This window comes from Crocodylus siamensis, chromosome 2 (assembly GCF_052110815.1).
Source record: "Crocodylus siamensis isolate JL-2025a chromosome 2, ASM5211081v1, whole genome shotgun sequence".
NCBI lineage: Eukaryota > Metazoa > Chordata > Crocodylia > Crocodylidae > Crocodylus > Crocodylus siamensis.
In genome coordinates, this window is record NC_143396.1 from 74909173 (window position 1) to 75053351 (window position 144179).

The window sequence follows — 144179 nt, forward strand, 5'->3', positions numbered from 1 at the left end:
AACAGACCCTGTTCTTGACACTGATGACAGCCGTAGGATTGGTATTATTATTGGTATTATTGGTAGAATTGCTTGTATTATTCTTTTCTGTTATCACTGTGTATCAATAAATTTGCCTATTATCGATTGGAAAGGCCATGGTCAGCCTGAAGGTTTTAGGTCCCCCTGGAACAAGGTATCTAGGTCATAAATCCAGTGCCAACACTGATCACCTTCTTGCCAAATCTCATCCCCTCTCCCTCATGATCCTCAGGCTCTTTCATCTCGGAGTACTCACATATTTTAATCATTCCCACCTTGAAAGAAAGGAAAAAAGTTCACATTTTTAAACCACAATTTACTTTGCCAACTACTTCTCCATGTCCCTTCTTCTTTTCATATCTAAGGAAATTGAATACACTGTTTAAAATCATTATCTGAAAACTTTTATCAGAGTCTCTAACATGCTCTCTTTAGGCAAATATCAGAACCAGTATTTAGTTGTTTTACTCCTTGACTTGCCAGCTGTCTGCAATTTGCCCTTCTTGACTTCTGTGTCTCTTTTCTGGCTTGGTTGGATTGTATCCTACTTCCCTAATCACTCCTTTTGTGTGTCACATGAAAGATCCTTCTCATCCCTCCTTCAGCTGCTCTGGAGTATGTTCAGTTGGTCCCCTTATTTTCTCTTGCTATATTTTATCTGTTTAAGAAGATATTTTATTAATATCCCTATGAAGTTCTACTTCTTTATTCCAGACCTGTCTCCTTTATCCAGGCTAGGTGCTTTTCTTTCTGACACCTTCTCATGAGTGTCTAGGTTTTGGTCCACACTCAACATGGGCAAAATTGCCATCTTAATGAGAGCATAACTTGAAGGCCTGCTCCCAACTTCTTCCTTGATCAATGTGCACAATATCCCTCTCTTCTTTGTCATTCAAGCCTGTAATCTGTATATCATCTGCAACTCATTCCTCTCCCTGTATTTTCTCATCCATGCTGTGTTTAGATTTGTAATTATTTCTGCATAACAACTCTAATGTACACATTTACAGCTAAAGCTAAAATTCTCATTCAGGTTCTCATCATCTCCTCATATCAATTACTGAAACATCATTTTTCTCTGACCTTGACAAATGTAATGTTGCCCCATTCATATCTGTTCAGAATGTTGCTGAAAATATTAGCAGCACTATTGGCTAAGTACAGACAGTCAAAAAGCCTGAGGCTGAATCAATTCACTCTTTGTAGGTTAGTCTAACTTGCATAGATTGAACCAATAAGCAAATAAACAGACATTTGCTTTTGATTCTAGAAATGCAGCCACATGCCTGAAGTGGCACAGGCCAGCAGCTGGGGAGAGGGGATTGCAGGAAGAGCCATTAAAGCATGCATCCCTGTTCCACTGGAGCAGACAGCTTGGGTCAAGCCTACCTTGCCCATAGGGGAGATGCAAAGCAACTTGGGATGCTGGGGGACTGTAAGTTAATTTGAATTTGGAGAGGATCTAGGACAGAAGTTCAATAAACTGATTTAACTGAACTGAAATCAGTTAAGTCTAATACTATACCCATCCATGTTTATCTTAAACTGGGTTTGGCCATTTTATAACATTTAGAACAAGCAGTTCATGAACATTGAACCTCTGTTGTGTTATAGGCTAGAACTAGTTTCTGACCACTTATTCTGCTTTTTTGTGGAATTTCTTCCCCATGCCCTTCAGGCACTCCACCAGTATTCCCTTTTCTTTACGTTATCAAACAGAACCAATGTGTTTTGCTTTCAAGGCCCTTTGTGATCTGACCCTCCCTTTTATCTTCCATTCACTATTGAGATTTCTATTTCTGTCTCTGGTCTCACTATGGTGTCAGCTTCTACCATACATTACATTTCCAAGCCAGCACTTTTGTTTTTTTCTGTCATGCTTCCATGCATACCATGGAGGAACTCTTATTTTGAAACACAAAATAATAGAAAAATAGGGCTGGAAGGGACTTCAGGAGTTCACCTAGTCCAGTCCTTCTTGATTCTAGGGAAGGTTATGGAGCATGCCACTGAGTGACCAACATTCAAATCCCTCCTCTGTCAGAGACCTGAAACCACATCTTCTACTAGGATGACCAGATCATTGAGATATGGTATCTTTTGAGGTCATTTCTCCAAATTTATCCTCTTGAATCTTCATCACTGAATAAAATATTTATTGGCCAGGGGAAGAGAATCACTGTATGGTCAGATATGGCACTAATTTAGGTGGCACAATTTCCAGTCCCCAATCCAAAGAATATTTAAGTATTTGCTACATGAGAAATGAGATATCCCTACTCAACATCAAGAAACAGAAATATTAAAACCTAGGTCTTCCACATCCTAGGAGAGCTCTCTTAACTATTGTTTTTGGGCATAAGCTCCTTGTTATCATCTGGTTTATTTGAAGAACAGTATCTTAAGTTGGACTAACTGGCTGGGCAGGAGCTCTGCAGAAAAGGACCTGGGGATTACAATGGACAAAAAGCTGAATATGAGCCAGCAGCGTGCCCTTGCTGCCAAGAAAACTAATGGCATACTGGGCTACATTGGTAGGAGTGTTGCCAGTAGGTCAAGGGAAGCGATTATCCCCCTGTATTCAGGCCATATCTGGAGTACTGTGTTCAGTTTTGAGCCCTGCACTACAGAAAGGATGTGGACAAATTGGAGAGAGGGAATTGGGCTTATTTACTTTAGAGAAGAAAAGACTGAGGGAGGATTTAATAGCAGCCTTCAACTACCTAAAAGCGGGGGTGGTTTGAAAAGAGGATGAGGCTAGCCTGTTCTCAGTGGTGGTAGATGACAGAACAAGGAGCAATGGTCTCAAGTTGCAGCAAGGGAAGTTTAGGTTAGATATTAGGAAGAATTTTCTCATTAGGAGGGTAGTAAAACACTGGAACAGGTTACCCAGAGTGGTGGTGGACTTTCCACCCTTGGAGGTTTTTAAGACCTGGCTAGACAAAGTTTTGGCTGGACTGATCTAGTTCAGGACAGTCCTGCTTTGAGCAGGAGGTCAGACTAGATGACCTCCTCAAGTCCCTTCCCACCCTAATTTTCTATGATTCTATAGTCTGAGAAAATCAACAAAATACGTCATTGAAGGTAAGACATGTGGGGAAATGCCTAATATGTGAATTCCTGTACAGCTCATCAGTATAAGCACTTGGATAGTTGTGGGTGTGCATGACAACAGAAATATAGGTGCCCAGGGAAATTACTGTTGGAAACTTTGGTACCGCTAGGTACTAAGCACCTTAGCAGAGAATTTCCAGATGCAAATGTTATACAAATACTTAAAGTACCAGTGGGATGTTAAGTCCTTTTGTGAATTAGTTTCAGGAGACCAAAAAGCTCTGACTTCGACCACTTGCCCCGCAAGTTTTTAGAGGTTAGAGTGCACCTGCAAATTTGAAGATAACTTTTAAGACCCAGCTAAAACACTTATTTGCTCAAAAAGCTCCCTCGCAAATTGTAGATAATATTATTCCCAGTGGGCTAAAATCAGATCAGTAACTATTAGACAAACCTAACTTATTCCTCAGCTGGAATCTGCTTAGCTATTACAACTTCCAGTGGGTTGAGTGATTATAAGGACACTAAATGATGTTATTGATCTTATGAAGAGCGGGATCTCTAAATAATCTAGTAAGGCCTACAGGGGGTGAAGATCATAGTGAGACTGAATCATGGGCATGCACGCAAGTGAATCCACCAGTTTATCTAGACTCTGCATTTCATCTTCTTTATTTTGCTATCTCTTTCCCATTTCTTTTCTTTTCCAATGCCAGCACTATTTGACTGCCTCTGCCTACACTTTGCACAAATACCATTTATCTTTATTACCATCCCGAACCACCATTTTCATCCTACCTCGTGCTTCTTAAGAATACAAAAGAAGGGACTTTCTACAGTAAAGAGCCACCCTAAGAGTTCCTAGGAGACTGCAGTATTTGTGATTGACCCAAGGTATAAAGTACATATCTTTATGAAAATATACTTTTGTGTAAGGATTCTAGAGGCCTTGAATAGAAACACAATTAAAAAAAAAATTAAATAATACATATATTCTGTTGAAAATACTAGAGTGAGAAAAAAACCAGATCCTTCAACCTTCATTAAGCCTTTAGTTTGGTATTATGCTATTTTCAAGCACTAGAAATTATTTGGAACTATAGCATAAAACAGTGCTATTTTTACATGGACATAAAACGTACTTCAAGAAACAATGACAGTAGAGGAAGGATTATTTCATTACAAAATGAAGATAAATATATTAAACTTTTAATCAAATTCTTTTCTCATCATTTTTGTAGTGCAGAAAAGTTTTTAAATGTTGCATTGAATACTGAGTGGAAAAAGCACAGTTGTTAACTTCCCCATATCTGAAGCATTAAATGAGTAATTTACCTGCTATACTCCATCCAAACACAGGATTCACTAACAACATTTAACAATACCACAAAATATGATAAGAAAAAATGCTTCTGATACTAAAGCTTTTCAGACAGTACAGAGAAATAAGCCTTTTTAGCAGGTTGGCAGTATAATCTGGAAGAAGTCAACCTTAGAGGCCCAATTATGAAATAAACTAATGGAAAACAAGCTGTTTTCACAGTTATTAATGTATGAGTTAAACAGTAATTGGGATCTGGGTTGCCATACAAGTTATTTTTGTAAGCTTATTTAAAATGTAATTTCCAACCAACATCCATTTTAACACAAATGATCTTAGATTCCTGCTTGAGAACGAATGATTCCTTTTCCTGTTATAGATAGCAAACTCCCAGGTGATGATTCCTCATTTATCACAATACATACTGCATTCTCCTGAATAGTATCAACCTGTCGGTTTATTTAAAAGAATTGAAAGAATTAATGATTGAAATCAGCAAGACTCAGGCATGATCAGCAGTGGTGTAACTGCAACCCGTTTTGGCTTGGATCATACCAGGGGGAGCCTCTGGGAATTATTTTGAAGTCTCCTAAGCTGATAAGAATCCCTGCCCCTTCCCCTCCAAGTCAAATCTATCTCACTTTCCTCACTCTCCCCACCCACAAGCTTTTGGTTTTCCCCATTGTCCTGGGGATGGGGTAAGCTTCAAAGTCACTCCTGCCCACTCCAACCAGGCTGGGTGGTAGCTGGGGTTAGTTGAGAACAGTGCCACAGCAACGTGGGGTGAAGAGGTTTCCTGGGAGACTGCTCCCTGGGGACTGGACAGGGTGCCCAGCTATCACTGCTGCTGTCACTGTTACTGAGCCCAGACTTCAAACTGCCTGGCTGGCAAAGGCAGGAGTGACTTTGAAACTTCTCCCACTTGCTAGGACACCATAAAAAGCAGTAGCTGCAGGCAAGGGAGAGGGAAAAGGGAGGGAAAAGGGGATTTTACCTGCTTTAAGCACTTAAAAAAGTCCCTCGAGGCTCCTGAGGCCAGTCTGTCTACATTAGTGTGAGTGGAGGAAGCGAGGGGATAGGGATTCAGCCACCCCAACCAGTGGCAACGTGTAGGGGGTGCACGAGGGTGCCAGTGCAGCCCCTGATGGCCATGCTCACCACTTAGGTGACAGGCAGTGGGGGCAGGAGGGAGCGCCGGTGCCCTCCCTGCACGTGCCAATCGGGGAGCAAGACCACCAGGTGAAGTGGCTGTATTCCCAGGTGGTGCATGAGCGCTAGCTGGGGAGCAGGGCTGCCAGTGGAAGCAGCTGTGGCCACTTCAGGAAGCACCGCAGCTGCTTTTTGGTGAGTGAGATTGGCTGCAGGGGTCCCACCCTTGGTCAGCACGATCGGCTGTGGAGGGACTCCCTGGTCAGTGCGGTCAGCTGCTGCAGTGCACCCCCGGTCGCTGACTGGCCACAGGGGAGCACATGCCCCCTGACTGAACAGGCACCAGTCACCTATGACCCCAACAGTGCGAGCTGCTGCTCCTGTATCCCCCATTGGGAAATCCTGGATCTGCCCCTGGCAGGGCTAATGTAGAGGATGGATCCTCCTGCACTTAAACTGGTAAAATTGCCACTGACGTACATAGAAGTTTCATGTGTTTAAAGATGGTATGGCTAGAGGTCCAATTTAATTAAAATTCATATTACAATTTAGTACTGTTCACATAAAAATGGGGAACCAGACACATAAAATAGTGTTAGAAGGGACCTCAAAGGTTATTTTGCCCTACCTCCTGCAGAGATACAAGATTTTCTATTAGTAAACCATCCCAGATAAATGTCTGTCAAGCTTTCTTTGAAAGCATCTGGTTTCTTGTCCACTCTCTAATGTATACATATATTTTTTCTATATCTTCCTTATGTGATGAATTTTGATTAAACTGGAGGATTCATGGAAATCTTGATTTTATCTCTTAAACTTTATTTTTGGTTAAGGCTAATATTTAGTTTATGATTCCTAGTACATAAATATTCCTTGGGTAACATTTTAGAAATTGCCTAAGGAACTAAATCCTGTTTAAAAAAATTATTTATGCACGTAGGGCCAGATTTTTATCTTAAAATGCAGAGAGTTGTGTCATGGGGTTTTCAAAATGCAAAGGCACACAATTCTCAGTGAAAAAATTGAAAATATTAACTAAGCACTTATCTGCAACTACTTCAGAAGCTGATCCATTATTATGATACCCTCAGTAAAATTTAGAATAAATCTACATGCCTTCCCCAGTGCTCTCAGGGCTGCCATAGAAGAATACACCCACCCATTTCCTTACACCAGGAAATGAAGCAATGAAACTGCTTGTGGAGAGGCCCTACTGCCAGTCTGAAAATATGTCTCCAGGGTATTCAAGAGCAGTGACAGAGGGTGTCCCTGGAGTGGATGACCTATTTCCTGGTTTGGTTTGTGTAAAGTGACAGTATGTGGGCTTTTTTGCCAAAGCATTGTGATGGCTGTGAAAATGGTGTAGATAAGGCCTAGATCTCCAAATTAGCAGTCTGGCACCTGGACCTTGCACCTTGAAATACTGATGAATACAAAAAATAAGTATTGTTAAAAAATCTCTAAATTAGGGGTTTAAGTAACATTACCTTTCACTGGTACCTTTAAGTATTCACTTTCAAAAATTAGGCCTTCTGAAAACATAGCTGCTTGTAAAAATCTTGTACTAGGATTTGAGTGTAGTAGCTATTTTGGTCCAGGGAATATGCAAGAAGTGATACATGGTATATGCACAGCATGCTCTCTGAGCTGACCACCTCATCAGCACAGCTGCTGCTCCCCCCATTTTTTTCTTCAGCAGCTGAATTTGGAAGTGGGAAAGAGTTTAGGGAAAAGCAGTGGCGACTTTCACCCCCTGGGTTCAAGAGCCATGCTAAAGCAACAGCAATGGCCAGTTCTTGCTAAAGAGCCAGTAAACTCAGATTGTTAACTGGGCAAGGGCTATACACATCCCTGGATTTGCCCCTGGTTAAAGCTGTCACTGGTATGTTTACACTATTTTGTGGTCACTGCAGTGATTGCAGCATTGTGTTGAGATAGAAGAGAGAGTTTCAACTGCAGCAAAGATGTAGCTAAATTACAACGGGAGTTACGTACTAAAGCTGTGCGAAGCTTGGGTCCCCAATTTGATTTGGCGGAGATTTGACCCTATTCAGTGGCCAAATCTCCGAATCCGTATTGAAGCAGGAGATCCTTTAATCTCTCTGAATTGAATCAGAGCCCTCCAAATCAATTCAGAGAGATTTAGAAAGCTTCGACGATTTGGACATAGAGACAGGTTTAAATGTTTTTTCTACATACCTCTAGGTAGCAGGCAGCTCATGAATGCTGTAATGCTGAGGCAGATGGAGTGTCCCACAGGACCGCAGGGGGGTCCCCAGCACAGTCGGCAGCAGACTCAGAAGTGGAACAGAAGCACTGGAACATCCCAGTGGACCTGGGAGTGGACTGGAAGTACTTCCGGTCCACTTCTGGGTTCACTGCCAAGCACGTGGAGGGTTCCCCAGCACTCCTGTGGGATGCTTCATCCACCCCAGCATCACAGCATTCACAAGCCATGCTGGTACCTTGAGGTATGTAAAAAAAACATTTAAAGCTGCGCCTGTGTCCGAATCACTGATTTTTCAAATCAGCATCAAGTCTTCAGTTTTGGATTTGGCTGAATCAAATCAGGAATAGTGGTCCGAATCAACAAATCAAATCACTGTCTCTGATTTGGTCCAAATCCAAATCCGAATCAAATAGGGCATACTTTGCACACCCCTATCAGGCACCTGACTTCACTTGGAGTTTCTGCAAATTCCGGTTTAAGTCCCAATCAAGACATTCTCTTTTAGAAAGGGAGAAGTACAGTGTATTTCAAATGTCCACTGTGGAATTTGCCCACACAGACCAAATTTTCTGGTAGTGCTTAGATACTGATTCGGTAGGTGTGAAAGAAAAAAATTTATTTTATTTTATTTTACAATTTGTTTATTGTAGGGGCTTAAAAAATAAATTTATAGATTCACAAATAATAAATTTGCTGGTAAAAGATATGATTATGCAGGTCAGCTGAAACAGAAACTGTTACGTAATATTCTGAAAGCTCCTGTTATAGCCTTAGGTGAAACATACCTGTAGACATTCTTTTTAAATGGTTTAGAAACATTGCCTAAAGCAAGGCATGAAGAAAACAATGGAGCAAACTCATCCCTATTCCAATTCTATTCACATCAGTGGTGTTGTGGCAGGGATGAATTTGGCTCAGTCTCAGAACTAATGTTACGTTGTTTTGCCTTGCTTTTTCTTATTTAACAGCTATATACTGTCACACTTGCTTCCATGTTCCCTTTCTGGTGTCCTTGTAGAATTTGTTGGTTCTCAAAGGAGTACATTTGTAGTCTCAAAACAGCACAGAACATAGCTCTAGGTCGACATATTCTGCTGACTAAAATAAGGACAATTCTTTAATCTTTTTTAAAATTTGCTATTTTACTGGATTTATAGATTAGAATTTTTGGACTTCATATTTATAGATTGGACTCTATGGGCGCATCTACACATTGCCGTGCTTTAGTACTACCTTTTGGAAGTACTAAATTACAGTGCAGCATGAGTATTTACTGCACCATGCATGCAGCGCATGGGTACATTTCACAGCTATGTCTCTGTAGCGGTGCACTATACCCAGCGAGGGAGCGCTCCTATGGCAACATAGTTGGCAATCACGTGTAAACACACATGATCACTACATAGTGCAGCATACAGCAAAGTAGCACAAAATGTACATGTGCCCCATATGTACTACTTATGGAAGGTTCCCTATGTTTTAAGTGCTTTGGCAGAAAAAAAATAGGTATGGGATATATGGAAAAAATAAGGCCTTTTGTTAATGTAAATTTTTTACCTATTTTGATCCTCTTTGTTCCTATAAATACTCTGTGCATCTGTCTAGCAATGAGTCATGATTGGTAGGCATCAGGTAGCTTTAGCATTTCAAATTAGTCTGTTGGTGACTTATCGGCATGACCAACTGGTGATAATGATTTCTTTATGCAGAAGATAGGTTGTTTATTTTACAAAGTTTTTCTGTGCCTGATTATAACACATGGATTCTTCTGTTGATTTCCACATTTTCATTATCTTTTCTTGTGGCAGAAACACCAGGAATTTGTTCTTCATTCATGTTTTTGCTATGAGCCAAGGATAATTTAGTAACTATGTAGTGTTTTACATTTTCAGAGAAATGTACAAACATTGACTAATTAAATAAAAAATTTTAATGTTTTACTGAGAAGATAGATGCAACCAGAAACATTCAGAAACTTTGTAACAATATGGATACTGTCCTGCACTAACTTGACATGGCATCTAGAATTAGGCATGACTAATTTAGTGACTTTGGGATTACACATGGTAACTTCTATGAAGACTCTGAATTCTGTCTTCATATCATTGTGAAGTTTCAGTGGCCATGGTCTTAAACACAGTAGGAAATAACTGGTTTCAACGTTGTTCTAATATGTAAGATTAATATACATATGGTCACATAGCTAGAAGAGCGTGGTATTGTTTGTTTATCCATCTGGGCTAGGTAGAGACATTCAAAAAGCCCAAGGCTGAATGATTCAATCTTTACAGGTTAGTCTAACTTGCATAGATTGAACTGATTTGCAGGTGAATAGACATTCACTTTTGATTCTGGAAATGCAGCCACATGCCTGCAGTAGTTCAGGCTAGAAGCTGGGAGATGCTAGAGTGAGTCCTCAGCTGGAGGGAAACTGATTGGGGGGGATGCGTAGGGGCTGACAGGCCTAAGTATGATTGGGGCGGGGTTTAAACCCCCACCCTGGCCAGCAAGGACCCCAGCTGGGTGCGCCTGAAGCAGGAGGGGGGACCAGTCCATCAGGGGTCCCTAGCCCCGCCATTCTCACTCACTTGCTCACTGCTTCAACAGCACTGCAGCCGGGGGAGGTGGTACAGCACAAACTCCAGTAGGCTTATGCACTGGGTGCACCATTTGTATGTGTACCAGGGACCACAGCACACTAAGCCAGGTTGGAGAAGACCCCAGTTAGCAGGGGGCCTCAGGGTTAACCTGCCAGCCTGGGGCTGGTCTCACCCTGGCTCAACATGCTGTGGAGGGGCTGGCAGGGGCACAAGAGTGCTCCACTGCAGAGCTAGCTGGCAGGCAGCCCCTGCATTGAAGCATCCTCGGGCCCCAGCCAGCTAGGGCAGCATCTACACATGTGTTGCTATGAAATAAAAAACTTTGCAGCAGAGTAATACTTGCATTTACAAGTATTACCCTGCTGTGGAGTTAAGTTAATTAGTCTACTCTTGCAGAAAACATGTCATGTAGATGGTCCCCATTAGCATCAAATTTACTTTCAGACAAAAAAAAATTAGAAATGAAAACATTCAGAAAAACTGAAAGAGTTTAAAGAATACTGATAGTTTTAGGTTATTGATGTTTTCCACATTAAATATTTTGATTTGGATTGACCAATACACCCATTACTGTTAATGACAGGGAGGAAAAAAGGTATTTTGAAATACATTTTAAAGCATCTAAAACAATAGTTTATATATAATATTTATCGATTTGTTGTGGCTGGCATGATTTTGTGCAACTCCAGACTGATACTTAATATTCAGGAATTATAAAGAGGCATCTTATGTATGCTAACATCTGGGCTGAATTATGCTTTCTGTACAAATAGAATAGTTAAGGTTAATCAGAGCTGTCTTTTAGACACATTCAGGCACATCATATTGAGCTCCTTTTTTCTCCTATGTTTTCATTCAGTCTAAAACAATTCTAATATTTAGTTGAGGATGACAGATCCTTATTGCACTGGAATAAAAGTTTTCCGTAACTGTTACTACCTCTTGATGAACACTGAACAATATGGTGAACAATAATGATGTTATCATCTCTTTAACTCACCAGTTCAGGCATGAATACTTGCAGTTGTATACAATAAGTGTTTCTAAAGGACAATATCACTGCCATTTATTGTGTGTCCACTGATGTAAAAGTGTATATTATTGAATTATAATTTAGTGTTATAGAGGCAATTATCTCAAAAAGTAATTAAAAGCACACATATTTAAGTAATCACATAATGATTAATGTCCATAAACAAGCTATGGAATTATTGCCATCGGGGTGTTGGTTATAGCTGTGTTGGTATAAGGACATAGGCAGACATGGTTCTTTGGGTAAATCCCACATTTTTTATTAGACCAACCAAATTAGTTGGAAAAATTTTTTTTTGCAAGCTTTCAAAAATATTTTTCCAACTATTTTAATTAGTCTAATAAAAGATATTGGATTCATCGAAAAAATGTTGTTTACTGTAATTTCCTGACTTAAAAAAAAACAGCTACCATTTAGGCTTTAAAGTGGGTTTCTGAAAAATCATAACCTAGAACTGTCCAATATAAAGCCATGTGCAATGAAGTTTATAATCCAATTGCTATACTACAAGAAAATATTATTTAATATGCCTATTTTACACATTTACATAAACAGCACTTTTGCAGGTACTTATTATAAAATATACATTAGAGCTATAGTTTTTATAATACCATAGATGTTGGCTCTCAAAGAAACAAGGTCAGCCAGGAGAATAAAGCACACTTTATACTTATGTTTTTGTTCTTGAGCAAAAATAACCATCTTCTTCAGAACTCTGTAAAAACACATAAAAATGGAAAAGAAAATTACTTCTCATCAAATGGAGAGTGTCAAAATCAGTAGGGGGAATATTTTCAAGCTTCTAAAAAAATCTAATGAAGAAAAATGGACTAAGCTGTCAGAACATGTTTGGGGCTAGGCAAAAAAAAACCCCATAACAAGTCACAACGAAGCAACTACAGTATTTTTATCAGGCACTAAAAAGTGACACTTTAAAAGCAAAAACTGGTATTTTTATCAGAAAGAGCTAAATGTAAACGACTTTTGAAAATTATTTTAACTTGAATATGCTAGCACTATCTGGCCTCGGTCCTGCTTCCATTTCACGCTGGTAAACAGCTTTATCTCTGTTATTGTGCCTTTGCTAAGCACACTAGGATCCTGTGGTTGCTAAAGGCATTGGCTTATGTTTAGTAATAATCATAACAGTTCTGACTTTATTTGTGCATTGTATGCACATCAAGATGCATCTATAAAGGGCTAAAAGACTGATTAATAGATATCTTGGTAATTGCTCACTTTCTTGTAGAATCTAATAGATGAATACTATGTTTATTAACATGCTTTTAAAGCACAACTGCAAAAGATGTTGTGGTTATGACCACCTACAACAAACATTACTTATGTCCCTATTATTTATCATTTGTTGCTTACAAAGGTGCCTTAAAAGTGTGACTGAAGTATCCAGAGAAAATATTTTGACCTTGGAATATTGGGAACACAGAAGATTAAATATAGCTCATACTACATCTTTCTAAATTAACCATACACAGAGAAAATGGATATATTCATTCACTTTAAATGAGAGACCAACAAAAGTAAAATTCTCCATAAGGGAGTACAAAGCTTGTCTCATCTTTGATAGTTAGCTTTACATTTAATTAAAAATAGTTGCTTGTGTCTCCAATTGGCATAATCCTAAAATATTTAAATGAGGAGCAGAAAAAAACACGCTAGATACACAGCCTAATATGCCACATATACCTTTAGTCAGGAAAAAATCCAGCGGGAATATGCTTTCCTCCCACCTCCAAAGTACACTTTAGCATATTTTTAAAAAATTTCTCAGGAGATAAACAAAGGCTTGTATTATGAAGCCAAAAAAAAGTGTTCTAGGCTCAATGGTTACAGTCTCGTCATTTTGGAAATAGTTAAGAGGGAAAGTAATCTATCAGGAGCATAGCAACTGGACAAATGTGCTCAGCTGATTAAGCTTTTGAGAAACTAATCAGTAGGATATTAAAAGCTTTTCAACCTGTGGAGTAAAAACAACACCAAAGTCGGTAAGGTAGTACCTATCTACCTATTTATTAACATACATTAAAATCTCCGTTATCTGGCCTAAAATAAACAGAATACTTCACTAACTGGAATTTCTGGCTGGCTGGCCAGCCACGGAGCGGGCATGGGGAAAGCTTGCATGCAGCTGCCACCACTGCCACTGCCACCCATGACCTTGCTCCACATGCAGCTGCCGTCACACCCCTCCATGCCTCCCTATTCTACTGGCTGGACAAAGTGATGGAGCAGGGGAAAGTTTGCATAAAGTGAGTGCGCTGCTGCCACTCCGTGCTGTCACTCTACAGCACTGCCACAGCTCCACCGCACTGAGTGCTGCTCTCCCATGCTGCAGCCGCTCTGCCACCACTCTGTGCTGCACCCTGCATCTGCCACCGCTCTGCGCGCAGCCACTGCCTCCCCCTCCCCTTCCTGTGTTACACTAAGGTGCAGTCACTCTGGGCTATACCTTAATGTAAACAATCCACCTGCCCCCCCACCTTCCTCACTGCTCTCCCATACTGCCCAACACCCCAGATCCCCAGTCACTGCCTCCGCCATGCTTACTTGTGACTGCCTGCACTGTCTGTCCTGGGAGAGAAGACAAGGAAGGGTCAGCTAGCCCCGCAGTGGCAGCACCAATGGCAACCAGACACACAGGTTAACCCTTCCCTGCCTGCTCCCCTGTAACACAGTGCAGGCAACAAGGAAGTGGGGGTAGGGGAGGAACCCTAGGGGTGGGGAGGGTAGTGGTGAACCCCAAGGGGCAGGGGGGAACCCCAGAGGTGGGGGGGAACTGGAGAAAACCTGGGGCAGGGGAGAAGCCCAGAATGGTAAACAAGGAGATTCTTCTCTTTCAGTCCTTGTTGCAGGGCACCAAGGGTTGCCTGCACCTTTAAGGGTAGAAACAGCTTAGCAAAGGAGCCTGGCAGGCTACACAGAGCTCCACAATTTCAGGTTTCCTGAGTAACAGGTTAAAAAGGTAATTAGCTGGCACCTGCAGGTGGTCAGCTGACAGGAAGGAGTCAGAGCCCAAGGCACATATAGGCTCAGGGCTGGGGCTGGCCAGGGTCACTCTCTTTGGCAACTGCCAGGAGAAGGAGCTCCTGCACAAGAGAGTGGCCTAATGCTTTGCTACCTCCAAATGCAGTTAGACTCTAGGAGCTCATAACGTGCCCAGAGCTAAGGGGTCTGGCATTCTAAGGGTGGAAGTTTGTCCTCTTAAAGAGAACAGAGTCTTGCCTTTCTTGTTAATGTTAGGTTTGTGTTAGCCACAGGCTTAGGTTTGTGTTATTGTTTGAACCACTGGACCAGGAAGAGGTTAATAGAGGAGGAGGAGGCCTCATTGGGGGCACACAATTGTGTAGAGTCCCAGCACCAGAGTGGTGCGTTCTCAGGGTTGCAAGCTGCAAGGGGCCAGAGAGCCCAGCACCAGTGGGGTGCAAGCTGCAAGGGCCAGGGGCCAAGTAATAAGAGGACTTTGTGGGCTAGTGCCTCAAAGCCAGGCCCAGCACAGTGGGTCTAGGCAAGAAGGCCTAGCTATATCAAATGGGTGAAGTCAAATGGGTGCCCCACAGAGCATAACAGCAATGTAACACCCACAAGGCATGGGGCATAGTAAAGGGACAGTTGGAGCCACACAATTTGCCCATAAGGCCTGAGGTGTCTCGTGTAGCACCATACTAAAGAGATGTCTGGCAAAGGGCCTACAGATCAGAGAGCTTGAGTAAGGTTCAGCAAACCAGGACTAAGTGAAGACTCATGGGCAGCCTCCAGAGTACTTTTTCCATCAAAGATATGACAGGTTAGATAAGAGAGTGCCCTTGGGGCAGAGCTTGCACAGTTACACAGCCGCCAGGGGCATCATGGCCATCCCTGGGGATCTTGCTCTGTGACAGTCCTCCAGGCCTCTGCTGCTAAAAACTCAAGTTAGCACTAACACTGCTCGATATTTGAGTGGCTCACAGCATAATGTATAATAAGGCCCTTAGACTGGACTAAATCTGTGGAATGTTAAGCAGTGTAAAACATAGAATGTGTTATGAGCAGTTATATGTTAAGGGTTAAAACCGTATGTTGCCCACACAGCTCTGACTTACCACTAGAGGGCTGGTGAAAATGGGTGTGGCTAGAAGCCCGGACACTTGGGCTCTTCAGGCAGTTGGGAGTGATTCATCTTGGGATGTTGGAAAGCTGCAATTTGCTGATTTTTATCATTGTGGAGCAGACTGTATTTACTGGAATCCATGCTGGGCAGCACAGCCCAAACCTAACCCTTTCCTGAAGTGGTATAACTTTGAGGGCACTTAGTACACATCTGTAGTCTCTTTAAACTCAATAGGTTTACTAATACAGGTCAATTCTTTAATATAATTCACAATAGGATTTTAATTATATACTTCAGTAATGAAATCCCAGCTGTCCTTTTTCTGAGATGATATACAGCTGTGCTAACCCCAGTAGATCCCAAGCAAATTGAAATTAAATAAAGAAAAGATAAATTTTATTATTTTGTTATGTTTATTAGAATTGTGGAATATTACAGCATATTCTCGGGTCCTTTTTTCAATCTGATTTTCATTGCTGCAGAATTGAGAGACTCTTAATATTTTTCAGTTTATTTAGCCCATCTAGCATTTTTTATGATTACGTTTATTTGATGCTCCTGTTTTCTTTTTTAACACAGAATTATTTTAGAAATGTTAAGAATCAAAGTAACATCTGGCCAGAGTCTTGCTTTTGAAACTAAGGACAAAATTTAGTCTTTGACCCTTCTATGAAGGAAGCAACACTTTCAAAATGCTACCTGAAGTGACCTACAGACAGGCGTACATAGTAGAACTTTCACCAAAGGCAGAATGTAGTATTAAATTCACTGTTATTTTTAACAGCAGAGCAGAGTAACTCAAATCAGAAAATATGGATAGTATTTGAGAACAACTACTCACATATTATATTTATGACTATGTAGTAAACCTTTATTTGTAACCTACAATAACTTTCAGTTAGTTTTTTTTTTGTTCTTATAAGATTATTTTGTTAACCTAGTGTAACCATGGTAACATTTAAAAATGTAGTAGTTAAATAATAATAAAATGATATGTTCAACTTAGCTATTAAAATGGCACTTTGAGTTCTAATCAATATTTTTGTTTGTATAGCTACATAGCATCTACATAGCACAATAGGAAAATGCATTATCGTACACTCGACTTGCTCAGACTTTTACTGTCATTTACATCTTTTTTCAGTGATAAAGTATCCTAAGAGTGCTAACAAGCATTTTCAGGATTCAGTTTATGTTTAGAAGGCTTACTTTAATACCAAAACCTAAATCGGGAGTGGAATGTTTAGGCATTAGCTGCTGCCTGTGCAGGCAGCCTGAGGTAAGTAGCTTGGGGTGGGGGGAGACCTGGAAGGACTGGTGGGAGGATAGTGTGTCTGAGGGGTGTTGATGGGTCCATGGGAGGGGCTTTCTGGTCTAAGAGGAGGAAGTTGGAGAGCTAAAAATGGCCTGATCATGGTTGAGAGGGAGAGTCATTGCAGTTCCATGGCTAGGGAGAGTGGCTGGGATTTTCCAGCCCTGGAGCTGTCCTGTGTACAGATGCTCACTAGATCAGGTTAACCCAGGTTGCAAGCCTGGGCATTAAAGGCAGAGAAAGAAGTGATAGTTTTCACTAAATGTGGTCCCTTAAAGTACTGCACAGCCATGACCAAATATAAGTGAGCAGCTGCAGGCCACTTTGAAAGGGCCCAATCCCATGAAAATCTGAACCCTTATTCATGAGGCTTGAGATGAAGATGCTCCAAAATGGATCACCTTCAGTAACTTGTGTCTGCTCCTGGCACTGTATTCAGAATGGGAGGGGGAAAGGAAGTGGGGATCTGGGGGATCTAAATTGCCTGGACATCTGCTGGGAGTAACAGACAGCCAAAACAAGCCACTCATGGAGGTTCTTACACTGTGTGCAGGACCTCTACCTAACCCAGGGGTGTCCAGTCCCATCGGGGTAGCACCTTTCTAGACCTGGTCTTAGCAACAAGGGATGATCTCGTGGGGAACCTGCAAGTACACAGTAACCTGGGAGACAGTGACCATCACTTGGTAGAGTTCACTATCCAATGAAGGTTGAGAAAAATATCCAGTGAGGCTAAAGTGTTAGACTTCAAAAGGGCCAACTTTAGTAAACTTAGAAGGCTAGTTAGTGAGGTGGTGGAACTCAAGAGCATTGAGCAAATGGGGGGCCAGGAGGTTGGAGGTTTCTCAAGGGAGTGATCCTTGGGGCACAAAAGGAGTCTATCCCCTTATGCAGGAAAGGGGCTAAGGGGATAAAAAAGCCCCCTTGGCTGAACAGGGAACTCCAGGAAAGACTGAGGGCAAAGAAAGATATTTATAGGTAGTGGAAGCAGGGGGCACCCACCAAGGAGGCATACAGCACCCTGGCACACTATTGCAGGGAATCAGTTAGGCAGGCCAAGGCAGGGCTGGAGGTTAGGCTGGCTTCAACAATTAATGACAATAAAAAGTCCTTCTACAGATACATAGCGAGCAAAAGGAAAGAGCAGAGTAACATAGGCCCCTTCAGGACAAATCAGGACAGTTGGTGGTTGATGCAGGGAAGAAGGTGGAGCTCTTCAATGAGTTCTTTGCTTCAGTATTCCTAAGTACTGACCAAGACAAATTCCCTACCTTGAGCATAGACAGGTGTCCAAAAGGCACCAGACCTCCAAAGGTTAATGCTGACTTGGTTAAGGAGCACTTGGAAGGGCTGGATGGATACAAGTCAGCCAGCCAAGATGACCTCCATTCATGGGTGCTGAAGGAATTGGCCAGTGTCATAGCTGAGCCACTGGCATGGCTGTTTCAGCACTCATGCTGCTCCAGCCAGATCCCTGAGGACTGGAAAAGGGCCAACGTGGTGGCCATTTTTAAGAAGGGGTGAAGGGATGAGCTGGGTAACTTTAGTCCAGTCAGTCTTACCTCTATCCCTGGGAAAATACTGGAAAAAATCATCAAAGAGTGTATTTGTGAAGGCCCAGCAGGGGAAATGATGCCGAAAGCAAACCAGCACAGGTTCATCATGGGTAGATCCTCCCTGAAAAACCTTATAGCCTTTTATGACCAGGTCAAACACTGCCTTGACACAGGAGATAAGGCTGATGTCATCTACCTGGATTTTAGGAAGTCCTTCAACCCAGTTTCACATCCTATTCTCATAGGGAAGCTAGCAGGCTGTGGAACAGATGCCTACACAGTTAGGTGGGTGGCCAACTGTGGGACTGCACACAGAGAATGGCGGTAGAAGGGTTGTTTTCGGTCTCGAAGGAGATGAGCAGTGGGGTTCTGCAGGGTTTGGTCCTTGGACCAGTGTTATTTAATATCTTCATCAATGATTTGGATGAGGGTGTGGATAGCACCCTTTCCAAGTTCACAGATTATACCAAGTTCTGGGGCAAAGTTAACATACCAGAGGGCAGGAAACAGATACAGGCCAACCTGGACAGGTTGGATCAGTGGGTGGAATGGAATAGGATGCAATTCAACAAACATAAATGTAACGTAGTCCACCTAGGAAGGAGGAAATCTAAGCACATCTCTAGGTTGGGGGATGACCTCCTCAGCAGCTCAGAGGCTAAGAGAGATCTTGGAGTCATAGTTGACTCCAAGATGAATATGAGCTGGCAGTATAACAAGGCCATCAACAAAGCCAGTGACACCTTGTCAGGTATTAGCAGATGCATGACCAACAGATCAAGGGAGGTGATGCTCCCCCTCTATGCAGCATTGGTCAGGCTGCAGTTGGAGTACTGTGTCAAGTTTTGGGTGCTGCACGTCAAGAGGGACACAGAGAATCTGTAGAGGGTTCATAGGAAGGACACTTGCATGATTAGTGGCCTCCATGAAAGAACCTATGAGGGGAAGTTGAGAGATCTGGATCTCTTCAGCCTTCACAAGAGATGTCTGAGGGGAGAACTTGTATCTGCCTATAAATTTGTCAAGGGAGGACAACAGGGAATTGGTGATGTGCTATATACCAGAGTACCCCAGGGAGTAACTAGGAACAATGGGCTCACATGCAAGCACGAGAGCTTGTAGCAGCTCAAATAGACGGAGTTCAAATTTGAGCTGGGTTTTTTTGCTTCAGCACACGTGCTTGGACATGCATTTTGGTGTGGAGCAAATTGTGCCTCTTGGGGCAAAATAACCCTGCCTGGCTCTTCCCGGATCTACAGCCAGGGGAAGCTAGAGCCCATGGCCAGCACCTGTGCTGTTCCCAGCAGTATTAAAAGCTGCCCTGTCCTATCCCCAGCAGTATAGAAGGCCACCCTGGCAAGTAGCTAAGGGCTGCTAGTTCTCAGGAGCTTCTGGGACCCAGCCAATTTGTACCTGGGGGCACTACCCCTTGTGCCAGCTGGACTGCTGAAGCAGCCCTGAGAGTTCCCTGCACCCTCTACCCACTGCAGCAGTCTGGCAGTGGGGGCTGCTGCCTAGCTGTGACCTGCTGCGCACCTGCCAGACCCAGATGGGGTCTGCAGAGCCAGTAGAAGCACCTGCCCATCTGGGCCAGCTGCTAGTGGGCTGTGGCTGCACAGTTGGCCTTTGTGTGGCACTACTGCCATGTGTGCCCCTGCCCGGCCATCAGATCACCCCTGAGCCTACGCTCTTCCAGGCCATGGCTCTAAGCCTGTCATTGTAAGGTCTGTTTTCCTTTCCTCTGATCATGCTCGTGGCTCTTCTCTGGACTCTCTCAAGCTTCTCCACATCCTTTTTGAATTGTGGAGCCCAAAACTGAATTCAGTACTCCAGCTGTGGCCTCACCGAGGCCAAGTACAAGGGGAGAATGACATCCTGGGGTTTGCTTGAGAAGAATCTATGGATGCAAGCCAGTATTGGTCATTTTACTAGCTGCAGCATCGCATTGCAGGCTCATGTTCATCTTGTCTCTTTCTTCTGTAGTGCTAGCCAGCGTAGCACTGCTGAGCCTATAAGAATACTGCAGGTTTTTCCTCCCAAGGTGGAAAACCTTGCATTTTTTGGTGTTAAACACCATCGGGTTCTCATCTGCCCATTTGCTGATCCTGTCCAGGTCAGCCTGGATCACCCTTCTGTCTTCTGGTGTGGATGCTTTGCCCCAAAGTTTGGTGTAATCAGCGAACTTGGCCAGTCCGCTTCTGACTCCAATGTCTACACCATTAATGAAGATGTTGAACAATATGGGACCAAGGACAGAGCCTTGGGGGACCCCACTGGTCACAGTGCACCATGATGATTGACTTCCATCAATTAGTACCCTCTGGGTCCGACCACAGAGTCAAGCAGATCATGGTGTACCCAGGCCACAGTTGGCCAGTTTCACCAGGAGGTGATCATGGGATACCAGATCAAAGGCTTTTTGGAATTCAAGATATATAACATCAATCTCTTTTCCCTTGTCCAGGTGATAGGTCACCAGGTCATAAAAGGAAATGAGATTGGTCAAGCAAGACCTGCCCGCAACAAACCCATGCTGGCTATCCCCCAGGATGTTGGCATTGGCAAGTCCATTAAGGATGGCCTCTTTAATAAACTTTTTTAACATCTTTCCCAGGATAGAAATCAGGCTGATGGGCCTATAGTTTGCTGGATCCACTTTCCTCCCCTTCTTAAAGATAGGCACCACCACGGTCTTCTTCCAGTCTTCGGAAACTACATCAGAGCGCAAGGAGTCCTCAAAGATCCGTGCCAGGGGCTGGGCTATGATGCTTGCCAGCTCCTTGAGTACCCTGGGGTGTAGATTTTCAGGGCCAGCTGACTTGAAGGTATCCAACCTCTCAAGGTGTTCCTTTATGTGGTCAGCATTGATGGAGGGCAGGGGATCTCCTTCACCCAGACCTCCCTGTCCCGTAGTGGGCATGGGCATCCCATAGGACTGATGAAAGACCGACACAAAGTACCCATTTAATAGTTTGGCTTTTTCATGGGCATCAGTTGTCCCATCTGGTTCAGCAGGGGTCCAATGTTGCCCTTGCTTTTCCTCTGGCTCCCCACATATCTGAAAGTGAGTGAGACAGAGACAGTAATCAGTTGGGCAGTGTTTTATTGCTATATGTTACAGTGCTAAAGCAAGTATCTTATAATAATATAGTGAATTCTAAATACATGTTTTATGAATTCATAAATACATATATTGGTGCCCTCCCACTGGGCAATGGCCCCCCCCACAAGGGGTTTGGCCCCCCAACATGGGGTTCAGCCCACACACAAGGGGTTCATCCCCCCAACAGGGGAGTCAGCCCCCCAACAGGGCATTTGGCCCCCACACAAGGGGTACAACCCCCCAATCGGGGCCAAATGGCCCCTTCAGGGGCTACCACCCCTCTTGCAAGGCCCACATGCCCCACCACATCCCTCTGATTGGTGCCCCACCTGGCCCTATCCCCCAGCAGCTGCTAAAGTCCCCCCACCCCCCCTGCTCTCCCAGACCCCCCAATGGCTGCTCCACCCAGCCTCACCCCCCAGCTTGCACCCCCAGATCCCCATGACTACCCCCACAATGCCAGGCACCATCACTAAAAAAACCCCAAACAAACAAAAAAAAAACCCCAGAAAAAAGCAGAAAAAAAAGAGAAATGAAAGCCTATGATTACCTTTGAAGCAGGGGTGGGGTGGGGCTCCACAGCCTCTTGGCAGAGCCCCCCGGACAACACAGGCAGTGCAGGGGGAATCAGGGCTTGGGCTTGGGCTGCTGGGGCTGTCACCCTGCCCTGCACTGTGCAGGCGGGGCCCCAGTCAGCCAGACTGCAGCTCCAACTGCAGGTAAGTGCCAGGGTTTTTTTGTTTTGTCTGTTTTTTTTTAAACTATGGAGTGAGGGGGAAGGGATCAGGGGGGCTTAGGGGGATGGGGCTGGCCAGGGCAGGGGTTGGGGTCCTCATGGGGGTTGGGGGCCTGGGGCCAGCTACGGCTTTGGTTGGGGGCCTTGGGGAGGCTGGTGGAGGGAGGGTCAGGGTACAGCAGGGGTTGGGGGCCTCAGGGGGTGGGGGGCCACGGCGGGGCTTGTGGAGGGAGGGGCTTCCCACAGCAGGGGTCAGGGGCTTCAGGGGGGCTGGAGGAGGGGGGAGGGGACCATGGGAGGACCCTCCCTGCATCAGCCCCCTAGGCCCCTGCCCTCTGCTGTACCCAGCCCCTCCCCCTTCCAGCCACCCAGAGGTGCCCCACCAGTGGGGGGAGGGGCCTCTCATGGTCTCCTCCCCCCCTCCAGCCCCCCCGACCCCTTACTCACAGGCACTGGAGCCCTGGTGCTGAAACATGCGGCTTGGCTGGTCACATGTTTCAGCACCAGGGTAAGGGGCCAACCATAGAGATGCTGTGGCAGCCAGATCATCTCCATGGAGGACCCAGCCTCCGGTTTCCTTGGGGCAGAGTCTGGGACCATGCCCTGGTCCACTTTTTTAAACTTTAATTTTTTTAGATCCCTGGATATCCAGGGGTCTAATTTTGTCCCCGCACTGCAAGTTTTTTTTCATTTCCGCATGTGCCTGTTGTCCTCAAAGGGTTTTGAGGTGGGGTAAGAGGCATGTGCGCATTCATCTGGATGGGCCTAGTGGGTGCAAACTAGTGTAGAGTAGATTTAGGTTAGACTTTAGGAAGAAATTTTTTACAGTATGGGTGGTCAGAATCTGGACTTGGCTTCCAAGAGAGGTTAACTTAACTTGGAGGTCTTCAAGAAGAGGACTGGAGGAATGTGGGCAGTGGGGTTCTGCAGGGCTCCGTCCTCGGGCCCGCACTGTTCAACATCTTCATCAGTGACTTGGACGAGGGGGTAAAAAGCATCCTGTTCAAATTTGCTGATGACACTAAGATGCGGGGGGATGTGCACACTCTAGAAGGGAGCAATATGCTACAATCGGACCTAGACAGGTTACAGGGGTGGGCGGATGAGAACAGGATTGGATTCAACACTGACAAGTGCAAAGTGATGCATCTGGGGAGGAACAACTGACACCATACCTACAGGCTCGGCAACTCCCTTCTTGTCAGTACAGAGGCAGAAAAGGATCTTGGAGTCATCATTGACTCCAAGATGAACATGGGCCGGCAGTGTGGGGGTGCAGTCAGGAAGGCCAACCGTATCTTGTTATGCATCCACAGATGCATCTCGAGCAGGTGCAAGGAGGTGATCCTCCCCCTCTATGCGGAACTGCTCAGGCCACAGCTGGGGTACTGCATCCAGTTCTGGGCGCCGCACTTCAAGAAGGATGTGGACAACATGGAGAGGGTCCAGAGGAGGGCCACTCGTATGATCAGGGGGAAGCAGGGTAGGCCTTATGAGGAGAGGCTACGGGACCTAAACCTGTTCAGCCTCCAGAAGAGAAGGCTGAGGGGGGATCTAGTGGCCTGTTACAAACTAGTCAGGGGGGATCAGCAGGCACTGGGGAAGTCCCTGTTCCCCTGAGCACTGCCAGGAGTGACCAGGAATAACAGTCACAAGCTGGCAGAGGGGAGACTTAGGCTAGATATCAGCAGGCGCTACTTCACAGTCAGGGCGGCTAGGATCTGGAACCAACTTCCAAGAGAAGTGGTGCTGGCCCTTACCCTGTGGGTCTTTAAGAGGAGGTTAGATGAACACCTTGCTGGGGTCGTCTGACACCTGTATTCTTTCCTGCCATGGCAGGGGGTCGGACTAGATGATCTACTCAGGTCACTTCCGACCCTAGAAACTATGAAACTATGATAGTTACCTGGTTGGGGTTCTCTGACCTCAGTCCTCTTTTCTGCCAGGGGCATGGGGTCAGACATGATGATCCATTCTTTTCCCTTCCAACTCTACAATCTATGAATCTATGAGTTCTTGTTGGGGGGGTTTTCAGCCAGAATTGGAGGGTAGGATGGTGGATTGTAGCAACCCTGAGGTCAGGGGGGCTAAAGTCCACCTTCTCCAACTTCCAGTTCTGACAGGGCAACCCCCGGAATAAGCTCCCTCCTCTCCCTTTCCCCTCCGCCCATACTAAAAACAGTGCCAGTGCTGGGAGGGGGAAGGGGCATTGCTAGGGGAGAATGTCTGCAAGATCACAGCTACTCTAAACAGCAGCTCAGTCCCTCTACCTCTGGGACCCAACAGAGAACATCTTTTGGGTTGGAAGGGAAGGTTGTTATACCACATGGTGTTCCTGTGAAGCACTATGAGTTACAAGAGGGAGCTGCCCTTCTGGTTGCAACTTTATATGAACTTAACCTTGGTCAGGTTGATCTAAATATACCAATTGTATGTACCCTATAATTTTACCTGAAAAACAATTTAACCCATAAAAATAAATAGTGAGAAACTGCTTCATTTACTGCATGCTATTCAGTACCCTGAGTAAATTCTGTCCAAAAAAGTGTGATTTTTTTTTAAAAATAAAAAGTTGTATAACAGTGCATACATGAAGGGGACAAGACGTACTATTAATTATTCCACTTTACAAACTTAGCAAATCCATGTGCATAATTTTTATATGAAATGTTTTCTATTTTATTATTTTCTCTTTGTGACACTGGTGTATCAAGTTATCTAAGTGTATGTCTGGCTGTCTAATCTGACTTTAACAAGATTACTCATGGGCTTGATACAAAGCCATTTTAAGTCTATGAGAATCTTTCCCAGACTTCTACTGACTCTGAAGAAGTTCCTATCTAATGTCTTTTCTGAGTCAGTGTCTACATTTCTGTGTAGAACTGTCAATAGAAGCATTATTTTTTTTTAGATTATCTAGATGTCTCAGGCAAGGAACATTAGGAGAATCATAGATTAAGGGATTCAGAACTGTAGATTCCTTTGAGTATCTCTATGTAGTTTTACTTTTGGGGAAAAGGACCATTCTGCTCATGTTAAGAGCCAAGCACCTGAAATATATAATCAGAGTAGCCAGATTTGGCCAGTATATGGTAGTCTAGTATGGTCAGATAGCTTTAAGAGCTTCTGATGCTTTTTATATCATTGAATATATGTCTTTAGCATGACTGCCACCTGAACAAATTATAAATATTTTCCAGCAAATCATTTAACAATGCATAATGCATTTAATGAATTTCACTTTCTTTGAGTGCACATTATTTTGTTCAGTGTTGGCATGAGATTGTAAACTTGTCAAATCTGTTATCTACTGAAAAAAAAATCACAACATTTTTTCACAATTTCTAGTACCATAAATCATTTGACTATGTGGATTACAATAAAATATACAGTTTTCTTTTCTTGTGACTTATGTAACATTCCAACATAGATTATAAAGATTAGTCAGTTACATTTACACACTATGCCATTTGTTCTACATTCAGTACAAATTTAAGCTGGTATTCAAGGATTTTTTCCCATCATTATTGACCTATTTTAAATCTTTCAATATATCAATCAATGAGGCAGGCAATAGTTAAAGAGAGTTTATTTTCAAGTACATTGCAAACTGAAGTTTTATGGAGTGAAAGGCAAAACATTACCTGACAAATAAAACATTAACCATGAAATCTTATGAAAAACTCTCTCTCCTGACATCAAGGCAAAGTGCAAACAGTAAAACAGTTCAAGTCTGAATAGATTCATTCTTCACAAGTTAGAATCTGCTGCATAGAGTGAACCAATAAGGAAGTAAACAGACATTCATTTTTTATTCCAGAAATACAACCACATGCCTGCAGTGGCCCAGGCCAGAAGCCAGGGACACTAGAGAACACTTATGTGCTTGACTGAAACAGCTTGGACCAAGGCTTGCCTGCCTACCCTGGGAGAGGGGGAGGGGGGGGAAATCTGTGGTGGAGATGCAAAGCATCCTGGTGGGGGACTCTGAGTTAACTTTGAATCTGGAGGAGATCTGAGACAGAAGTTTAATAAACTGATTTAACCTTAATAAGTTAAGTCTGATACTACATCCATCCAGATTTATCTTAAACTGGTTTCAGCCATTTTGACAGTGGTTTATGTGCACTGAACTTCTGTTGTGTTACAGATTTGAACTTGTTTCTGATCACTTATGCTGGTTTAAATGTAATTTCCATCCCTAGCTGAGAAGGCTATTAGGGAAGACAAATTTAACCTCTTCAGAGATAAGATATATCTTTTTTCATAGTTTCATAGTTTCTAGGGTCAGAAGGGACCTGAATAGATCATCACTTCCAAACCCCTGCCCTGGGCAGGAACGAGTGCTGGGATCATAATACCTCAGCCAGATACCTATCCAACCTCCTCTTGAAGATCCCCAAGGTAGGGGAGAGCACTACCTCCCTTGGGAGCCCATTCCAGATTCAGGCATCCCTAACCATAAAGTAATGCCTCCTAATATCAAGCCTGAACCTTCTCTCAATCAATTTGTAGTCGTTATTCCTTGTTATCTCAGGTGGTGCCTGGGGGAACAGAGCCTCGCCTATTTTCTGCTGTTCACCCCTGGTGAGTTTATAGACGGCCACTAGATCCTCTTTCAGTATTCTCCTGTGGAGGCTGAACAGATTCAAGCCCTTTAGTCTTTCTTCATAAGACCTGGCCTGCTGCCTCCTGACCATGTGAATGTCCCTCCTCTAGATGCTCTCAAGGTTAGCCACATCCCTCTTGAAGTGCGGTGCCCAGAACTAGATGCAGTGCTTCAACTGCGGCCTGACCAGTGCCACATAGTAGGGAAGGATTACCTCCCTGGATCTGCTTGTGATACATCTGTAGATGCACGACAAGGTGCAGTTAGCCTTACTGACCGCTTCCTCATATTGGCGGCTCATGTCCACCATGGAGTCAACAATGACTCTAAGATCCGTTTTAGCCACTGTGTTGTTGAGAAGAGTGTTCCTAAATCTCTAGGTATGTTGCAGGTTCCATCTCCCTAAATGCAGCACCTTGCACTTGTCTGCATTCAATTCTATTCTATTCTCATCCACCCACCTCTGTAACCGGTCTAGATCTAGCTGGATTCTATTCCTCCCCACCAGTGTGCTCACTTCTCACATCTTTGTGTCATCAGTGAATTTAGACAGTGTGCTTTCCATGCCTACCTCCAAGTCACTGATAAAGATGTTGAATAGCATAGGCCCGAGGACCAAGTCCTGGGGAACTCCACTTCCCACATTCCTCCAGGTTGAAAATGACCCATCCACCACCGCTCTCTGGATGCAACCATCAAGCCAATTTGCCACCCATCTGACTGTGTAGGCATCAATGCCATAGTTGCCTAGTTTTTTATGAGAATGGGTTGATAAACAGTGTCAAAGGCCTTCTTGAAATCCAGATAGATGGTATCTACCTCAATGCCCACATCCAAAGACTTTGTGACCTGGTCGTAACAGGAAACCAGGTAAGTCAGGCAGAATCTGCCTGCAATGAACCCATGTTGGTTGTCCCTGAGCATTACCTCCCATGCTGGGCCCCCGCATTTGTGCTCCTTGATAATTTTAAGGAGATGGGGGCGCAGGTGGTATTCTCCTCTCTTGTTCCGGTGAGTAGGCGGGGACGGCAATGTGAGGCCTGCTTTGGCGAGGTCAACTGGTGCTTACGCAGTTGGTGCTGCCAGGCAGGCCTTGAGTTCTTTGTTAATGACCCAAGGTTTCAGGCGGAGGGCTTGCTGGGGTGGGATGGGGTTCACCTCTCTCCTAAAGGCAAGCGTGTCTTCTCTTCCAGGTTGGCTGATCTCATACGGTGAGCTTTAAACTAGCATTGCTGGGGGAGGGAGTTGCAGGAAGACGAGGAGACACCACCCAAGAGAGACAGGTTACAAATGCTAGAAGTGCCCAGGTAAGAAACAGGGGTCCAGTCTCCCAAATTGGGGGGTGGCATACACAGCTAGGTAGGGCCTTAAATGCCTATATACCAATGCTCGTAGTATGGGGAATAAGCAGGAGGAACTCGCCCTCAGAATAGCCAGTTCAGACCCAGACATAATAGGGCTTAGAGAAACTTGGTGGGATTCATCCCACGACTGGGCAGTTAGCATTAGGGGCTATAGGCTTTACAGGCGGGATAGAGAAGGAAGGAAAGGCGGGGGTGTGGCGCTCTATGTCAAGGAGCAATACACATCCTCTGCCAGCAAAATGGGGTCAGAGGTGCAAGCTGAAGTGCTCTGGGTCAAGATACAAGGGGGCTGTGGGGAGAGGGATCTAACGGTGGGGGTCTACTACAGACCCCCCAACCAAGGGGAGGAGCTGGACCAGGAATTTTCGGGCCAGCTTGCAGAGGCACTTAAGGCAAGGGATTGCCTCACCATTCTGAAATTTTGATAATGTTGTGCTAAGTTACTTACATACTTTGAATAAGTATCTCACAATCTTCATTATTATTTGTATTATGATGATGCCAAAGGAGAAACCAAGAACAGGATCATGATATGCTAGGCATGATACAAACCAGAATTCTAGATAGTCTGTGACCTAGACACATCCAGTCTAAATACCCAAGGCAGAGGGAGGAAGAGGAAAAAGTTATAGCATACATGTAGAGTAAATAGAACAATGTTTTGCAAATATCATGTGAAAGTCTTTATCATATTTTATTTTATTTAAATTTTAGGTTGGAATTTGACTATGAGGGTAAGAGCTAAATGGAAAACATGAACTCAAGCAGAAGGGACAAGGAGCAGTAAATTGGAGATGTAAAGGAGAAGAAAAGGGAGAGCAGGTGAGTGAGAGCAACATATTTACTTTTTCTTGATAGAATATTACAGATTAAAAATCATAGTAGATGCAAGTAAAACATGAAGTATGCTGTATTTTTCTCTTGTGTTTCTTTTTAACCTAGTAAAACATTTTTCATCTTTTGTTTTATCTGTCACCAAAATCTCATGAAAGTAACATTTTACTCTTGTGTGTCAAATCTGAACTCATGGAAAATTTAACTTGGCATCAGTTCCATAGCACAGAAAACAATCACGCAGCCTGCTCTCCCAGAGCCACCCCATTCTTTCTTTACGTTCTGCTTTGGCTCAGCAGGCTACATGATTTCCCCTATGTTGCCCCTGAGCTGCAGACATGGGTCTCCCACATTCCTGCCCCTATCCCACAGTATCTCCCACACATCCCCTGCAGTTTGTCCACTCCCCCACCAAATGAGTCATCCCAGACTTGGGGCTGACAATGCCTGAGCTCTGACTTCAGCCCTGAATCTAGGGTAAAGCCAGAGCTGAGCTGCTGCCTGGTCCAGGCCAGTAATTAAATTGAAGATGAGTCTTTATTCTGCCTGTTGACTAGTGGAAAAATAAGCTTTGATTTGAGTAAATATGATATTTCAAAATAGTCCAAATTGCAAGTTACCCATATACAGAAGTCCCATATAAAGATATATTTTGAAAGATACTGGTATAACATATTTGTGTTCTTCACAGGAACTGTAGCATAATAGGTATTTTAGTCCTTCTATGAACCAATTATAAATTTTAAAAAAATATATTTGTCTGGATATACTTTTTTCTGAGAAAGTACACTGTCTGTAGTCTGCTTTATTTATACTTTATTGTAGGCTAAAAAACATTTTGCTCTGTTCAGAGCAAATAAGGAATCAGAATTCTTCTTGCAGACATAAACACATTTTTAACATAGACTTTCTTCAGGCCTTATTTGAAAAAAAAGTGATGTAATCTTATTATATTTAATATAATGATTATATATGTATATGGCTGTGTGTATGTATATATATCTATGTGTATGTATATATATGTATGCATGTATATGTATATCATTTAGACAAACACGTGCTGTATCTTGTATTTGAAATGGCATCATACAATGTATGATTTTCACCTCATTGCTTTACTAAAATTGGACTTATTTGAACATATACAGTTGCAAATTAATTAGCCAATACTGCCCTTTATGTATATTAATAAGGGATGGATTAAAAAGGATAATGGAGATATATTTTCCATGTAGCCACAGACTCATTGGGTACATTCAGATGAGCGCACACGTGCCTCTTGAAGCATCTCAAAACTCTTTGTGTGGGAACAAAAAAACGTTCTCTATGTCTCTATGGCTGGCCCTCACCCACTGCTGAAGCATGCTGCCTGCCCATGCAGGGAACTGGACCCAGGCTCTGTGCCACTAAGTAGCAGGTGGGGGGGCTGGAGGAGGGGGAGGAGGACCATTGGCAGATACCTGCTGGCCCCATCCCCCACCCACTCCCCAAGCCCCCTGGGTCACTGTTCCACCCAGCCTCATCCCCCTTTGGCTCCCCAGGCTCCCTAGATCACTGCCCTGCCTAGTCCCATGCCTGACCTGGCCTCAAACCCCTCCCATTGCGGGGCTTCAGAAACTAGTTGGGGATGGGGCCACAGGAGGACAGCAATCCAGGGGGCTGGGAGAACAAGTGGGGGTGGGACATGGGCCCTGCCAGGGGAGTGGTAGCCCATTGAGGGGCAATGTGGGGGAGCAGTTTGTGAGATGTGTGTGTGGGGGGGGGTCTGTGCCTTGCAGGAGGCAGGGAACCCAGCTCTTCTGAGTAGCTCCTGCCACAATCCAACCCACATGTACCCACATACCCCATGGTCCTCCATATCCCTCCACAGCCATTCACATCTCCCCACCCCTCTTCCCATCTCCCACCTGCAAACCCCACATTGCCCCACCATACACCCTACATGCCCAGCTGCCTGACAGGATGAGACCTGTTGGCAGGAGCTGTGGCTGCAGGGGCAGCTGTCCCCATGTCCAGGTTAGTGAATGGATCAGGGGGAGCTCTAACTGTTCTATGGTAAGGAAACCAAAGGCAAACAGCAAAACATATAGGTATTTAGAAATCATTTTATTATGATGATAGAGACACTGATAGGCCTCCAAAGTGCTTTAACACTGTAGATATATCAAAAAAATTGCCCAAGTGATCTCTCTCTCTCTCTCATGGTCTCTTTTTTTAATTGTGGAAGAACATGGTTTTGGGGGTATTTTACAGAGTAACTTTGGGATTTTTTTATCAGGGATTTTTTCAGGTTTCAAATAGGGAACACCAAAATTCCTGCTAGGGAGGCAAATGGCAGGACCCAGGCAGAGGAGCCTGCTCAGAGCTGGCACCTTGGACCCAGCTAGAGGTGGCTAATCTCCTGGCCAATTGGGGCCAGGAGGACATGCTTTGACAGTTCAAAGCAGGCCACCACACTGGGAATATCTTCTGGGAGATAGCTACCGAGATGGCCAGGCAGGGGCACACATGGCAGTAGTGCTGCACAGAAGCCAACTCTGCACCCACAGCCCACTGGCAGCTGGCTCAGAGGGGCAGATGCCTCTACTGGCTCTGCAGTCCCCAGCTGGGTCTGGCAGGTGCACAGCCCCCACTGCCAGACTGCTGCAGTGGGTAGAGGGTGCAGGGAACTCTTAGGGCTGCTTCAGCGGTCCAGCTGGCACAAGGGGTAGTGTTCCCAGGTACCAATTGGCTGGGACCCAGAAGCTCCTGAGAGTGAGTAGCCCTAAGCTACTTGCCAAGGCACCTTTTTGTACTGCTGGGGCCAGGACAAGGCAGCTTTTTACATTGCAGGGCAGGTTTGTACTCTGGCTCTAGCTCTTCCTGGCTGCAGATCTGGAAGGAGCCAGATAAGGTTATTTTACACAAAGTGGCACAACATGCACCATACCAAAGTCCATGTCTGGGCATGTGCACTGAGGCAAAAAGCCCTAGCTCAAATTTGCACCACTTCTGTTTGAGTTGCTGCAAGCACACATGCCTGCATGTGTGTATGTGCCTGTTGTGTTTTAATTAGCTGGGTTATAGTTTGCAACAGACTGTCTCAATGCTATTGCTTGATCCTGGTTAACATTTCCAAACTGCATTCTGGAAGAGGCTATTCTGAAAATAGTATGTTAGGCAGATGGTGACAAGTCTCAAACTAAAAGTGCTGGCATCTAAATATCCATAACACAAGTTGCTCTCATTCCTGCCATCTTTCCTTTTTTATTTGTATCTTCTGTGTGTATTTTCCTCCCTCTTTGTTTATCTGTGTATCTTTCTTTAATTTCATGGAAACATACGGAGAACAACATTTGTTGACTGCCAGCCAAGTCAAAGCTAAATAGGACTTTTGACTTTTTGATTATTTGACTCAGAATTGTTAAATTCTTCAGAGCTCAAATCAATGCTTGAATAAAATCTTCCATATAATAAATTTAATTTACATTTATTATGCCCATTATTTGGTATGGCAGAAATAGTGAGGGTGTGTTCCTAGGTTTAAGATTCATAAATCATTTATTGCCACTTTTGCAGCTGTAACAGGATATTTCTGTGTTAACACAAGGTGTTGGATTACTGAATTAATTTATGTTACTAGTATTTTTGTGTCAAACCTGGAAACCTAGCAAATATGTTCTTATTCGATTTTTATGTTAACAGGTCTCAAAAGAAGTATGGCCCAGAATTCCTATTTTCTAATATTCCTCCTGTCTTCTTTATCAGGCCCTCTCAATAAACTCTCATCACTAGCTACATATGACCTGGTAACATTCGGACCCATAAGAGTTCTTCATCAGTGAAAGTTGTAGTAATATCATGTTTAATCATGTTTTCCATCATGTTGTTACTTAGGCTAATCTAAGTAGAATTAACCAAGAACAGTGGTAAAAAAACAAAACAAAACATGCCTGAGCTCTATCTACTATAGTGTTTTTACATTCTTGCCATCAGTGAAGAACTAAATATCTAACTTTTCCTTGAATAGACAAGGCCACTAAATTTCCTGTATTTGCAAGAATTACAGCAGTTCCTACCTCTCCATCTTTATAGATTTGTTCTTCCCCTTGATTTCAGAGAGGCCAGGATTAACCATCATGAGAAACTCAGTCATTCAAGCAAGCAGCAGAAGCCCAATACCTGAACTGTACAACTGATTACAGGTAAGACAAATCTACAGTTTCAAAATCATAGTGAGATGTTTGCCTCCAAGATATAATGAAAATTTTGGGGACATGAATCAGTAAATAAATTAGTTCAGGAGTAAACTTTAAAATTCTGATCTTCTCCCTGGTGTTTCATGAGAAAAGACAGATAAATGTAATTGCTTAATTTAAGAAATGGCAAACAACTTGTTTTAGAAATTAAATAGAAAAAATAGCTCAAATGAAAGAAAAAGAAAATGCTTAATACAGGCATACCTCGGAGATATTGCGGGTTCGGTTCCAGACCACCGCAATAAAGTGAATATCGCAATAAAGCGAGTCACGCAAATTTTTTGGTTTCCCAGTTCATATAAAAGTTATGTTTACACTATACTGTAGTCTATTAAGTGTGCAATAGCATTATGTCTAAAAAAACAATGTACATACCTTAATTAAAAAATACTTCATCGCTAAAAAATGCTAACCATCATCTGAGCCTTCAGCGAGTCGTAATCTTTTTGCTAGTGGAGGGTCTTGCCTCGATGTTGATGGCTGCTGACTGATCAGGGTGGTGGTTGCTGAAGTTTGGGGTGGCTGTGGCAATTTCTTAAAATAAGACAACAATGAAGTTTGCCACATCGATTGACTCTTCCTTTCATGGAAGGTTTCTCTGTAGCATGCGATGCTGTTTGATAGCATTTTACCCACAGTAGAACTTCTTTCAAACTTGGAGTCAATCCTCTCAAACCCTGCTGCTGCTTCATCAACTAAGTTTATGTAATATTCTAAATCCTTTGTTGTCATTTCAACAATGTTCACAGCATCTTCACCAGGAGTAGATTCCATCTCAAGAAACCACTTCCTTTGCTCATCCATAAGAAGCAACTCCTCATCTGTTAAAGTTTTATCATGAGATTGCAGCAATTCAGTCACATCTTCAGGCTCCACTTCTAATTCTAGTTCTCTTGCTATTTCCACATCTGCAATTACTTCCTCCACTGAAGTCTTGAACCCCTCAAAGTCATCCATGAGGGTTGGAATCAACTTCTTCCAGACTCCTGTTAATGTTGATATTTTGACCTCCTCCCATGAGACATGAAGTGAGCAAATGCTGTTGGAAAAATGGCGCCGATAGACTTGCTCAATGCAGGGTTGCCACAAACCTTCAATTTGTAAAAAACGCAATATCTGCGAAGTGCAATAAAACGAGGTATGCGTGTATATCAAAGGCTTAAATCCTATGAGCCACGACAGTCTCAGATTCCTGAGCTTGGACTTCACCTTCTTTCTCTAGAATAATGGAAAGGTTCCGTATTGAAAAAAAAAATCATCTTTTACATGTTTAGTAAACAACAAGGCCTGGTTGCAAGAACACCTTGCATTTAGAGCGAAGTTACATGTTAGACCATACTAAATCTGTGGAATGTTAAGCAGTGTTAGAACTAGAGTGTGCTGTGAGCAGTCACATGTTAAGGGTTAATGTCATTTCGTGCCTGTGCAGGTCTGACTTGCCACTATAGGGCCGGAGACCAGGGGAATGGGCAGGAGCAAGGAAAAAGGGATGCTATTCTTGCTCTGGGAGGGATGGGGCGGGGTGCTGGGAGTGGTGCGTCCTGAGAAGCTGGAGTGTTACACAATTTAGCAACCATTCAAATTACCAGCAAGACTTTGAGGGGGAAAAGGCAATATGCCGTGTTTATTGATTAGAATATTAAAAGGAGTACTCATACATTCACACACACACTCCCAATTACTCTGCAGATGTTATAGTTACCAGGGTTCATTAATCAGTGCTGTACTAGGTGGCCAGCCTAGGAGTACAAGATGAGGAGCAGGGCCTCATACAGATGCATGTCTGTGCTCCAGTGAAGTAGGCAGAGTGTTACCCAATTTCTTGCTACTAAGTCTCTTCCCTTTATAGAGGAGATTAAATTGGTGTTAAGGGTCCCCGTTCTGTCCTTCTTGACCACATGTCTCCTTTATGTAGACCTCAGTAGTTTTCCACTCTTGCAAATGGCTAAGTTTACTCAGTAACATTCTGAGAGTCATCATTCAGAGCATCTGGCTTATCTCCAAGCCTCCTGTTTCCTTCTTATCTTCTTCCGATATTTGTTTCAAGCTGTGTCTTTAGACACTCCTTGAAATTCTTTCAGGGTAAGGTAACCTTGTTTGTCTGTACATTGTTCCTTCAATATTTTTCCATTCACTCCACATTCATTCATCTATACATACAGACTATAGTTTCACAAAGTTAATTATTATTCATTATTTATATTCTATATTAACTAGCTCAAATCACTACAGGAGGACTCAAAATTGCTCATTTTATCTGTGTAGAGGAGATGCAAGTTACCCTAAAATAAGCTACATAGCATGGCTTAGAGTTATCCCTTGCCTGAAGTGGTGTAACTCTGACATACTCAGAGTTCACTTAGCATGAGTGAACAAGCTTTCATGCATTGACAATAGGGTTGTGTGAAATTTTGATGGGTGTTTTGTTTCGAAGCTGTTTCAATGCGTTTTGAGCTCGAAACAGCAAAATAGAAGCAAAACAAAAGGCCTCAAAACAGCTTCAAAATAAAATGAAGGCATTCACAATGTTTTGAAAGTTATAAAAAATTTTGAGTTTTGAAGCTGAGCTTGCTTGGCTTCAGCGTTGGTCCCAGCCAGCAACAGCAGCCTGGTCCCATCCCACGAACACATCTGGAGTCCTATGCCCCTCAGGAGGAGACTAGCACAGCCTCTCATCCCTCCCGGGCGGGGGTGCAGCCCCGCCAGATCCGTGCACAGGATGATAATGCTGAGCACCAGGAAGACTGCTGCTGTCACTGGCCCCAGACAGCAGTGGCAGCCTCCTGTCATCTTGTGCGCATATCTAGGCGCTTGCACTCCCGGGAGGGCTGCGGGTCTGTGCTGGACTCCTCCCAGGGGTGCGGGCCCCTGGATCTGTGCACAGGATGACAGGAGGCTGCTGCTGCCACATGGGACTGGTGCTGGGTGCAGCCCATGCCCAGTGCCGGGGTGACTGCTGCTGCTGCTGGCCTACAAACTTCACTTCATAAATCTACTGGATATAAAAACTCATGGACTCAATATAGACACTGGATTTATGACACACTGTAACCTGCCGGACACTTGACTCCCCAGGTACCTCTCTACTTTTACCTGCTACATCACCCTTCCCCCTATTCCAGCCAGTCTCTCACCCCCTGACACCACAATTTACATTTTCACTGACTGGTGCTCTTGCCTGAATACCAGCCTCTGGCTTCTTTACTATTCACTCCATCCAAGAAGAGCACATACACCAACTGCAGACTGACAAAGTTTTTTAAACCTGAAAGCTTGCTAAGATATATTTCTCCAACTATTTAGTTGGTCTAATAAAAGATATTATACTCAAAGAACCTTGCCTGCCTGTTCCTTAGACCAATGCGACTACAACCAGAAACCCAGTTAACACATAAGTGACACAAATTTTGCTTTCAACAGCTTGAGGTTCACTTTCACTGAAGTCCCCGCACATATCTTCTTGAAGCCTGGAAGGCTTCATGCCCTCAGCAGGGGCTACCATCTAGCTGTGTTTGTTGGTGTTTTCTTTCATAGGTTTCGGTCCTGTCACAAATTTGGAAAGAAAGTAGAACTATATAAGAGGTTGGCTGTCTTTAACAGTCTAAGCCTCATTCTATTTTATAGTATAATATATTTTTTAAGCAACTGACTTCTTGGGGGCAGGGGTTATGCTACTCTTGCTAGAACTATCTTCTTTTTCAGAGAGAGGGTTTATGCAAAAAGGCGGGGGGAAATATGTTTCTTAGTAATAGCAGTCTCTTGTAACAGGCACACAGTTTTAGTAGCACATCAGGGTGCTAGGTGTGCCCTTTGGCTTCCTGTAGACATATGGGGAGGGTTTTCTGTAATTACAATGTGTTGGAGCAGACTTGATTAAACAAATCTGCTGGAGTGTACTAACCAGGGTGCCTCCAGCAGCTTCTGTATCTTGTTTATCAGTGTCCCTGTGCTTCAAAATGACAGTGGGGGTACTTTCTAAAGCTCGTTTGATGAGTTTTAGTTAAAGTGCCCTCACCACCACTTTGAAGCATGGGGACGCTGATACACAAGATGCTGCAGGCCACTCCAATTAAGTCTCCCCCTCCCCCATCCCTGGAGCAAGTGTAAAAACACCCTTTATGCCCACATCTTTTCTCTGTAGTTTTTCTGTTGCATAAGGAATGTTGCTTTACAGATGTAAAATCACCTGCTCCAATAAAGTACAATTAAAAATGTTTAGTTCACTTTTACCTAGTGACTAAAATGGATTATTAGATTTTCCTGTTTGACTTGTATTTATCTGTGGGTTCTCTCCCCCCCCCCACACACCTATTTCTTTAATACTTTGACATTTTCCCCTTCTTTCCTGACTTCTAAATCCCTGTTGTCTGAGAGAGAGAAAGATAGAGCCCATTAAAAATATATGCAGTAATTGGAATTTGCTTCCTCCTAAGCCCAGGAATCACCTTTAATTTATCTGAGTTGTTCAGTACACATACATGATTTTACTCTAGGGATCTTTAAATCCTTCAATAAAACTGCAGTTATTAAAGCAGACAGACTGAACAATAAGCTTCAAGGACAGGAGCTGAATTGTGAATTGCTTTATTAAAAAGCAAAGTGAAAATTTCATATGATTCTAATGCTATGAAAGATTTTATGGAAACCATCAAAAATTAACCATTGATTTCCTACAACAGACTTAAGCCAGTGTTTCTTAAGTTGCCCCTACGTGAAGCTGCCTTTCTAAAAGAAGCTGTGCACAATTGGTTGCTGTGTTTTCAACACTGGTAGTATTTCTTAAAAGATTAACTGCCTTCCAATCTGCTAGTCAGTCCCACAAAAAAATTGGACACCAGCACCTGTGCTAACAAGGAATCAATTCCATACACCCACAATATTGATTCACTCTATCCCTGTCTTGCTTTATGCAGATGACATGCTATTAATGTCACGATCCCAGATTGGTCTCCAAAAGGTTATTAGATGCTTTTCTGCAATATTGTCTCCTAAACAGCTTGGAAATCAATATTGCTAAATCCAAGGTACCGGTTTTTGGGAATGAAAGGAGAAAATTAGTGTGTTTTTTACAGAAAAATAAGAGGTGGTGTCCTCATTCAAAATACTTTGTAACCTATTTTAATAAAAATCTGAGCTGGAATAAACACTTTGAAAATGTTAGCATTAAAGGAAAACGAGCCTTGAGTGGAGTTTTATCTCTTTATAAATAAGATGGACGGCAGGATGGTACTGGCAATATAAAGGCTTACAAATCTAAGGTAGGATCCATTTCATTGTATGGAATACATTTATGCAGTGCTGATCCTATGGTTCCTTCAAATATAGAAAAAATATGTATATGTATTTTAAAGTCAGTTTTGATCTCTAACTAATTTTATGATGTGGTAGGCGAGGGGGGTTTTATGATTTGAAATATCTGCTTAATTTGAGCACTTCAGTTCATTTAAGAACTCTAAATTATAGATAAAAATAGAACTCGTACCTATCACTGGGAAGTGCATTTTAGAAGTCTCTACTCTGCCAAAGCCATATTTGGGAGGTTAAATAACATTTATGCTCTCCTCCAAGCAAATGACCAAGGAAATGTGCTAACAGCCACTAATCCAGTATTTCTCCTACCTTTAAAACAAAATATACATTTAAGAATTAGAGATGCTAGCATGCTGACAGATATTCAGGTGGTGAGATTTTCTTGAACTTCCCCTTTTTGATACTGTTAAAGAATTTTTAAGCCTAGAAACCTAGCTATCTGAAGTACAAAACTATAACAATGAGAAGCCATTAGACTGCAATTTGCTCAGTTGTTATGAGCAGGTAAAGTCAAACTCCATATTCAGAAAGGAATATGCTAAAATGCTTGGTTCAGAGATGATACCTTTTGTTAGACCAACTAAGAAATCACAATAAATATATCATTCTTTGCAAGCTTTTGGGCACACATGCCATTCTTCAGGCTGAGGGAAAATTAAAGATGTTAAAAGTCCCCTTAGGTAGAAAATAAACTTCATTTAGCCTGTTCTGTACTTCATAGGAGGATTTATAGTATTTGTACTAAAATAAGGGCCAAAATCAAATAACTCTCCTGCTTTTATTTATATTTTTACTCTAGTGTTTTATATATTTTTACTTCATTTATTTTTTGTTATCACACACTATGGTTTGTTTTAATTTTGTTGAAACTGGTAGAATGTGTAAATTGACTGTAGGCTTTCATCATTAACCATAAATTATACACTTTTATTAACATATTATGTATAACGTTCTTATCAATTTTCTTGTTCTGTTTTCATGAAAGCATACATAAACTACTACTGCTGCTACTACTACAAATAATGATGACGAAGAGAAACTTGTAATATTTCTTCAAAGTCAGTTTATGTTTCTTAGGACTGTCAGGTAAACTAACATCACTTTCTCAGGCTTCATGCCTAGGTTATATTTAAAGGAGAGATGCAATCACAGATTTAGGTGTCTTGCTCTGAAGAGCAATCCAAGAACCCTGTTAGGCACCTCAGCTTTCTGCACTGGGCACAGGAAGTGTTTGGAACAGCCAGTCAGCACCACAGGGACCTGCCTAGAGCTATTTGATTAGAAATTATGATGTCAGGGATGAGCCTTAAATTCCACCTCTCTCAGACACATTACTCAAAGGCTTCTGGGAGGTGCCTTTGTCTAGTCAAGATCTTCCACAGTATGGCCATAGACTTGTGGCTAGGACTCTCCTGGAAGACTGAATGTATGGGTTTGCACCCTTTTTGGCTGAGGAAGAGAGATTCCTCTATTTCCTAGGGGAGAGCTTTATCCATTAGAGTACTGCACAAATACTGGGTGCCACCTAATCTGTTCCCACTTTAAAAGAAAGTGGTAAGAGCTACCACCATACTTGGCAGGGAATGTGATCCTATTGGCAAATGCAAGGCCTATGTTAAGACTACCTCCTGAACTGAGCACTCCCTTCCCACCCTTGTCCTTGCCTATCCTACATCACGGTACTGGGTATAGATAAAACTTTGTGGGCTTGGGGAATTCTACGTTGAAAGATAAAAGTGCTTATAGAGGTTAGGTGTTGCTCACCATGTGTTTTTTAGGATCAACATTTTCATTCCGGTGAGATTTATGCATCTGAGTCCTTTTGCGGATCTGGAATTTAATACATTGCTCTTTTCATTTCTAACTTCATGAAAACAGCTATTGTAAATGGAGACATTGAAACAGAAAATGAATTTATCTTGGGACAATGAACCAATTCATGCTTCTAAATCTTTCTGTTTTAGTCACCCTACCACATCCCTTATGCTGACACTGCTCCAAACTCTCCCCCCCGCAAACCTCCCCCCAGACAAAACAAAATTGTTGTTTAAAGCAGTTAAAAGGAAAAAAGACCCCCCATAATGGGAGGTGATGCTTCTGAGAGAGTTTTTGAGAAATGAGGCTGCTGAAAATTCTGCTACAAATCACCTAGACCCTAATTCACAAACGCTGGTGCTTAAACAAATGCTTATCTTTTAAGTTGTAAAGTGTGTCTTTGCTGTCAAGTGGTTTTATGACTGAGGTGTTTAAAATTAGCCATGAGTTTAAACACCTGTCTGTATTAGGGCACCAGACATCACATTTTTTCATGCAGCTTATTCTACCTGCAACACTGGAAAATACACACAGGACTTAATTCTCAATTTAAAACTCCTGGGACAGAGCTACACTAAAGCAAATAATATTTAGATTATAGAAACCATTACTACCGGTTAGAACTTACACAGAGCAGTTGCATGGTAATGCTTACTATGGTCTGGGAAAGGCTGGATCCAGCTGTGCTATTGGGGACTGTTTGTATCATCTCTGAACATGTTTTACTTAATATTATCTTAAGTTACCCCTTCTGTGAAAAGTATTAACTTTGCTACAATACAGTGGGACTTAGCATGTGTTGTACCACTTGAACACATGGATGCTGGCATTTTAAGTGCAGTTAACACATCCTAACATGGTGGGCATGTCTACACATGACCCTATGTTGCCCTAGAAATGCGCTATGGTGATGTAGTGTCTGCAGGCAAAACCCAGGATGCTGTAGCTATGTCTCCATAGTGACACACTTCCCCCCATTATAACACTTCACTACAGTGATATAGTGCCTAAAAATAACCGTGCATGGTGCACCAGCACCAGCTATTACTGCACCATCTTTTAGTACTTCCGAAGGGAAGTACTAAAATGTCATCTCGTTGCTGAGCAGTCATCAAAAAGGCAAACAGAAAAAAAAAAAAGGAAAAATGTTAAGGAAAGTATCATTTTGCTCCTTTATAAATCCATGGTGCATTCACACTTTTAATACTGTGCCCGTGTGTGGCCCCCATGCCTCAAAGGATATAGAAGAACTACAGAAAGTACAGAGAAGGGCAAAAAAGATGGTTGGTGGCTTCCATATGAGGAGAAACTAAAGAGGTTGAGCCTATTGTGAGAGCAGCGGGGGTTGGGGGGTAACGTCTAACCCGGTGTGCTAGCCTAGGATTTCATATATCAGATTACACTGTCTGATCCTATAATGGCATTTACCAACTCTCTCCTGCCACATCTTGATTAATATAGGGTGTTATAAATCTGGAGGTGTCAATTATTATCTACCATCGTAGTAGCTAGCAATCTATCATGAGAAAGAGGATCCCCTAGGAATACACCTTTGTTTCCCCTTTTTTGTTTTTTTTGTAGGTTGTCTAATGTGTTGACCTTCAATTCGCAATTACAGCCTTACGTCTTTCAAGTCAAGTTTACAACGTCCTTTATTTATTAATGTTTCAGCTTACATATAGTCCTCCTGCTAGCAGGATTATCATTACTTCTGTACATCAATTAAACATGCATATCAACTTAAACAGGATCCAAATCAGATATAAATTCAACTTAACTGAGAACTGTTTATCAATTACTTTGGAGTCAGTCCTGCCTTCTTTGCCCTGGGTTCTATTTCTCTATTCCTGTTTTTGTTCCCTAAGTGTATTCCCTCTTCCTTGGGACTTGCAGTTACATCTCTTCTCAATCGCTTTCTTTTTTCTTCTTTATTTTTTATTTTTAATTTTTTTCTTGATTAAAGACTTGTCGGACCAATTACAGGGAACAGCCTAAACAACAACAACCACCCAGTTTCAATATCCTTGGCCTGGAAAGAGAGTCCCCTGGTCCTGGTTTTTCTCTCCTAGAACACTACCTCTTTAGTTTCTCTCATTGGAGTATCTTTGTTTAGTTAGTCCCTCTGATCACTTTCACTCTGTGGTGGTGAGACACTCCCACAAGCTCCAGAAGGGAAGAGGATAGTCCTCATGGGACCCAAATCCCACACACAGCCCCCCGCAGGAGAAACTTACCTCCAACTGGGCAGCTGGAGCCAGAGCCAAAGCAGAAGCCGCAGCTGCAGCTGCAGCTACAGCTATAGCCGTGTTTCACCGGCGTATTGCCAGCTGTTTAAACAGCTGTTTCCCAGGTGGGGAACAGCTGAGCCAATTGTGGCAGCCATTCCAGCCACCATGGGAAGATTTAAAAGCCCCACAGGAACCCAGAAGGGGAGAGAGGTGAGAAGGGAGCACACTGGCATAGAGCACGTCAGATGCACTGAGGCTCCTGCAAAGGAGAGGAGCAATGCAGCTGGTGCAACACTGGCAAGCAGAATCAGGAAGGTGCTTGGGCCCTTGTAGGAGACTGGGGGGAAAGGAGACAACTCCACAACCCTCTCCAGCCCAGGGGTCTATTGCTTTTGAAAGAAAAAAAAAAGAGAAAGAGAGAGAGACAGAGAGAGGTGGAAGGGCGAAACGCCCTACTCGGAAGCACTGAGAATAGGTGCCAGTTGACATGCCTATGGCTCGCCAGTCTCTAGAAAAGGGGGAGCCATGTAAGTACCAACAGAGCCCACTCAGATGTGGGGTTCTCCCTGAAGCAAGCTGTGGTTGAGCCAGCACAACTGAATTACCATCTTGCTGACACCCATCTGTTTGGCGAGTGGACAGGGTGTAGGGGAGGCGGAGCCCCGAGGAACATCGCACCCTAACTGTGAGTACTGCCGTTCCCCCCTCCCCCGTGGAGCCCCTTGGAAGAAGCTCTCACCTGAGCCCCCTCTCTTTACATAATAACATCAAGTCATGGCAGGTGAGTTGAGGAGGGGGGCTCCACATCTGGCAGGTAGTACATCACTTAGGGAATCCCACTCAAGGTACCTTTTATCACACACTCTCTGAAAGCCTCTCCTCACCACTTTTCTTCTCTTCACTCCCAATTTTTGTTCATCTCTCTTGCCAGCCCCACCCCTCATCTCCAGCCTCTATTTCTCACCGGCCCTCCCCCTCTCTCCCACAGCTTGCCCAAGCATCATGGAACAGCTACTCCAAAACCTCTGCTCTCTGCCTGTTCCTTCATCTTATTCTTCCATGGACCTTTATCCTTCCAAGAGTCTTTTCTAAATTTCCTCTGTCACTTTACATCTATACAGTTTAGAAAGGAGATGCCTGAGAGGGGACATGACAAGATTTTACAAAATACTAAATTGTGAAGAGAAAGTAAATAGGGGTTTATTATTTACTATCCCTTACAATACAAGAACTATGGGTCATAAAATGAAACTACTAGGTAGTGAGTTTAAAACTAACAAAAGGAAGCTCTTTTTCACACAGCATGCTAGTTAAAGTGTGGAACTCATTGCCACAAAATGTTGTGGAAAATGACACTTCAGATAGACTCAAAAAGGGATTGAATAAATTCTTGGAGGAAAGTTGTATCTGTAGCTATTGAGTGTGGGAGTTAGGAGAATCCTAAGAATCAGAACTTCCTAGACCTTAAATGTCAGAATCTGCAAGCAAGACAGGAACTGTGGATAAACCCTGGTCATATCCAGTTCACTCTTCCTTTCAGCATCCACTTTCCACCACTCTCTGACACATAATACTAGGCAAGGTAGACTTACGATCCGCCCAGTAAATCACAGCTCTTATGTTTTTATGTAAAAATTTCCTTTCTTTTAAATTCAGTTTAAAGTTATTTTTAGTCAGGAATGCCAATGCAAATTAGCTGTGCCTAGCCTACAACAAAAAGGCCACATGTAACAACCATGAAACTTGATTGGTCATGAACAAACAAACAAAAAAAATCTGGGCCCACTTCCTCCTCTCTGGTTGGCTAGTCCTGGTTAGCTAGATAGGAAATTATTATGCCTCTACCTTCCTGCCTGAATATTTTTTTCCATAAACAGATCTCAGTCCTGGTCAGGGTGAGTCCTGGCCAGGAGACTAACGTAGTCATATGGCTGGTAGTAAACACTGTGGAATACACATGACAGAAATATGCAGTTGCAACTGAAGTCTCAAACACAATTTGATTCCACAACTGTGAGCTTGATTCAGTGAGCTTGGGAGAAGAGGGGCAGAGAGAGAAGCTGGCGGGGGAGAGGGGGATAAATGAAGCTAGCCTACTAGGGAAACCTATACCCAATAGAGGGAAATCCTGATCAGAAAGGACTGTTACCAGTGTAATGCAGATGGTATGTGGTCTTGCAGTCAGCTTATACAACTTTCAAACATTTGCAGTCTCCTCATGGGACAAAAAGTACTTTATTTTAAAATAAAGCTACTGAAGCTTGAGGGCAGAGTATACATTTGTCAGTTCAGCAAGGATTACTTGGCTTAAGAATCAGGGACTTGGTAATTCATTTATTGTTGCAGGAGGTCTACTCAGATTTTCTGAAATGAGTTGATTTCTCTTGATCGTTGCAGTCCTTTGTAGGCAGCAGATGAAGCTGCTGGTATTCCAGTCTAGCACATTTTTTCTGGGTACACTGATGACTTCACAAAGATTGAGTGTGAGAACCAAATAATTCACGTCTAGTAAAGGACAAGTCAAAGTTTGCACCTTGAGCTATATGGTGTGAATTTGTGAACAGTTTAGTTAACTCAGGGACCCCCAACAAATGTATTTGCTACATTTATCTACAGAACTCCAAATGACCGTCCTTGCCTGGGGCCGCTCTTTGTTTCCCTTGAATCACCACTGTGGGAGTTGGGCAGGAGCCTCTTGGAGAACACTTACGTGGGGCACCGTCTGCCTGGCCAACTTTCTGCTGGGTCAGGCCAAGATGGCTGTCCTCAAGACCTGCCACAACCGGCTTACTGGGACCAGCTCAGACTATGCCATGTGGCTTTTTGGCCTCCTGGTGTGGATGCACCTCTCACTGGAGTTTGAGCATGCTGTGCCTGCCTTTGAAGCATGCTGAGCCCTTGAGAGGGCACTGTGTCATGTGGAGGGTAGCCATTTTCAATACACATGCTGATGTTATGACTGGTCTGGGTGACTGGGCAGGCTTGGTGGCAGACTGCAACACCAAGATCATGACACATGCTGGGCCCTCACCAGGCTGCTTTTTGATTTTTTTCTTTGTGTGGGTAGATGAAGGCATTGTTATTTTTACTACTGGTTAGAGCAGGGTAGGAATCTTTTGTTTATAGAGGGCTTTGGTCTGTACAACTGTGTGGCCAGGTGTCTTGACAGCATAATAGCATGTTAGGCACGATGTGTAATAGTGTGAAGGTGTCTGTCACGGTGTGATTTTATGTTGTAATGGCATGGTGCTTTTGTTTTGATGGTGATTTGTCTGTCTTTACTTTGCATATTGGGCCTTTGCTTTCCATATTGCACCTGGAGGGCCCCTGCATTTTGTACTCTGAATCTCTAAAAAAAGTAGCTAAAAAAGCCAAAGTCAAATTACAAACTAAGTTTATCAGGAACAAGAAGCCAAGAACAATCAAAAGGTCTTTTGAATATTGAAAAGTAGGGAGTAAATAAGTAAAAGAACTTTTCAGAGAAAATAATTGGTTTCTTTGCACAATGTCTTGCAACAGAAAATGTTGGAGAAAGACCTAACTTTCATACTGTAAAAGAAAGAAAATTTAAGAGGAACAAATCAGTAGGTTCAGGTAGAAACTAAAGGCCCTAACCTTAGACTTGAAAGCAGGACTGAAATATTGTACTCATGGTGGTATAAAGTATCCTGGAAATTGTAGAGTCATATTTGCTCAATATCTGTATTTAGATGTTTAATTATAGGTTTTTTAAGTGTTTAAGAAACAATAAACGATAAGGTCAAGTTAATACAGGTCCAATGGGAAAATGACACCCTGTCAATGGATCAGAATATTTTGGATGCATTATGCAATGTTTCATCAAAAGAGAGTGCAAGAGGGCAAAGACAGCCCTGTTTCTTTGATGTTACTAAGTTGCAAGTACGGGATAGGGAGAGTCAGGTCAGAGATAGGGCAAAGTTAATTACTTAGTAAACACAGTTCAGAAGGGGATCCTACCCAGGGTGAATATTAACTGATTAGGAGCTAGCAGCTACTTAAGTCCACAGCAAGGGGTTTTCCTTTGCCCCCTGGGGCACAGCATGGAGAGATTCAACAGGGAGGCCAGGAGCGGCAGACCTAACACTGGAGCAGCTTGCTGGTAAGACTGGCTGACTGGGTGTAGGTAACCATGGCAACTGGTAAAGTAAAGAGGTGAGGAAGAGAGGAGAAACTTACTGTCTGAGAGAAGGTCCCTCTGAGAAAGGGTCCACTGGTACCACAGGAAAGAGAAAAGAGAGTGGGACTGGGGTGGAGCTGACTGACTTGCCGGAGTGGGCTCCGCAGTGGTGGAGAAAAGGGAGACCACGAGCTGTGAGAACAGCCAGGGTGCTCCACAACCTGCAGGGAAGTTATTAATAAACCAATTTTCTTTTATCCTGCTTCTGGGGTGATTTACTACACCCTCTCTCGTTGGGGAATTGACTTCCTATTCTTCCATCGTTCCAAAGCCTGTCAGGCGAGTCCCAGGGGGAGAGATTTTGTTATTCACGCATGTTATTTTGTTGAAGAAAATTTGTTCCAAAGGCTATCAAAGAAGCTAAGTGGTTATGGGTTGTAGTTACAACTGATTATAAACAAACTGGTTTTGGATCAGTCCCTAAAAGAGAAAATGAAGAGCAGGAATAAACTAAGCAGACAAGGTTCTTTGCATAAGTGTGATATCTTTTATTAGACCAACTATATTTTAGTTGGTCTAATAAAAGATACCACATTTACCTAAAGAACTTTGTCTGCCTATATCCTTAGACCCACATGGCTACAACCAGCAACCCAAAAGAATACACTAATAACTTTCAAGGTGACAAATGGTTGGCAGGTGGTGCCCCAAGGATTTAACAAGGAACAATTTTATTTTTATTCTTCAAGTCATAATTTACCTCAGTTCAACCCTTGGGAATGTATACCTAATACCTACAGTATTAGGTGTTTTTCCTTGTACCTTCCTGGCCATAATATCTGAAGGATCACTAATCTGATCAATACTGGATTTTCAATGTTATTTGAAAACACAGGGATGTTATTCCTATTTTACAAATTGATAATCATTTTTATATTTTTAATGTCCACAAAACTATGATTGCAGATGACTAATTGTGACAACTTCTATCACTGAGAATATGTTGCAGTACTAAAAGATGTCTGTCAAAATAATAACTATTTTTTGAATTGCATTTGAAAAGGACCTTCATTTGCAAAAAAGGGAAGTACAGTCATTGCTGCTGCTGCTGTTGCTTTTTATATATTTTCCATCTTATGGTCTCTGTCATGCACATAATTTGGATTGTGTAATAAAGGGAAATAAATAAACCATATCCAAGAGGCTTCTTTCACATAATGCTGCAGTATTGGCTACTTGTTTATAATTTTGTTTAGCCGTGATACTTTGATTAGTGCAGGAGGCAAAAATTTTTCAGTTACTTAACAGAAAGGACAAACATTTCCTCCTGCAGCTGTACTGTTGCTGCTTTCTGTAATACTTGCTTTTCCTCAGGGTTCATTTTTTTCCCCCTCATTCCAAAGATTGCCCAACATTTTAAAGATACAGCAATCCAGCTAACCTAAGTATTAACTGATTAAGATTTTTTTTATCATAGTGGAATTGTTTACATTTTATTTTTTTCTCTTTCTGTAATATTAAAGGCAATGAACAGCATAACATATAAGGAAAAGATTTAAAGAACAAATTAAATATTTTTTTCTGAGTTCTGGGGAGCCAAAAACAAGCAAAATATTTCAAGACTAGAACAGGAATTCACTTTTTCAAACTATGGTCACATTATATTCATTCATTTATCCATGGTAACCAAACAGAACAAGAAAGGAAGAAAGAAATGGAGTCAGGAGCGGACTGGCCAAGTTCGCCGATGACACCAAACTTAGGGGCAAAGCATCCACACCAGAAGACAAGCGGGTGATCCAGGCTGACCTGGACAAGCTCAGCAAATGGGCAGATGAGAACCTGATGGTGTTTAACACTGAAAAATGCAAGGTTCTCCACCTTGGGAAAAAAAACCCTGCAGCATCCTTATAGGCTCGGCAATGCTACGCTGGCTAGCACTATGGAAGAAAGAGACTTGGGGGTCATCATTGACCACAAGATGAACATGAGCCTGCAGTGTGATGCTGCGGCCAGTAAAGCGACCAAAATGCTGGCTTGCATCCATAGATGCTTCTCAAGCAAATCCCAGGATGTGCTTCTCCCCTTGTACTTGGCCTTGGTGAGGCTGCAGCTGGAGTATTGTGTCCAGTTTTGGGCTCCACAATTCAAAAAGGATGAAGGAGAAGCTTGAGAGAGTCCAGAGAAGAGCCACACTCATGATCAGAGGTCAGGAAAGCAGACCTTATTATGACAGGCTGAGAGCCATGGGGCTCTTTAGCCTGGAAAAGCGCAGGCTCGGGTGTGATCTGATGGCCACCTACAAGTTTATCAGGAGTGCTCATCAGGATCTGGGGGAACATTTGTTCACCAGAGCGCCCCAAGGGATGACGAGGTTGAACAGCCATAAACTACTACAAAACCATTTCAGGCTGGACATAAGGAAGAATTTCTTTACTGTCTGAGCCCCCAAGATCTGGAACAGCCTGCCATTGCAGGTGGTTCAAACACCTACATTGAACACCTTCAAGAGCAAATTGGAATCTAATCTTGCTGGGATCCTGTGACCCCAGCTGACTTCCTGCCCTTTGGGTGGGGGGCTGGACTCGATGATCTTCCGAGGTCCCTTCTAGCCCTAATGTCTATGAAATCTATGAAATCTATGAAATTCCAGGCTCCTCCAAATAAAAGACTCTCATAGCATCTCATTGGCCACAGTTCTCATTGCTGGATTGCTTTTTCATGATTGATAAGAAAGATATGTACATGTATACATACACCATATTTACTTGATTCTAAGATTAAGTTTTTGCCCCATTTACCATACGGGAGAGCCCCTTGTCTTAGAATCACATACAGTGGCTGCTGTGGCTTGGGCTCCGGCCTCTACCTGGGGTCAGGGCCATAACTGCAAGCAGCTGTCTGTCTCCTCATCCCCGGACACCTTTGCACCCCACTATCTTTCCTCTTCTCCCCATCTCTTCTGGCATGCAGCCTCTGCTCCTCCACCTGACCCACTGCCTCCCTTCCCCTTACTTTTGCTCCATGTTGGCAGACTCCATACATGCTGCTACTGTTAACAAATGTTGAGCAAGCTGGGGGCAGGGTGAACAAGAATTTAAACAGATCATTGGGTTTTTGGTTGTAGCTGTGCTGGTCTAAGGACATAGGCAGGCAAGGTTCTTTAGACACTTCTTAGACAATCTGAATTTAAACAAACCGTTCAGTCATTTTAATCAATGTGAACTGTTAATTGATTAATGGACAAAAACAAAATTAATTGCTGAGGACAATAGGAAGGGTGGGGAAAGGAATCCTACTTCAGTCTTTCATCAGGTAAGTGTCTTGGTACATGCAGAAGTCCCGCAGGTCTGAAGAGTTACCCTTCCCAATTCCTTCCAGTTGCATTTTTTATTTATGGGTGGCTGGCAAACATGATCTTAATATTCCAGTTGAAGATCCCTGATTTGCTTTATTTAAATGTATTTATTTCAGTGAAGCCTTCAGAGCTGAATCAGACCAGATTCTTTTTTGTGGATATGAAAGGTGTCATTTAATTGGGGATCCATGCCTTTAGCAGCAGGAGACAGTCTTATTTTATTTCTTTTACACTACTCTGTCTCTCACAGTTTATCTAAATATTCTAACAACAATCCATTCAATACTTAATTCATTTGCCACTGCAGCTTTTCTGTATCTGATTCCAGACAGATTTCAGCACTAGGATATCGGCTTCCCTTGAGATGCAAATGCAGGCTTCTGTTATGCAAAACCTGCCTGATACTGTAGCTTGGCTGCCTGCCTTGAGAGGCCCATATATGTCACAAGTGCTTTAGTTCTCCAATAATCACTTATGTCATGAGTGTCTGTTCTCTGCTTATACTATGGGGTAGGGCTGAGGCCAGGCTTAGTACACCAGGCTAGAATGGGGATGGGGCCTGCCGGTGTGGAGCAAAGGCTGGGGACAGTGTTCCCTCTAAGGTGCATGCGTGAACAGCCATGCACAAGTAAAAATCTTGCTGTGCACAAACTTTTTAAGGCTGCGCACCACCCTGAGCACCTCCCTGGGTGTGGAGTGTGACGAAGGCACTGGGGCCAGCATGGGACACTTAACAAAGATAAGCTCCTCACTCCTCATGCAATTTGAATACATTCAAAATGTAGAGAAATGGTTAGCTTTAGATGTACTCCTGGATGTCAGTTGACAATCCATTTTTTTAACTTAGTAGTATAAACAAAACTTGCAATGATTTCAAGGAAATTTATTTATATGAAAAGCACTGAATAATAACAGCTTATGATAATATAGCAATAAAGGCCTTTGATTTTGACTGTGTGAGCAGAGTGGGTATTGGTTACGGGGTTTGTGGCTTCCATCATTCTGATAAAAAATACTCAGAGACTGTCCCTATATCATTTATTTTGTTCCTTTAAATACATGTAAAATATGGATCAAGTTTTTTATTTTCCCATAGAATCATAGAAGTAGGGTCGGAAGGGACTTTGTAAGATCTTCAAGTCTGACCCCCTGCCTGGGCAGGAGAAAAAACTGGGCTCAAATGATTCCAGCCAGGTAGGCATCAAGCCTTCTCTTAAACACCCCCAGGGTAGGAGTCAGCACCAGTTCCCTTGGAAGTTGGTTCCAGATCCTAGCCGCCCTGATTGTGAAGTATTTCTTATGGAAGTCTAATCTAAATCTACTCTCCAACAACTTGTGGCCGTTATTCCTTGTTACGCCAGGGGCGATAGGGGAAACAAGGTCTCTCCCAAACCCTTCTGGTCCCCCCTACTGAGTTTATAGACAGTCACTAGGTTCCCTCTCAGCCTTCTGTTGTGAAGTCTGAACAGGTTCAGGTCCCGCAGTCTCTCACTGTAGGGTCTGCCCTGTTGTCCCCGGATCATGTGGGTGGCCGTCCTCTGGACCTTCTCAATGTTGTCCACATCCCTCCTGAAGTGGGGTGCACAGAACTGAACACAGTACTCCAGCTGTGGCCTGACCAGTGTTGCATAGAGTGGGAGGATCACTTTCTTGGCCCTGCTCGAGGTGCACATGTGGATGCACGACAAGGTCCGGTTAACCCTGCCAACCGTGACCTTGCATTGTCAGCCCATGTTCATCTTGGAGTCAACAATGACTCCAAGATCCCTTTCTGTCTCCATGCTCTCAAGAAGGGAGTTTCCCATCTTATAAGTGTGCTGCTGGTTACTACTGCGCATGTGCAGCACCCTGCACTTGTCAGTATTGAAATGCATCCTGTTTTTGTTAGCCCACCCCTGTAACCTATCCAGGTCTTGCTGCAGTCTTTCCCTCTCTACTAGTGTGCTCACCTCACCCCAGATTTTGGAATCATCAGCGAATTTAAACAGGTTACTTTTCACCCCATCGTTCAAATCACTGATAAAGAGATTGAACAGCACGGGCCCAAGGACCAAGCCCTGGGGGACTCCACTGCCCACTTCCCCCCAGGTTGAATATGACCCATCCACCACCACCCTCTGAGTATGACCCTTCAGCCAATCTGCAATCCATCTGACTGTGTAGGCATCAATGGCACAGTTGCCTGATTTTTTAATGAGGATGGGGTGGGAGACGGTGTCAAAGGCCTTGCTAAAGTCCAGAAAGACTACATCCACAGCGACACCTGCATCTATAAATTGACAGAATAGATTCAGAATCCCAGACATGCTCAGGGAAGCTTGGGTCTGGTGGGCTTCCAGCACCCCATACACCATCCCCGCCACCTTCTCCCACCCCCAGAACACCCAGCCACCCTCCTGCCACCTTACCGCTTTACCTCAGGGGCAAGCCAGCCCATTCCTGGGAAGTCCCAGGTGGTGGGAAGGCAGCAGGGATGGTGCATTGGGTCCTGGAGCCTACCTGCCTCCCATGGCTGGGGGGACAGCTGCCAGTGGACCAAGTGGCCCGTGAGCTGTGGGGGACCCTGGACCTTCCCTCTGTGGCAGCACTACCCAGGTGGCACCCATCCACTAGCACCCAACCTGGGCAGTTCCAGGGGGCACTGCCACCATGGAGGAAAGCTTCAGGCCCCATGCAGCTCAGGAGCTGTGAGACCTGGTGGCAGCTCATGCAAGCAGGCTTGACTGAGGGGAAAAAAAGAAGAAAAAATCAGCAAAGAGCCTGCTCTCTCTTTTTTTTTCTCCTGGAGTCTGCCTGAGCTGCACAGGGCCCGGGATCACCAAACCATTCCTTCAGTCATAAACATCACATTCAGAAGGTCAGCAGTAAAGTGTCTGCATGGGTATTTGCCTCAAGAAGTTTAGCCAGAATGACAGAGTGGGGTTGGAAACAAGGACTTCAGTGACTCTTGTCAGTGACAGCCTGGGGGAAGGGTTAGTTTGGTGTTCAAGCAGAGAAGTCAAGGTGTGGCCGAGGCTACCCTGTGACGATGGGTGAGTGGGTTGCTGCAAAGTCCCATGGAACATCAGCAGAATGTGACCTAACTTAAATCTCAATGGTGTCTGGTCCAAATGATTGTTATGGTGCTCTAACGTACAGAACTGAAGTCTGATACCACACCCGTCCAGGGTTATCTTAGAGTGCAATTTTTATGTGCCCTGGCCCTCTGTTCACTTTTGGCAGCATGTGCTTTCTGTGTGCTTATCCCATAATAAGTGTACCTTCTTTACCTGGACATACTCATTAAGTTCTGTCACAGAGGAGAGAGCTTTGTTTAGCACTAGTTCTGATGCAGCAGAAAGAACATTATATAAATCTTTAATGTACATATTTTATCTTTTATTTCTTGTCACAATTTTGTTACCTTTAGATCATAATATTTTTTATAATTCACCGCTACTCACCCTTTATGGAATGAAATGCCAGAAGTAGAGGATCTAATTACACTTTTGACAATTTTGAAATTCCTTATCTTATAAATCATACATAACTCAGGTCTTGTCAGACCAACCTGGTGGCCTTCTATGACCAGGTCACAAAATCCTTGGACGCAGGTGTTGTGGTGGATATAGTCTTTCTAGACTTTAGGAAGGCCTTTGACACTGTCTCTCACCCCATTCTCATTAAAAAATTAGGATATTTTGGTGTCAATGCCTACACAGTCAGATGGGTCACAAATTGACTGGAGGGTCACACCCATAGAGTGGTGGTGGACAGGTCATTTTCAACCTGGAGGGGTGTGGGCAGTGGGCTCCCTCAGGCCTCAGTCTTTGGACCCGCACTGTTCAACATCTTCATTGGCGACTTGGATGAGGGGGTGAAAAGCACCTTGTTCAAATTTGCAGATGACACTAAGATGTGGGGAAAAGTGGGCATACTAGAAGGGAGGGACAAGCTGCAGTTGGATCTGGACAGGCTACAGGGGTGAGCAGATGAGCATAAGATGGGATTCAACACTGACAAGTGCAGGGTACTGCACCTAGGGAGAAAGAACCAGCAGCACACCTACAGGCTGGGGAACTCCCTTCTCATCAGCACAGAGGCAGAAAAGGATCTTGAAGTCATTATAGACTCCAAGATGAACATGGGCTGACAGTGTGGGGATGCAGTCAGGAAGGCTAACCGCATCTTGTCATGCATCCACAGACGCATCACGAGCAGGTCCAAGGAGGTGATCCTCCCTCTCTATATGACATTGGTCAGGCCACAGTTGGAGTACTGAATCCAGTTTTGGGTGCTGCACTTCAGGAGGGACGTGGACAACATTGAGAGGGTCCATAGGAGGGCCACTCACTTGATCAGGGAGCAGCAGAGCAGGCCCTATGAGAGGCTATGGGACCTGAACCTGTTCAGCTTCCACAAGAGAAGGCTGAGAGGAGATCTGGTGGCCATCTGTAAACTGGCCAAGGGAGACCTACAGGCAATGGGAGAGTCCCTGTTCCCCCGAGTACTACTGGGAGGAACAAGGAATAATAGCCATAAATTGACAGAATAGATTCAGGCTAGATATCAGGAGACACTACTTCACAGTTAGGGTGGCTAGGATCTGGAACCAACTTCCAAGGGAAGTGGTGCTTGCTCCTACCCTGGGAGTCTTCAAAAGGAGGCTAGGTAGACAACTTGCCATTCTTTCCTGCCTATGGCAGGGGGTTGGACTTGATGATCTGCTCAAGTCCCTTCTGACCCTACCAACTATGAGATACTACCTCACTAGTTAGTTTAATTACTTGTACAGTTAGCAGGATTGTGATACAGGAGAAATTGAAACAAGAGAAAACTGTCCAAAAGAGCCTGTATTTACTATAATCAGTGAAGTAGAATTGTTCAAAAGCAAGGTTTCTGCTTCACAGTTTGGGGGGTTTTGTTGGTTTGTTTGCTTGTTTTTATCATTCTGGTTTTGGTTCAAAATCATGAAAAACTACACACACCCTCAGTTACTCACTGCAGTGGGCTTCTGAGGTCTCTGAACCTAGTAACCTGGCAGCCTGTATCTCTAGAAAAGATCAGCCAGGAATCCATGCTTTAGAATCCTGCCTTGGATATGTCAAATTCCAGGTGTTTTGAATGAGCCATGGGCTCAGCCAGCCAGTATTTTATTAACAGTACATTTTCATCAGAAAACTTCTGACCTGCTCTAAGTTGACAAGACAACACTTATAGCAGTGCTGATCAAGATAATTTAAAACCAGAGTGAAATCCCAGGCATGGGCATCTGGTGCCTCCTAGTACTAGAGAGGCACCAGAGGCCAAGCGCTGACCGGGGCGATTCCTGCTGCTGGTGGAAGTGCCTATGGCAACCCAGGAGTGCCACCAGTGCTTCTCTGACGGGGTGCACAGCCAATCTTGGGGGGTGCATGTGCACCCACATGCACCCCCTATACATCGCCAATGATCCCAGGTCCACTGATGGTAATAGTAAAATTTGCACTGACTTATGAGAGAGTCAAGACTTCACCGTGGATATTTCTATATATGTACATAAAGGAGGTTTTATTATCAATGTTGTTTTACTGTTACTTTCACTTAAAATTATGGGACAATTAATATGGCAAAGTGCATGTTGCAGAGAGGATGACACTAATGAAAATTTTGCCAATAGTACAACTCTAGTGTTTGGAATGGAATGAGCATGAGAAACTGGGCACATCTACACAAGACACTTTACTATCCTTTAGACTAATCTAATGGACAGTAAAGTGTCACCGTCTACATGTGTGCAGCAATTACTGCTCATTAGATTAGTCTCATACACCATTTGCTAGTACTAATAGATACAGGTATTAGAAAAAAATGCATTAAACTAATGCTCCGTACAACATATGTAAATGTGTAGGTGACAGTACAGGCCCTATGGGCCCTGCCTCCCCAGCTGGTGGCTCAGACTCACACACACTCTTCCCAGGAGCACCAGCTGGAGCCAACCCAAAGCTCTGTATGTCTGTGAGCTGCCCCTGGATCTTGAGGCATCTTCTCCCACTTCCCAGAGCACAGACCTGGCCCCTTGTGCCCCTTGCCAGCCTGCGGATGCCCCTTGAGCCCCCTACAGGCCTGGGTCTTCTCCCAATATCTCCTGTCAGCTCAAGACTGGCACCCAGGGGAACCTAGAGCTCCCTCTGGCTGCTGTAGGGGGACAGAGCAGGGAAGGAGCAGCCCTAGATGCTCAATTTGCTGTCAGGCTCAATTTGTTCCTGATCCAGGTGCATGTGTAGACATGCACTTGGGAGCAGTTTAATGAACATGAATTTAATGTGCAATAAATTCATGCACATTAACTGCTTGTATAGATGCACCCACTTAGGGAAAGAAAATGTAGAAAAAGCAACATGGATGTAGGTGAGTTCTCAAAATGTCCATGAACATCATCATGTAGTGCTGATTAAAGATTAAGTGAGAAGACAGATGTTATGCCCCTAGTCCATCCAGAAAAGAATTTAATTATGCAATTAACCTTTAGCATACATGCAGTGCCATTATTTTAGTGGAACTTTCATGTTGAACTTTCAAACATTAGTTTAACTACAGCTTCTTCTCTCTCTCTCTTTTTTTTTTTTTTGATTTGGACTACAAGCTAAGTAAGCAAGCATGATGCCACTGGAGATCTTGTCAAGTCTCAACGCTGTGCAATAAATTTGTAGATGATGTCAGATTGTTGTTGCTTGGGGATCACTTCCTTTTGCCATGGTTTTCAAGAGACTTGTGTCTTTGTACATACCACAGTTCTCTCTGCCCAACTTTAGTTATGTCTATTGGCATTTTTTCAAACAAGTATCAGTAATATCATTTCTAATAGTACTGATGTTAAGGGATGGAGGACAGCCATATGCTATCATCTTCCTGGACATTTAAAGAAAAATTCTTGCAATGTAAAACCATATGGCACACATAGGGCACATCTACACGTGCCCCTGACTGCACATTTAGTACTGCATAGTCATTTAGCAAGTACTAGATGACTATGCAGTACCCACTAGTACTGCACAGTCACAGAGGTGCATGGTTATTTTTAGAAGCTACATTGCTGTAGTGATGGCATCACAGTTAGTGCCCATTCATGCTACGTTGCTTTAGTGACAAGCACTGTAGTTTGTCACTAAGGCAATGTAGCGCTTAGTGTAGATGTGCCCACAATCTTCTTCCTGGACAGAGGGTGAGGCAACAGCATTACTGTGCTTGCTTATTGCACTTCTAGATAGCTCTCAGAACCTACAATGAGAGAGAAAATATAGAACCACTGAAAAACAGCCCTACCTCCTCCACCCTCCTAAGATTTGTCATGTTAAGCATTCAAAGCTTGGAATGCCCAAATCACAAGGCACTCTTGGAAAAGCTCAGCATTTCATGTTTTAAACAGGTGGAGAAAAAAAACAACTAGATAATCCATGCTCTAAGGGGCTCACAGTCCAAGCATGGAAAAATAGATGTTAGGGACTAGAAGAGTACTATAGTCAGTTTATATACAAATCCATTCAATTGCAAAATCAAGATCCTTTTTTATTTAAAAGTAATATTGAACAGCATTAAGACATTACAAGACAAATCTTCTGTGTGGTATTTACAACACTATTATGTTTTTATTGCTTGGCTTAATTCATTCTCTGCTGCCTTTAGACATAAAATGAGTTTAATCTCTTTCTGAGAGGGAAATTAGCAATAGCTAAAGCAGCTAAAGCCATGTACATACTGCCTAATAGGTTTTGTGTAAGCTTCTCCATGTAGTTGTGCCAATTTTAGAACTGGAGTTTTCTTTATCCAGTGGTTTTGTTTTTCTCAACAGCTGGCAGGCATCTAATGAATAGTCTAGCTAATTGAGTCCTCAAAAACAGAACACAAGTGTATTAAAAATATTCACCAAAGCATATGATTAGAGCACAAAATGCAAAGAGAGACCAGTCCAGAGTTAGACTTTGGACCTGAACCCTCACTGAAGGTTCAGAAAGTCAAAGCTCAGGCCCACCTGTAGTGAATCATACCTTCACAGGAAACCATAGGAATGTGTGGCAAAAAAATATGATGGGGGAGGTGGGAATATTTTTACTTGGTAGGAGATTTAAGAAGGCACCAGACCTGAGAATCTGATGCAAGACATGAAGGGGTCTTTATATAGTGCTTGTTTCTGGTACTCTAGTCTTTTTTGGCTAGTTGGTAGAACAGCAGCACTTAGGAGGCTCCTACTCTTCTCTTCTCCTCTCAGTGACATTGTGTCCCACAGCTGGTTCCTTCCTCTAAAACATGAGTAAAAAGACTCTTGCAGCTACAGAAAGGGAGAAGGGGGAGGCAGAAGAGGAAGGAGTGGGAAAGGAGCGAGATTTAATATAAATGATTATTGGATTCCATCATAATTTGGTTTCCTTCTCCACAGGTTCATTGCCCTGTGCTCCTACCTCTTAGAATAACTTCTCTCTTTAAAAATCAGAAGAACTCCATGCACAAAGACACTTTTTTTCTGGATTTCAGTGACTCTGTGAGATAATGAACTTCAAAAGCAGTGGAAACAGATCAGTAGTGAAAGGCATGTGAAGATATCCTAGGTAGAGGTGCTTTATGACAACTCAGTTGCTAAGAGTAACAAAGGGAAATAGGTTTAGTAATAAAAGACTATAGTGGTTAGGACTATATTTGGCATGGAATAATTGGATCAGTAATTTTAAGGAGGTTTCAGATCTCCATATTTAACCATAATGCACAATAGATTAATATTTTACATATAGACAGCTATATGTTGTTTGTTTCCCTTTAAGGAAGAAAGATTAGTAGGAATAAAAAAAAATAGATCAAATACCCCCAAAAAGTATTTCCCTGTATTCCAAAAGGAGGAACAAACCAAGACATATTCACAGATACGAACCTAGCCGCAGTTTTACATAAAATCCTCAGTCCTGTTTATAATTTTGGTATGCTTGTGATTCATTTGTCAAGTTGTAAATAAGAAGTAAAGTGTAGCAAAGTAAAGTGATTAAACCCCAAATTGTCCTCCTGAGATGGAAATTTAAGATTTTTTTTAATGCAGAGGAGCCTTCAGAAATTTGTGGAAATACAAGAAAGCCCTAGACATAATTAGATGTTGATAATTCATGTCAAATATGTCCTTAATGCAGTGGTTGTCAACCTTTTTGGAGTTGAGGCACCACCCCAGAAAAAGCCAGATCTTAGTTTTCACTCCAAAAACTACAGAAAAATAATGAAGCAAATTTTCTGTTGCAAAGCACTCAGGAAGACCATGGCAGGTCAGATTGAGTTTAGCACTCTGAATTCCTTTTTGAAATCCCTGGGTTCATCTTGTGAGTCATGAGCTAACATTCTCAACCAGCAATTGGCTGAGAACCTCTGCCTTAAGGACTTGGATGTATTGTCCTCAGTATCAAGGGCCTTTTGGATGCAAAAGAAAGATGGAAAGAAAAAGGAACCAGTTATTGGGCCATTATTCAGAGGTTGGTTCTGGGGCATTCCTGGCCCAGTTTTATAGGTTTTCTAAACTAATCTAATTTGGTAGCTAAAGCAAGGAGCCATTTGTCACCAGAGGGGAGGATGCATTGGTGATGGTGGTAGTATGCACTTTAATTCTGTGTTTTCTTGTCTTCAGAGGTTTCAGTGTCATTGAGATGTAAGGATACCAGACAACAGATGGAAAACTATGAGTATTCCTTCCTCAGTGAATCCAGAAGAAAGCTGTTGGCCTTTGAAATAGAAATGTTACAGATGGGTCCTGGCAATCAGGTGGTGCAACTAGGTGAGAAACAAGACAGAACAAATATTTTTGCAAACGGGGGAAAAGCTGCAGCTCTTTGGCCACATATATCAGATGAATGACATTCTTCTCTATAGAGTGAATCAGGCCACACAGAGTGTTATTAGATGACATAACTGAATGATGTGGCAGGCATCTAAAGATGCTATATGGCAAAACATTACAAACCCAAGTAATGTGGGTTTGGATGGATATATTTCAGGTACAATTCTGTACCCGAATAAGAATGAGTAGTCAGAGTATAACACTAGCTCCACGGTCTAATAATCATAGGGCTGGAGGACAGAAGGAATAAAGTTTAACTTGCTCTCATGCCAGCAAATTTCTACTTCACGAATACTAAAAGAGTAAAAAGTGTATTTTTATTTTGTAAACCCAGTGAGCTGCTCTGTTGATTACAAATGTGCTATTGTAATTTTTCTGGACATTCATTAAGAACATTCAGGAAGAAAAGCAGCATCAAGTTTAAATATTTTCCAAAAAGTTTGAACAGTTGGATATCAGTATATCCTGTCACTATATAACTTTATATACTTTCAAACTTCAGACTGAATCTTAGTAAAATATATTTACAAGCTTTATATATAATCACACAATATCATATAGTCATGGTTATACAGTGACTGTCATTATGTAGCATAAAAATATCTTTAAGTGAACAGTGAAACAGTCATTTAGGGTCTGAAAATCAGCCTAGGTTCAACTTGGAGATGAACCTACCATACACAATCAAAACATTGCAGATTTTGTATTTAATCTAGAATAGGATGTTTCTATGTTTGTTTAGCCTTAATAATGTTATGTTTCCTCTTGTGGTATCTGTTGTACTATTACTCCTGCTGATAGTTATGTGATGCGACCAGCCTCCCTGTTATTTGAGATCACTGTAGATTAGAAACAGTCGATCTTTAGGAATCTGCATTTCAACACAGGCAGCAAAATTTGGCACAGACTCATCCCTAAAGAAATGAAAGATGAAGTGCTATGAACTGTTTCTAAGTATACATGTTTGAAGCAAGATATAATTGTTGCCAGTCCTTAGACAATCAAATCAGACTTGTAGTTCTAGTCCTACATGTCTTTATAGGCAGCAATTTAATAATTTTAGTTGAAATGAAAGGGAAGGCAGAGTGTTTTGGTGGAGCCCGGGACTGCTGTTGAGAAGCAGGCCCCACTGAAGCAAAGTTGATGTCATAAAGGACTCCTGAAAATGTGTCCAAGTACTGGTCTCAGCCTAACCTAAGTAAAAGGGCCTTGAGGGACATGTTCATGGTTATCTCCTTTGCCTGATTACTATACTTGGATTCTGGCAGAGCAGGAATGAATATGCATGTCTTGATTCTTGGCAGAGGTTTCAGACATGACAGGAAGGCAGAATAGATATGTCCATAGAATAGAGTGCTAAATAATTTAGGAATCATTGCTTTTCCCCATGCTACACAAAGACTCTGAAGTGAAATATGAAGCTTTGTGAACTGATGACCTGCAAATATGCTAAAACACCTTCAAGTCTTTACAAAGGCAAATACTTTAAAGGCTACTTTAAAGTCAGATTGGTCACATTTTTTGCAAGAGTTCCAAACACTCTATTCATGAACATTAAATTAAGCAAGTAGCTTTCCTGGTTTAAAAACAAGAATGCCACAAAATAGATGAGATATTGATCCTGTTCTCATTTTCCAGCAATGAAACTAAATGCCTAAGCTTCTAACATAGGCAGTAAGAGTGAAAGAGGTAGCCTGCCATTCCCTAGAGGAAAATAAACCATGGTATGAATGCCAACAAGGTTCTATAACATCTTTTGGTTACAGTAGATTCTTAGTTGTGTAATATTATTTTTGCACTTCTATTTTATGTTTATTGGTACAGAATATTTTTCAGAGTGGAGAAGTGATGAAAATCAATGCAGTTGACAAATGCAGAGAAACATGCTCTTACTAGCAACTTTTCCATAGAATTATTCTCTCTACCTGTATTCAAATAGTATTCTATACACTAGCCACTTAGGGGCATCAAAGAACAAGGGCAGTGATGTGTTACTACTAAGAGTTATTGACTGTTTATGAAGAAGAATCTATTGAATTGAACTGTAGTTTAATAGCTTTTGTAAAAGCCACATTAATAGTGTCTCAGTTCATCTGTAATAAATGTAAATATTAGCCTATATAGCCTTCATAGTTTGTTTAACCCTTTCTCAAACAAGGATGTTGGTCCAAAGTTTGTAAACTGGAATCAGGATGTCTCATGCCAGGGCATTTACATGTCACTGTACAGCAGTGGCTCCCAACCTTGGGTCACAACACAAATCAGGGTTGTGGGGAGGGGGGGGGTCCACCCCTCTCTCTGCCCCTCCCACCTACAGGTCTCTCCCAGAGCATGGTCCGCGAGGCTCTCACCACTGAGAAATTCAGAAGTATTCTGGTGTGGTGCTGGTTTATAAGGGTATATACAAACTGCAACATGCAGTAATTTATATATGATTTACAGAGACTCAATCAACAGCTAAAAATGACTGTAACATGTTGCTGGCTACTTATGGCCCAAGAGTGGTTTCAGTTGCTGATGACTGTGGAAGTACTCGCTATCTACAATCACTTTCTCCCAACTATATGTCTTGTAATAGGTCAGGGATGTTGCTTTGAGCTAGTATAGTGCTTCTCTGTGCTACTGTGAGATCTCCATGCTGCGGAATATGATGGGGACCACTTCTGGATCACCCTCTTTTCAGGAAAGCAAAGGAAATAAGACTTTTTTATTTGTTCCAGTGTTCAGCAGACATTGTTTGGGGGACAGGAGTTTCTATATGGTTTATCTTACTACTCTATTAGCTTCTAGTTTCTGTTTATCCTCCTTTGTTTTCTCTATAGTTTTATAAGTTGTCTTCTGTAAGTTGCCCTGAGCCTTTGTTGGGAAGAATGGCATATAATTTGAATGAATGAACAAACGAATGAATGAATGAATGAACAAACAGATTTTGTGCATGGGAGGGCTGGGGCCAAGGAATGCTTCATACTAAAAAAAGAAAAAAGCTAAATTAGCAATTAATATTAATTACACAAGTATATTGACCTTGTTTTAGATCTTGCTCAAAAACAGCTATGCTTGACAATTTATTATACTTTTACTAACTCATTTGTTGAGTGTAATTAAGCAGTGTCAAATTATTTGATTAGGTAGTTGTCAGAACTATCTAACTAACTGCTTAGTTTTGCAATGAGATTTATAGATAGATAGATAATTTAGTAATATAACTGATTTAGATGTGGCAGGTGCGTGAAGGGGAGACTGTTCCCGGGGTGAGCTGAAAAAAAGGGGGACTCCACAGGTTTTCAACTGCCCTGGAGATGGTGCCCTGTTACAAGGTGCTAAAACACTTCACTGGACAAGGCACCTATTCAATCAAATCTTCATTTAGAATAGCTAAAAACAGGTTTTCAGGAAATTTGATTTTTCTTTAAAAAATCCCATGAAAGAAGTCCCCCCCAAAATAATTTCAGACTTTTTGGAGTACATTCGTTTTTACTGATCCCAATTGAATGTCAGTCTCACTGAGCAACTGGAAGGCTTCTGAGATTGATGGTGTCTGGGAAACTTTCGTCACGCAGACTGCCCCAGAATCAGAGCCCCTAGAAGCCTGTTTCAGAATGTCCATCTCCTAACTTCAGAGAACCTGGAAGCCTTCTAGACTGTCTATTGGAAGCGAAGTTGAAGCAGGGGTTCCCATGGCTTTCAAACTCCATTTTTTATGGACAGAGACTAGGGTTCTGCCCCGAGGTGTAGAACCAGAAATGCCAGTGTTCCTGGCCTTGGGGCAGTCCACCTGGTGGGTATGCCCCAGAATCACAGACCTTTTGAGCTGTGCAAGCTGGCTTGGTCCAGGAGCTTTCAGGCTTTATGACTTTTGGGCAGACCTACAGGAAGTCTATGTAAGAGTTCATTTTTTTGTAGCATTTACTTTCTGCTGCAGTGTTATCTCTTTCAGAAAAGGCAGCAGTGCGCCTTGCCCCTGCCCTACCTCGGAAGCCAATGTTACTGCAGAAAAAACATGGTCTCCAAGTTTTTAGAGATGTCTTTATTTAAATAAACAGTAACAACAGGATAGGAGGATTAATACATCCAAGTTTAAAGCACACTGCTCAATAGCGAAGTGATCTAGGAAGTTATTTATCTGTAGCCCTGGAATTTTTAAAAAAATCATCCCAAATGAATGACTAATTTTATTTTACCTTCAATTAAAGTAGTTTGTGCAGCTACACTGAGCAGCTGACTGATCAGTTAGAAAAGGCAGAGCGAATCTCATTTTAAAACTGGTTTAGATAGGAGAGGTGTTAACCTGGAGAGGGAGGGGGTTCACACACTAAAGGGGCATTTGAAGGACTGCATCTTTCAAATTTTAAAGAGTCAAACTTTAAAGGGGGCCATGACACAGGATGCTTCTTTAAATAGCTAGTTTCTAGAGTTATAATAATATAATTCTCTTGTTTCAAATACTATTAGCAATATTCCATTTCTCTGTCTTCCAGAAAAAATACTTGAATTTTCACAAAGAGTCCAATCCTATAGTCAGGCAAATGTCACTAAGATGGCTTTATAGTAAAAAGTGAAGATTATGTTGGGGGGTAAAATTAGGGGCATGAGATCTTTAAATTATGAATTATTTTATAATTTCTTGCAGTTTCTATGTAGGGACATAAAAGAAGCACCTCTTGGTTATCATATGCCCATTTTTTTGCCAGCTTGCACTTCGCTCTTCAGAATTCTTAAGGAAAAAATAGTTCTTTCTTACACAAGAATGAGTCAGTTTTCTGCTTTTCAAAGGCTCCATTTTCAGCTTTCAGTTCTCTCAGCAAAAAATTCTCTCAGAAGGCTATTAAACACAGCTCTTGCTTTCTTAAAATACTATATTACTCTTGGGATATCTGTATCTTGATAGTTTTGCACCATTAGACATGTCTAATGAAATTTTTCTCTACTAAAATAATTGCAATGTGTAATACTTTCTAGCAAAAATATGCACAGAGCTGTGAAAAAGCAATATTGTATCAAGGAGTGGCAATTAAATTCTATGAAATAAAATTTGTCTTGAGCTTTAATAGAAAAACTGCTGTTAAATAGTTGAATATGTCACAAATAGTTGACTTAAGATATGTTTGTGTAGCTGCTAAAATGTTTAGCTCTTTTTAACTCCAGGGGTTTAATTTGCAGAGCTCAAGTGATGCATATATAAATAAGATACATATTCAGATGTTTGGAATAGAGAAGGGTTTTTGTGCCTCAAAACTTACAAAGAACAATTTTTCCAACTATTTAGTTGGTCTAATAGAAGTATCAAATTTACCCAAAGAATTCATCTGCCTATGTCCTTAGACCAAGACGGCTACAACCAACACCTCCAAAACATGGAAGATATCGAAGTTTACTGTTTGAAATGGAAACTTCACAACATGAAGCTATTCCATCCAGGAGAACACAAAACAACAACAGACTCTCCAAGGGCTGAAGGACATTTGTGCCTGAAAACTTACAAAGAACAATTTTTTCAGCTATTTAGTTGGTCTAATAAAAGAAATCATATTTACCCAAAGAACCTTGTCTGCCCATGTCCTTAAATTAACCTGGCTACAACCAACACCCCCACACATTGGGGTGAAATTCATTTGAATTCAGTGGGACACTGACTTTGTCCCAGGTTCTAATATGTTAGAAATCTCACACTTCATACAGAAAAGATGCATGTTTTTAAGGCATCAATTATGGAAAGTTTATTTGGGCAAAATTGAAAGTGCTGAGAGTTTTGCCTGAGAGAGAACTGAGGGTGTTTTTACATGAACTCTGAGAGTGAAGGGGTGAAGGTACTTTAATTAGAGTGGATCTGAGAGCTGCTCTAATTAAAGCGCCTGCAGCATCTTGTGTATCAGCATGCCTGTATTTCAACAATGTGCTTCAAAAATGGTGGTGAGGGTGCTTTATCTAAAGCCAATCAAACAAGCTAATTACCACACTAGCAGATTTGATTAATAGAGTCTGCTCCACTGCGCTGTAATTACAGCACGTTAGAGCAGCCTTCCAGCATGTGCAGGTATCCTGAAGGACTCTGACCTGTTTGCAGGTTCGAGGAGCTTTTGTCCAGCAGCTGTAAGGTCATAAATGAAGATACACAAAAGTCTTAAACCAATAGCTTTGTAAAGGAACTTGAAAGTGCAGCAAGAAAGAATAGAAGCTACAATAATTAGAGGTTCATTAAGGTGAAAAGTTCTCTGTGCTCTACTTAATGTACAGGAGAAAAGCAAAAATATGAACAAGCAGGAGAACATTTTCTATTGGGTTTCACTTGCAGAAATAGTCTCCTAAGAAATTGACTGGCATAGAATGTAGCCACACTGCCCTGAGAAACAATGTAGGAATATTGAGAAAAAGAAATTTTTGTTCTGATCAGAAGTTCTGTGATGAGCAACAGTCTCCAACCACAGGGTTGTTGTTTTTTTTAAGGGGATCCCAAAGAGAGTTTCTGGGAGGAGATTTGCTTCTAGAACTAAACAGAGAGAAAAAGATCCATAAATGGTGTTAGAGTAGGAAGGAAAAGGGCATTATAATAGGGGAAAAAACACATTTTGTTCCTGTTTCAGCCTGTTATTCTCCCATTTTATCCTGCTTCATCAGTAGTCAATAGCTGCTATTTGAGAATTGGAAAAGAACATAATGCATTTAGCCAATTATGTGGGTGCTCTACACAGCATGATAATGAGCTGCTGCTATTACAAATTGTCATCATATTTACGAAGTAGTATAGATGGATTTTTCTATTCCTCAAGGCTGCATTTTCTATTCCTTAGTTACTATTTGTAAGCCTAGTAAGATGGGAGCAGCACCATTGTGCAGATCTCTTGAGGTTTTTTGTTGCCTTTGTTTATTTCTGGAGAAACAATATATCAGCTTATTTATTGTTTTACATAGTGTGTTGCATTAGGTACACAGTATTGAAAAGACATTTGAAATAACTGCATTCTTGACTTTATAATTGTACTTGGATATCAAGTAATGCTGAATTTTTTTTGAAGACAAAACTAAGGATATTTTCAAAAAACCCCAAACAAACAACAAACCCTAGGAAGAGCCTGAAGACATTTATACACATCTTCTGGGAGTGGAGGAGAAGGGGGCACTCTAATTAAAGCACCTGAAGCATCTTGTGTATCAGTGTTCCCACACTGAAAAATTGTGGTGGGAGTGCTTTAACTAAAGCTCATTGAACAAGCTTTTGTTAAAGCACTCCCACTGCCATTTTCCAGCATGGGGATGCTAATACATATGATGTTGGAGTCTGCTGGAGCACAATAATTAACACGTTCCAGCAGACTTGATTAATTGAGTCTGCTATGATGTGTCTGAGCAGCTTCACTGCACGTATATAGGTGCCCTGACACCCCTGACATGCCATTTAACAGCTAGGACAATTTCAGCTTTTCTTTGAGGAAGTACTTGAAACAGCAGACATGGAGTTAAAACATTGACTTAGTATTATGACATACCTTGTAGTTCCAGACAGACTTTCTGTCTTTGTTAATAATTAGAGAGAAAAGAAGAAGGAGAAAAAACCAGCACTACTTGGAACACCATGGCCTGGAAGCTTGACAGGAGAGGATTAGTGCTTCCATGGGCAGGGTAGTATCATAGGCTGCATTTCCAGTGCAACTGCTTCTTATTTTTTCCCCCCCTGCCTGGGTTGGTGCTCAAGGCTGGTGTCCCGGTTGCCTCTTCCAATTCCACTACTGATGACATCTTCATTGTATGGACACATGGGAAGAAGTCTCTAAAGAAATTCCACCAGGGCTTTAACAACTTCCACCGCTTAATCAAACTGATGCTGGAATACTTTGCCCAACACATTTATTTCCTAGATTTCAGGGTTAAAGTTTACAATAGCCATATCACCACCATATTATATTAGAAACCTACCGACTGCACAGCTACCTTTATGTCACCAACTTTCATCCTAAGCACAGCAGTAGATACATCATCTACAGCAGTGGTCTCCAACCTTTTTAAGCAGGAGGTTATGTTTTGAATTAAAATGCAACCCAGAATTTATCATACCCCCCTTTCCCAGCAGGTCAGTGTATGGGGGAGGGAAGGAGCAGAGGAGCAGAACGGAAAAGATTGTAGTAGTGTAGCTGTGCTGGTGTGGCAGTATATTGGTGCAATGCAGTGTTGGACACACTTACCTGAGCTTTCAGGGACATGATCCCTGCGATATTATGGAACTGCCTCTCAGCAGACCTAATTAGCCCAAAAACTGAACCTTGCAGAGGTGACTCTTGTTTCCTGTTCAGGAAGCAAGAGCAGCCCAGCTGGGCCAGGTGGTGGGAGATTTGGAGCCCGGGTGGCTTGTGAGGGGGGCTGCTGCCTCTGCATGCACCCCAGCAGAGCCCCAGAAGGCATGTGCCCCCCAATCTGTGTTTAGGGTGGAATAGGCTTCTGCTGAATGCTGGGCTTTCCACCCTGAGCCCTGCTGCAGTTTCTCCAGGAACAGCGTGATACCATGTATGTCTTGCTGCTGGGCTGGGCTGGGCTGGGCTGAGTTGCGCACCCTGCCCACCTGGCGGTGGGAAGCACATGGTGTCATACTGCTCCTGAGGCAGCTGCAGTGGGGCTCAGGGCATGAAGTCCAGCATGCAGTAGTAGCCACCTCCACCCCATGCACAGATTGGGGGGGGCACATGCCCCCCAGGCCTTCACCAGGGTGCATGCAGCAGCAGGAAGCACCCCCCCACACATTCCTGGACAAGCTATCAAGGCTCCAATCCTCCCACCACCCAGCCTAACTGGGGCCCAACTCATGCAATGGCAGTGAATGCAGCAGGTGCAGAGGGGGACCATCCCACTCACCTGGTCCAGCCCCCATGGTAGGGGGTGCGGCTCAGCCCAGTGGTGGGATGCACATGGCGTTGCACTACTCCTGGACCAGCTGCAGCTCTGTATCTCACTCTGACATTGATGGTCAGATGTGCGATCGACTGGTTGGTGACTACTGATCTTCATCCAAGTTCTACATTACAATCATATCTGCTCTGATCTTAATTACTGGGATGCATACATTTAGAATCTGGACCTGGGATTCCTACAGTTATGATACAATCCTCAAACCATAACTGTTCTAGCCACCTGCGGAGGCTTGGGATTGAGAGTGTGGTCAGGGGTAGAAAGGTAGGAAAGGTCTTTTGACTTAACAAACAAACAGCTACACATAAATAATAATGCTACAATGACAGAAAATAATAATTTGCGTTGGCAACCTATCGGCAGTCCTGTACGATGCCTGATGTATGACAAGTTTCTCTTCCAGAAAGCTCAGCGAAGTCAGGCGTCCCCGATCAGCACTGTCCAAGGGGTACTAAGAAGGACCCTGGTATTCAGTCCTTGGGCTCCTCAAGATCCGTGGGCCCACTGATCCAAGTCAGCAGCTAATTAGTAGTTCCTTTCATAGAGCTGTATGTTCCTTCTGAATGATGTCTGGATATGCCAGCCAATGTACAACTTCTGAGTTATGCTGATAACTTACAGCCATCTAGATTCTCCAACTGCAAACATTCTTTAGGACTGACCAGTAGCAGTACAAGCCTTGCATTCTTTTGATAAGGTTAATTTTTACTATGCCACAGGGCCTACTACTTCAAGGCTTTGCTAAATTTACTAGGCCTTACTTCATACAAGGCCTTACTACGTCTTTGACTTTAATTAGGCTCTTAGCAACAACATATAGCTTAAAATCTGAACAAATGACAGAAAAACACTTGGTCTAATCTTCAGAGTGTTTAGCAAGCAACTTATACACAATTTTCAGCTGTCACACACAACCATCCAAATCAACAGAGCCAGACTTAGACCCTGCTCTGACCCGCTACAATACCAACCTCAGGACTAGGAAAATAGAATTACTTTAATTGTCACGTACATCCCCCAGATTGAGCACCTCAGACACATCATTAATAGCTTTCAACTCCTCCTGCAAAATGACAACTACCTCAAGGTAGCCAAGGAGGACAAACCTCTCTTTGCCTTACAGACAGCCCTCCAGACTCAAATGGTACCTCTCAAGCAACAGGCTATGTAGGCTAGGCACAGGCATTCAAAAAGCCTGAGGTGGAAGTGCTCCAAGTATAGTGCTTTACTCAAAGTGCTCTAGATTAGTTTGGTCCCAGAGGCGCCCCTGTGCCATGCAGACCCTCACTAGATTGGAGCCTTGGGTCTTGGTGGGGGCTGGGTCAAATTTGCATGGTAGAGGGGGTCTGTTTCCCACCCAGCCACAGTTTCTGGTGTGGCAAAAAGTGGTGCATGCCTGCCTGAGCTGCAGCTCTTGGCTGCAGCTAGGGGAATGGAGCTTCTTTGCCATGCAGATGTAACCCCCCACCAAGACCCATGAAAGCAAGCTGGGGGTGGGATCTGTGTGGCAGGGAGGCTCTGTTCTCCCACTTCCCTGCTCAGCTATGCAGTGAGGAGACAGAGCCTTTTCTGTCTCCTCTCTGTGACAGCCTTGGGATAGAACTGTGCTGGTGCTCACCTGAAGCAGACAAGTAGTGGTTGAGGCTACTGAGTTATGAGCTCCTGGGATGCCAGTAGAATGTGACGTACCTTGACTTGGGATAGGATGTGGTACAGAAGTTCAATAAAGCACTTTAACCTAAAGCACTTTGGTCTGATACTACATTCATCCATGGTTAATTTAAAGTGGGATCCACCATTTTTAAAGTGTTCTATGTTCCATAAACATCTGTTCAGTTATGGCTTTAGAGAGCTTTCTCTGCGCTTAATGCATGATAAGCGTAACTTCTGTACAGACCCCTAATTGACTACGTAATCCTTCAGATCCCCATCAACAGCAATATAAGTAGGTGTGATCCCACATGAACTGAAATTTCAATGAGTCACAAAGTGTTACTCTTAAACTACATTTTAATTTGTTAGTCTTCCCTTGTTTCATCTAGGAAGGCTTTATTGATTTTATCAAATGCATACTTTGTTCATTATAATAATCCTGTACAAAGGATTTTAGATTTGAAGCAAACCAAAGATGCCTTATTTCTCTCCCTTGTTCTGACTTGACAACACACTTCAGTTTCCTGTTCTCCTGTGCTTCTGAGGTATTAATGTCCTACTACAGGGTTTCCTTTCCTACAGGTTTGGTTTATTAAGCTAAAAATTAGGAAAACTACTTAACTAATTTCATGAATCAGGCCATCTTTCCTCTTTGGCTCCCAACATTTCTAAAGAGTATTTCAGCGCTTCTATATTATGCTGTCTATATTGACCTGCATATCTTTCGTAGACTTAGAATAGTGTCTTCAGCATGTACTTGGTTCATCAGAACCTCTTAAACTTCCCCCATACCAAAGAAAGGGGATTCAGCAATACATGTGGTGCTCAAGGGAGGGTAGATGTGCAACTTATACACAGAACATATACACTGTATATACACAGGTGATATATAGTGTATATGGTGCTCAATAAAGGTATAGGTCACCTCTATAATGCCATTTAATAAAAGAGCAGCCAGTATAGCTCAAGCAGCAGCATGAAAGGATTCTCATTGTCCATCCAGTATGTTTTAATACTTAAAAAAAATAAAAAATAATTATTCTCTTATAAAAATAAATATTTGCTAATATGTAAAATGTGTTTATAAAAAAGTGTGTTTTGTTTTTTGTGGGGGGTAGGGGAGGTTTGAACAAGAAAATGTCTGTCTTAGTTAATTTAAAATTAACACAAATTAGGGGGATAAATAAATGTCCTTTCAAAAAATAATTGGTGTTTCTTAGCTTCATGCTTATGTAAATACTGCACCTTATACTGAGACCACTACCAACTCTACCACCATATTTTCTTGCAAACAATGCACCCCCAAATGCAATATACAACTTATTTTTGGAAGGTAGAATATAGAGAATTTTTTGTCTGAGTCATGCCCAACTATGTGACACTGAGAAAATCATTTTGAGAGCAAAAGTGTCCTGGAAGTGTGGCATCCCAGGAGACAGTCTGGGTGAAGTAGCAAGTTCCTGGTGTGGCAGAAAGTTTCTGCTGCTTGTTGTCTCACCCAAACTGTCTCCTAGGATGCCACATTTCTGGTACACTGTATGCTCCCAGGAGGACTTACACTATGTCACACAAAGTTAGACCCCGATCCTTGGAAGGGCAGTAGCATGACTGTTAGTCCTTTACTGTAAGTAGTAGTAAAATGGCTTCTCCACTTAACACTCACCCATTTTGGGGGGGAAACAGTCTGTCTTCTATGTGAGAAAATATGTTAATTTGTGCCAGTTTTGCAGTAGTAAGGTCTTGTGACTAGCTGCAAACAAATGTTTCATTTCTCCAAGGAGAAAGCACTTGGTTCTGGGATCCTATAGACATGTATACCCATTGTCTCACTTCAAATACCTATGAAGTATTCTGGACAAAATGTGCTAGTGCTTTTCCCTGGGACATTTCTGTGTGTGTCTGTAAGTTAAATGCACCTCATTTAACTTGTTAGTAAATCATTCCAGGGACAAGCAGTCAGGCTGTGTGCTTTCCTTGGACACCTACTGGCAAAGAAGCAGAAATACAGCTTGAAAAAGGTTCATGTATAAAGGGCTGTGCTGCTCCTGCTTTGGTCCAAGTCGAATCCTGGGCCAATCAGGACTGCCTCAACTGAGACTTCTAGTTAGAGCCAACTGTGTATCAGAGAATACTGAGCAGGTCACGCGCCTCATAGTAGGTTTCAAGGAAACTCACAGGATGAATATTCTAGAAGCTTTCCTCAATGTGACAAAAAATAATTTATATTAGCTAAATTGTCCTGAAAGGATGGCAACTGGTCTGCTGCTATTCATTGGTCAATTCTCTGAGTATTAATTCTCTGAGTAATAATCACTAGGGCTGCATGAAATTTTGACAGGTGTTTCCCTGCTGTCCTCCCCTGATAAACTTATAGGCGGCTACAAGGTCTCCCCTCAGCCATCCCTTGTGAAGGCTGAAGAGATCCAGATCCAGATCCCTCAATCTCTCCTCGTAGAGTCTTTCACAGTGGCCCTCCTCTGAACCCTCTCCAGATTCTCCTTCAAGACATATTTGGATGCTTATCTTGCTGGGATCCTATGATCCCTGCTGACTTCCTGCTCCTGGGGCAGGGGACTGGACTTGATAATCCTCCAGAGTCCCTTCCAGCCCAAATGTCTATGAAATCTATGAAATGTTGAAGAGTCCATTGAACAAATCTATTCTAAAAATAAGTATTAATTATCAGCGCTCTCTTTTATAAAAGATTAGTATCAGTGCTCATATAATTAAGAAATACTTTGGTTGAATAGTTGTAGGTGCCTTACCTCATAAAATAAACACAAATTACATCAAACAAGGGCTCAGTTTCATGAATAAAATTCTTAGCCCTTTAAACTTCTTGCCTCAGTACTAAAAAAACTATTTCATGTTTAGATTCCTTGTAGATTTTAATATTTTAATATTTATTTTTTTTATCTGCCCAGTCTACAGATTGAATGATCCAGGTTACTTAAGTACAATAGCTAGTAAATCTGGGGGAAAAAGTCCAATTTACTGGTCTCATTTGATCTGCCGGTATGCCATAGCAAAACAAACAAACAAACAAAAAAAGAACTTTGGGCATTATGAGATGCACTCTTTTAATTTAGTTCAATTAAAAGTCAATCAATGGATATCAATCAGATCTAAACCTAATTTTTACATGCAGCTGATCTTAAAGTTTCCAGTTTGAAGTGTTAGAAGTCGGCTGAGGAAAAGGCAGTTTGTAACATTTCAGGAATTTTCCTTTGGGATAGAGGACATGTTAATAAACTTGAAAACTCAAAATGCATTGGAAATATGAAAGATTGATTTGTCAGGGTGTCCTATGTTCCTGACAGCTTTGGAAATGGAACATTGAGAATATTAAAATTAAGATTTAAAAATAATGGCACTGTTTAATTTCAGCTACAACATTGAACAATATAAAACACTTTTAAAATCTGAAAATATTGAACAGCAAACTTGTTTGTGAATGATAAAGACAGTGGGGAAGAAAAACCCCAAACAAAACAAAACATAACAACGCCCCCCAAACCCTTGTATATGTGTCTTCTTAATTGGTCTTATCATGGTTAGCATCTCCAGATGCTATTGTAATAGAAATAATAAATAATAGCTTGTGCTATGGAGTAAGTGTCACAGGAATGCCCAGAAATAATAAATAGCACTAGCAGCACAGAACCATGTTTCAGAATTTAATGATTAAAAAACCTAAATAGTTTTTAGCTATACTTTTTGAAAAGGAAAGTAAAAGAATGATTAGAAATAAGGCTATTTATGATGAAAGCTCTAGAACTTTAATTTAGGACAGAGTGTGTAAAACTTTTCCCATTCTAACATACTAATTTTCTTTTTTTAACCTCATTAACTAATCCAACTTATTAAATAACAGTTTTAGCACTTAAAGATACATCCAGTCCTCTAAAATATACATACAGATATTTATCTTCCATCAACAGTGCTCCCTTAACATAAGTCAAAATCCCAAAGCTTGTGTTCTTTTCTTATCTTCCTTTCACTCTCTGACAGGTGCTTTAGTTAATCAGAGTTAAGCCTTTGTGTTTCTTCATTTCTGCATAATAATTCGCCACCTCTTTTTCCCCTCAGACATATGCATAATACAAATCTCACTATCTTTTACTCATCTATGCATTTTCACTTTAAATTTGTTTGAAATTTTGTCCTAAGTTTAAACTCATAGAACTTACACTTTTCTTCAGTATTCAAAAAAGTTTCTCTAACTTTCTGGTTTGGAGCCAGGAGAAGACTCCTTTTTAGCAAATGCCAAAAAGTTCCACCAAATTTCTCAGCAAGCATCTTTTTTTCCTTCTTCCCTATGACAACTTTTCCATTGCTAAAACTTCCCAAACTTTTTGAAACCAGTCAGTGAACTTTTAGGTGTGTCCCTTCTCATCCAGGCTTTTGCAGCTGTAATTCTTGCAGAAACTAGGTGAGTGATCAATTCCTTATGACTTTTATTGTGTACAGTTCCCAGGAAGGTTCAGTAAGAACACTAAGGCCACATCCACATGAGCATGGCTGTTTGGTTCCTCAGGGACAAGTAGCAATGGCACACCTTGTGCTGTGCTACGCACACTTCGGCATGTGGCAAGTTACCCTGGAGGTGGTAGGGAAGGCTGGGGCCAGCAGTGGGAGCCTGGTTGGCAGTCTTATCTAGGGTCCTGGGGGCCTCCTGGGGCTTCAACTGCACCAATACTGCCACTTGGAGCCTGGCTAGCAGCTGGAACGCAGCTCTGGGAGGCCTAGCTTTGCTTTAAAGTCACACTTGCCGCCCGTGCATGCACTGCTCTGGTTTTTTTTCTGCATTTTTTTTTGACCCCTGGGTATCCAGGGGTCAAAAAAACCTGCTGAAAAAAAAGCAACCTGGAGCAGCACATGCATGCTACGCATGCCCTTGTAGTGCAGAGAACAGTTGATTGTGCAGTATGTGGTGCTGCAGACATGTTTGTGGTGCCACATACTGCATGGCCGGGCTCATCTAGATGTGCCCTAAGGTGCTATCTCATAGCTAGCAACCCGTTGTTTCCTTCACCATATCTCTAACCTTTTTCCAGAAGTTTGATTCTGGGACAGGTCCACCATATACGGTAGAATCCTCCCAACTGACTGCATTCCCTCTAACATTTGCCAGTTCCAGTAACATAAATACATTTTAATTTTAAGTGAGAGTGATATGTTATTGATGTAAGATTTTAAAATAATTATCTTTTCTTATCATGCAGATGGATGTGTGAGGGAGAATTTTCCAGATGGTCTTCCAATCTTCAGCACTAATTTCTGATCCAATCTCATTAGCCCATTTTCTCACAAAAAATGTTTTTTTCTCCACTATGCCTATTTAAAATTACTTTATATAACACAGATAATAGACCTGTGTGTTTCATAGGTGTCACCAATATTTTCTCAGGATCTGTTCAATTTCTACTGAGGTTTATTTTTCTTGGCAATTACAAGTATTTGACAAATGGTATTTTAACATCTCCTGTGGTGTGATGTATTTTTCGAAACCTCTAAGTACATTTTCTTTGAATAATTGTCCAAAATGTATTTTACTACTAAGTTCCCTGATATTAAAGCATTCTAATACATTATTAGGATTAAATTAAATATTATAATGTACAGGTGCTAAAGGTGACACTGGTGGCAGAGCTGTACTGCTACCCAGTGCATCTATAGGTGATAGATTGTAGAATGACTTTCAGGGAAGGTTAGCAGCAAAATAAGTAGGAGTAGTTTTGTCGAATAAGCAGTCAGGGACCAAGCAGCAGCAGTACTGCCAGGTGATGACTGCCTGCCCCTGGTGTGGGTGCAAGCAAAGCCCCTACAACACACATCTGATTGGATTGTTATTCCAGCTCACAGCCTGTAAAGGTTGCCTGCTGCTGGATTAGACTACAGAGCGGATATCCAGTTTTAAATTTTGGTCTTCATCCAAACACATCTAAAGGTGTTTTCGGAAGCTGCCAATTGACGCAATCAAAAGCTTTTTCAGCATCCAATGATAAAAAATAAATGAGGTTCATTAGTTGATTCTGCATTTAAAAAAAATCTAAAACTCTATGGCTATTATCAGTTAACTGCCTCATAAAAGTGTGTGTGTGTGTGTATTCTTCTTTGAATATTTGTCCAAAATGTATTTTACTACTACGTTCCCTGATATTAAAGCATGCTAATAAATAATTAGGATTAATTTAAATATTATAAGTTATAGGTGCTAAAGGAGACATTGGTGGCAGAGCTGTACTGCTACCCAGCCCATCCACAGGTGGTGGATAGTGGAATGACTTTCAGGGAACGTTAGCTGCGAAGTAAGCAGGGGTAACTTTGACGAATAAGCAGTTGTGGACCAATCAAAGGCAGCACCACCAGGTGATGGTGCTGTAATAACAGATTTTCATTATAAACACATGTCCAGCCCCCAGTCATGGGTCTACAATTCCTCAACAATGGAGCAGGTAAAAGAAGAGGTTAGAGTCAATGGCTGCAAAGGTGGACGATGGCTTCAAGGGAATAAGATCGCCAAATGTCTTGGCTGTTTTGCCATTGGATAAAGGTCCTATTCTGTTAAGAACTGTGTGTAAGCTGATGTGCAGCAGCTTCTCGACAGTAAAACAAGTGACACAGATGGTTTCCATAAAAACAGCTTTTCCAGCACATTTTCAAGCTCTTTGGTGACCAACTAGTAATGACAGGAGCTGGATTATGATAGTTTGAAAGCTGCTGGTCATGACCTGGCACAAAGGTGGCAGTTACCAGAAGGTCATGTAGAACTTGGACCCCCAAAGGAGGTTTTTTTCTCCCAGTTCAGCCAAGGCAAATGCTCAGGAGGAGGGCAGAGAAAGTGCTTCAAGGACATCCTCAAGGTTGACTTGAAAAAATGTAACATTGGCATCAACTCATAGGAGACTATCTTGGACCTAGGTCTACCCAAAATGGAGGAAGTGTCTGCTGCAGGGATCTCAGTACTTTGAAACCTTATGATGACAACAGAAGATAGTAAAGCAGGAGCAGCAGAAACAGAATGTTGTGCACCAGATCAAGAATCTACCACCCACCCTGTGCAGAACCATGTGCATAAGTTGCAACAGGTTATTGATTCCAGATAAGCCTCATCTGCCATCTTTGGACCCACAGATAAAACAATAATGGAGTTGTTATAATGGATAAAGTAACCATTGTCGACTTTGAGGGATTTCCAATGACAATTTACAGGTATAAGCTTAATTTCTCATATGTGTTACCCCAGGTTTTCATTGCTGTTCTCAGAAAGAGGTGAGATTGTTTATTGAATTTGGCCTGGAAGATTTCCAGGCCTGTAAGGAGGGGGTGATCATGAGGATCCTTGGCATGTCCCCCACCTTAAAGTCTAATACTCTGTGGGTAGTATCACTCACCTGCCTATTCATTATGAACTCTTTACAGCCTGTGTGTGTGTGTGTGTGTGTGTGTGTGTGTGTACATACAGAGGGTGTATAGAGGCTGTATAGAGCTCATAAGAGTTCATAATGGAAATGTGTGTGTATGTGTGTGTTGACTTGCTAAGACTTATGCAAACATTTTTGTGTCTTGATTTAATAAAGATGAAGATCTGTATGAAGCACAAGTAGATAGATCCTTATTTGGTTTCAGGATTACTACAATAGGTGCTTCTTTACAGATATCAGGAGTCTTTTTCCCCTTCAGTATCTCTGTAGCAAGGTGGTCTGATCCTTTAACTGGGTCATTTGGTCCTGGGGTAGGAGCCCAGATCCAGGTGATTAGCTGTCAATTAAAAACCCAAGGGGAGAGAGAGAAAGCAAGCAGCTTGAGATGAGGAAGGAGTAGGTTGTGGATAGGGGTAAACTGAAACCCAGCAGAGCTCACTTCTAAGAAGTGCTCTTTCCTACTCCTTGAGAACAGGCTAAAGGTTTTGTTTTGTTCATTTGTTTGGGTCAAAGGTTACAGTTTGTGTTATGGGCTCTGGCTGAGGGGCTCCTAGCCAGGTAGGAAGGCTGCAGTCACTTAAGCATACTTACAGACTTTTGTTTGGCCTGGCTGAGGTATTCCTAAGGAGACAGGTGTGTTCAGCTCACCAACCTTCTCATGTACAAGCTTCTGATAATAAGTGCACTAAAAAATTGTAAAACTCTGGAGGGGACTCACCTGGGCCTAGAAGGTTTTCCTTTTCAAGAGATTTTACTATGTTTAATATCTCTTCTGGGTTAATGTCCTCTTCTCACATCCCTTCATACTCATGTTCTAAACTAGGTAAATTTGCTTTGCTGCATGTATTTGTTTAGGATTTGCTGGATCTACAAAATAAAGACTCAGATTCACTTGCAAATGAATCACAAGTGGCTTTTGAGTTGGTTGCCAAGTCATTTGGAACTTTCCAGACAGGTGACATAATTTTTTGTCATTTTAAAAAATTTACTTGCTAATAGTTTATCCTGTCTTTATTTTCCACGGCACAATATAGCTAATTTGTATATCTAAGTGTTTTTTGGCCCTTTGTAAAGCCCCCCAGCTGAAGCCCCCCTTTGTAAAGCCCCCCAGCCCAACTGGCCTGCAGATGTTGCTGAGGGTGGCACACAGCCATCCCCTCCACCATTCCACGCCGTGCCGTGCTGCACTGCTGCTGCCGGCCACACAGCTCTGAGTACGGCTCCGCAGCAGCAGTGGGAGGCTTTGTAGGCAGTGGCCATCACCGCTGGCATGGCCCTCCAGGTAAGCGGCAGTGGCCGCTGCGTGCGAGACCCCCCACCCCCATCCCTCGCCATGGCTGCAGAGCCGGCCACAGAGCTCTGCTTCAGCTACATGCAAGCCTCCTGCTCCCCCTCCCCTGGGCAGGCAGTGGAGCGGCATGTGTGTGGCCTGCACATGGCGGGCACCACCGCACTGCGCCCTGCTTTGCTTGCCCGCAAAGCCCCCCAGCAGAGCGACACCCCTGCCCTCACCCTGCTCCCAGCTGTGGTATACTGCCTTGGACCGGCAGCACCCCCCACTCCCTCTGCCCCCCACCATCATCCCCAGCCCTGCCCCACAGCCCCGCTTACCTCTAGGCACAAAGGGCAGAGGGTGAGTCTGAGCCCGAGCTCAGGTTTTTCTGCCTTAGAGGTTCAGGCCACGCCCTCCCCCCTCTCCCTTCTTCTCCAGGCAGGGCTGGGGGTTTCCCGCCCTTTCTGCAATCGGCTCTTGCAGGGAGGAGCTGTGCCAGGCTGCAAGAGCTCATTGCAAAAGCAGAGAATCCACGGATTTCTCGGCTAAACAGAGAAATCTGCGTTTTCTCTGATAAAAACAGGGAATCTGTGGTTTTCTCCATTTTTCCATATAAAACAGAAAACACAGATCCCTGGTAATTGGTAAGTGACATTGGCTATTTAGTTGTTCACCTAACTGCTTAAACAAGTCTTAGTGCTGCATGGAAAGACCCCTGTTTTTTGGGTTTTTCTGCACTCCATGAATAATTAAACAACTGACATCCACGCTGAAATTAGGACTCCATGAGATGCAGCTCTTACAGGTGTTTCATAATATGTGGCTGGAGTTGTTTAATTTCAAATACATGGTTGGATCAGACAATCTCATTAATTAAAATTTAATTTTCATTTAGTGTTTTGCTCATAGAGTTCAGGAATCCATAAGAGTAAATATAATGCTGTTATGGAATATATACTTTAATATATGTTAGAAAATGCATATTTTATTTATAAACTAACATCAACATTTTTTTTTTTGTATTTATTTTTGTGACTTGCACTTTCAAGCAAATTGACCGACTGCTTGTTATTTTTTAGATTCTCATTGGAAATCATTGCTATATTGAAACTGTAATTACTACTGGATTGATTCTGTGGTTAATATTGTTCTGGTACCTTTGTGCAGCATATTGCAAGCTGGACCTCTGCCCTGATATGACGTCTTAGGTGTGAAGACTACCTGAATTCTTGAAAAACAGCTCCACTATCTGCTTTGATGGACCCCACTCCAACCTCCCGTGTACAATGTGAAAGAAGCTTTCTGCAAACACAGTTCCTTTCTGGTTTACAAGACTACACGAACATCAGAGAGATAGAAAGGATCTTAAAGGAGCCACATGATTGGAAGAGTATCACAAGTAAGCCCATGTGAATAGGGAAGTATTCGATTCAGATTTGGACTTGGATTTGGATTTGGCCGATTCAGAGGACAGTGATTTGATTTGGAGATTCAGATCACTGTCCTCAATTGATTTGGCTCAATCAGCTTCAGAAGATTTGGTGATGATTTAGAGAGGTTTGGTAATTCTGATCATTTGGGGAGAGGCAGGCACAGCTGGGTGGCTACAGGTTCTTCCATGGCTCCTCCAACTGTGCCTGCCTCTCCCCGGGTGGGCGGAGCCATGGGAGAAGCCCCCATGGCTTTCCTGCCCAACCCCATCCCCTGCCTGGTCCCAGCCTCCTGGCACATCCTACATTTTATTATTAATCCCGTTCCTAAGATGCCCCTTACAACACCACCACCACTTGTAGTATGGTCTCATAATCATACAATTCAGTACTGACAGAATGTAGGCAGTTAGTCTCTACGTTCTGCCTGACTTCAGACAGCCAATTGACACCGCTAACTACCTCCAGGTTCAATGTTAGAAGTAATTAATTCATTTTTTATCTATTTACACAAAAAGTTATAACAATAGTAAATTATTGCTAAAAAGAGGAACCGTGTTACAGTCCTTATCTCACAAAGCAAAATTAAAAAACAAGTTTTTTCAATGAGGGGACGAAGATATTCAGTTTCTTGAAAGATCCAGCAAAATGCACACAACAGAAGTTGGATTTGTTGCACAGTTAAGGATATTTGGTACCAGTAACCAAGAATGATAGAAAAGTAGGGCTGGAAGTGACTTCTGGAGGTCATCCAGTCCAACCCCAGATCTGTGGCAGTATCAGCCCTATCCAAACCATCCTATACTACACAATCAAACCTGTCATACAACTACAAGACATAGCACTGACAGGTAAAGCAGAGCAACAAAGGCTATCAGTACCCTACTACTCTAAGGATTATTAAAATAAATGTCAGAGATCTAAGGAGGAGATCTTCCCCTCCAGCCCTCATACAGTCCATACCCTTCTGACCACTGGGTAAAATTCCTTCCTGACTCCAAATGTAGCAATCTATCTGAGTCTGAGCATTGGTTTGTGACCCACTGGGTGCATTTACACATGTCCCTACAGCACCTTTGTTACTGCACTTTAGTACTTGGAAGTACTAAATGATCGTGTGGTAACAGCAGGTACTACACCATGTACAATGCATGGTTATTCTTAGCTGCTACATCACCACAGCAACACTCTATAATGAGGGAGCCTGTTGCTATGGTGATGTAGCTATGGTATCATGGTTCTTGCCCGTGGACATTACATTGCCGTAGGATGTTGCTATGGCAACGTAGCATCCCATGTAGACACACCCATTAGCCAGGAGTCTTTGGGTTTTAGTCCCAGTAGTAACATTGGCAACCCGCAGTCAAAATTGCCAGCCATGGCCACAGGTAACAGCTAATACTTTGAGGAAGGTAGGGATTCCCTTCCACCTTTTTTCCCCCCTCCCAAGTTCTTACATATATAACAACAGGAGGGAAAAAGAAATTTCTTCCCAGGCCCATGTGTCAACCAGCAAAACACAGAAGCATGGGAAATACCCATAGTAGAACATAGACGTATCTACTTCTAGATTATACCTAACCAAAGCCTGTCCAACCTCTCCTTGAACACCTTCGGTGATTGAGATTCTACATTTTCCCTAAGCAGTCTATTCCTTGCTTCACTGTTCTAACAATGAAGAAGTTTTTTCTGGATATTTAATTTAAATCTACTTTGCTGCAACTGCAAGGCACTGGTCTGCATCCTGCTCTTTGCGGGAAGAAAGAAATGGTATTTTCTCTTTTCTGTATGGAAACCCTTCAGATATTTGTATACTGCTATCGTGTCCCCTCTTAAGTATCTTTCCTGCAAGCGGAACATGCCTACTTCCTTTAAGCTCTCATCATAATTTGCCTTCAAGCCCTTTATCATTTTTGCTCTGCTTCTAGCCTCTCTCTAGCTTAATGCTATTTCTGAAATGTGGAACCTAAAACTACACACAATACTCTAGATGAGGCCTAACTAGTGACAATAAAGAAGCCTGGTCTTGCACCTTATTCTTCTATTAATTCAGACCCAAATTGCATTTAGGTTCTTGTGAAGCTGTGTCATACTGTAGACACATTTTGAGTTTGTCATCTACCAAGACTCTTCGATCCTTCTCTGTACTGCTGTCATCCAGCCAAGTGTCATCCATTTTGATGCAGACTGGATCTGTAAACCATTCTAAAGCAAAAGGAATAGAAAGTGTGAGTTGCAGATTCCAAAAATGTCACATCTTAAAACACTGAAATTGAAACTTTTCTTTAAAAACTTCAGAATTTGTATCACTTTTTTCCAATTTCTGTTAGTTTAACAGTATCATAATTGACTGAAATCATTGAGAATTAGATGTGAAATAAAAAACTGCAGACTTCTGTACTTCATTATATTTTGGTTAGACATAGTTCTTTTCTTCCATTGTTAAAATGTACATATATATTTTTTATTATCAGTTGTCAGATGCCATGCAACAGTTGGTTTAAAAATAGGTTGGAAATAGGTCATATTGTTAGCCTCTCTCCTACAGCTGAACTGAATTCACAGTAGGTAAAGCAAAGCCTGTTATTTGCCTTTAGTCATTTGGCCTATAAGCCACAGTTGTTATACATTTCTGACTTTATCATTATTGGATACTGCATAAAAGCTGCTCTCTCATTCACTGAGTCAATAGTTTCCTCCCAGCTCATGTCCAAAATCTTTTATACATGTATTTTAAGTGCCCAGCCTATTTCTGTGGACTTGTTTCAGGAACTAGTTCTCAACAGGATGAAAAAAGATAAGGTTGGATAGATTAAAATGTTCCTTTTGAGATCTCATGACACCTTTCTTTTATGAGCAGCCTTCATAGTTCAAAGACACTTTTTTTCTTATGGAACAAAGTAACTGTTCTCTCCTATCAGGCAACTAGAGCTGCACTAAGCCTTTGCAAGTTTAGCTGGAAAGGAGTTTCTGAATTTGATTTATTTTGTGTGTGTTTATGCTATTTTCTATAGGTTTACAAGCCACTCATATTTGAAAAGCCACAGTCTGACCCCATTGTGAATCCTAGGCAGTAGGTTCATCCTCTCTCATACGAACCTATCAGATTTCAATATTTTAATCAGGACTAGGCCAGAGGGGGCGACAAAATATTTTTGACTTCCAGAGAACAATTCTCCTCTTGTATAACTTGGATATAAACAGAATAGACAAGAGACGTACAGAAGCCAGGGTGCTCACATTACATGGTGAGGACCAAATTCCATTTTTACTTGTAGGCCATGGGTGAAGTTGCAAATCTTACATTCCTAGAAGAAACCCCATGAAAGTCAAGATGATAATTGCACAAGGAACAAGGGGAAATAAAACATATATTTTATGGGGATTTAGTATATTTTAAAAATGCTTAAAGGGTTTTATCTTTGACTTTATAAATGCCCAGATTATAATAGCTGAGTACTTGAAACATAGTTATGAAAACTTCTATTTCCATGAATTTTCCGATGCGTGCTTTGGAAGGCTATCAGTGAGTCAGGGACACAAGAGAATACCATTTTCTCCCATGTGACCTATCTAAACTCAAGTCTAACCAGAAATACACAAGAAAAAAATAATATCAAATTTAATGGATAAGCAAAAATTTTCCTAAAAAGCTTTGTACCGTTCAGAAGCAAGCAAGCAAGCAAAAAAACCCACTTCTATAGTACTGCAGGTATACAAATCAAACTCAGAAACAAAGTTGATTTTGCTGTTCAGGTTAAACATGTACAAGCATACTGGAAGTCTGACAAATGCACAATCATTTAAAATCACAATAATGTGATTTTTGGGGGGGTGTTCATATATATTATAATTTTAAGTATATCTTTGGAAATTATTGCAAATGATCACACCTAGAAACCATCCCAAAACAGAAGTTTTGGTTTTAGGAGTATATATTGATTTTTTTTGGTTACATTTTGTTATCCTGTAACCTATTAATAATACAGTAAAACATGCTGAAATATTCATAATACTGTACAAGTACAATAAAAGGTGGTTATGAATGGAAAAGTGGTTATAGACAATTCTCTTCAGCTGCTGGAGACAACATAAGGAATAATGGGTTAAACTGCAGTAAAGAAAATTTAGACTGGAAAATATTAGAAAGAACTTCCTAAGCACAGGAACAGATGAATGAAAACACTGGTGTTCAACCCCTGACCCATGGGCTATATCCAATGTGTGAGGCCATGTCATCTGTCCTACAAGGCATCCCAGAGGTCCATAAGATTGGTAGGTACAGCACTAATTGCTGCAGCTTCCAGAGCCATGAAACTTATGGACCTGTGGGGAACCCTGTAGGTCAGATGACATGGCTCCATGTTCCAGATCATGCTTGTGCACAGGGTCACTCTTTTGATGGATCTGGTGTGTAGAGCCTGTGTGGTGATCCAGATGGCAGGAAAAATAGCAAATGTAATCAGTCAGGTTGGCTTTGCAGAGAACTCTTCAGTGAGCTTAAACACAAAGAGGAATCTTACAAGAAGTGGAAGCTTGGACAAATAACTTGGGAGGAGTATACAAATTTTGCTTGGGTATGCAGAGATAAAGTCAGGAAGTCCAAAGCGCAATTTGAGTTGCTGCTAGCAAGGGACATGAAGGGTAACAAGAATGGTTTGTACAAGTATATTAGCAACTAAAGAAAAGTCAAGGAAAGTGTGGGTCCCTTGCTGAATGAGGAAGGCAAACTAGTAACAGATGATGAGGAAAAAGCTGAAGTACTCAATGCTTTTTTTACCTTGGTTTTCATAGGCATGGCCACCTCCCAGGCTACTGCACCCCGCAGCACAGTCTGAGGAGGTAATCAGACTTCAGTGGTGAAAGAAACAGGTGCGAGACTATTTAGAAAAGCTAGACATGTATAAGTCCATGGGTCCATGCAATGAGTCCAAGGGTGCTGAGGGAGTTGGTGGATGTGACGGTAGAGCCAATGGCCATTATTTTTGAAAACTCATGGTGATCAGGGGAGGTCCCAAATGACTGGAAAGGGCAAATATAGTGCCCATCTTTAAGAAAAGGAAGAAGGGGGATCCATGGAACCACAAACCAGTCAGCTTCACCTCAGTCCCCAGAAAAATCATGCCGCAGATCCTCAAAAAATCCATTTCTAAGTACTTGGAGGAGAAAAAGGCGATTAGGAAAAGTCAGCATGGATTCAGCAAGGGGAAGTCATGCCTGACCAACCTGATTGGCTTCTGAGATAACAGGCTCTGTGGATGCAGGAAAAGCTGGACATGCTATACCTTGATTTTAGCAAGGTGTTGATACCATCTCCCACAACATTCTTGCAAGCAAGCTGAAGTATGGGTTGGATGAATGAACTGTAAGGTGGATAGAAAGCTGCTGGACTGTCAGGCTCAACAGGTAGTAATCAATGGATTGATGTCTAGTTGGCAGCTGGTGTGAAGTGGAGTGCCCAAGGTTTCAGTCTGGGGGCTGGCTTTGTTCAATATCTTTATTAATGACCTGGAAGATTGGATGGATTGCCCCCTCAGCAAGTTTGCAGGTGACACCAAGCTGGGAGGCATAGTAGATAAGCTGGAGGATGGGGCTAGAATTCATAGTAACCTAGACAAATTGGAGGATTTGACCAAAAGAAATCTCATGAGTTTCAACAGGAACAAATGCAAAGTCCTGCACTTATGATGGAAGAATCCCATGCACAACTACAGGCTTGGGATCAACTGGCTAAGTAGCAGCTCTGCAGAAAGGGACCTGTGGGTTACAGTGGACAATAAGATAGATATAACTCAGCAGTGTGCCCTTGTTGCCAAGAAGGATAACAGCATACTGAGCTGCATTAGTAGGAGAATTGCCAACAGATATGGGGAAGTAATTATTCTGCTCTGTTCTGCACTGGGGAGGCCACACTGGTAAGGCTCCCAAAACTGGAGTACTGTGTCCAGTTTTTGGTCCCTTACTATAGAAAGGATGTGGACAAGTTGGAGTAAGTCCAACAGGAGGCAACAAAAGTGGTTCAGGGGCTGGGGCACAAGACTTATAAAGAGAGGTGGAGGGAACCGGGTTTATTTAGTTTGCAGAAAAGAAGACTGAGAGGGGATTTGATAGGAGCCTTTAACTACTTGAAGTGCGGTTCCAGAGAGGATGGAGCTAGACCAGGGGTAGCCAACCTGTGACTCCAGAGCCAAATGCTTCTAAATGGAAGCTGGTCACTATGTGCTTTGACAAAGATTCAAGGAGATGCATACTAACTTGTGAATTGCTGCATTTGGCTCTGGAGCCACAGGTTGGCCACCCCTGAACTAGATTGTTTTTAGTGGTGACAGATGATGGAACAAGGAGCAATGGTCTCAAGTTGCAGCAAAGGAGGTTTAGGTTGGATATTAGGAAAAACCTTCTCGCTAAGGGGGTGGTGAAGCACTAAAACAGGTTATCTAGAGAGGTGGTGGAATGTCGATCCCTGGAGGTTTTTAAGGCCCAGCTTGGCAACGCCTTAGCTGGGATGATCTAGCTGGGGATGGTCCTGTTTTGAGCAGGAGGTTGGACTAGATAACTTCCTGAGGTCCCTTCCAGCCCTAATTTTGTATGATTATATGATTGTACCTGTGGACCTTCACTGCACACTGACCTCATGCTGAATGACCAACCCTGGCCATGGAATCCAGCATGCAGACTCATCCTGTGCTGTTTATTTAGCCCCTTGGAAGGTTTTAAGAGCAAATTAGACAAATACTTTGACAAGACTGTTTAAAGAGTCATAATCATGCCTTAAGCAGCAGGTTGGACTAGATAACATCAGAGGCCCCTTCCAAATCAATTTTTCTTGCAAGCATGGTTCAGGTCACTAGTGAAAAATTTTAAATATTAAATTGAATCTACAGGAACACCCACTGCAAACATCCACTTGACAGGCCTTTCTAGTTTTACAGTGATCCATAAATAACTATTATTGGAGCAGAGTTTAGCAATCAGTTTTTCCCTCACTTTATGGTGATTTTTATCTAGACCATATTTTTCAAGTTTGCTTATGAGAATGTAATGTAAAAAGTCTTTATAAAGTAAAGGTGGATCATATCAATTGTTTCTACCTTAGCACTAAGCTAGTTACCCTGCCAATGAAGCAAACTGTTTTTGCATGATTTGTTCTTGAGGAATCCAGACTGTCAGTTGCTTTTCATGTTATCAATGTGTAGATCCTTTCATAGTAATTAGGCATGTCTATATGAGATGCTTATCTGAGCAGTAGTGTAATTTACTGTGCAGTAAGCACATGTGTCTACACATGCACACACTTCCTGTGCAGTAAAAATTAGGAGCTGTAATTAGTTACTGTGCAGTTATGCACATGTAGACATGACCCTTGGAGCAAGTTTGCTCCTGGGTCAACTCTACCACTAAGAGGCTGACCTGAGGCTAGACCCAGGGTTCCAGCCTGGGAACCTCTCCTGCCCCAGAGCTGGGCTGCTTCTATGGCAGCCTTTGTCTCAGGCATTTAAAAACCTGCAGGTACTCAGAGCACACCAGCGGTCTGAGGCCATGTCTCTGTGTCCCCCTGGGCAGGTCACAGGACAGCTGCCCTAGCCTGCCTGCACCCCAGCACTGCTGCCTGGCACTGCACTGTCATGCATTTGCCAGGCCCATGCTGTCCATGTTGAAAACTGTTCAAGGCAGTAATAATTATTAATTATTACTGCTGTGTAATTTAGTCACTCAGCATCTCTGTTCCCTGACTGATTGAATGAATTTACTGTAGATGAATGGGTCACAATCCAATTCATTAGGTCATTTAATTCTCTTGGGGGGGAAGGGGAACTTTATAGAACTCAGAGGAGTAAAGCCATCAAGATTAGATAATATTTATGACATTAACCTCTTTTTCATTCTCAACCACAGAAGTCAAGACCTTTCTGGTGTTTTGTTATTAGGTAATTAGGCTTGCATAATATTTGGATTAGATTTCAAATCAATTTTTGTCTTATCATTTTCACAGAAAGTACTTTCATTTGGTGGGAGAAGTCCCAGCAACAAAGGGTATTTCACATTTCTGTTTTCTTGAATTACTTTGATTCCTGACTTTTTTTATGTGGTTCTAGCTGTGAAAGGTGTTACAGGAGGTTTTCATTTCTCGGTCAGGATGTTACTTCATTGCTTCTGCTGTGTGTTGCTGTTCAAAGGCCAATGCTCCATTCCCAGATTTGGTACCTCCAGGATGGATGGTCACAAGTGATTTGCTCCCACAACTCTGCTTTGAAACCAAAACTCTTTAGGGACACCTTGAGGATGTCCTTGTACCACTTACTTGGTGCACTGGGAAAGTGTACTCCATTTGACAATTCGCCATAGAAAACTTTCTCTGGCAGGCAAGTGTAAGGCATTCCTGAGAGGTGGCCAGCCCATCTTAGCTGTGCCAGTTTCAACAGGTCATCATCATCTTAGAAGGCGTCTGACAACATAGCCATGCTGAAAAGGGTAGGTATGAGCACACAGCTGTACTTGACGCCATTTGTGATCGGAAAGGAGTCAGAGCATTTGCCATTCACAAAGATGCATGACATCATGCCATTGTGGAACTGTCAAACCATACTGATAAATTTTTCGGGGCATCTGTACCTCTTCATGATTTCCCAGAGGCCTTTGCAGTTCACCGTGTTGAAGGCTTTGATTAGATTAACAAATGTGAGGAGAAGGTTGATGTTCTGTTCCTGGCACTTTTCTTGAAGTTCTGGGCTACAAATACTATGTCAGTGGCTCCACATGCTTCTCTGAAGCCACTTTGACTCTAGGGAAGTAGGTTGTTTAGATGGTCAGTCAGCTGGCTGAGGAGGGCTCTCATGACTATCTTTCTAGTAGTTGAGAGGAGGAAGATGCCCCTGTCATTGTCACGGAGTTGGCAATTTCCCTTCCTCTTGTACAGATGGATGATGGAGGCATCCTTGAATTCTTGGGGGAATACCTCCTGTGACTACATACTGCAGAAGATCTTGGTTAGTTTCTCTTTCTTATATACATTTGTATGCATTAGTCACTGCGGTGGGGGGGAGGAGAGGAGGCTGTTAAAGCTGCCTTAATAGGTAAGATTTATGGGGACAGTTGGAAAGAAAGCAGGAGGCTATATGACTGTTACCTGGTGAGGATAGCATTCTTCTAGGTTCTGGGTCTTGATTTTCTTTAGTTTTAGCCAATGTCTGTCAAATGATAAAAAGACATAACCAGTCCTAACAGAGGATGAGTGTGTACCTTATACTATCCATCTTCCTAGAGTTGGGTGCCCAGTAAGGCTTGCATGGAGGCACATCCTTCTACACAGATTTCACAGCCCAGAACCCACTCCTGAAGGTGTGATTGGATGTTCAAAATGGCCTTATGGTTTCAGTGCTCACCTAAGACGTGGTAGACCCATGTTTAATTCCTTCCTTTGCCTTATAAAATTAAACCAATTTTAGGGAAGTGTTCTAATTGTCATTCTAATCCTCCCTCCTCTTGCAACTGTCCCAGTGTCTAGAAAGGAACTCAGATTTTAGTAGACCAGAGAGAAGAAGCAAAATAGGATAGTTTGAACAGGAACAGGAAGGGTGGAGGGTAGCCTTGGAGGTAGGAGATTAGGTTACCTCTCAAATTAAGGGATAAAACTGAACCCTGTCTCTCCAACATCCATATGAATGTACTGACTCCTAGGCTGTTGTGTAAAGAGGGTATCACCACCTTCTTCTCTGGCTATTTTAAAATAAAATGAAAACTGCCACTGATTTTTGTATAGAGTCTAATCCAGTAGGCATGAGAAATACTTTCAGAGTGTGTCTACCTGAGTGAGATCTTAATGGAAGATAGATGGATGAGCAGCACATTCTAGATCCAGTGCAGCTTAGGTGTGTGCAAGCTGCCAAGATGCTTATCCCTGTCAGGACTAAGGCACTTCTGGACAAGTATAGAAACAGAACATTCAGTATTAAAGGTTTAATGTAGACTATTAAGGTGCTAAGGAGTTTAGGTACTTCCAGCTCATTTAACTGGAAGATTTCATGATTGCAAATTTTGTTTTAGATACACAAATTAAACCTGAGTCCCTTTGGGATGTGTCTCTCTGACCTACATCCATATCCAGCAATATTTAGCAATTGCATGTTGTCACAGTGGGTATAGATAGGTAGGTGGGGAGAAAACCAATGATACAAAAATACTCGGTTAGAAAATAACAGAATTTTGGAGTGCCAATTATTTATACCTAGTAGATAGGCATGAGGTAGACATCAGAGGAGAATGTGTAGGAGGTGAAGAGAAAGACATTAAAAACTACTGAAACAGGAATGATATTGGTAATGTCAAAGTTTATTCAGTGATATTGAGAAAAGGATTCTAATTATGATATGTTGTGAATTTAAAGAGGATCTTGATTTTTTTTTTCAGAAATATCTAGCTGTTGAACTTATTTCACATAGACACAGGTTAATTTGAAACATACTAAAATATAGGAAGCTCCTGGCTATAATAGGGATCACTAAGCAGAGTGGTTCAGCTGCATCATTTTCATGCAAGTGATTATTGTAGTAGACTTTCAGAAATGGCATTGAATGTTGCCTTGAATATAACATAATCAATTAAGAATTTGATTTGAATATAAAACTTGTTAACAAACCTAATCTGTGCTGTGTACAGCCTACAATTTCCATTCCCTGTAATAATGGCCTGTTCTGCTTTTTATTGGAATACTCTGAGCTTGATCTGTTACAGCTTCATGCAAGCTTCTGAAAGGTAATATAACTTTGAAATGGTGGTGTGCATTTTTATAAAGAGCTTACCAGTTTTTGGATATTTTTGGTCAGGCATTAAACACAGATTGTTTTGTTTTAAAATAATGAGATTGTAAATTGATGTCACCCTTATGTCCATGCATAGTAGTTTAAGAGGAAAGTAGTCAAACATAGATAAGTAAAAAGCTCATAGAGAGAACAGATCCATCAGTAAATATAGGCATGTTATTAGGACCCAAGAAGCTAAATTTTTAGCAGTATTAGAAAATAAAAGCAATATTATTATCAGTCCTAATGTAGATTAAAACAATGTGGCTCCAGTAGACTGGTGATAGAAGGGAAAAGTAAACTTACAGCACCATAACTCAGCCAACCCCTGATTCTTCCTTCTTTGAGTCTTCTCTAACTTCTCCTATCACTGCTACAGGTCCCTCCTGCACCAACTCCATGGTCTCCAGAGACCCCCCCCCTTCCCTGCACGGGTATGAACTAACCCTGCCCAGCCCCTTGCATTCCTACTCCCTGTATTTGCCTCTCCCCTCTTATGGAGCCTACCTGGACCACCAGACCATGTTCTTGCCAAGGCAGGGGTGGTGTCTCAGGTCTTAGTGGGGCAGGATTGTCACAGTTTTTGGAAAGGAGGAGTTAGGGTCTAGCAGATTGTCCCTGCCTCCTTCTGCTCCAGAACTTCAGGCAGCCCATCTCACACCACATTGCATGGACATGGACTGAACTACCCTTGCTACCCCAGAGACAACAACTTACCCCCCCTGCCATGAACAGACATAGATAGCCCCCAGCTTTCCCCCTGCATTGCTGCTCCTTCATGACCATTGCTATTGTGGTTCATATCCAAGTGTGCCTTTAACTGAATAACTTTCAGTGGCCCTAGATAAAAAAAAGTCTTTATTATGAAGAGTCCACATACTTCAAAATTGATCTGTGGCATGATTCATATTTTCATAAAAAATCACCAGGTCCTTTTTTGAGTTACAACTTGTGTGGAATGTAACCTTGATTACTTGGCTCTTGTTCATTTTGTAAAATAATTCCATTTAAGAAAAGTAACCTTTGATAAATTTCTGCTGAGTTTCCCAGAAGACTTAGAGCACTGGTGAGTCCCTTAATGGCAAAGGAAGAAAGTTATATAGTAGATGCATGAGGGCGAAGATGCATTGATATGATGCCTTAAATTTTGATGCATATGCTGAGCTCTTGAAATCTATATGATATACACTGGATTCATGAAAATATCATCTCTTCTCAAAAGCCCTAACATTCTTTGGCAGAGGGAATGACTAACTAAGCTAATAGGTCTATTCTTGTTCTAATATTCATGTTTTCTGTGGGTGAATCTATATGCTGCTGGATGGGTTTACTCTGGAGTAATTTACTCTGAAGTAAACCCACCCTGGGCAGGTGTCTACACGTGTGTGCATTTAGGAGAAGATTTTCTCCCACCCTGCTCTGCTCCCCTGCAGCAGCCATAAGGAGCTCCAGGCTCCCCCATGGAACTAATCTAGCAGCTGGCAGAGAGCACGGAGCCAGGAAACAGCAGTCTCCTAGTGGGGCTAGGAGATTGCTCTCTGCCCCAGGGAGCTCCCTGCTGCTGGGGTAAGCTCCGGTGGTGGAAGCCAGACAGGGTCAATGTCCCTCTGCCCTGGTAGCAGAGAGCAATCTCCCAACCCCCACTCTGATCACAGAGTAGGGGCTGGGAGCTCCCCACTTCTGGGGTAGGGGGGCATTGTCCCCACCCAGAGTCCACCACCACAAGAACCTGCCCTGGAAGCAGAGAGCTCCCAGAGCCAGGGAGCAATCTCCTGCCTCCTGCGAGTTGGCCATCTATGCATGCCTTATTGCACAGTAACTACTTGGCAGTAAATTTGCTACCTACACTTGCACTTGCAGGTAGCAAATTAACTACCAAACAGAGCAAAGTACTGTGCAATAAATATCTGCACATGTAGATGGTGATGCTTCCTGCAAAGTAATTTGCTCTAGTGCATGTCTTGTAGATGTGTGTTTTGTAGGTGTGCCTTGTATAAACGTATTTTTACAGTTACCTTTTCATTCTGAATCTCCATTATTATCCATATTTTGTACCTGATAATAAAACAAAAGCCTGGAATCAAAACAGTTATATGATCTGTTTCTTCTAAAGAACTATTCCAAGAGATGAATTCCTCTGTTTTCTGGGCTATAGCCTTTTCTCCCACTTTTCTTGTACCTGCACTCTGTGTTTTCCAGGGTATTTAGATATGTAGGGACTACTTCTCCACTACCTTATACCATGTATATCTATTTACATGTATGCAAAATAAATGCAACGTATTACCTAATTAGAATGCTGGCATTTTAACATTTTTCTAAACCCTAAGTAAAATCCAGGAGGCTAGGGAATCAGGTGTTAAGTTCCTGGGGATAAGACATAGTCTTCCAATATGTCTTTGAAGTGCCAAAAATCCCTTGTCTAGCATGTATAGAATAAAGTAACTAATAATAGGAGAGAACTAACAAATTCAGTCAGAGTACACATATACCAGGCAGTTGTGAATGACTGTAACCTTGACTGTACATGAGTAGAAAGCCCATCATACTTTACATTGTAAAACCCTACACTAAAACATATTATCGGTTTTAAGGAGAATTGTGTTGCATTGGTTCCCACTAAATTTCGTAGGAAACATATGTATAATGTTCCTAGTCAGTGTACTCTCATGATTTTCAGGTGAACTGCCTGAATTATATTTAAATATTTCAGTAGTGAATAACAACATCACTTTTGTTTTGAAATGAGTGATATCAAGCTGTTACCAGTGAATCTATTTGCTGAAGTCATGAGTTAGAAAGTATTGGTTTCCAAACCGAAAGTCAGCTATATTATGCTGCTTCAATAAGGCCAAATATTTCCTTACTTTCCAGTGGGAGGATTCCTTCAGAAAACAAATTACTTCATTTGCATTTTCTAATTGATTTGTTCCTAGATTCCCCACAAGAGTGCAGGAAATAAGTTTCAGCAGTATAATATCCCATCCTTGGTATATGATAAAGTTTAAGCAAAGCAAACACTTTAGTATAGTTGGCTTTTCTTTCATGTCAGGGGTGGGAAAAATATGGATTTTGTTCATGCTGTGGTGGGTCTCTCAACCCTTCCAACCCCAGGTGCAGGAGGCGGCCTGGGCCATGGTGCATGCAGCTGGTCTCACTGTCTTTGGGTACTGAATGGGACTTGGGTGGTATGGTGGCTGGACTCATTTCCTGGCAGCCCTGATGGCAGTGGCTCCTTCCAGCTGCCACTGCCAGTCTCTACCACTGCTGCCATGGCCTTGGCCCAGCTGTCCAGGCACCTGGTCCATCTGCCCTGCCATCTGCCCACTGGAGGTGCCAGAGTGGGTGGGGTCTCCAGGGGGACTGGCCTGGGACCAGCATGGGCAGTGTGCACATGGCCAGAGATGGGATAGGGCTGCTAGAAGGCAGGGAGTAGTGCCCAGCAGTGGGATGGATGGGCAGGGCTGGGTTTGGGGTGGTGACAGCATGGAGCAAGGACTCACAACAGAGGCACGATCTTTTGCCCACACATCCCTACAATGGGTGCCCATTCCACAGGAAGGGGTGCATGGGAAGTGGATCATAGCTCCCCAGGCCTGCACTGTCACGGCCCCACACTCCCAATCCCAGGCCTAGCCCTGGTTCCACCCACCCGTCCTGCTCCCAGATGCCTCATCCGATCTGCCTGGCCATGTGCCCTGCCCTCAAGTGTTCCAGCTTGTATCCATGGAGACCCTGTGATCGCTGGGTGGTGACAGTGTGGGGCCAGGGCACAACTGCAATCCACTCCCCGCATTTCCCTGCCCTCTGAGCTAGTGCTTGTTGCAAGGATCTGTGGGGAGTGGATCATAGCTCCATTTTGGGCCCCAGCCCTGTGCTGTCATTGCTAAGTGACCCCAGCTTTAGCCCTGCCCTCACCTGCCCCACTCCCAGATGCCAGTACTTGGCTGCACATGGGCCCATCCCATTTGTCCAGCCAAGCATGGGGAAGAGCCACTTATGGAGCTTTGATGAGCTGTTGTGGGTGAAGGGTAGAAGTGCTAACCCAGCCTGCAACAGCTGACCAAAACTCCCTAAATAGCCCTTGGGCCCAAATAATTGCTCACCCCTATTTTATGTGTATCTCTTTAAATGTTTTTGAAGACAAAAGTGATCAGAAGTGAAAAGAATGCATTCATATGTATATATCACCAATGAAAAAGCAGGGGCATTTCCTTATAGCAGTAATTTCAGACACTGATCTGGAATGTCTTAAGTCATCTGCAATTTTCAGTTAGAAAAGCTCATCTTAAGCATTATATACTGAATGCTCCATAGTGAAGGGGATTTACAGCAGAATGCACTTCTAATATTGAACCGGATAGAGTGGAAGTCACAAGTTACACAATTTACAATTATGAGAGCCAAATTACATCCTTATTTAATATTGCAGTCTTGACAAGTATATATCACATGCTCTAACTGCAGAATCTCTTTTGCAGATTACTGCTGCTGAAAAAAAACCACTGCTACTTACTATTGATCTGTATTATCAATATGTTTGCAAGAGGATTAGAGGGACTGTATTCCACACATGAAAGATGATATACTACCTCCCCATTAACATCAAAAGTCTAAGAAAAATAAAGGTAGATATATAAGAGTAAGAAGATAGAGGTAAGCACAGGAACTGGGGTGGTGATCGTTGAATACCTTATCTTGTTGACTTCATATCTTTGTATAATTTTCTTTTGTGTGTTTAACTTCTATTAAATAAATTCATCTCTTTTTAAACCAACTCCTATAATTCACTTCAATTCAGTGAGGTTATAATGACATGACAAAAAAAGTGCTTTCTAACCTGGTGATTGGTGTTAAATTTCAAAGTTGTTGTTACAGTAAGCTACATGAATGTGGAATAGACTATTTTTTTCCCTGCAGTAAAATGAAATAGGAAATCAATATCATTTGAATGAAAGTCTGAAAGTAACATCCTAACTTTTTGTCATGACAAAATTTTAATAGGAAAGAAGCCCACAAATTGTACTGTACAAAGGGAATTCCTTTGTATTATATCCATCCAGTTATGTCTGTTGCACAAGCAAGGGGCTCTAAATTCTGATCAAATTTGCATCATTATATTCCAACTTAGTGGAATATTAGCTGCACCATTCATGACTCCTGTTAAGCTTAATTCTGTGAAATTTATGACAAGGCAATTCATTCCATTGGTTGACACGGAGCGCATCCACATGAAATGTTTTACTGCACAGAAGAGCTAATAACTGCACAGTAAGCATCTGTATCTACATGTGTAGATGCTTACTGTGCAGTAATTGGCTCTAATTGTGAGTAAATTTGCTACCTGCACACGCAAGTAACAAATTTATTTACTGCATGGTACAGCACATGTAAATGCCTGACTGGGAGCAAATGTGCTGCCAGGGCAGGTTCTGCCACTGGAGCCTGGGTGAGGACAATGTCCTCCTGGCAGCAGGGAGCATCCAGCCCCCACTCTGTTCATGGGTCCAGGGCTGGGAGATAATTCTCTCCCAGTGCCAACTCCACAGTCACAGGGCCTGGGCTGGGAGATCCTGGGAGAGAAGGATCGCCCAACCTGGGTCCGAATACTTTCATGATCATGAGTGGGGGCTGGGAATTCCCTGCTGCTGGGGTAGGGGACATTGTCCCTGCCCGGGGTCCAGTGGCAGAGCCCACCGTGGAAGCAGGCAACTCTCAGGGGCAGGGAGCAATATCCCAGCCCCCACAAGGAGACAGCTGTCTCCTGGCCCCTGGGCTAGCACCCAGGGGGAGCCTAGTGCTCTCCTTGGCTGCTGCAGAGGCCAGTTGCAGGGTTGGAAGGAGCAGGAGCAGCCTGCTGGTAGAAGCAGCAAATCTGCTTCTGTGTCCCTGCATGTACCCAGGAGAGTTTATTCTTGAGTAGTTTACTCAAGAATAAACTGCTCCCAGATTATTTGCATGTGTAGATGCGTCCACTGTTTTTCAGTATAGTACATGTTATTGATGAAAGCAGAATGGCTTATTGCCATTAACTTAAAGGCACCTCACCTTTTGTCACTGCCTGATATATATGGAAAAAGCATTTTCAAGGTGAATTTTTCTTTTTGCCAACCCTCATAGAAATAAATCTACTGCTGTGGAAAACTGAAAGCTTGGCAGGTTTGTTAAAATTTTTCTATCCAGGTGGTAATCCCAAATTATTTTCAGCAAGTTTAACAGTCTTAATCTTCACTTATTTCATGCAGAGATCTTGGGGATTCACATTTTTTTTTCAAACCTTATATGCACCATATCTCTAGCAGAGGATGAAGGCAGTTTGGAATAAATTTCAATAGACTGGATTGTTTTTGCTTGATCACCTTAGGCACAAAAAAGTTATTAAGAAAAATATAATTTAATGCTGAATTTAATGCTACCTCTTTTGCTTCTTTTTGTAAATTGCTGGGCTTAATGCAGAAGAGGGAACAAATAAGAAGAAAGATTTTTGGATGACATTACATCACCTTTCTGAAGGGAGAGATCACATAAACAATTTCTGTCTCACTGGGTGCATCTATATGAGATGCTTTACTGTGAAGTAGGGTAGTATACTGCACAGTAAGCAGTATACTTACAGCAATCTACACATGCACATGCTTACTGCACAGTAAACCTAAATAATTGTGAGTAAATTTGCTACCTGCAAATGGAAGTAGCAAATTTACTTTCAAGTACTTACCTGTGCAGTAGTACTTGTGTAGATGCCTGACTAGGAGCAAATCTGTTCCCAGTCAGCTGGCCACCAGGGGGTGGGAGATTGCTTCCTGCCCCTGGGAGCTTTCTGATGCCAGGGCGGGCTCTACCACTGAAGCCCAGGTGGGGACTATGTCTCCCTAACCTGGCAGCAGGGAGTTCTAAGCTCCCTGCTATGAGATTGCAATTGGGATGAGGGGGCTGGGAGATACTTACCTCCCAGTCCTCACTTTTCTATTGCAATTGGGGAGTGGAGGGCTGGGAGCTCCCTGCTGGTTGGGGCTGGGGAGCTTGTTCTCCACCCAGCTCCATGTTTGCAGAGCTGACTGGGGAACAAGCTCCCAGCCTGTTCCCCACCCAGTTTTGTGTTCATGGAGCTGAGCAGAGAACAGGCTCTCCAGGCTTTGCCCCATGATCATGGAGGGGGGGCTGGGAACTCTCCCAGTCAGGGTCAGGTCCCAGCCCTACACTACATTGTGTGATCAATGTATGGGGCTTGGAAAGAGCTGCAGGTGTGGGGCAGGTCCCTGTCCCCTTCTCTAATCCACCATGGGTAGCTAGTAGTGAGCCTCCAGCTGGGTGTGGAATCCCTGCCCAGCCAGGGGATCACTGCAAGCTGTGAGCTCTTTCCAAATCTCCTGCCCCAGTCAGTGAACTGGAGCTCGGAGCTCGCTGCTGCTGGGGTATGGGAACATTGTTCCCACCCCAGCAGCAGGCAGCTCCCTGGGGCCAGGAAGCAGTGTCCCAACCCACACCAGGAGATATCTGTCTCCTGGCCTAGTGCTCCCTGCCAGCCCCTGTGCTAACACCTAACCAGAGCCTAGAGCTCCCCCTGGTGGTGGCAGGGACCCATTGTAGGCCCCTAAGAAGCAAGTACAGTTTGCTCTGGATTTAGCAGCAAATCTGCTTCCACTTCCCTACATGTGTAGACGCCTGCCTGGGAGTGTTTACGTGTGAGTAGTTTACTCAGATCTAATGCATGTGTAGATGTCCCCATAATGAGTAAACAATTTAATCATTTCAGGATTCTATTGGGGTTACTTCTGCCTGTCTTTTGCTCCTCTTTTATTTTCTCTTTTGAGACTTGCAGTCAAGGCCTGTGATAATTAAAACTGTAGCATTAGGAACACTATACGTCTTTACTGGCAGAGAATAGTGGTGAGGTCAAGTGGAATTTTATGTAGCTGCCCATTTTGGTCAGCTAATACCAGTAATACCAGAGGATGAGGAATTGATTTCTCCAGGTTTGGATTTTAGAAGCAGGATCCAGGGCCCTGTTTGTCTTCAAGTTCTCATACGAGGTGTCCCAACTGTAAGAATACTTAAAGCCCCTTGGAAACTACTTCAGGGACATTACTCCTTTTCTTTCCTACTTTTGCTACTCCCCTCCTTACCTCTTTGTAGGCTTACTCTGACTTTTTCTCCCTCTCGATCCTCTAGGTGGGGGGTTCTTAAAGGACTCCTCATCTCAACATTTCTAAACATAGAAATAAAATATGGAATAGAATTACTATAGAAAATGACATATGAAGTGTGTAATGGGACCAGATCAAGCTAGCCTTCCTTACATCTCCATGGTAATTTTTAACCCATGTTAGCTGCTTCCTGTTGTACCTTTGTTATTACCACTAAATGCCATAAAACCCTTTTAGACTCTTAAGAACAAAACTCTTAATTTGGAGGAAGATAGAAGTAAGAAAGAGGAAATAAATGAGAAAATATTAAAACGATTTATGAAGGCATATCAAGGATAGCAGTCCAAACTTCTCTATACAATAGTTTAGTAAGACTGTATAATAATCTTATTGTTTCCTTCATTATACTGATGACGTTTGGTTTTCTCCTGACTGGCCATTCTTGTTTACAGGTGCCTTAAGACACATGCAGTGAGAGGTAAAGTCACTTATGTTGGAAGTCATAGAATAAAACCAACTACCATCAATATTTATTCTTTTGACATTTTAACGTTCTGGTTACAGAACAAAAAGAAGAGATCTTGCCTCAACTATAGAATCTGCAAAATCTTGATCAAAAAATTATTTCCAGTCATGGACAGCCTAATTAATGCAAGAAGTCTCTGCTAGGATAGAGATGAAGATCCCTTTTGTGGTGAAAAAAAATTATAAGCAGTGAAATTCATCCAAAATATTAACAGATGCTAGCTCAGATATGTCCATACTCACTGATTATGTAAAATTTCTGGAATAAAATAGTTGTTTCCTCCTGCACCTAAGCAAACCCCTCTCAGTTATATTTGCCAGTACATAACAGCTTAACTTTCTCCTTGTGTGCTATGAAAACAGGTATTGGAGGTTACAAAGGATATGTAATGTATTTCTGCCTTCATTGAAGGTGACTGGAAATGAATGCCAGAAAAAAATTATCTTTTTTGCAGCAATAATAAATTACTCTCTTGAGAAAACTAGCAGAGCTGATCTTTCTATTTTATGGGATAGATTGCAGACAGCGGCAGGCTCCAGAGCTGCTTGAAAGCAGGGACTTTGGGTGAACCAACTGGTGAGTCCCAATCAGCTTTAGTAGCCCAAATACATATTGCTTTCAATGTAAGAAAAGAACTCTTTCCATGTAAAGAATGCCACATTCCTTCTTCAGGATTCTCAATCTGTATATATTACACAATGCACTTGTGTTGGTTGTCTTTTTCTCCTTAAGGTTTGTCTAAATGAGGACACTCAGAAAAATTATTTTCAATTAAGTGAAGGTGTGAACTTAAAATGTATTAGTTAAATTCTTAAACAGAGCTTCCAAAATGAATTAAGAGGATGAAGAAGGCACCAGGTAATGTGGGGCCCCTGCAAAGTAAGCTGGGCAATATGGTGGTTGCGCCAGAGGAGAAAGCGGAACTCTTTAATCAATTCTTCACCTCTGTTTTCTTGTGCACTGACTGGGACTTCCCCGCTGTGATGCCAGACGGAGTCGAGGGGAACGCCTTCAGACCTCAGGTTGGGGAGGACCGGGTTAGAGAGCTTCTGGAGGGGCTGGATGTGTTCAAGTCAGTGGGTCCAGATGCTCTCCACCCCAGGGTGTTGAGGGAGCTAGCTGAGGTTATTGCAGGGCCCTTGGCATGGCTTTATGAGTGCTCGTGGTGCTCAGGCCAGGTGCCAGATGATTGGAAGATAGCTAACGTGGTCCCCATCTTCAAAAAAAGGAATAGAGAGGACCCAGGCAACTATAGGCCCATCAGTCTTATCTCAATCCTAGGGAAACTCTTTGAGAAGATCCTCAAGGAGCACATCTGTGATGGGCTGGCTTCAGGGATGATGCTTAAGGGCAACCAGCATGGTTTCATTAGAGGCAGGTCATGTCAGACCAACCTGATTGCCTTTTATGATCAGGTCACAAAGGCAATGGATGCAGGTGTCGCCATGGATGTAGTCTTTCTAGACTTCAGCAAGGCCTTTGACACAGTCTCCCACCCCATCCTCATTAAAAAACTAGGCGACTGTGGCACCGATGCCTACACAGTCAGATGGATTGCAGATTGGCTCAAAGGTTGTAATCAGAGGGTGGTGGTGGACGGGTCATATTCGACCTGGGGGGAAGTGGGCAGCTGAGTCCCCCAGGGCTTGGTCCTTGGGCCTGTGCTGTTCAATTTCTTCATCAGTGATTTGGACGACGGGGTGAAAAGCAACCTGTTTAAATTTGCTGATGATACCAAAATTTGGGGTGAGGTGAGCACGCTAGCAGGGAGGGAAAGATTGCAGCAAGATCTGGATAGGTTACAGGAGGGGGCTAACATAAACAGGATGCGTTTCAATACTGACAAGTGCAGGGTGCTGCACTTAGGCAGTAGAAACCAGCAGCACACTTATAAGATGGGAAACTCCCTTCTTGAGACCATGGAGGCAGAAAGGGACCTTGGAGTCATTATTGACTCCAAGATGAACATGGGCCGACAGTGCGAGGTCACGGTTGGCAGGGCTAACCGGACCTTGTCGTGCATCCACATGTGCATCTCAAGTAGAGCCAAGGAGGTGCTCCTCCCCCTCTATGCAACACTGGTCAGGCCACAGCTGGAGTACTGCATCCAGTTCTGTGCGTCCCACTTTAGGAAGGATGTGGACAATGTTGAGAGGGTCCAGAGGAGGGCCACCCACATGATCCGGGGACAACAGGGCAGACCCTACAATGAGAGACTGTGGGACCTGAACCTGTTCAGCCTTCACAAGAGAAGGCTGGGTGGAGGGACCTGGTTACCATCTATAAACTCACTAGGGGGGAGCAGAAGGGTTTGGGGGAGACACTGTTTCCCCTAGCGCCCCCTGGCATAACAAGAAATAATGGACACAAATTATTGGAGAGTAGGTTTAGATTAGACATCCATATAAACTACTTCACAGTTAGGGTGGCTAGGGGCTGGAACCAACTTCCAAGGGAAATGGTGCTGGCTCCTACCTTGGGGGTGTTTAAGAAGAGGCTTGATGCCTACCTGGGCGGAATCATTTGAGCTCAGTTTTTCTCCCGTCCAAGCGGGGGGTCGTACTTGAAGATCTACAAGGTCCGTTCCGACCCTACTTCTGTGATTCTATGATTCTATGATTCTATGATAAATAGAATTAAGCCTACTTCAGCCATGAATGATTATGTCCTTCAGATGCACTGTAGTATACTAATCCATTCTAAAAACTAACTCAGATTAAGTTTCCAGAGAGCACCTGTGTAGACAAATTCTTAATACTGAATATCACTTAAGTACTCATATTGGTATTCAAACAGGCAGCTTTTGACATTATTGTCATGTGGCGCATTAAATTTGCCTATTATTATATGAATCAGTTGTCCTGAAATTACGCCGTTCTTTCCTGATTTGAAAAATTCCAGAAGTCTGTAAAGCGAAATTACTCAGATCCCTGAGTGCACTTCTGTGCATTGTGTGCAGCACAAGGCTTATTATCATGTCAATGAGGCAGATATTCAGCAAGGAGATATGGGTGATGCTACTTTTAGTATGTTTATGACACTCAGTTGTATGTGTAAAATCCAACAGGAAGGTTTAGTTTCTTGTTCACCGTTCACTCTGTACACTGTGCAAGTAGGGCATTAGTGGAACCAAAATATCAGAACGTAAGCAGGTATCATAGAAGTAATAGCAGCAAGCTAGATGAAAGGACTGGAAATTGTGATATATATCTGTGATTATGTCTGCCTTCTTTTAGGCTGCTTGCCAACTATAGGTGTGTCCAGTGATCTTTATATGACCAGGATATTTTTCTGTCTGCATTTGGCCAGGGGTTCCTCTAGATGAAAATTAAATCTCTTCTTTCAAATATAGGTCATTTTATGTATTAAGCCCTTTAAAGTTCAATTTCAGTAATGCACTATACCTTCAGTGTATTTGGAAGGTGAAACTGATGCAGAATATAGGTGTCCAATTATACTGTAATTTACACATCACACTTATTCTGTGGTCTGCAGTGGCTGCTGGTTGGTCAGCAGGTAGACTTTAAATGCTTTGATCTTGACAAGCCTGGGATAAGGCTATTTGAAAGACTCTGCATCTCTCTCTATAATAACAGCCTCACTAGCGCTCAACAAAGCAGTCTGAATTAGAGTTCCTTTGGGTTAACAGTATATGGGGAGAGCTAGTATGGAGATTTATATCCAGGAGAGGAATGAATATAAATAGGGTGACCATATCATTTTGGAAGGAATTTGGGATGGAATAAGAAAATCCAGGACAGGGGTCACTGCCAATCCCCACCCCCAACACAATCCTTTGTACTCCTTTGCAGCCCATGAGGGAGGAAGGGAAAGGCATTCACATATTAACTGCATTCTTCCAGTTGTCATTTTTCCAGTTTTTTGTATCACTTTATGTGCATGTGTATGTTATGGTTCAGCAGAGAGGGAGTGTTGTAAGCAGGCCTTTTTAGAGGCATTGCAAGTGAACAAGAAATAGATGCTGCTGTGACTTGTGTATATTCTGCAACAAGGAGGATTAGTTTTCAGATGCAAATTAGGAGTGGTGGAAGAGAACTACCTGGCAATAAACATAACAGGTGTTTTTGTCTCTGTTTCTTAGAGTCATCACATTACCTGATTTAACTTTTGGTTATACAAGGCTTAGTTCATTAGCTATGGATGGGACAACATTGACAAAGTAATCACTTGAGATGCATAAATATGATGAGAGAATAGAAGAACACTTAAACTTGTGTACAGAAATTATGTACCTATTGTTACCAGTCCTACCTACAGTTACTATTTCTGAAAGATTAGACAAACAAAACTTTTCTTTCTCTTTTCAGCTTGTCTCTTTTTTTTTTAGAGTTTTTTTTTATGTTTTGTAGTTTTATCTGTGATGCTTACTGGGGCTGTGCTAAACAGCACCATTCCATTTTGATTTCTGTTTTGACGTTTCGACAGAACAGTGTTTCGTTTCAAGTTTAGTTTCATTTTGAAAGCACTGTTCTGTTTCATTTCATCAAAACAGTTTAGCTGTTTTGACGTTTCAGCCATAGGCTATAATGGGGAAGCATGAAACTGGAGGATCACAGGTAGGTTGGGGCCAGCATCCTGAGGAGGAGTCCAGCAGATCCCCGCAGCACTCCCAAGGGTGCGGGCAGGAGGGTGCCACCTGGGACCAGCAGTGGGAGTTGAGCCAGTAGTGGGAGGTGAAGCGCAGCCCTGGCGCTTCTCTCTTCTTCCCCCCACTGGGCTCAGTTCTATGGGGCTGAGTCCCACCTCCTTCCACTGGGCTGCAAGTGGCTGGGAGCTGAGCGAGGTGGAGTGGGGCAGAGTGCAGGCGGGCTCTGTTTCCAGACACTTGCAGCCCAGTGGAGGGAGGCAGGGTGCAGCCCCAGGGCTGTGCTCCACACACCTCCCCCAGGCTCCATTCCCAGCTACTTATAGCCTGGTGGAGGGTATAGCTGGGACTGCATTCTGCCCCCCCATCCACTGGGCTTTCTTCCCAGCTGTTAGCAGCCTGGTGTGGGGTGGCAGGGTGAAGCCCCGGGGCTGTGCTTTACCCCCCTCACTGGGCAGAGCCAGTTCTGTGCTCCAATTGGCTCTGCCAGTCCCATGGAGCACAGCCTGGTGGTGGGAGGCAGAAAGAGCTGTGCTCACCGCTGAGCTGAGCCACATGAGGCTTTGGTGCCACTCAGAGCACAGCCCTGGCTCTCCCTTGCCTCCCACCACCTGGCTGCTGCTTTGAACATGAAACATTCTGAAAGTTTTGAAATGTTTCAACTGGCCTCATTTCATTTTGAGGCTGTTTCAAAGCCCTTTGTTTTGGTTCAATTTTGCTGTTTCAAGCTCGAAACAGCATCAAAATGAAACAGGCAGTGAAGCTTCACACACCCTTAATGCTATTTGTGTAGGTCTTTCTTACAGAAAAGAAAAAGCATTTAAAAAACCCAAGAAAAATATTTGGAAAAGTCATGTAATTATGATGCCTGGGAAGACAACTCCTATTTCTGTGTAGAAGGCTTACTTTTCAGAGCTTGGGTTGAATCCCAGGATTGAGATCCTACTTTTTGATTGGTGGAGCCCATCCACCAATCAGGAGGCAGCAAGAGAAATAACATCACACCCCTTTCCAGAGGGGAGGGGGAGAAATGCTCCCCTGGACCTGATTGAAGAGTGCAAACTGTCAGGTCTGGAAGACTTCAGGGGAGGAGCCTTGGAGAGTATAAAAGGAGCTACGTGCCCAGCACAAGGGGCAGATGCATCAGGGACCTACAAGAGAGAGGAGCGGGGATTAGAAGAGCTGAGGAGAGCTGCTAAGTAGGGTGAAGCAGTAGCTCAGGAAGAGCCCCTGAAGACTTCTATCAGTGGGAAGCGTGGCATGGCCCCAGTGGTTAGGCTATCAGTGCGCAGCATGGTGCACGGCATCCAGACCTTGGGGGCTGCATTAGCTGGCTCGGGTCTGCAAACTCTGGCGTGTGACCAGAGATGTGGTACACAGGCCGGTGCACAGAGCAGGATCTTTGTAGCCCCTGGGGTGGCTCAGGTCCTCAACCCCCAGAATGAGGCTGGGAGCTTGGTGCAGAAGGTGCTGCATGGACAGTGAGAGACCCTGGGAGCTGCTTGAGGTGGCTCAGGTTTACAGCTGCTGACATGGGGTAGATGACGCTGTCCAGAGGGTCCAGGAACAGACTGAGCCCTGGTGCTACACAAGGTTGTTCAGGCCTCCAACCCCTAGCACAAGGTGAAGCACCCACTACACACAGTGGTGCATGTGGCCCTAAGCCAGGATGGCAGCAGCAGAGTCAGGCAGCAGGAAAACCCGATGGCGAACAGAGCTTGAACTGGAGAACAAGAGGCAACCCTCCAGGACTGTGGAGTAGCAAGCTACCCTGGAAAGAGGGTCCCCACAGGGGAGGGACCCCCGAGGGTTGTGAAGGGGCACCACGTGGGCCGCTCCTGGATGATAGCAGGGGTGCTTAGGAGTCTTTGGCATCTTCCTCTCCTTTTTCTTTCCCCTCCACCTCCTTTCCTGTACTGGTACCTTGGAAGGGCACCCGGGTAATCTAAGGACTGCTGATTATATTTGTGCACTGTGCCTTACAGTTTATGTAAATAATTTGAAGTAATAGTTTGTATATCCCAGCTACATCTGAAAATAACTAGATTTCAAATAGACTATTGCCAGATTCCACACCCCACCCCAGAAATGGTTTTAGTATTGCGATGCCTAATTTTTGCCATGATAAATTCTTTTTTTGTTCGTTTGTTTTTTGGGGCTTTTTGTTTTTGGACTGAAGTGGAATCCCTTGCCCTATGTTAGGTGGCAAATCCCCCTGTATAGTGCATGCAAGAGTATTATGCACTTAGCAATGGGATCTCTGCTGTTAGTATTCTCCTTGTGGCACTGGCTGTAGCTAGTCAGACAACTTTGTGACAAATGCATGTCAATCTCTTAGTTTCATCTAGAGGGTGCACTACTTGGGAGGGCAGGGGCTAAAACCTTTTATGGATATCTTCCAGGGAATAAATAAACTCTTGGCTGAGTATAGAATAGCCTTATATTCCCCCTTTCTGGAACAGGACAATTTGGCTTTCTAAAACAAAGTTGGCATGGATTTGGTCATGTTCACTACTCTCAACTCACTTTAGATCTAATTTTCCCTTCTCTGATATAACTTTACCAAGATAGTACAGTTAAATAGGTGGTTGTGCTTGTTAAAACTAATTTGGCTAAACATGACATCCCTAATATAGTAATGTTTAACAGCAGGGTAGAATAGAAGGCAGAAGCTTAAGTATTTTTAATGAAGTTTGGGTTTGGACATACAACCTCTAGTCCCTAGACAGTGTCCAACCCAAGGCCTACAGTATAGGTTCCAGAACAAAGGCATTTAATACTTTCTGACAACAATTGCACTCATGTTTCAAGGGGGATGGTCAAGCCAGGTATGAATTATAAAGTTGTTAGTAATCTTAATTAGTAGTTTGGTTATAACCAATTTGGAATGGTCTGCTATACCAATGTTTAAGGATTGATGAGTTGTGATTGAGAAAGGAAAACTACTTTTAAAATGTTTTAGTTTCTCTGGTGAGGGAAGGAAGGTAGAAAAGATTTTCTGTAAAGCACCAGAGGCATTTGGAACTCTTGTCAGGGAAAAAGAAGAACTGCTTCAAATTATGTGGGGCCCAGACTGTTTACTGAACGCCATAGGTTGTGTACCTATGGCAAAAGTCCTTTTTTTCACTGTTGGGTAATTAGAAAGGAAGGAAAGTATAGGCATAAAGAAAGGTATACTTAAACAAATTAAAGCTTGTCCATTTTGTAGCAGTTTCAGTGAAGAAATGGTGGTACAAGTACTGGCAAAAGCAACTAATTCCAGGATTCAATTCTTATGCAAATTGTGAGTAAAACATACATGTCACGTGCAAATCAGAGAGCTCTGGCAGTGCAGAGTGCAAGAAGTATTTATAAGTATGGGAGAAAAGAACTTTACACAGTGAAGCTTTCATGGTTTGCATAATGTGCCCATTGCAATAGCGTGTGTAAAAGGCCTTTTTTATGTATGAATCACCAGTTATACACCTATGCAAAAAGCATTGCTTGTTAGCTGATGAAAGTAAGGAATGAAGGGTTACATATGACTATAGTGCGTAGGACTGTGCCATTGTTTGCTACAATAAACTGTACTCTAGTGTAACCAGATTAAGGAAGTGCATTTTATTAAAGGGAACTTGTATTTGTAAAATGCTTCTTCTGAAATGTTTGTTCAGAGTTGAGGGCTCTAGTATAGCCTGCTGCAAGTCTTGGATGGTGTAGATCTTGTTGACTGATATTATGGTGGGTATAGCCTCCAGGAGAGGTCATTTTAAAGGATGTCAGATGAAAGGGCATGGGCAGATGTAACACTTAGAACATTCTAAATACACATTAAACCCCAAGGGTCTAGACACACAGGCCACTTCAGGCAGCTTTAAACTTCCTGGAACTTTTCTAAAGCCCACTGGAAAAATCAAGTACTATTTTGAGCTAGTCGTCCTTGAACCAGTTCAGTGTTAAGTGTGGATACAGTGTTCTTGCCTAGTGTTTGCTTAGTCTTCCAGGAAGGAGCAGTGCAAGGATTTTTACTGTCTGAGGCAAAATAAATTTTCCTGCCTTTCCTTGTAATGTACCTGGGACCTGGTAAGGGCAGAAACCAGACAGAGCCCTGGAGTGGGGGACTGGCAATACCAAAGATGCCCAGCTTGCTTCTGCACATGCTCAGACACCTAAGATGTCACACATGTGAGGTGTGTGCGCACTGTTTTTGCCACTCATTCAATTGACTGCCCTAGGTAGCTGCCAGTTTGGGATGCCTGAAGGCAGGGATGGCATAACCTGCAGCCTGGCAGGTTATGCCAGCCCTGCCGTCAGGCATCCCAAACTGCACTGCTCCTCACTCCCTCCAAGCCCATATGGGTAGGGACCTACGTAATATGTGATTTTGCAGAAGTTGCAAAACTGGGCATTGTCCACGAAATCTGTGAAGTCCAAAAAAAAAAACAAAAAAAAGAGCCCCAAACCTCCTCGTTAAAAATAAAATGCTGGTTCCTTAGACCCAGTGGTCCTCATGGTTGCTGCAGCTTGGCCTTACAGCCTGCTGGGGGGAAGGGTAGAAGCTGTCGGCATGAAGGAGAACAGCCAAGATGGCAGCCACCCTCCTCCCTTTGCCACTGATTGGCTGATAGACAGCTTTCTCAGTCAATAGTCTGAGCAGGAGCAGAGCCATCAGGGTTGCTCAGAAAATCAGTGGTGAGGGGTGGACTTACTGCAAGAAGGCCATGGAATCAGCTCTGCGGGCTGCAAACGGCCTACAAAAATCCTTTTTGCTCACCACACCTAAGGTAGATCCTTACATATGGGCAATGAGGCTGCTTTGAGATGCAATCAGGACTCTGCTGCCCAAAGATCTATTGTCTACAGAGGGCACAACCTGCAGGGATGGGAAGCGGAATGCCTGTGTATCATTTTCACTTCCTGGCTAGGGAACTGTTGTGGGGAACCCAGGTTTATTTGAAGCGTGGGGGGTTATGAGGTTTGGGGGTGAGGGTTGTGGGTTCCTGCTTGTAATGGGTGGAGGAGTAGCTGGAATTTGTAATAGCAAACACCTGTCAATTGTTGTGTGATGGTTGTGATGGGGAAACAGAACCATTGGATAATGGACACTTAATAGAACAGAATGGCTGTCAATCCTATGTGCAGTGCTAAGTGAATTAGCTCATTAACTGTTAATTGTTCCTCACCCTCTGTACTCCCACCCCTGCTCTGAAGGTTCCACCTTGCACACCGGGGTTGGAAAAGCTGGGGAGTTTTTGGATGGAGGTGGGAGCCATGAGCAGGGGGCTGCAGTGTCCTCCCCCAACACCTAGCTGACCCCTCCACTCCAACTTCCTATCCAGTCTGGGTCTTCCTCCCCCTCTAGGGGAATCCTGGGGAAAACTCAGGGCAGTAACCCCTGGGAGCCACGATAGTCCAGATACTCTACCACTGCGTGGTGGCCTTTTGACAGCAGTGCTGTACCTAAGAGGTAAGGGTTCTACATAAAATCCTTAGTAGTGTATGTGTGACCAGTATGCTGTCTCAAGTCATCAGCATTGAAGGCTTATTTGGCACCAACTTCATTGGATATGGCATGTCATAAGGATGCCTGACAACTGGCTCCTGAAACAGGTCCTATACTCTCAACTCATCCATGGTTACCAACCTAGAGGGCAAGAGATTCAAGGTCACTTTGAAGGCTAAACTGAAGAAATTCAATATCAACATTGATATCTGGGAGACTTGAGCTCTATGTTGTCCCCAGGGGTACCATGAAGTATGACAAAGCACTGACCATTTTGACCACGTATAAAAAAGCACTGACCACTTCTGTCTGGGGACATCGGTGAACTGGTTCCCAATCAATGACATTCTTGGAATGTTCAAGTATTATGTCTGTTTGCACCCTAAAGTTGTGCCCAGATAAGTGTGCATGTGAGTTTGCTCAGGGACAAATAGCAGTGGCACATAGCTGTCAGTGCTGCTTGTCCCTGGTGAATGCCGTGCACATGTGCTCTGGTGTGTGGCAAGTTGCCTGAGGTGGGGTAGGGGAGGCTGAGGCTAGCACCTGGGCTGGCCCCAGCAGCCTTACCTGGGATCCTGGGGCCCTCCTAGGGTTCCAGAGGTGGCAATTGTGGTGTGCAGAGCCTAGCTGGCAGCTGGAGTATGGCTCTGGCCAGCCAGGCTCTGGTTTCAGGCAGCACATGCTGTTCCACATGCACCACCCCACTGTTTTCTGCCATGGGTTTTTTGACAACAGGATCTCCTGGTATCACTCCCTGCCCATCCCCTCCCTGGTCCCCTCCCCCACACACTGTAAATGAGTAGCATGGCAAACACTTGCATGTGTGGTGCATGTGGCTTGTGGCACTGCAGATGGGTTTGTGGTGCTGTAAACTACATGTGAGCACTTGTCTGGCCGTGTCCTCAGTGTCTAATCAACCACTGCTATGGGAACACAGCTTTCAAATAACCCCAAATATTGCTGCATCTCTATAATTTTATTTCCCCACCCATGGAACTTGCATGTAAACACTTAGAGTAATTTGAGCCCTTATTCCCCCCGCCACCCCTGCTTCCCTTTCAGTCTTATTAGTTCATTTTCTCACTCCAAGGAGCAGGCTGCAGTTTGAGATCTCTATAAAAAAAGTCACAAGAGGCTAGATGGCTGTTGTAATAGAATTTCACATGGTTCCTCATAATAGAAAACAAATAGTTTCATGAAGCTTCCCTTGTGAAGAAGCTGCCTTCTGTCTAGGGTGTTTAGGCAATGGGGCACACTTATGTCATCAGTTATATGCTTAAGCAGTTACTTAAAATTAGCTAATTGCCTAGTTAGAGCTGCAGATGCACTCATACATTCTTCTACACTCAGTCGGCACATGGAAAATAAACCTTTAACTAACCCATGTTGGGTTCCCATCCCTTGCAACAAGCAAGTATATTAAGAAAGAAACTGTAGGACCCCTATGGCATAAAAGACTGTGCTCAGTAGTATTTGAGATACCAAGAACTGCTTTACATAAGCATCAATATAAATTTCATCTACTACATTTCATTTAATATTCAAACAATGCTCATACAGGTTAGCTCTTATTTACCTTGACAAGCCTAACTGCCACTTACGTAGGCATGTAAATGCAGTTTTGGCATTAATGCAGTTTGGACTTCACTTGTAGGTTTGCTTTTCCTGAGGTTCCCTTCTGTGTATGTTCACTAGGCTGCACTCTTGGGGCACATCCCCATGAGCAGGAATGTGCATTCCTTGGTCAGAACTAGCTTAAGGCTCAGAGAACTTTGTACCAGAATCCCAGAAGTTCTCATGTGCACTCCAGTCGCACATGTCATCTTTGAAGGTCACAGCCACAGAGCCCCTGCAGGAGTTGTAGAACAAGGCAAGCACCATGCACATGTAACTGTGACTTAGTACCCTAGCCCAACTGATGGCCTTTTTTCCACTTAGCACCCTGGAATCAATGGGGTAAAGCTTCATGCAGGGCTTTGCCACAGTTGTCCACTTGCTGATGTGAGGGCAGCATTCAACACAGCTTTATCATGCAGCTGGCAGCAGGCTGCATGGGTGGGAACTCTGTTATGCATTCAATTTAAGGGGTGATGGAAACTGGCCACAAAAAGATACCCACATTTTGTTGAATATTTTTGCGATTGGTTTTTCATTTTATCATGCATGCCATTCATTCCCTGCATGTATGGTGGGGTTATTATTTATGGCATGATTAATGGGTTATTCATGTCTTAAGCGTAATGTCTTCCAGGTGCCTTAGATTCTAAAACTAAAAATGGACAGTGATAGCTTCTATCCACTACAGCCATTTCACTGCCAAAAGCAAGATCTTTAGTTGAGTGCAGAGATTAGAGGAAAAAAAAACACCGTTGCCCCCACCAGTCTCCTCAGGCAGGATAATAAAATATATTTTTTAAATTTACTTCTTGATTTGATTACCTGCTTCATTAGATTCATAGGTTCATAGATGTTTGGGTCAGAAGGGACCTTAACAGATCATCAAGTCTGAGCCCCTGGCCTGAGCAGGAAAGAGCACTGAGGTCAGATGACCCCAGCCTGGTGTATGTCTAGCCTCCTCTTAAAGACCCTCAAGGCAGGGAAGCCCATTCCAGATTTTGGCAACCCTTACTGTAAAGAAGGTGATTAGCTTAGTGATTTGACTGGTTGATGATTTAAGGCATATCGTTACTAGCCTACTAATCTTGTGCTTCAATTTCAGCTGTGATCTTGAAAATTGTACTAATTCCTCATTAGCTGAGTAAAAAAACCTAGTAGTTTCAGGATGATATATTCATTTAATTTTAATGGTTGCTTAACTATTAATAAAAAACAATTTTGAATGAATAAACCAGTTTCCTATGTTCATTAAGAAACCTAGAAAATGAACGTAATATAAACCAAGGTATTAGAGAACTATAGGCAGTTTTACATGTGCTCTGGGAAGGGTTGGGGCTGCACTTTAATTAGAGTGGCTCCAAGAGCCGTTCTAATTAAAGCACCCAGAGCATCTCGTGTATCAGCATCTCTGTGTTTCAAAGTGGTGGTGGGGGTGCTTTATCTAAAACTTGTCAAACGAGTTTCATATAAAGCGCCCCCACTGCCATTTTGAAGTGCAGGGACACTGAGACTGGCTGGAGCACACTCCAGCAGATTCAATTAACTGATTGAGTCTTCTCCAATGCACTGTAATTACAGCCTCTAGGCTTGGGTACAGGCACCCTAAATGACTATTCCATTAAACTCTTTTTATCTCCCCTGAAAACGGGGTAATCTATACCCTGATGTAACAGGTTTAATGCTCTTTTAAGCATAGTTGGGAGTTCTTGCACACAGAAGAAGGGATTGAGATTCATGGAATAGGATTGACATGCTTTTGTAGCCATGATAGGCTAAAGACTATGCAAGAAGCAAGGGTTTTTTTTCAGTAATACCTTTTACTGGACCAACGGTATAAATGCGAAAGATGCTAGACAAGCTATTGAGCATAAAGTGTCCTTCCTGAGGAAAGAGTCTTTATTAGAATATTAAAGCTTGCCTGTGCAACCTTATTTTGGCCTCTTCTATATATGAATTATAATACATGTCTTTTAGTACAGGCAGTCCTCAGACTTAAGACACAATTGGTTCTTGAAAACTGCATCTTAAGTCAAAATGTTGTAACTCAGAACTAATTTTCCCACAGGAAACAATGTTATAAATGGGGGATTGGTTTCTGAACCAAGGCCTGATACCCTATTTTCACCAAAAATAACCCATAATTTTGTGCTCTGTCAATTATAGAGGAGTAATATAGCTACATTAATGTATTTATATTGTAATTAGCAATCACATTGACTTGGAAGGACTCCTTTGAGGTGACTGCTGGACTTTCTGAAGGGCTCTAATTGGCCTTTTTGAAGGACTCTTGGCTGGAGGCTTCTCAGGAGTCTTGGCTGCAGGTTTTTCTGGAGTCTTGTCTGCTTTCTTAAAGAAAGCGTCCAAGGAAGCTTGGACAGATGTTTTCCAGGGAGATAGGCAATGCAATGAACATGTTCACTGGCATGGCAAGTCATTGGATCAAGCGTTGTAAAGTCGAAACTGACGTCAGAAAGTTGAAACAAGGTGTCAATTTATAAATGTTGTAAGTGCGAAACGTTGTAACTTGAAATGTTGTAAGTTGAGGACTGCCTGTATATGGTTGGATATTACTTTCCAAAGAACTCTTGCCTTATTCAGCATAGACTAGATTTACTCCTAGGGCTGGTAGATCAATATGTAACAGAAATTAACTAATGAAAATATTACATAACCTAACAGGAGCTTTCTTAGAGCCAAACCCAAGATTTCTTCCTACCAAGCTAGACCCTATAAAGTGGAAGGCACTTTTCTAAATTATTCTCATATACTATGAAAATTATCAATTATCCTACATATTAATTTTTAATCATATTAAATATAATCAAGTATACCACATCAATAGTCAGCTTTTTAAAAATGTTCTCCCTCCATAATTCTGTATTGATTAATCTAGTGCTACAAATATTTTTCTAATCCTTCTACTCAAAGAACTTTAGGACACAAAATAGGAAGACACAAAGTTTTAAATCAGAGTCTTGACTTTGAACCGTCGGGATAACACTACTCATATTTAAATTAGTTACAATTCAGTTTATAGGTCAGTCATAAAATATGCACTGCAGTAAACTTAAAAAAAATCTATTGACAAAACAGCGTGGGAAAAAATGCAAACTGATTAACTAGACAGTTTTTCCTGCTGGAAAAGTTTAAAATAAGTTGCGTGTGGGATTGATTTTACTCTAATATTAATTTTAGCATGGTGTACTTGAAGTAAATGGCAATTTAGACATTTCTAAGACTCAGCAAGTTTTGACAATTTCTGTAAACAAAGAAGTTGTGATAGCATTCTTTTTTGTGAATACTTTTAGTAGCTTCCTTCTACCTATGCTATACAAACCACTTTGATGGTTTCTTACTCATGTTAATATTCTTCAAAAATGTTAACAGTCAACACATATCTAAGGATATAACCACACTGCAGATTAGTGTACTGTAGAGATACCAGAGGTGGCTTTAAATGAGCTAACAGGGGTAGCACACCAGCATTCAGATTAGTAGAGATTTTATATACTGTTTCAACATATGGGCAGCAGCCAATCTGGCACTCTTTACTTCAGCAATTAACTGCTTTCTCTGGTGGTTGAGAGCCTTCCTACATGCTCAAATTAAAGCTGGATAGAAACCAGCTATAGTGTTGTTACATGTTTTCAAGCACTAACTTTATAGCTTATTAGCTCTTTTTATAGATGGATAGTTATTTTATGATGCAATTATTACTTTTCATGTGTGGTTGTTCTAAATTTATTGCACGGTTGACCAGTTAATTGCATAATATATGTAATATGTAGCAGGGGCCTGATTTATAGCAGTGGATCAATAATATTGTGACATTACGAACAAACTATGAAAATTTAAAACCATATCATTCTGAGCAGCTTATATTAGGTAAATCCTACAGGTCCAATATTTAAATCTTTGTAAGGCTGCCTCTGCATGTTACAGGTATTGCACAAGTAACTGGTAAATTGTGCAGTTACCTTGAGACCAGCTACATATGCAAAGGAGCTATCACAAGATAAAAAGCTCCATCCAGCTATAAAGTTAGACCTTGAAAATATGTACTAATGTTATAGTTGGTTTTTATTGAGCTTTAATTTGCATGTGTAGCAGGTCTCTCCTGAGGCTGGCAGCCCATCATTTGTCATGATCCCCTAAGCCTTGGGAGTGGTGAAACCTCTGGGGCCATATGGAGCTCTTAGTTCCAGCTGTGCCTCACCCATAGACAAGACTGGGAGTCCCGCAGCTGACAGGGCTCTGGGTACTGGCTGCATGTGGCCCTCATGACTGGAAGCCCCTTCAGCAAAGAGGGTTTTCAGCTGTGGGTGCCTGCTTCTTGCTGATGCAGGGGAAGCCTATCCCCTGACACTGGCAATAAGGTGCAGTTGGATCTAATGAGTGATCCCACAGTCACACGTCCTGCCATACTTGTGTGGCATGTTAGGAGGCATGATTGTGTGGATCACGCATTATATCCAATCATGCCTTTATCTAAATGTGTAGAGGGGGCCTAAAGTAGGAGCGTAATGGAAAATATTTTTGAATACAGATGTGTAGTGTGAAAGATACCTGAATATTTGGGTTTTCTTTTGCTGTATGAAAATAACAATCAACCTAGCAAAAATCAACTTTCATCTTTCACTTGTAACATTCTATACTTTTAAGAGACTGTTTTCTCCAGACTAATGTTATTTCACTTTCAACATATCTACCACTCAAAAACATGAGCATTTTAAAAACAGAACCAAGAGAATAAACTTTTGGAAAAAGTCTGGGTGCTTAAGAGAAAATTCTAGGGAAAAAAGTTGAATGTACACAAGCCCAGTAATATTAGCTTTTTATGATGACATATTTAAGAAACTTGTGGAGCTGAGAAGATAATGTCTTTGAGTTTTGACATAAACCATTCAGTTTTGGACTATGAATTTATTTGCTTCTGGTTCTGTTAAAAACATTTAATAGGATAAATATTATGCAGCAGAATAAGAATATTAAGTGGGGCTTTTTTGCCTTTGATACTCTCAAAACACTAAGTATGAAAATATCTTCAGTGACAAATATTGCCCAGTACATGCTAGCAGTTGAGTCATGTTCAGTAGATATGTGCATGTCTGAATAGTGAGTGACTGTTTATCAGATCTACAGTCACTCATAAGACTAAATGATTAAGGATAGAATTTAAATGACTTGTACCTACTTTGAAGGTTTTGGTATCGAACTTTAATCTTTGCTTTTTTAGGTTGGTCGTTTTAGTAGAAAAATGGCAGCAAAAACTACTCCAACAGAAAAAAATATACAATGAAGTTTGCAGTGGAATAATATATTAATAGGGAACTTTTCCCCCTAACATTCTTGAATTACGAGTTCACTTTTCTGCTACAGACCTGAAGTAGGAACTAGCACCTCTTTTTTTGGCTTCTTTTAATTACATTGAGTATAGCCTTGTATGCTACTATGATCCATTTAAATGTCTAATCCTTTTTTATGCCTAGTAGGCTTCTGGCCTCACTGAGAGCAATGGTTAATGAGTTACACAAGCTAATTATACATCATGTAAAATCTATTTTATGGGAGTTTTTAGCCAGTGTCAAATTTGCTGACTTGCAGTTTTGCTACATAGTCATTATCATTTGTATTATTAAAACTGTCCAAATAAAAGCAACTAATTAACCTTCTCCATGCCATATGCTATGTTTGTATGCTTTTCACACAGCACCTCTCAATTAGTTGGTACCAACCACTTCATGTCATGTTGCAGAATCCCTTCTATTTCCATTTTGTGTTCCTGAGAGGGTGAACTGAGATCAACACACAATTCCTGAATAGGGTTCACCATTGATTTGCATAGGAGTATTATAATTAATATTATTCCCCACCCTCTCTTTTTCCAGCTAAACATTTTCCTTAATTTTTAAACAATTTCTGTACCACATGCTGAAGTTTTCAGTGAGTTGTCCAGAATAATGCCATGGTCATTTCTGAGTGGTGACAGTTAATAAAGTCTAAGATGTGTATCCCTTTCATGTGATTAATCTTTTCCGTTTGTATATAGCTTCACCGTTATACACAGGGTGCCTCCAGAGTACTGACCACTTTGAATTAAATGGTCATCATTCCTGAATAGTTTTTCATATTATGCTAAAATATAGAATAGAATCACAGGGAATGAAAAAATGTATGTGATCAGGGTTCTTTCTCTCAAACCGATCAAACAGGAACTATTGGAAATGACTTAACTTCTAGGCCCTGGTGTCACACAAAATTAAAATGCACTGCTCCACAGTGAACAGGAGTGGCACTTGCTAGGTATATTCTTTGCTAGTAGAAAACTGTCAAAGATATTTTCCCTTGAGACCATTCACTACAGTAGTCACCAGAAACTTTCTTTTCCATAGAAAAGAACGATACACAGAGGCTACAGACATTACATTTCTCCTGGGATAAACCATTTTATCTCAGGACAAAGTGCAATCATTCAGACATCCTGTCTATTATTCTGGGATAAATCCTTACAAGGTTCATGGGATAAAAAGCACTAATAGTTTATCCAAAAAAATAAATATCAGATATCAAAAAATATCAAAAGATATCAAAAAATTGTCTGAACAGTTACCCTGGGATTTCATCATTGAATCAATTGCAGAAAAGCTGCAGTGCGTTCAATCACTCGCTTGATTAGAAGAGTGATAATGTGCACATGCCAATCCTGGGATATTTCTGTTCCAGAAGAATCATAGACACAACTTGTCCACGGACAAATATAAAATCTGTTCTTAGCCATAGTGGATGTTCTTTGTATATGAAAGGAACCTACATTGCCTGAGTAAAACACAAAAGACATTTTAAACTCCATTATTGTGTGTTTTACAGAAAGACAATGTAGCACATATTCTTTTCCCAAACAGAATTTGAACCCTACATTTGACATTAATTTCCCATGGGTATTCACCAAGCCTTTGAGTTACTTCAGTTTTTTTCTGTACTTTTGTTTCCAGACTCTATTTTGCTAACTCAGTTTCAGGTCACAGTGATGTGTAAACCTGCTACCCACATTGGCATCAGTTTTGTACAGCGACTCTCATTTGTGTCTTCGGTTTTCAGATTCTCTTTAGAACAATATTAACCTTTAGCTAAACAGATAGTGACCTACAACTAGAAGGTCAGAGTTTCTTCACCCTTAAAAACACAATATTTAACATTTCTATGATATTAATTAGTAACTGAAAAGCCTCAGGTATTCAGCAGATATATTTGGATGCTGAACTAAAGTTGAACTATAAAGAATTTTATTTCTCCTCTCTCTCAGCTCACCATCTGATAGCAGGTCATCACAGGGTTGAAATGTACCTGTTTAGTACCTCCAGCATCTGGTCTCTTCTTCAGTGAAAATCAGATGGTTAGTTCTTTCACTGACACCTTTTTTTTCTTTAATGTAAGAAGAGCCAGCTGGCAGTTAAACTACAGAGCATAGCAAATAATACAGGATTTACAGCATTTGACAGGCCCAAATACTAAGATTAACTGGAATTTCTGAGTCTGAGGGTGCATTTACATTTGCGCTTTGCAAATGTTGACTAATTAACTCTGTAGTAAAGTTTCATTGTCTATATGAGTGCCAGTATTAGGGCGCAGTAAATTAATTAACTTCACTTTAAGATAGTCTTGTCGGGCACAGTACTATCTTATGGTGGACTAATTATGTGTGATGAAATGCACCTGTAGATGCTGATAGGGACTGGGTCAGGCACAAGGGTGCCAAGGTGCAGAAGCTGCCTGCTGCATGGCTCCACAGTTTAGTACTCTTGTGCCCCAGCCAACCTCTTCACCACCCAGAGCGCATGGCTAACCCCCTAAGCCTGCTGCCAGCCTGGGGTTGCTCCACAGCAGCTCAAACTGATGCTATCTCAGGTACACATGTAAACACTGCACCTAGGAGCAGCTGACTCTGGCTCAAAATGCTCCAGAGTTTATTGCATTGTGTACATTTCACATGTAGCTGCACCCTGATTGCTCTAAAGCAGGAAACCAAACAGGCCACCACCTATATAGAAGTTAACAGAGAATGGAAGAGGAAGGCAATTTTATGTGCACTGTAAAGTGGGCTTACTGCCTGCCTTTCTGAGAATGTAGAAGACCTGGAGCAACACTTTACCCTCAGAATATGAACTGGAAGGGAATGGGTCTGACAAGTTGCTCCTAAAAATATCAGAGAGAGGTAGAAAACAAAGTCAACCTTGCCCTTGGCCTTCGTGTTACAAGGCATATTGCCCAAGGAAGAGGAGTGATAGGAATGATCTTCCTTCCCTTAGGAAGGGCATATGGGGACTACTTCTCCAAGTTTTTCCAAGCTCAAGCCTTTGGTTCAAATTGAAAGAAAAACAATTGAAACAGCAATGACATTACCAAATTTTGATAATCCTGAATTGAAGAAGAAAATATCAGGATTAATTGACAGCTGGTAGGGGCTAGGAGGGGAAGATGTATAGAAGCTAGAGGCAAGTCTGGGAAATGATAGTGCTGGAGAAGTGAGGCAGACAGAAGCAACCAGCTGGAAAATAAATGCAGATTTGAAAAGAGTGAACATGAGCTGGCAGCAAGAGTCTCAAGAGAAGCTTCATACATCAGACAATATGATGGACATGAGTTACAAGAAAGACTTGGGAAGCAAACAAGGAGAAGAATTGTAAGGGAAGAACACCCTCAGGGACTACAACAGAGGTGGGGAAATAGAAATATGAGAACAAAAGGGGAATTTGGTTAGAAATATGAAGAACCAGAATACGATTACAGAAGCCAAGGAAGAGAGAAGTTCATGGAATGAAAAAGGAAAGTCATGTCAAAAATGGAAGAATTGGCAAGGTTATAAGAACATGAAAAAAAAATCTTTAGATAACTATGTGAAATACTAGAGAGTCAAAAGTAGAAATGAAAGCTTTGTTAGTAATGCTAAAAAAAAAAATAAAATAAATCACCTGAAAAAGTTAAAACACTTTTATTTCTGATTGTTTGTTATTTCTATTCTAATGTAGAAACCCCCAGCCCCCCCCATCTGAGCATCAATAAACAAAACAAACTTTAATCATTATAATTTACAGCACGCACTGACCATCTTACCTCTGAATAAAAAATGTTCATTTGAAAAGTGAACATATTACATGCTTTCACTGCCAAAAGGTCATAATGAAGGACAGAATTAGCCAGATGCAGATGATATTAGTAGTCACCAGTATACAACGTCACATGGCACTAGCTCCTAACATAAAGCATCTGTAACGCACCTTGGGCTAAATCATACTCTGACTTATTTTATTTGTAATATATAAACAATATTTAGTATACCAGACACAATGATAATTAAAGTAATGATATTTTATTAAGAAAGGTTTTTCTCCATTTACATGTATATTAATACTTCACAAGCCATATTAAATAGTAGAAAATTTGGGGGTCACATTTTACTTTTAGCACTCAAACCATTTTATATCTCTTGAACTTTACTTGAGATGCTCTCTGTCATATTATGAAAACAATTGTCTTTATATACACAAGAATCATTCTGTTTGCAATGAAGCCCACCCTGGGGTGAAACATATGTTGTTTTCAATTGTACATTGCAGCATTACACAAATTATATATCAAACCAAAGATTGCAAGAGTGCTTCAAGCAAACAAAATGAAAACCTCCCAGGATATGTACTGACAACTAAATAAAATTTGTTGCCATTAAAAACACAAGCATTTATTAACAGTTATAATAGAACAGTTTTTTTAAAAAAAGAATTCCATTTTCTTGCTTTAAATACAGGTAAAGTATTATGTCTTGGATAATTCTGTGTGGTAACTGTATATTCTGGTAAGTTTTTAATGACTATTACTAAATTGCATTTTGAATAATGTATGTCACTACTAGCACTGTTATGATCACTGGCATGGTTATGAGAGTCTCTTTAGAGGCAATAAAGTGGGTTTTTTTAGTTTTAATTACTTGTTCTCAGGATGTATTTGCAATACCTGTTGAGTACTAGGGCAGTGCAAACCTTCAGTCCCTGATTTGAGTCGGCAGAGATTTGGACTGATTCGGTGGCTGAATCTCTGAATCTGAATCAATTCAGAAAACCCTTCAATCTCTCCAAATTGAATCAGAACCCTCCAAATGGAATTGGAGAGTTTCGGAAAGATTCAGCTGTTTGGACATAGACACAGCTTTAAATGTTTTTTCTACATACCTGAAGGTACCAGGCAGCTTGTGAATGTTGAGGTGGTGGGACAGATGAAGCATCCCACAGGAGCGCAGGGAGGGTGGTGGGCATTTTGATGGTTTCTTTTTTTTTTTCCTGAATGTAATGACTTTCTTAGGAGACCACAGCCTCAAATCACAGGCTCTTTTTTTTTTTAATATAGACAATTGACTTTGACATTTCCTGTCTCCCTAGATTAACTTAATGTTAATTAAAGCATCACATTGGACTATTATCCTTTTTTTTGTTGTTGCTATTTTATACTTACAACATTTCCATATATAAATAAATCTGAAGCTGGAGCAAAGAAACATGTGGACAAATAAGATGAAGGGAAACTATGTATGTACAACCTTAGTCTTTTGCCCATTGGAAATGAAGCTTTATCCTTTTTTCTGAATTTCCTAAAAGCTTGGGACATTATTACAATGTCACAAAATTGTATTTTTATTTTGCATCTGTTTAAAAAATACCATTTTTAAGATCATTGGTTACATGTTAGAAAAAACAAATCTTTCATTGAAGGAAATGAGCTCCTTAGGAGATAACTCCATGCATTTATTTTAAGATTCTGTTATTGTAAGAACTCTTCAGTTAGTCTAACTGTTGAGCTGTGTTTGGATCAGAGGAGCCTATAAGGCTTGAACAAGTTCAGTTGTGATATCACAGTGCTATTAGTCATGAGCAATTCCACTAAAATCAATGGTGTTACATTCATGTGAAACTAAGGAAACACAAAGAGAACCAGGATTGAAGTCCATAAGCTACAACTATTTCTTCAAAGTAACTGGCAAACAAGGTAATATTTATGTACTAATTGAGCACGTCTACATTTGCACTGAAGTGAGTAGTTGTTACTGAGCAGTCTCACCGCCACATGAGACATTCTGACCCTACTGCACACTACAGCTCAGTAGCTCAGTGCTATTGCACAGTAGTGGCAGCATCACGGTTCATGCTCACCAATGCTACATTGCTGTAGCAACAAGCTACACTGCCACATCTCGTCACTATGGCATAGCAGTAGTATCTCATGTAGACATGCCCAATGTATTTTATACTGTATATAAAATACAAACTCTTTTATTAAGTATAAAAGATCATTTCATTCTAAACTCATAGATTTTTGGTTTTCATAGCATAAATGTTCTTGTTTATGCTCAGTTTTCCTATGCACTGCACTGGCCATAGGATCAGCATCACATAGACAAAATACATTTTAGACCCATTTGCTGCAATACTTAGAAAGTACAACTCATTGCTTGAATGAAGAGCATCAAAGTTCACTTTGATTTATGGAGGGCACTTAGGTTTTGATTTTATCAAGGAACCATAGACTCACAGAACACATTTACTTAAAGAAAATCTTTCCATTATCTTCATTCAATCTCTGATTTATTTTTTTTTAAATCTCCACTGTAGCAGATTTCATTATAAGATCAGAGGAAAATCAGCTCCTGATTCCCTCTCCCCTTAATTCTTTTCTGATGTTTGTCAATTCAGTCAAAGATAGGGGAGCAGAAAGGTGGCTTTGCTGTGGCCCTTGGAGGTGAGTGTTAGGATTTGAATGGTTTCTAGTGTTACCAAGAAATCAGACATTAGGAAACGCACAGTTGATAAAGCAGGTACAGAGTGTGGACTAGAACTACAAAAAGACCTTGTGGTATGATATCACATCCTTCGCTGTAATGTTATTCCAGGTAGGAAGGGGACAACACAGAGAGGGTGCAGTGGTGTGATCACGGTCCCTTTCAGACCCCACTCTGGGAGCAGAAGCTAAGGACTTTTTAAAATCCACCAATCAAGGAAGAATTTGTTCTCTCCCTTCCCCTCCCATCCCTCCTATTCCTTCTTTCCCCACCCACTATTGCTGCTGTCCCCACCATCTATGGCTGCCCTGGGGACGGGGAGAGATCCAGAGCTGCTCCTGCCCTGCACCAGTCAGGCTACATGGGGAGCTGAGCTCAGCCCAGGACAATGGTATTGGCATTGTCAGTGGTAGTTGCATTACTCCTTCTTGCCCATTCCTCCCCAAGGTATTACCCATCAACCTAGGAGTAGGCTCAAGGTGGGGGAATCCACCCCTGCCACCACCACAGCTGGTACCTTGACTTACCACTGTTACATATTATTTTAGTTGATATGGTTGATAGCTTGGAGCTACCATGGTAATTCTATAAAATAGTTTTAAAAGAATAATTGGAAAAATCTTGCCAAATGATAGGATTTGAGGGGGGAAGCAAAACTCAGGAAGATAGCTTTCCTAAAAATGTTGACCTGTGGGGTCAGGCCAACTTTGAGGATCTCAAAATTGTGCTGTTAGATGAGAAGGTGTAACACAATTGCACATATACAAACACACAAATCAATTAAGTACATACACTACCAACTCAAGCACATACACATCCAAGATTACCAACCTAGGCACATGCATACCTATCACTAATTCAAGCATATACACACCAAAAGTTAGACAACAATCAGTTGTCAATACCCATACACTCAGTACACATGCACGGATCACTAATTCGTATATCACACACACAATGACATATATATATTCACCAGTTCACACACATACCACTCACCTACACACAGGTTAATTCCTAACTTGGTTGGTATAGTGTGTGTGTGTGTTTGGGATACCTGGGTGGGGGAAGGTTAAGGTGAGAGAGTGAAAGTTGCCAGGACAAGGATTAGAACCAGTAGACTAGAGAGTAGGTGGGTTGAGGAACCGAGGCTTGGGGTTACTTAAGGTCAAGTGGCCCCAAGGTTACTTGAGGTCACTGGTGCTGGGGTGGAAGCAAGGGAAAAAGCCCAGTGGCAAGGAGGAGAGAGCCAGGAAAGAGAGAGGCAGAAGGCTGAGAGATTGGGGCTGGAAACTTAGGCAGAAAGCTGGGAGATCAGGGGGTAGATAAGTGGTGGCAAGGAGGAAACAGGAAAGAGACAAAAACCCAACTCAGGGTTTCAAAATAACAGGTTTATTAAACACACTACAAAGCTCCATGAAGTTATTGGTTCCTACACACACAAGCACTCAGAATGGTAGCAGGAGAAAGAGACTCAGTGGAAGGGTTGGAGTCCAGGTAGGGAAGAGAAACAGAGTCCAAGTCCTTTGCTTGGGGAAGGAAGGTGAATGATAGCTACCTATCCTGAGCTGTGAGCTGATCCTGGATGGCCAGTTGGGGTCTTCTCTAGCAAGGTGTTGTCCAGAGCAGGGTCACCAGCAGGGCCTCTGGGTGGATAGGTGGTGTAGCATGGTGCTGGTCCAGATGGATAGAGCATCCCAAGAAGTCAGTCTTGGCTACCCCTTTTTATAGGGGCAGACTACCTCTGATCTCCTATGGGGAGGGCATGTCCAGGCAATGTCAGTCCTGTTCCAGAGGGCTCCAGGTGTTCTTACTGAGCATATGCAGCCTTGGCACAATGGTGGGTTGCCTCATCTTTTGTTTCTTGAATGGCTGGGTCATTGGTCCAGGTATTGGTGTTGATGATGGGGTGATTTAATAGGGGGCCCTGCTATCATAGTGTTTCACTTATCCATTCACTCTTTTGTTTCAGGCATTCAAGAAAAAAACTATTTTACACAACAGGGCATGGGGACAAGATGAGAACAAGATAGGAATGGATACTTGACATCACTTTACAGACAGGCCTAAACCATACAATATTAATATGAAAAAATAAAAATCAATGCACAAATATAATACAGTATAATACAATACAGGAATACAGTATAATACAATATAAAACAGTAAAAATCAATACAAACATAACAGAACACTATTTACAATGTATAAAAAGGGGGCTTATTACAATAGTAGTATACAAGAATTTATCTTAGCTTACCTAGCACTACTTATAATCACTTATAAGGGACAGAGAGGGCAGAAAGTCAGAAATGGTTGGAGAAGGGTAGGGACAAAATTAGACAATTCTATGCTAATCCTTAAACTAGGAATATTGTTCAAACCATCATATACTGGTAATAAATAAATAAACTTACAAATGGCTATAGCAATTAAAGAGGACAAATGAATTTGATTCCAGAAGTAACTAGGATGGACCTTAGACAACCTGAAAGAAAGAATCTTAATACTTCTCAGGAAAAAAATAGGAGGGATGTATTGGTAATGAGCAATATATCAGTAGTTCTATGTGTAAATAATATCAAGCCGAGATTCCACCCTCAGTGAAACATGATTTCCTTAGAGAAAAGAAATAAAATTAGCATTTTAAATAGCACCACAGTACACATTAATAAAAGTAGGGGTGTCAGTGATAGCCGGAGGAAAATTTGGAGCTGGCTGGCTTTTGATTAAAATACTGCTCTTTTGGAAAAAATCCAGAACTGAACAAAAAAAGGGTTTTTGAAAATTAGACAGGAAGGTATAATATCATTAATGGCATGTGTCAAGAGGAAGAGGGGAATGCAAGTACTTGTCCTCATACATGGCACTTACAGTTGAATAATTTAACATTCTGTTCTGTAAGCACTTATACAGAAAAAAATTACATTATATTATTTGTCCTTTCCTACAATACATGAGTTATAGAGGCAACCTTCACTTGGCAATGTTGACACACACAATTTTACTCAGCAACTAAAGGAGATTTATATTCATATATACTATCTTCACCACTCATCTTCCATGTGGCTTGCCTTTTGCCTACTGTATAGGAGCTTTCCGAGGAGTGTTTTTTACCAGGCATTACCTTAGAAGTGGTTCTCAGCTCTCATTTGAACATGGAAAAGGATGTGAAATTATCTTATTGCATTTAATTGTGAATGCAGGTGACTTAACAGGTTGGTGGCATTGTCTTGCACGTGGAGGGAGATAAGCTGACACTGGGAGAAATGAGTCATGCCATGTGTCAGAAAGAAACCAGTGAAAAAGCTGATAGGAGTTAGGATCTTTTTTGTAAAGAGGAAGTCTAAACTAAGATGGGAAGGACAGCTAGCTTTGCAGAATGATATGTATTTTACTGGGAAGGAGCCTGCTAGACAACATCTGAGAAGGGACACTGATATTTGTGGAAATGTGGGGAGGAGGAAAGAGTTGGGTTGTTGAATGAGTTAAGAATGAAGAGATTTTCTTGATTGGCCTTTTCCTTAGGCAGTGAACCTTCTCTGGCAGTACACACTTGGGCTGCTACTTTTCATAGTAGAGGGAACCATCATCATCACAAAAGGCAGTCCCTCAGGCAAATCGCAATGAATAAATAGCTCTGCTGAGCACATAACTAAAACTGTCATATTGTCATGAAACAGAACCAGAAGCTAGAAGATTTCATACTTGAAGTACTTTCAAATAGAAAACTCATTCTTTTCTTTTTTCAGGATTAGGTGCTTACAAAAAACTTCAAGTGCCATATTTTTCTCAAAATGAATTTAGTCAACTAAAAACACTGTCTTTTTTCACAGTTGCAGTAAGTACATAAAGTTTACACACATTGCACAAAATCAGACTTTGTACTAAGACCGTCACTTTTCATTACACCACGGTTGGCTTAATGGCCTAAGAATGTTTCCACAACTTTTGCCTTTTTTTTAATGTTAATAGCTTAGCTCCAGGGAAAACTACTTGAAGGGTGCATCTACACATGCTACTATCATGGAGCAATAAACTTTGGTGTATATCACTGAAGCATGTCATCTGGGAGTTTACTGTTCCCAGACACCATGTTTTCCCATGCACCTGGCATCACAGCATGTTGAGCTGGGGTGGAGCAGCCCCAACTGGCAGGGCTCCAGGGGGTTGGCCTGTTAGCTTAAGGCTTCTCCAAACTGGCTCAATATGCTGTGGAGGGGCTGGCTGGGGAACAAAACTCTAGTGTGAGGCTAGCCAGCAAGCAATCCCACAATGAAGCACCCTTGTACCCCAGCCAGTCCCATCAATGTCTATGTGTGGATTGCTGCACACTCAAGAAAGCTGCCACAAGATAGTATTTACTTGTATGTGGCCTAATAGGGCCACATGTGTACATGTTGAGACTTTACTGAGGAACTAATTAGGCAGCTCTTCAGCAAATGTCTCTTGTAGATGCTCCCAAAGTATAGAAACTGCATGACACAAAGTCACCTGTTGAAAACTTATACATTATGTTAAAATTTGTCATAGAACAGTCACTAGTGCCATGAAATGCATCAGCAGAGCTGGGTTAGAGGACTATATTTTTAAAAACATGTACTTGAATCATACAGGTAAACAAGGGTTAGCATTCTATGACACTTGCAATGGTGGTAAAAATCAGAATAGCTCCTTTGCTTAAATGTTGATTTACATCAGCTAAGGATCTGGCGTTCTGCTATTTCTAATTTAATTTGCAGTTGTACAGACAGGGGAAAAAGCTCTCTCTAGGATATATTCTTCTTTTATCTCTACATTATAAGATTTAAATCTAGCCTAGGTTTATAGTGACTGAATGCTGTTTTTATTCAATGACTGGTGGCCCTGGACAAAATTCCCGTGTACAGAATTCTATACCACCCATCCTATTAAAATTAGCTTTAATAAGCATAGATAGAAAAACCAACTACAGACCAGGTTTTCCTTGAGATGATCCTTTTAAGATAGAATTTATACAAATTAGTGTTTATCCTGCCAAATAAGATACATGAGACACAGAACACGGGAATGTCCAAATGATTTAAGCTCTCTGCTTTTGACTCATGCATATGCTGGCCCTCCAAGTAAATGGAAGAACTTCTGGAGATTTTTGTGGGGACAAACTTTCAGCACACATTTGTGTTTCTTTCTTCTCATAACAGGATTGAATAATTCTTAAAATGTAAATGTCAGAGACTGTCTTCACTTAGAGGGTTTAATGTTTAGAAGGCATAACTTAAACAATGAACCCTCTTTCCTCCTCCAACTAGGGTATCTTTAGTTACTTTCCATATTTTTTAATTTACTATATTAATTATAATGAGTTGTCTGTATGCACATGGATTGTGCAGGGAATAAAAATATTAGACATGCTAATAGTTATTTCACTGAGAAATAATATAAACAGTAATTACATCTTTTACCAGTGCACCAGTGGATAGAATTTCAGTTCCTTGCAAAATTAAAATATAGATTAAAATAACATTCAGATATGATATTCTGGATGGATAATGAAGCATCTGTCTCTGAGAAGCACTTATGGGTGAACATTTCCTGTTTACAAACCCTTCCTTCAGTACTGAACCTTAAAGATTTGTTTTTAGATGTTTATTAAATGAAATATTGTTGCACTATAGAAATATATTCCTAATAGAGCTGTCATCTAAGGGTGTGTGTCGATGAGCTCACACATGCCTCTTGCAGTGTCTTAAATCCCTTTGAGAGGCTGCAAGAGGCATGTGCAGGAATGAGAAAATGTTCCTCGCACCGCAAATTTACAGCATGGGGGCAAAATTAGAGCCCTGGATATCCAGGCATCAAAAAACCCTGCAGAGAAAAAAAGCAGGGTAACTGGAGGCTGGGCTTGCCACAGAGATGCTCTGGTTAGCCCTTACCCTGGTGCAGGGCAGGCAGTGTGTCAGCAGCAGGGAGCTAGACCCACGCTCCACTGCTGCTAAGTGAGGGGTCGGGGGGCTGGAGGAGGGGGGAGGGGACCATGGGGGGTCCCCCTGACCTTGTCCGCTCTCCCAGCCCCCCACTCCCTGCCCTGCCCCACTCAGCCCCATCCCCTGCCTGCCCCTGAGCCTCCCCAATCCCTGCCCTGCCTGGCCCCACTCTCTGCCGGCCCCCTGAACTCCCATGATCCCTTCCCCACCTGGCCCCATCTCCCACCTGCCCCCTGAATCCCCAATCCCTGCTCTGCCCATCCCCATCCTCCCTCTTCCCCTGAGCCCCATAATCCCTGCCCCCCAACCTAGCATCCCTAGGGGGAAAAAACCCCCAGCACATACTGGCAGTTCCAGCTGCTTTAGGGGTCACTGCCCCCCCAACACAAAATGCAGAACAGGGTGACAGCCCCAGTGGCTCCAGTCTGGGCCCTGCTGCCCCCTGCTGCTCTGTGCTGCCTGGGGGGGAGGCTCTGCCAGGAGGCCCCAGAGCCCCCACAGCCTCTGCTTGGTGAGTAGAGGCTTTTTTTTTTTAAGTACTGGAGGCTGTGGTTGGGGGGGCAGCCATTGGAGTCTGGGGGTGTAAGTGGGGGATGAGGCCAGATGGGGAAGCCATTGGGGGGCTGCAGGAGCTAGCAGGGGATAGGGCTAGGTGGGGCAGCAATCCAGGGGGCTGGGGGAGCAAGTGGGGGTGGGGCAAGTGGGTCCTGTGGGGGCTGTAGTCCCTGTGGGGGGCTGTAGCACCTGTGGGGGGGGCTGTGGCCCCTGTGGGGGGGGTTGTAGCCCTTGAGGGGGAGGGGGTTGTAGCCCCTTGTGGGACAGAAAACATATATTCATGTATTCATTAATTCAGGAAACATGTATTTAGAATTCACTTTATTATTATGATAGAGACACTAGTAGTTTTCCAGATCACTTTAACATTGAATAAAACATTGCCCAACTGATCGCTGTCTCTCTGTTTTTGTCTGTCTGTCTCTCTCTAGTGGTCTTTTGTTTTATTTGTGGAGGAACATGGATTTTGGATATTTTACAGACTGACTTTGGGATTTTTTATCAGGGATTTTTCAGTTTCAAATAGGGAACACCAGAATTCCTGCTACTGAGGTGAGTGGTAGGACCCTGCCTGCTCAGAGCTGGCACCTTGGACCCAGCTGGCTGTGGCTGATCTGCTGGTCAGTTGGGGCCAGGAGGACATGCTTTAATAATTCAAAGCAGGCCACCACACCCGGAACATCTTCCGGGCAATAATTTCCCAGATGGCTAGGCAGGGGGCACACATGGCAGTAGTGCTGCACAAAGGCCAACTCTACAGCCATAGCCCACAGGCAGCTGGCCCAGATGGGAAAATGCCCCATCCATGTCTGGCAGATGCGCAGCAGGTCACAGTCAGGCAGTAGCCCCCACTGCCAGATTGCTGCAGTGGGTAAAGCTTGCAGGGAACTCTCAGGGCTACTTCAGCAGTCTAGCTCACCCAAGCAGTACTGTCCACAGGTACCAATTGGTTGGGCCCCAGAAGGTCCTGAGAGCAAGTAGTCCTGAGCTACTTGACAGGACAGCTTTTTGTACTGTTGGGGCCAGGACAGGTACTGGCCTCAGGCTCTAGCTCCCCCTGTCTTCAGATCCTGGAGGAGCCAGGCAGGGTTATTTTGCCTCAAGTGGCACAGTTTGCTCTGTACTGAAATGCATGTCTGAGCAAAAAGCCCTAGCTCAAATTTGCACCACTTCTATTTGAGCTGCTGCAAGCAGACATGCTTGTATGTGTGGACGTGCCCTAAGAAAGACGACATCGCTGTCACTATAGCTCTGATGCATGCTGTCTATGTACTGTGAGGTTTTAAAATTATACCAATTTAGGAAATAGGGGAAAAATTCATAGAGAAAGGAGAGGTATGTTAAAATATGAATATATACAGAAGATTTTATAATATTGCTTCCTTAATACATCATGAAGCACATAATTAAGTATAGTAACAATAACACAGTTCTATTCAGTTAACTTTTTGGTTCAGAGAAGTATTAAACAACTGATTGGAACCAGTGAATCTTGTCCCAGTATTGGCTTGCACTTGATGTGCAGTGAATAGGAGGAATGTATTTATGAATGCTTCTCAAGATTATTATAGTGGGCTAAATTATTACAAGATTATTACAATGGGGTAAAAAAGACACAGCAAAATATTTTATAGTAAAATGTTCAAGCTGCCCACATACCACTATGCAGAGTACAGTGACAACTCTTAAAGATCAGTTATGAAATGACACGCTTGACATAAAAATCAATTTTAGTCACTTTAGCAGAGATTGTGGAGGAATTCTCTTCTGAAGCTGAAATCTTATAGTTCGAGTGCCATGAGATTGATATTGATGCTGATTCTGTCACACCATCCTGCTTCTCTGCCAATGAATATGTTGCTAATGTAGGAGGCTTACAGGCTTACCTTTCAGAGCTTGGGTTGAAGCCCAAGGTTGAGATCCTGCTGTTTTGATTGGTGCAGCCCATCCACCAATCAGGAGGCAGCAAGAGAAATAACATCATGCCCCTTTCCTGTGGGGAGGTGGAGAAGAGCTCCCTTGGACCTGATTGAAGACTGCAAACTGTAAGGTCTGGAAGATTTCAGGGGCTGAGCCTTGGAGTGCATAAAAGGAGCTGCATTCCCGACACAAGAGGCAGATGTGTTGGGGACTGAGACATTTTGCACCATTGCAAACATGGCAAATTGCACCTTCATTTACACTAACTCTGAATTAGCCTTTAGCTCCAAGGTACCAACTACTGATCTGAGATTTCCTCCCTTTATTCCATTCTGTCTCATACCCAGTATTTCACAAGTAATGTCTTATGAGGCAGCTCATAAAACACTATTGATTATGATAAGCCTCTACCTATGATGAACAATATCTCTCCTCATTTGGGTCAAAATATAATTCTACTTATCCTATTGACTTTTATTATTTTACCTTACTACTCAGGAATGATGCATACACACCCCCTCAAGAAAAGAGAACCTCACTTAAACTCCACACTGAACTTAGACTAAATTCCCAACTAGGGAATGTCAGCACTATAGGATTGAACCATATGGTACTGCTGACTGAGCTTCCCATATCACTGGGCAATGTATCCTTGTTTTCCTCCTGACATTCCCTTTTGACCCTTAACATGCTGCATAATTCATCCTTATAAGTAAGAATGATATACTGTCAAAACAGATCTTGGAGCAAAGTGCATTTAAATTAAAAATACTTTTTTAGGGTTGGGTATTTGACTGGTCAGATAAAGTTTGGTCAAATGACCATTCAAATATTCCTCAAAAATTTTAAAAAATTGCCAAAAGTCCAAATACTACACAGAAAAAGCACAATTTTTTTTCATTAAGAAATGTGTCTAAAACTGTTTCTGTCAAGAAAACTACAAAAAAGTAGGGGGTGGGAGTTGTGGTAAAATTGCTTTAAACTTTGACTGGTCAAAAATATATAGTCAGTTGACAGGTCAATTGACAATACTGGCCAAATAATTGGTTGCCCTATCAAAATTATATGTTTTCAAAACAGAACAGCAGCTTTGAACCCGGTTCAGTCCTTTCCACAACAGTCTCGTGGCAGTTTTGTGCAGAATTTTAAATACTACAAAATAGAAAGGAAACTGTATGAATGTCTATAAATTCCACTGAGCTGAGACCACAACCAATGTTGTACACTCACATGTAGCAGAGCAATGTTACTATAATGATTAGAGTCTAATTTATTCAGATATGGGTTTCACACATGCCAAAAAGCCAGACTTTGGGCCAACTTGGAAAAGTGGTGGTATTTTCCCAACCACTCTTACAAGATTTATCCATTTGTGATATAATCCCTTTCAAAAATAAGATCCCACTTACAGTAAACAAGAAAGGATCACAATTACCATGAAGAGTGTTGTCTAGATTTGGGATAGGTGCAGATAGTAGATACTACATTGTACTGTATAAAATAGGAATATGATGTAAGTGAAAATGCATGCATGTATTACACCTATTTTCCTCATCTTTCATTTATTGCTCACTGGATTATTTTAGATTGTAATTTTAGATTGTAAACTCTGAGGTGATAATTAACTTTTTACATACTTAAATTGTATAGCTCTACAAAATTGGATTGCAATGGGTTGTCACTTTTCACAGCATAGTTTTAGTCTCCCTGGGGCCAACTTGCCCCCACAGGAAACAACAAACCATAAAACAAACAAATACATAACCAATAAATGATTAAATCAAACCCTGTGATCCTTCCCAAACCCTGAGAGAGTATCCTGTTTTGGGTCTGCTGCCTCTAACCTTCCCTTCCCGGGGAGCTTTTAACTTCCTCTGGACCAGTTTAGTTATCTTCATCAGGTGGCCTAGTCCTTCTAGACAGGACAGCAATCACTTTCCTACTGTATGAAACTCAGCTGCAACCCCTGAAACATACAGTCTGCATTGAGGATAATTTTTTTTTACATGCTTTATTCACCAAGTCACTATTGCAGGATTGGAGTTACTGTTTTATCACTGGAATTATTTCAACTTTGGTTCATGCTTTTACACCCCAAACCATAAGGGTTAATGAGAATCCTTAAAAAAGTGAGAACTTGGATGCTAAACCCACAGAGACGGGCCTTAGAGAAAAATATGAGCCCAGTGAATCACGACAACATAAGCCATTCCAATAGCTAGCCTACTAGGGTTAGGAATGGCATTAAATATATGCCATGGGAGTGTCTGTGTAGGGTGTGAGGCTCATCTGGGGCAGTGGTGATGAGCAGCACCCATCTGTTGTCTCTGTTCCCTGCATTCCTATGCTCCCCTGGCTCCCTTTGGCTCCTGGATCAGCTGGGTACAGTAGCGATGGTAGATGGGACCTGCACCTGCTTGCTAGGTATCTCCTGCTGGTTTTGAGGCTCCAGCCATGCTTTACCCTCATTCCCCACAGGCTTTGAATTCAGTTGCTGCTGTCCCAACTTTGAAGGGGATCCAGGGGTATAGGGGAAGTAGAACTACTGGCATGTCTTCCAGAAAGCTTACTGCACTACATATTGGAAGGGGGTGACAACCTCGTTGCACCCCCTTCTGCCCCCCCAATCTGCCCTGCTGGGTCTTCCTTACCACAGAATAATGGCTTCAACAGTGTACTCTATCAGGTGGTAATTGGAAACTAAACAACCATAATCCATTTGGGGATTAAGATCCTCAGATTAGTTTCCACTTAACCACAGTATAGGCATTGGCATATGAAAGTTACTGTGGATCACCTAATGTGCAGAGTGTCCCAACCTTCTTTGATACAGCCTGTGTGTCTGCTCATTCCTTCATATTTTCATTTTGGTTTTGCTCTGTAAAGCACAGAGAATATTTCTGGCACTGCATAAATAAAATAGTATAGCTACATGTTTGGTAAAACGCACTAGGATTGTTTTCAGAAGGTGCAGCTGGCTATTAGGAGATAATGGGAACTAAGCTTCAACCATAATATCACAGCAGTCTAGTGTCCATACATTCTAGTGTTGTTCTACCACTGGTGGGAATTCTAGCTGGTAAATAGGTTTATGAGCTTGGTGGTAGTAGTTCTTACCTAGGGAGGGAATGGTTCTGAATTTGTGTCATTTTCAGGGTATACTCTGAACTTGGGCATGGCAAAAGGACAAGGTTTCAGAACCAAGAGAGGCAGGGTGGTTGTGAACTGTGGAGAATTTAAGTAAAAGCAGAGGGATTTTTGCAAGGCAATGGGCATGGATTTGGGCAATGGGCATGGATTTTTTAAGCGTATTTCTGCAAGGGTAGGAAATAGCTGATGGATTATAGGAATCTTGAAGTGGAAAGGGTCTGAGTAGGCAGAGATAAGTACAAGAATCATTTTGTGCATGATCTGTCCGTTTGTGAATTATAGTGTCAGTGAATTCAGGGTGGGGGAAGAAGACAGTAAAAGTGGATTGAAAGACTAGAAGCAAAGGGAGCATAGGAGGTGTTTCCTGTTATGTACATTACTTTGAGATATTCCTGTTCTTTATTATGAAAGACAGAATATAAATTTTCCCTTTACCTTCTCATATCTTCATCAACTTTGCCTACATTTTGGCAAAATGTTTCCCTTCAGTTCCTCAATCTCATAACCAGCACAGCATTTTAGTTTTCAGTTGGAAATAAAATCAATCTGGCTGGGGCCAATACTGCCTCACTATTTATTTTAGGCATGAACTGTCACTGGTTTGATTAGTAGGCACGTTAGTGCTGATTTTCAGACAAGAACTATTTTCCCTACAGGTTTCTTCCCCAATATTTTATGGCATCTTCACCCCCTTCCTAAAAAGTAAATAAAAGTGATTGCTTCAGGACAGCTCAATAATGCAACAGCAAGCACTAAAATAATGTGTATATTGTGGCCTTTGTACCAGGGCTGCTCTGGCCTGCCATATGCCAGTTTTTTATGGAGTATTGCTTTCTTGCAGAATACATTTTAAAGAGAGTTCACAATTCAGCACTATATTTTCTCCCTTCTTAACTCATTGCTCTCATGATAATGCTCTCTTTTATTTTCTGTTCATGTTCTGTCAGTGGTGCAAAATGTTGATGAGACTATTTATACTCATGCCGACTCACATTGAACTGCAGTTCTTTGAAAACTGACCAAATGTTTCATTATGGGACTCCAAGTTTATTGTCCCAGACACAAGGCATGTGGTTTAATTAGGCCATAACTTTATTAACTTAACTCTTCTGGGAACTCTCTGGCAGTAATTCAGAGTACAGGCCATGCTTTCTTCCTTTAGCATTCCACCCAGCAGAGAGCTGCCATCAGTTTTCTACAACTCAACAGTTCACTGCTGGGACCCTTTGTCCTCTGTTCCTGAATGGAAAGAGTCAGAAGAAAAAGCCTTATGTCCTGCTGTACTAGAAATTAAGAGCCACAATCTAATTTTCCAGCATTCTTTAGGGAATGCCTTCCCCTAGCTCTACTTCCAGTGCTGGTTTATCTGGAATTATTCAGACTGTCCCAGGGGGCAGTAGCTACATGGAATACCTGCCTGCCTGTAACCATCTAAACCTAAACGCTCTCTTTTCTTAACTAGGGTACTGACTCATATAGTAAAATGCTCAGGCTATAGAGCCAGTAAAGGACTTGGTGTCCCAGAGAAGAATTCTAAGTCCAGAGGTATGCACTTAGATTCCCTGTACAAAACACATAGGCAAAGTAGGAAGCTGGAATGGACATAAAGGAAAAAAAAGCAAAGGAAAAGAAGAGCACATGCTGAGTGGAAGCTATCTAGAACTAGCCAATAGGAGATGCTGTACACAGGAATTTATCTGAAGTTCTGTCCCCCTGTACTGCTTAGGCAACTGAAACAAGGCCATCCATCCCATTTCTAAAGGTAGATACCAACAACTGGTCTATGAGCATGACTTACTCTTCTATTAAAAAAACATGGAAGAGGAAGTGGTACCAGTGCCCACCTTCAATAGAGTAGCCCAATGATTACAGGACTTGCCTAGGAATTGGCAGACTTGAGATCGGTTACCTCTTTCAGCCTCCAGGATTTCAAATCCACATTGCAGGCTAGACTGTGTGGAGGCACTCCCCTCAAGTCTAGCTGAAGAAATTGCCCCACCACAGAACTAAGAATGTAAGAATTATATGGCCTGTTACTGGGATTATAACTGCGTTGGTAGCTTGCCTACTGATAAAAAGGCAGGTAAGTCCTCCATCTATCCTTTTTACTGTTTACAACTAAATCATAAGATAGGCACTTGTCCTAGTGCCTAATAGTATGCCAATACAGTAGACCACAAATTCTGGATGTGTGCTGGGGAAGATGGACATAAGAGAACAGGGTCTTTCCAGCTATAGATTCAGAGATTCAGAGTTTCTAGGGTCAGAAGGGACCTCAGTGGGTCATCTAGTCCAACCTGCTGCCCCTGGCAGGCAAGAAAAGGAACAGCAAACGTGGGGTCATGTGAGCCCAGCCAGGTGCCTGTCCAGTCTTCTCTTGAACACCCCCAAGGATGGGGCAAGCACCACCTCCCTTGGAAGCCCGGTCCAGATCCTGGCAACCCTGACCAGGAAGAACTTTTTTCTAAAGTCCAGTCTAAACCTTATCTCGAGTAGCTTATGGCCATTGTTCCTTGTTGTTCCAGGGGGTACCCTGGTAAACAGATCATCGCCTACTTCATGTTACTCTCCCCTTATGAATTTGTATGCTGACACAAGGTCCCCTCTCAACCTTCTCTTGGAGAGGCTGAAGAGATTAAGGTCCCTTAGCCTTTCCTCATAGGGCCTTCCCTGCAGGCCTCTAATCAGATGAGTGGCTCTTCTTTGGACCCTCTTCAGGTTGTCTGCATCCTGCTTGAACTGCAGCATCCAGAACTGGACACAGTACTCCAGGTACAGCCTGACCAGTGCCGCATAGAGAGGGAGAATCACCTCCCTGGACCTATTTGTGAAGCACCTACAGATGCACGACAAGGTGCGATTGGCTCTGCCAGCTACTTCATCACATTGACGACTCATGTGCATTCTGGAGTCAACAGTGACTCCAAGATCTCTTTCTGCCTCAGTGGTTCTGAGACGGTTGCTCCCCAGCCTATAGGTATGATGGCAGTTCTTTTTCCCTAGCTGCAGCACCTTGCACTTGTCCTTGTTGAATTGCATCCTGTCGCTTTCTGCCCGCTTCCCCAACCTGTCTGTGTCAGCCTGGATCTGGTTCCTTCCTCCTTTCCAGGGTGTTAGCTTCACCCCATATTTTTGTGTCCTCATGAATTTGTACAGGGTGCTTCCCACCCCCTCATCTAGATCACTGATGAAGATGTTGAACAGCATCGGCCCCAGAACTGAGCACTGGGGGACTCCACTGCACACATCTTTCCAGGTTGCACAATACATGTAGGCAAAGTAGGAAGCTGGAATAGGCAGAAAGGAAAAAAAGCAAAGGAAAAGAAGAGCACATCAGATCTTCATATCTTTTCTGTATTCTCTCCCCATTTTCTCCTAGTCAAGCCCATGCAAATATACATTTAACTCAAACATACGTCAGAATATGGATGACTTAAATTCTTTTTGTCCACCTGGCATTCTTGGGAACCAGCCTAATTCAATCCTTCAGTGATTCTGGAAGGTGTGAATTAGTCAAAAGTTATAGCCTTGTGAAAAAAAGGAAGAATTCCTTATTTCTATCCTTCTCTGCTTTTCTTTCCTTACCTCATGGTCACACTAACAAAGCTAGTTCATTTATATATATCTCTAAAGTTTCTATTAGTTCTATTATGTATCTGTGGGAGGGTTGTCCTGGAGAGATCATGCAGGGAAGAGCAGGGGAACCATCTTTATTATCCAAAACCTAAGGGCCTTGTTACACATTGCACACTGAGCTGCTCAATTGTTGATTGCGGTTAGTGCTAACTTGAGTTTGGAGCAGTTACACCTTAATGCTAAAAACCTTCTCTGACTATTCCCCACCTGCACAGTTGTAACTTGCCACTAGAGGGCTGGCGAGCAAGGGTCTGACTAGGAGCTATAGCTGTGAGTTGTCATTACAGGGCTGGTGAACCACGACAGACTTCTCTCCCTGCTTTAGGTCGGGGTGTGTGAGAGATGGGCTGAGGAGGTGGGAATATAAAGCTGGGAGGCAAAGAATCAATGGGATGGGGTTGAGTAATGAATTGGGAGGTAGAAAGGAAATGGAGTTATGGGAGGGGTGGCGAAATGAAAGAAGTCAGCCACTGAAGAAAAAAGAAAAAAGTAAAAATAAATAAAGATGAAGGAAATTAAAGAAAGCCTTATGTTTTAATAAACTGGGATTTGGGATTAGGGGGTGGGGGGTGCTGGTCAAGCTTGCTGGGGTGGGTGGAAGGTGGAAGCAGTGAGGGAAGGTGCCCTGGGAAGGAAGCTCTCGCTCACGGGTACCTAATCTGGCCCCGTACCTTGTTCCCTCCAGCATCCTAGACCCTACTCCTGGACCTATCCATGTCTTGCAAACTGGCTAGCTGGCATGTGCTCTACAGGCTGTTTGCATGGGGTTGCAAAGTTGAACCACCCCAAAGATGGGAGGGGGAGTTGGCTTGGTGCCAGAACTGAGTTCAAGGGGGATGGAAATTTTGTCCATACAGAACAGGAGAGTGGAGTAGGGGAATCTGTATCCTGGGATACTGGAGAACTGCAATTGGACTACTCATCTGTGGATAGTGACCACATATTAATGGAACATAGCTGGGTAACACAGTACAGAAATAAACCTGTCATGGGGTGGTCTAAACTTAAGCCACCTAAAGTATACTAAAATTAGTTTCAGGTGTTTTTCTTTTATATGGCCATGCAGCTTAGATCATTTCCAGGTTGCATCCTTATCCAATACCTTATCCAATGACTCAGCAACTGTAGCTTTGTCTTTTAGGAAAGGATGGTAGAAATTCAGGAAATCCAGGACATCTTGCAGTTCCTGCTTATTCTTAGGTGTTGGATCCTTATGGATAGCTTCTACCTTTGCATTTGTTGGAAGAATTCCAGTGACATCGACTTGAAATCCCAGGAACTTCACACTGGTCACTACAGAAGCATATTTATTTTTCTTGAGTTCCAGGCGAGATGGAGATGTGATGCAGCACTTCTCGCAGTCGGACAACTAATTCTGGCATGGATCCTGCTCTGATAAGAACGTATGGCAGGACTCCCTTAAGACCTTCAAATTAAGTCATTCATAATATTTTAGAAAACATTTGGTGTTACACTTTGTTTACTCCAAATTGTGGGTGCTTGGATCGAAATGATCCCTTATTGGTGATAATAATTTGCATAGCAGCTGTTTGATTATCCATACAGAGTTGTTGATATATTTGGGCCAAGTCTAATCCAGCAAGAGTGGCAAGGAGCTGATTTACTGCTGGAATCTGGTATGGATGTCTCTGTAGTGCTTCATTAATGGTACACATGTAGTCAGCACATAGCTGAATATCACCATTTTGCTTCACGATAGGTACAATGGGAGTAGCTCATGTTGGATTTAAATTTGTTTCTAGGACACCTTGTTCCACAAGTCAATCAATTTCTGTATAATTTTTTGTACAAAGAGTGAAGGCAACATGATGAGGATTCAGTTGAACTGGATTGTGTCATGTGTATTGGATTCAGTGTAAATCATGTAGGCTGACCCTTATAGACACCAAGCTGTTCATCAAAGACCTCATCGAAATCCCTTAGGACATTTTGTAAGGTATCTGTCATAGGCAGTGCACTCCTGTGAATTGTACATCTCTTTTGAGATTAAAGTAAACTCAAATCCTGAGTCTACCTCTATAGTACATGGAGAAACTTTCATAATCACTGTTGTTTAGGTATTTTTCTTCTGTGGGGTCGGTGTTTCCACATTACTAACAAATGCAGTAGTATAGGCATCAGGGGAAAACTCACATGCTAGAATTTCATTTGAGTCAACATCAGTATTAGTGATAACTGGAGGCACATTGCCTTTGGTTGTCTTCTTCTCAGATATCTTGCACTTTTGATGACATGCATTCAGTGTGACCCTTGTGCTTGCAACAGCAGCAGTTGGCATCACAAAAACAGCATATATTGCAGCTGTGATTTCCCCCACAACTATAGCAGATTTTTTGTGGGGAATAAATTGTATTCTTGTGCATGGATGGTAGTTTCCTTGGAGATTTTACCCTTGAATGCACTTGGTATATCTTAGCTGACATCAGTTTTGCTAACAATGCTTGGGTTTCCCTTGAATGGACTGAAGCAATTTCAAGGGCTTCTTCTTGAGCCATGGCAAATGTTAAGTTATGCAAGAAGTCTGCATTGTAGGGCTTTATCTCAAACTCTACACACACGATGAAAAGACTCCAGATTGGTGTTGAAATTACAGATCTGAGACAATCGCTGTAAGTCTGCTATGTATGTAGCAATTCCTTCCTCTGGCAGCTGATTTTGTTGCTTGAAATTGAACTGGAAAATGGTTTTGTATGCGGTTGATACAAAGCAATTGGAGGATCTCGTGGTATGACTTATTATGGGGTTTGGCTGGGAATACAAGTGAGCAAATAAGCTAAAAAGTTTTTGAGCCAATGACACTCAGTAGCATTGCCCATTTCTGGTTATTGCCAATAATCTTATTAGTTTCCAGAAAAAGTCTATCACAAATCCAGTTAGCATAAGAGTACCAGGGGGATGGACTGGGCACATCAAACTCTTCAGCATGGCCCAAAGTAGCCATGTTAGAGAGCAACTGCACCGGCTGGCATGCAGGAGAAAAAAAAGCCCACTTTCAGCACAGATCACTACAAGGATTTTTTCCTTTGTTCTTTGGACTGAAAGCACTAGAAGGATCCTATTCACTGGGATCTGATGCTCATTGCCAATACTGTGTATCTGGGGGATTCTTGTCCCAGAGAGATCATGCAGGGAAAACAGGGGAATCATCTTTATTATACTACAACTAACATCTCCTAACACTAAGCAAAACAATAAATGGCACACAAGATAATGCAGTTCGGGCAGTGACTTCTGCTGATGGAATACAGAACATATATATGGACACTCAAGACACAACAAGTTTTTTTAAAGAAAGCGTAACATAACAATATAATTGTGATATGACAATATATATAAACAACACAAAGTTATAGAGGTCACTAACTAGTACCAATATAACTCAGACTTCATGCTCATATATATGCACAATTTTGCTTGTTTACAAATAGTCTAATTGTAAATTCATCTTAGGGTTAGGGCTTTCTAGCAAGCTGTTTACTCATCATGCTTACTTAACCAAAATTGTGGATTTTACCATTTATAGAGCTGGATAAGTCAAATGCTTCAAGCACTACTGAATATGCTATTTGTCACACTTGGAAAGTTAATGCGGTGATTAAGTAATGTGAATCAAAATATGTTTTAATACTTCTGGCCTCTCTAAGCTCTTGCACCCCTGCCTAGACCCTTAAAAATAGCCATGGTGGACAACAGGCCATGAGGGGATACAAGCAGGGGGGCCTTTGAGTCTGTATGACTGGTAAAGGTAGTTAGGAGAACAAATTCTGGATTCTTATCCCTGCTTCCAGGATTATTTTTGCTTTTTATCTAAAGATGGATGAATGCAAAAATGTATAAATGGCTATTCCAGGAGGTAGCAGAATAACCAGTTGCCTCATGGCTACATCATAGGGGTAGGATATGTAGGTTGGAACCCAGGTCTTCTGTTTTCTGGGTAACTATTTTAACACTACTATGTGATTATGTAAGATGTAGGAGGGGGCATCCTTTCTATCCCCTCCTTTCAAAGAGACACACGAGAAGGCAAGATTGTGACTGGGGCTATGCAAAATGAAGCAATCACAGTTGATCCCATCTCCTGTGGTGGTTTTGGATGCACCGGGTGTTTTACTATGCTAACTGCCCTTCCTTAGGTGATTGTCTCTTCCTTAGTGTTACGCCCTTACCTGATCAATTCATATATCTCAAAGCAGACAAAGAATATCTGTTTGGTGTTTGACTTATCTCCTGTCCAGGATATGTTGGGTTCTGTCCAGGATATGTTGGGTTCAGTGTTAAAACAGCTCCTTAAACAGTGCCTTGTAATCAATGTCCCAAGGTGTCTGATTCAATCAAGCCCCATCTCAGCTGATTAAATCATAACCTCCAGGCTGATGAAGAGCAGTCATTGCAACATGGTAACCTATGCCCAGCTGATGCCTGGTGAAGGCTGTAAAGACTGAGAATACTTCCTTCTTGTATTGGTGAGACATACTTCTACATTTAAAATTTACTGGATTTTTGATAATATCTCAGTTATTTGAATATTGAGGAGACTTTCTGGGATTTTGTATAAAGCTTGTTTGTGGTATAGTTAATAAAGCCTTGCTGTCATTAATTGGAAAAGGTGTTGTGTCAATCCCTTAATACACTAGGGTTAAGATCCCATTCTAAACACAATGAGTTGTAACTGCATTTTGAGGATCCTGTTTCTGTTAGTGTGTGTTAGCTGTGTTCTAAGAAGATTACCCCTTAGGAGGATTGTCCTACTGTTCTGCCTATTTCTTGAACCTAATCAAAACTTAGACATGAGCTAAGTGCCTATGTCTCAGACTTAGGTAATTCTTATCATGTACAGAGGCAGCAGTGTAGATCTCTAGGGAACATTTGAATCAAACTGAGAGGCCTCTAGTGAGTTTAAGTCTTTAGGGTTAGGGGGCACTCAGCTGGAATTTTTGCTTGCAGTTCTGAACTTATGCCCTTAAGTCCTGTTTTAGACCTTGAAGTCATTTATTTTTTTGATATGGCCTATGAAATGTATGTTTGTAAAGAGGTCTCCCAAATCACTAAACCCTAATCTCCTACCAACACAAGTGACTACTATATATACTTCTTTTTATCAGCATAACTGAAGGGGTGTGTATGTTAGGGAAATGTGGGGGTGCAGGAGAGGGGAGAACATAAAAATAACCACCATCATAGTGGTAGTTGGCTGTGATGCTGCCATCAGCAGTTTGGCAGTTGTCTCTGCCTCTGCTTTCGTAAATTCATTGATCTGCAATATAAACTAGCTGTCCCCTTTTCAGGCTCTGGGAGCATGGCCACCTCCC

The 144179-nt window shown here is 42.3% G+C and overlaps 1 long non-coding RNA gene across 1 annotated transcript; it reads left to right on the top strand.

Annotated features, from left to right (window-relative positions):
- The first annotated feature begins 46652 nt into the window (after positions 1-46652).
- Positions 46653-96120, top strand: LOC149870406 (uncharacterized). Its single transcript, XR_016440445.1, has 4 exons — positions 46653-46738; positions 59734-59880; positions 80359-80590; positions 95902-96120. It is a non-coding gene; the product is annotated as an uncharacterized LOC149870406 (long non-coding RNA).
- Positions 96121-144179: the final 48059 nt, after the last annotated feature.